General features: G+C 36.5%; 18 protein-coding genes and 2 long non-coding RNA genes across 22 annotated transcripts; 11 read left to right on the forward strand and 9 right to left on the reverse strand.

Annotated features, from left to right (window-relative positions):
• Positions 1 to 2,703: 2,703 nt before the first annotated feature.
• On the forward strand, positions 2,704 to 8,913 carry LOC141838758 (glucomannan 4-beta-mannosyltransferase 1-like). 2 transcript variants are annotated; one of them, XM_074726323.1, is made up of 10 exons: positions 2,704 to 3,082; positions 4,833 to 4,931; positions 5,286 to 5,538; positions 6,098 to 6,208; positions 6,516 to 6,652; positions 7,332 to 7,445; positions 7,674 to 7,873; positions 8,107 to 8,301; positions 8,398 to 8,580; positions 8,694 to 8,913. In XM_074726323.1, exons 1-9 carry the CDS (start codon positions 2,720 to 2,722, stop codon positions 8,561 to 8,563), a joined length of 1,638 nt encoding a protein of 545 aa, XP_074582424.1. In that variant the 5' UTR covers positions 2,704 to 2,719; the 3' UTR covers positions 8,564 to 8,580; positions 8,694 to 8,913. The 2 variants fall into 2 exon arrangements, with proteins under 2 accessions (XP_074582424.1, XP_074582423.1); XM_074726322.1 differs by having other exon boundaries at positions 8,398 to 8,913.
• A 6,449-nt stretch (positions 8,914 to 15,362) lies between these two features.
• On the forward strand, positions 15,363 to 16,298 carry LOC141841193 (cyclic dof factor 1-like). Its single transcript, XM_074729325.1, has one exon. It carries the CDS (start codon positions 15,465 to 15,467, stop codon positions 16,242 to 16,244), a length of 780 nt encoding a protein of 259 aa, XP_074585426.1. The 5' UTR covers positions 15,363 to 15,464; the 3' UTR covers positions 16,245 to 16,298.
• A 1,270-nt stretch (positions 16,299 to 17,568) lies between these two features.
• On the reverse strand, positions 17,569 to 18,342 carry LOC141837074 (transcription factor MYB105-like). Its single transcript, XM_074724543.1, has 2 exons — positions 18,174 to 18,342; positions 17,569 to 18,080 (listed from the first exon to the last, which is right to left on the reverse strand). The coding sequence occupies exons 1-2, from the start codon at positions 18,340 to 18,342 to the stop codon at positions 17,683 to 17,685; spliced, it is 567 nt and encodes a 188-aa protein (XP_074580644.1). The 3' UTR covers positions 17,569 to 17,682.
• A 1,751-nt stretch (positions 18,343 to 20,093) lies between these two features.
• On the reverse strand, positions 20,094 to 21,468 carry LOC141837937 (expansin-A10-like). Its single transcript, XM_074725304.1, has 3 exons — positions 21,251 to 21,468; positions 20,860 to 21,172; positions 20,094 to 20,760 (listed from the first exon to the last, which is right to left on the reverse strand). Exons 1-3 carry the CDS (start codon positions 21,375 to 21,377, stop codon positions 20,454 to 20,456), a joined length of 747 nt encoding a protein of 248 aa, XP_074581405.1. The 5' UTR covers positions 21,378 to 21,468; the 3' UTR covers positions 20,094 to 20,453.
• A 3,760-nt stretch (positions 21,469 to 25,228) lies between these two features.
• LOC141841573 (ribulose-phosphate 3-epimerase, chloroplastic) lies at positions 25,229 to 29,648 on the forward strand. The gene is made up of 10 exons (XM_074729748.1): positions 25,229 to 25,396; positions 25,749 to 25,863; positions 26,663 to 26,803; positions 26,964 to 27,077; positions 27,492 to 27,570; positions 27,941 to 28,050; positions 28,136 to 28,192; positions 28,820 to 28,889; positions 29,052 to 29,139; positions 29,373 to 29,648. The coding sequence occupies exons 1-9, from the start codon at positions 25,293 to 25,295 to the stop codon at positions 29,099 to 29,101; spliced, it is 840 nt and encodes a 279-aa protein (XP_074585849.1). The 5' UTR covers positions 25,229 to 25,292; the 3' UTR covers positions 29,102 to 29,139; positions 29,373 to 29,648.
• A 661-nt stretch (positions 29,649 to 30,309) lies between these two features.
• Positions 30,310 to 38,762, reverse strand: LOC141841574 (serine/threonine-protein kinase VIK-like). Its single transcript, XM_074729749.1, has 11 exons — positions 38,355 to 38,762; positions 35,428 to 35,502; positions 33,681 to 33,797; positions 32,576 to 32,670; positions 32,140 to 32,260; positions 31,985 to 32,064; positions 31,382 to 31,441; positions 31,188 to 31,309; positions 31,024 to 31,109; positions 30,825 to 30,940; positions 30,310 to 30,569 (listed from the first exon to the last, which is right to left on the reverse strand). The coding sequence occupies exons 1-11, from the start codon at positions 38,676 to 38,678 to the stop codon at positions 30,443 to 30,445; spliced, it is 1,323 nt and encodes a 440-aa protein (XP_074585850.1). The 5' UTR covers positions 38,679 to 38,762; the 3' UTR covers positions 30,310 to 30,442.
• A 2,247-nt stretch (positions 38,763 to 41,009) lies between these two features.
• LOC141841575 (uncharacterized) lies at positions 41,010 to 42,183 on the forward strand. Its single transcript, XM_074729750.1, has one exon. It carries the CDS (start codon positions 41,032 to 41,034, stop codon positions 41,875 to 41,877), a length of 846 nt encoding a protein of 281 aa, XP_074585851.1. The 5' UTR covers positions 41,010 to 41,031; the 3' UTR covers positions 41,878 to 42,183.
• Positions 42,184 to 48,491: 6,308 nt separating this feature from the next.
• On the reverse strand, positions 48,492 to 52,443 carry LOC141841578 (sucrose synthase 2). Its single transcript, XM_074729751.1, has 15 exons — positions 52,283 to 52,443; positions 52,036 to 52,165; positions 51,804 to 51,955; positions 51,517 to 51,712; positions 51,310 to 51,428; positions 50,967 to 51,183; positions 50,742 to 50,837; positions 50,476 to 50,649; positions 50,264 to 50,380; positions 50,010 to 50,176; positions 49,682 to 49,906; positions 49,278 to 49,596; positions 48,960 to 49,204; positions 48,710 to 48,848; positions 48,492 to 48,618 (listed from the first exon to the last, which is right to left on the reverse strand). The coding sequence occupies exons 1-15, from the start codon at positions 52,378 to 52,380 to the stop codon at positions 48,562 to 48,564; spliced, it is 2,451 nt and encodes an 816-aa protein (XP_074585852.1). The 5' UTR covers positions 52,381 to 52,443; the 3' UTR covers positions 48,492 to 48,561.
• A 4,645-nt stretch (positions 52,444 to 57,088) lies between these two features.
• On the reverse strand, positions 57,089 to 69,718 carry LOC141841579 (phosphoinositide phosphatase SAC2-like). 2 transcript variants are annotated; one of them, XM_074729752.1, is made up of 16 exons: positions 68,882 to 69,718; positions 67,947 to 68,151; positions 67,672 to 67,837; positions 66,735 to 66,957; positions 64,147 to 64,223; positions 63,808 to 63,995; positions 63,639 to 63,736; positions 63,367 to 63,500; positions 63,095 to 63,223; positions 61,603 to 62,083; positions 60,983 to 61,104; positions 60,736 to 60,846; positions 58,538 to 58,735; positions 58,200 to 58,355; positions 57,661 to 57,769; positions 57,089 to 57,447 (listed from the first exon to the last, which is right to left on the reverse strand). In XM_074729752.1, exons 1-16 carry the CDS (start codon positions 68,981 to 68,983, stop codon positions 57,322 to 57,324), a joined length of 2,625 nt encoding a protein of 874 aa, XP_074585853.1. In that variant the 5' UTR covers positions 68,984 to 69,718; the 3' UTR covers positions 57,089 to 57,321. The 2 variants fall into 2 exon arrangements, with proteins under 2 accessions (XP_074585853.1, XP_074585854.1); XM_074729753.1 differs by having other exon boundaries at positions 57,089 to 57,426; positions 68,882 to 69,717.
• A 3,312-nt stretch (positions 69,719 to 73,030) lies between these two features.
• Positions 73,031 to 88,796, forward strand: LOC141840055 (protein PHYTOCHROME-DEPENDENT LATE-FLOWERING). The gene is made up of 12 exons (XM_074727941.1): positions 73,031 to 73,363; positions 75,933 to 75,978; positions 76,062 to 76,126; positions 76,219 to 76,296; positions 78,765 to 78,845; positions 81,598 to 81,759; positions 81,835 to 81,933; positions 82,013 to 83,376; positions 86,359 to 86,579; positions 86,679 to 86,791; positions 86,868 to 86,906; positions 86,983 to 88,796. The coding sequence occupies exons 1-12, from the start codon at positions 73,223 to 73,225 to the stop codon at positions 88,465 to 88,467; spliced, it is 3,894 nt and encodes a 1,297-aa protein (XP_074584042.1). The 5' UTR covers positions 73,031 to 73,222; the 3' UTR covers positions 88,468 to 88,796.
• A 5,887-nt stretch (positions 88,797 to 94,683) lies between these two features.
• LOC141840752 (uncharacterized) lies at positions 94,684 to 95,542 on the forward strand. The gene is made up of 2 exons (XM_074728815.1): positions 94,684 to 95,108; positions 95,209 to 95,542. The coding sequence occupies exons 1-2, from the start codon at positions 94,780 to 94,782 to the stop codon at positions 95,366 to 95,368; spliced, it is 489 nt and encodes a 162-aa protein (XP_074584916.1). The 5' UTR covers positions 94,684 to 94,779; the 3' UTR covers positions 95,369 to 95,542.
• Positions 95,543 to 97,576: 2,034 nt separating this feature from the next.
• LOC141837314 (sm-like protein LSM1B) lies at positions 97,577 to 99,670 on the reverse strand. Its single transcript, XM_074724739.1, has 5 exons — positions 99,291 to 99,670; positions 98,136 to 98,204; positions 97,927 to 98,042; positions 97,783 to 97,845; positions 97,577 to 97,588 (listed from the first exon to the last, which is right to left on the reverse strand). The coding sequence occupies exons 1-5, from the start codon at positions 99,349 to 99,351 to the stop codon at positions 97,577 to 97,579; spliced, it is 321 nt and encodes a 106-aa protein (XP_074580840.1). The 5' UTR covers positions 99,352 to 99,670.
• A 610-nt stretch (positions 99,671 to 100,280) lies between these two features.
• On the forward strand, positions 100,281 to 104,697 carry LOC141837315 (protein LAZ1 homolog 2-like). The gene is given in 10 exon segments (XM_074724740.1): positions 100,281 to 100,406; positions 100,408 to 100,431; positions 101,444 to 101,500; positions 102,722 to 102,770; positions 102,773 to 102,829; positions 103,293 to 103,474; positions 103,540 to 103,628; positions 103,765 to 104,014; positions 104,147 to 104,371; positions 104,533 to 104,697. Coding segments are annotated over 10 exon segments (1,224 nt in total).
• A 1,679-nt stretch (positions 104,698 to 106,376) lies between these two features.
• Positions 106,377 to 106,947, forward strand: LOC141837624 (uncharacterized). Its single transcript, XR_012602550.1, has 2 exons — positions 106,377 to 106,612; positions 106,679 to 106,947. It is a non-coding gene; the product is annotated as an uncharacterized LOC141837624 (long non-coding RNA).
• A 2,041-nt stretch (positions 106,948 to 108,988) lies between these two features.
• On the forward strand, positions 108,989 to 110,422 carry LOC141839961 (uncharacterized). The gene is made up of 3 exons (XR_012602721.1): positions 108,989 to 109,045; positions 109,116 to 109,203; positions 110,120 to 110,422. It is a non-coding gene; the product is annotated as an uncharacterized LOC141839961 (long non-coding RNA).
• A 1,458-nt stretch (positions 110,423 to 111,880) lies between these two features.
• On the forward strand, positions 111,881 to 115,281 carry LOC141837316 (mechanosensitive ion channel protein 1, mitochondrial-like). The gene is made up of 5 exons (XM_074724741.1): positions 111,881 to 111,959; positions 112,902 to 112,951; positions 113,509 to 113,616; positions 114,539 to 114,760; positions 115,168 to 115,281. The coding sequence occupies exons 1-5, from the start codon at positions 111,881 to 111,883 to the stop codon at positions 115,279 to 115,281; spliced, it is 573 nt and encodes a 190-aa protein (XP_074580842.1).
• Positions 115,282 to 117,516: 2,235 nt separating this feature from the next.
• On the reverse strand, positions 117,517 to 118,311 carry LOC141842070 (brassinosteroid-responsive RING protein 1-like). The gene has a single exon (XM_074730287.1). It carries the CDS (start codon positions 118,181 to 118,183, stop codon positions 117,587 to 117,589), a length of 597 nt encoding a protein of 198 aa, XP_074586388.1. The 5' UTR covers positions 118,184 to 118,311; the 3' UTR covers positions 117,517 to 117,586.
• Positions 118,312 to 124,954: 6,643 nt separating this feature from the next.
• LOC141842004 (scarecrow-like protein 21) lies at positions 124,955 to 127,109 on the reverse strand. Its single transcript, XM_074730216.1, has one exon. It carries the CDS (start codon positions 126,855 to 126,857, stop codon positions 125,121 to 125,123), a length of 1,737 nt encoding a protein of 578 aa, XP_074586317.1. The 5' UTR covers positions 126,858 to 127,109; the 3' UTR covers positions 124,955 to 125,120.
• A 1,842-nt stretch (positions 127,110 to 128,951) lies between these two features.
• On the forward strand, positions 128,952 to 136,291 carry LOC141842007 (MADS-box transcription factor 6-like). Its single transcript, XM_074730219.1, has 9 exons — positions 128,952 to 128,960; positions 131,360 to 131,541; positions 134,014 to 134,092; positions 134,598 to 134,659; positions 135,033 to 135,132; positions 135,382 to 135,423; positions 135,841 to 135,882; positions 135,964 to 136,112; positions 136,207 to 136,291. Exons 2-9 carry the CDS (start codon positions 131,360 to 131,362, stop codon positions 136,289 to 136,291), a joined length of 741 nt encoding a protein of 246 aa, XP_074586320.1. The 5' UTR covers positions 128,952 to 128,960.
• Positions 136,292 to 136,804: 513 nt separating this feature from the next.
• Positions 136,805 to 139,467, reverse strand: LOC141842098 (uncharacterized). Its single transcript, XM_074730312.1, has 2 exons — positions 139,130 to 139,467; positions 136,805 to 137,090 (listed from the first exon to the last, which is right to left on the reverse strand). The coding sequence occupies exons 1-2, from the start codon at positions 139,289 to 139,291 to the stop codon at positions 136,941 to 136,943; spliced, it is 312 nt and encodes a 103-aa protein (XP_074586413.1). The 5' UTR covers positions 139,292 to 139,467; the 3' UTR covers positions 136,805 to 136,940.
• Between the last annotated feature and the right edge of the window lie 474 nt (positions 139,468 to 139,941).

The raw sequence follows: 139,941 nt of genomic DNA on the forward strand, positions 1-139,941 counted from the left end.
CATCTCTGTGGCTTATCTACGCCTTTCGGATTTATCCGATGATAGATAAAATTTTTTTGTAGGATCAAATTTACTATTTATGGTATGTTTGGATGGGGTGAGAGTTCATTAACGGAAGGAGAAGGGAAGGGAAGGAAGGGGAAATAAAATATTTATGTTCTGTTTATTTGAAAGGAATGAAAGGTTCGTTAACGTAATATGTGCTGCTTTGTTTGAAAAGAAAGGAAAGGTAATGAAAATTAAATATATAAACTATAAAGTTATAAAAATACTCTTATTTTTTAAAAATGACAATATAGAGGATGGATGAGAAATTATAAAATTATGTCAATATTGCATACAAAAGTTGGGATGTAGAAGGTCCTAAAATAAACAACGCATACTCTTTGAATAAGTCTCTGTCCTTAGACGATAAAAATAAGAAAATTAGGGTTATCTATTTCTCTCTTATTGAGTCTTATCCTTATAAAAATTTATGACGAGGGTCGATGCTGATACCAATATCGACGTCATGGAGTGCGAGCAGTTGGACATTGAACGGTAATAGCGCACATTATGCGAGGAGCGATAATACAAAAATGAAATATCTAAACAGATGAGTTAATTTGAGAATGAATATTTTAAAATAGAGATAAAATTTGAATAAAATATTTTTCAATTTCCTTTTCCCTTCCTTATACTCAAAATCGAAGTGTAAAAAAATTTAACGATTTATGAACATGAAAAAAATAAAAACTTACCTTTCTCTCCCTCTCCCCTTCTTAACTTACTCCATTCCAAATAAAAGTTAAAATTCTCCTTCATCTTATCTTTCCTTTTGCTTTCTCTCACTTCATCTCAAACAAAGCCTTCTTCTCTCAAACAAAACGTTAAAGTGAATGAAAGATAGAAATATCATGAGACCTAACTTTCTCTTAGGGCAACGCGATGCATGTATCATTTTCCAGTGAGGCAGTTAGGTGCAATTAATAATACCGCAAATTTTCTAACTAGTCGGCAATTCGTCTTCCTTATTTTCAAATAACAGTTCATATTATCACTAATAAAAAATGTGTGAAAATTCATCTCCAAAGGACATGAAATAAATGAATTATCATGGTGCATCAACCCCCCATGTCACTCCATGGATCACCATTCCTTGTATTTTAATTTTTTTCCTTCTCCTCCTTCATTTTATTTTATTTTTATTTCGTCGTCCAATAATTAATAAGCATGTTATAATACGTGTCGAATTTAATACTGTTGTCCCATGCACTTGCCTTTTCTTTCAAGACGACATTGAAAGAACGATACATGCCCCCTCCTTTTTCGGTGGATGTCCATACAATAATTAATATTTTAATTGCCAGATGGTCCTTGCAAATTTTGCAAGTCTTATTTTGATATAAATTTCTTATTATCTCGCTAATAAAATGCCATTTTAAAATGCCATTTTACCCCCAGAGATGTGGTGGGATTATCAATAAATTGCACCCTGAATAATATTTTTTCCCCCTCGCTTAAGAAGTGGTTGACTTTTAAGATGATGCGGAAAGCGAAAGTCAACAAAAATTAAATTGGATGTACGTCGCACAAAGTAGGTGTTTAATGAGAAAGGGATATTATCTTATCTGTAATTATCTCTTATTTTTATTTTGAAATTTTAATTATAAAAAATATATTAATATTTAATTTCCCATGTTTTGTTTTCTAACACGCGGAGAGCTGCGTGAACCGAGCTGTTTCCGAGTTGGCCAACCCGGCTGACACGTTTTCCATGATTAGACCCGTCTGTGGTCCCTACACGTGGAAGTTGTCTGCGTCCAGGGCCCGGCCATGTGGAACGGGCCACAAGATGTTATTGTTAGGCCTGGTTATTCGATCTAATTAATTTCTCCCGAAGGGGAAAAAAAAGATTTATTTGACTTCTAAGTGACTTTTTAAACAGCTTTTAAATAACAAATTTCAATTTATATTTTCAAATTGTATATATACAAAATCATTTCCTTTCCTTTCCTTTCCTTTCATACGGTGATTGTCATGTTGAGGAATTTGAGGAATGAGCTGATTGACGCTGTTTTTGTCTTTTCTTTTCTCTTTATATTGATAGATAATTAAAACTAAAGGTCGTCGAGATCACGCCTAAAATAAAAAAAAATAAATTATGGAATATGAAACGAGTTATTAATAAATTATGGAACAGAGCCGCAGGCCGAGGTGTCAAGGCCAACATCCACACAGCATAGACAGGGCCGGCCTGAGCACAGATTTTTTTTAAAAATATTTAATTTAAAATAATATTAAATTGAATTTAGATGAAAATTAATTATTTCACCACAAGATAATAACAGTCTTAACAGAAGACGAAATGCCATAATCAACTTCGTTATCTGCTCGAACTGGCAGTAAATGACTTTTGTCGAATTAGAAAATATTAACTAAAAACAGTAGTGCCGTGTGGGCCACGCACACTAGTCTTAATTCTATTGGTTGTTTGCTGTGCACGTCAGCTCTGGCATTTCTTCTTTTTCACTTCAACAATGAACCAAAATCAACTTTTATTTTTGGAAAAAGATTGTTCACAAAAGAACAAACAAGTCTTGATTGACCCTGTCGGCGCGGCGTCGTCTCTTCTGCTGGTGTAGAAGTAGAGGAAGAAGGCAAGAGCGAGAGAAGCAGAGGAAGAGGAGTAGGCGGCGGCGCCGGCGGTGGTGGTGGTCCAACTCTCGTACTCGCGCTGATGCTTGATCTAATGCGGGTCGATGCAGGCATTGCCGACTTGTGGGAGCCCTTGGTTTCCTACTTGGATCAAGCTTCCGATTTCTTCTTCTCTAAACTGAGACGGGTGGCGCCGGTATGGACGGCGGTGAGGGTGGCGGTGCTGGTGCCGCTGATGAAGGCGGCGGTGGTGCTGTGCTTGGTCATGTCGGTGATCCTTGTCGTCGAGAAGCTGTCGATGGCGCTCGTCGCCCTCTACGTGAAGGTCTTCAGACGGACGCCGGAGAAGGTGTACAAGTGGGAAGAGATTCCTCAGGATCCGGAGCTCGGCTCGCTGCCCTACCCCATGGTCTTGGTCCAGATCCCCATGTTCAATGAGCGTGAGGTAAAAGTTATTGCTCTTGGAAGATCATAAAACTCAGTGTTTACACTTCCCCTTTATTAGAGTTCATTTTTTAAACACTTATCCGTGGATCTGTCAGTTTGGAACTGAGGTTAGTTTGTTCTTCCTCAAAACGTTCATCAAAGCAACATTGTTAAAATATCGGTTCCTCAATTTTTTTTTTTCCTTTTGTGAACGTTTGAGTAGAGCCATTTTCACTGATGTCTGCAATCTTTCCACTCTTTCGAGCCATCTTTTGCATAGTGTTCAAGGCCTGGAAAATTTTTCCTAAAGACAGTCACTTTATCGATGCATAAAGCTTCTGGCTGGCTATTCCCCTGGCTTGCAACCAAATTACCCTCATTCGGGACTTGGTGCCAGTTAACTACGATACTGTGATACTAAGTTGGCCCTGAGTTATGTCTACGAGTCGCATCTGCTTTTTGACGTGGGCCAATGTGATGTTGGCTTTCGTCTAACAAGTGGAGGGTGGTTCGTTTGGTCGGATTGGATGTGTACGACTCACACGACAAGCAAATTTTGTTAGATTTTTTTGTCCAAGCTGACACCATTCATATGATGGTGCTCAACACCGATCTCTGTTTTGAAGTTCTCTTTTTCATTGTAGGACCGAAGCACTGATGCACATTTTTCTGTTGATTCAGGCCTACTATAAGGCTAAATCACATTATTATTTAACCACAACTACAGGGTCAGTTTATGGACCATTTAGAGGCTTGGATCACAATCCTAAAAATCATGAAATATGGTCGGACATTTTTACTTTGTTACAGTTTGTACTTTGTTATGGCCTCAATCGTGGTTGCCAATTTGTCTGGAAACAAAAGCAATATGGAGCCAAAAATAATATGGAGAGGACTTTTATTTAATGTAAGTCCCTTTTTAAACTGCTAGATCATTCACTAATCAACGATGAAGATTAATTTCCTTCAATTCTACTTCTATCCATTGACTTTGAAAAGATGCATTTGTAAAAAAACACCAAGGCACCTATTGTACTAATTTTTCCCAACTTGCCATTTGCCAAGAATTGCCTTACAATTATTGAATGAAGTCTACAAGGTGACCAGTGTGAGCTTTTGTATATAGGATATCGTGCTTCTGGATCCTGAAACCAAGTCCCATCTTGCTTCACGTGATGGTTTTGAATTTTGTATAAAGATGCAACGGCGGGATACAACTGTAATACTTGGCAGATCTACTTTATTTTATTTTTATTTTTTCAAAGTCTCTAGACTGCAGTCAAATAGAATTACGGTAGGTCTGCATTGTTCTCAGCTGAGGACTGCAGTCACCAAATAGAATTACGGTGGGTCTGCATTGTTCTCAGCTAAGACAAAAATAAAAATTCTATAACATGTGCAGACAGAGACATACAAATACTCTTACAATTTTTTCTCAGATAAGAATGTTTCAGTCGTTATTTTCTAGGCGAAAAAAAACTATGCACTGTGGATCAATGTAAAAGGGTGTGCTGTATGTAACTAAATTACATGCTAAACAAATACAAGTTCAACAGTACTATGTTAGACTCAAGTATTGCAACTTGGATTTATGAAGTTAGACATTACCTTTTAGTCTAAGATCAAGTCAATAATGTCATATGTGGTCAATTAAAGAAAAATTCAGCAGTTTCAGTTTTTAGAAAAAGAAATAAGAAAACAGAAACAATATCCATAGTTTTTGAACCACATTTTGCTCCTGAGCTTAACGTATTAGCTGCATCATGTAGGTCTATCAAATTTCAATTGGAGCGGTTTGCACACTTGCATGGCCAAATGACAAACTCATAATACAAGTGCTTGATGATTCGACAGACATCACAATTAGGGTAAGTTTTCCTCTTATCATTGACTTACTCCTAGGAGTTGCCTTTGAAGATTTTTTTGTATTACTTGTACAGCTTCCAAAGATATTTGCAAATAAGAATCATTCTGTCTAAAAGTTGCATGCTAAGATTATATAATTGCAAATTAAGGATCATATGCTCAGTTCCACTTGAAAACATGAGTAGCAGCATGTGGGTTCCTGCTGTTTGGTGAAGTGACCCTTTCAACCAATAATAGAATTCATTAATTGGTTTTAGTAATTGAGTGCTTCTATGGAACTATGAACATGCAATTCAATTACTCTTTCACGGCACAGCTGAAATCATACTAAGATGAACAATTCAATGTATATTCAGGAATTAGTGCAAGAAGAATGTGGAAAGTGGCATAGAAAAGGTCGGAACATACACTATATATCTAGAGACAATCGAAATGGATACAAGGCTGGGGCTCTAAAAGAAGCGATGGAATTTGACTACGTGAAGGAATGCGATTATGTGGCAATATTTGATGCAGATCATGAGCCCCCAACTGATTTCCTATTAAGATCAGTTCCTTTCCTCATGCACAATCCTGATATTGCACTCGCTCAAGCACGGTGGAAATTTGGTAAATTGTTGCATAAGCAACTTTATCTATATTTTGCATCGAATTGAACTTGGAAATATCGCCGTTACATTGTACCATGATGAATCAATTAGGCTCATTTGGATTTGCATTAATTATCCTCTAATACTTTTAACAAAATCTTCATAAAATATTTGGAATTCTCACTAAAGAACATTACAACTTTGAGCGAATAAAAACAAACATTATAAATATTGTATACAACAATCTATTTCCTAAGCATAGTATTAGTTCTGTCTTTATTATCATGACTTATAGGCATGGTCAATAGACAAAGAAAAGGGAGAAACATACTTATTTGATTTAAGTAACAATTTGATGGATTGCTTGTTTGCTCATCAACTACTATGCCGTCTCATTCTCATGACTTATAAGCATGGTCAATATTTGTATACAACAATCTCATTGCTTCACTACCACTATGGTAATATTGTAACATGCAGGATAAACTTTGATCCATTGATATACTATTTTGGTAATAGGACCCAAGATTTGTATCTGGCAAACCTGGTTATCATATGTATGATTGTTTCCTCTGCAGTGAATGCCAATGAATGCATAATGACAAGAATACAAGAAATGTCATTGAATTACCATTTCAAAGTGGAGCAACAATCTGGTTCATCAACTATGGCATTTTTTGGATTTAATGGTAAGTTATCCTTTCTGTTGCAACCATAAACTTTTACCATGAAGTCTGCACATCTACAAGGCATCACACAATGAGGCTCCATGAAGGCTTGTTATGAATGAATTTTCTCAAGGACTGTAAAGTATATGGTCAAAATGAATTCTACAAAAATGCTGGATTACTAACAATATTGCATGATATATCTTGTGATACCTAAATCACATATTCATGGATATTCATCCCCTATCCGTTTTCCTTGTATAAGAAAACAAGGATGGACTTAACCTTAAGTATAATTGATCAATTGGTTTATTGATCTCTTTCCCAGGAACTGCTGGTGTGTGGAGAATTATAGCTATTAATGAAGCTGAAGGTTGGAAAGAGCGAACTACTGTTGAAGATATGGACTTAGCAGTTAGAGCAACTCTTCGAGGCTGGAAGTTTTTATACATTGGGGACCTCAAGGTTTGTGTCTACATGATAAATGTTAACATGCGGCTGTAGTTATTGTGATGCATGCATACTGGGAGTTCAGAACTACACTGGATAAAGTTCTGGTTTCCTTTGTCAAATTTTTTCTATGAAGCATATGAATTTGATAATGACACAATTAGAACATACCAATATGATAAATCTATGAACAGTAGGTATAGGATGGAAAAAATAGATAAATAAATAAATTAAAGAAGTCACGTGATATTGCATGCATTTAGCACATCTAGAAGTCTTTTATAGATGATACAAGACAATGCATTCTACATATCGAAATAAGATTTGAAGCGTGTCTCTATGACTCTGTAATGGCGTGTTAAAAATGATATAGATGGAAGCAATTAGTTTTCTGAAATTTCCAAGCTTTGTAGCCTAGTGTTTATCTTAATAGTTTATTATCTATTGGTAAATTAGTTCTGACATATTTTTTTAAGTCTCTTAATAATTATTGCTCTCATATTCCATCAAAGGACATATTCTTTTGGCTCAAATAAGAAATCTACAAGAGTCTTCTTCGGATGTCCACAGAGGAATTTTCCCTGGACTTTATCGTGAACTTGTAGCTTTGGAGAAGCAGGGAATCATTATTCAAACTATTTGCAAGAATAATGACTTTCTTCTGATAACATCTAATTGAGCCTTGTTTTGCTAGGTTAAAAGTGAGTTACCAAGCAATTATAATGCCTATCGCTATCAGCAACATCGTTGGGCATGTGGACCTGCAAATTTGTTTAAGAAAATGGCAATAGATATTATAATGGCCAAGGTCAGTGATGCTTTGTTAATCATATGTCATGCAGTCAGTTAATGGTGTTAAATCCATGAATTGGTGATGATTGTGCCAAGATCACAGTTTGGATTTTCTTGAGATGCTACTTATGGCAAACAAGAAGAGAAAGCATCATACCATTCATGTGAACAAAGTACTTAAACATCCTAAACTAGTCAGTTAAGCACTGTTACTAACGCACTTCATTTTATTTGATTTCAACAGAAAGTGCCCTTAATGAAGAAATTATTTTTGCTCTACAACTTCTTCTTTGCGAGAAGGATCGTATCCCACAATGTGACTTTCTTCTTCTACTGCATCATCATCCCATTGTCTTCTTTTTTCCCTGAAGTTGTGATTCCAAAGTGGGGGGTGTTCTATGTCCCGACTCTTATTACCATCCTCAATTCAATTGGAACTCCTAGGTTTGTCACTCCAACATTTTTTTTGCTTACTGACTACAGATATAAAGTTAAAGATAAAACTGAGGCTAGAATTATGTCAACACAGTTGTGCCCCAAAACTATTGACTTACATAGATACAGTATATTTCCTATAGATACAGTATATTTCCTAAATACTATTATGATTAAAAAGAGAAAGAAAGTAGATATGTTATTCTTTTTCATAATCCTCTTCACTTTTTCCTCTTCATCAGGTCATTGCATTTAATTGTCATCTGGGTTTTTTTTGAAAATGTCATGTCCTTGCATCGATGCAAAGCTGTTTACATTGGTCTACTTGAAGCGGGGAGAGTAAATGAATGGGTTGTCACAGAGAAACTAGGGAACGCATTGAAGTCTAAACAAATTTCAGTAATTGAGAAGAATTTCGCAAGGAAGTTGTGGGAAAGGTAATCTTGATGACCGTTCTTCATTCATAACATTTAATTCTACATAGCTACCAGAATTTCATGATTACTAATTAACCTTTATTCCATGGCAAACAGGCTTCTTTTCGTAGAAGTGAGCATGGGATTGATGCTCTTGATATGTGCATGTTACAATTTCTCCTTCAGGAAAGATCATCACTTCATTTTCATTTTCCCTCAAACTATTTCCTTCCTCTTGATGGGTTTTGGATTTGTTGGCACTTATATCCCACAAACCAAGTAGATAAACCAAGCCAGAAGGTTTGGTTCACTCCTTTGCTGTCACGCTGTCTCTCTATATTCAAATTCTTTTGCTATTTATTTATGTAACATTCTTAAGAATAAGAAGGCCACCTCAGCATATCATCCTGTAGGTAGAGATTAACCGATTCCACCATGAAAAAGCTCACCAAATAACAAGCAGGGGGGAATGCGGGTACTTGTTCTCAGAGCAAGAAGCTACATCTCATGCAAGTTTAGGCAATTATGATCGAAAGAATGTAGAATGTAGAATGTAGCTACAGAGTTATCAATGTAATGGATTCATCCAAATGTAATGATGGCCCATTGTATTTACTTTTTCTTAATTCTATTTTTTCCTTTTTGTTTTAATCACAGGTGAGGAAAAACCTCCTCTTTAACTGTTTAAGACTGTGATAACATGTAAAAAATTAATAAATTTACAGAGAAAAAGAGTGAGAATATGAAGAAGAAACATGCTCTGAGAGCAGAATTGAGTAGCTTTCATTCATTCAAACCTATATGGTGAAGAAGGTCCAAGGTTTAATTACACTTATAAGGTCAAAAAGCCTAGAATTTGGTAGGTGTCTGCATGCATTAATGTGAGACAGACCCATCAATTGGAAGACTACTAACGCTAGTCATGCTCCAATATCCTTCACATCCATTTTTTCTCCTTCAAGGACAGCTCTTGTAGTCAAGCTCTTACAGTTTCTGTAGCAGCATTTTAACTCTTAACTGAAATGAGAATAGTTTCTACTCTGGTGGTTTTGGAGTATGGCGATCATTGGCACCTGATCCTGGATAATCATTAATCTCAAAATCCATCCTTTCACTTTTGCCTTCCTGGAACACTTCATCTCCATTCATAGTCTGCATTCCGGTAGAGAACATGAACTAAACTACATTTGGCTCAAGCTTAAGAGAACCAATGATGCGAGACAACGGTACCTGAACAGCATCATTAGGAACCACCAGCAGTTCTTTATCCAATCTGAACAATCGTCGACTCCCTGGAAGAACAGAATCACCGCGTTTAGATTAAAAAAAAAGAAGGTTTGCTGGATTTCCTACCAATGATGGTGTAGCAGATGATCACTTGTCGTTGGAATTGCATGGCAGCATGAAGTAATGAGTTGAGAGAAGGCCAATGAGATCAGTAACCACTGAAGGCAGGTGAGCCTCTCCATGTCTTTTTAATTAAGCACACTAATTGCTTTTTAGCAGAGTCATGAGGACTCCTTTTATGCAGTGCCATTGATGGACTTATCAAAGCTTTTGGGTGCTTTCATGGGGCATTCCTCTTCAATTTAGAGGCACCTTCTTTATGTTACCTACCTAACATATATAGATATCTCAATCCTTTCCAGCTACTCCCACTATAGCACTATCTATCTATCTATAATCCATATTCCGTCTCTGAAAAAGAAAGAAAGTATAGTTTAAGTTTGCTATGCATATTCAACTTGTAATCTCTGAATGCCACTTTTCTCTTCTGGTTATAATCCAAGTCATTAAAGAGAGATGGTCAACTAGACGATTGATTTAAGAATGATTCACTTTGATCCAATGCTTAATAAAAAGTTTCAGTATTTATAACATTATCTTTTGTGGGTCTTTGGTGGATCGTGTTAGGTCTGGCAGGGCTAAGATTTGTCCCAAAGATTAAAAATAAAGTTCTCGTGTGTCTCTGGAGTCAAGATAATCCACTCAACATCTCGAAGCCATCAAGATCACTCACTTATCATCGCCACAGTAATGGAGTGAACAGTCAGTATCCATCAGCTGGTCCATCTCTCTCACTGTAGACGATGATTATTCATTGTCGTTTATTAGATACACATTGATTTTTTTTACCAAAATTTGATCTAATGGAAAATCATTTCCTTTCAAAGTAAATAAAATATTATTTAATATTCCAAAAATAAATTGTTGCCCACGTTCGAATAGACGATGAGGCAGATCAGGTTGGATTGAGGGCCTAGTTGTAAATTGGAAAAGTAGTAAGACTTCTTTGTATTTTTTTCCTCTTCTTCCTCGCGACGTGAGACAGCCGGACGCCGCCGCCACCGCTCCGTACGATTGCGAGATTCGACCAGTCCCTCCGACCTTATCTCCTCCTCATGCCATTAGACTGCAACGCGAGCAAACCTCGCCGGCACTCGTCACTCTCCTTTCCCAGACGCTGCCCTCTCCTTGCCGGATCCGGCCTCGATCGGAGCCGACAGCCCTTGCTTGGTTCCTTTGCTAGCAAGCGGCCAACTGCCTCCTTCGAACCAGTCGATCACCGGCTTACGCTTCGGTTTGAGGCGATGATTGCACTTCGACAGATATGGTAAGGCAAGCGCTACTCTTCGTTTTCCTCTTCATCGTTGCGTGTCGTCCTAATCCCTTTGCTTTCTCAAATTAGGGCACCAACAGTGCAGAAGTTGCGATTGCGTGCTTTTCCTGGATCTGAAGCTAGGCCTGCCTGATTCAAGGCTTTCAGATCTGAATTCTGATGCTATTAGAGGTCTTGATCCATCGCATTATGAGACACAACCACCATTTGTGTCGAAGTTTAGGTGTTTTAATGATATGCACAGGAAATTTTCATTTTGGAAATGAGTAGCTTGTATAATGATGTTTAACTTAAACTTTAAAAATTCTCGCTAACATTTTAATATATATATATATATATGATGATGATATCTCGTTTGATCCTGCGTGCGCGGTGCGTCATGCGTGATAGAAAATTTGGGACACTTGGAAGTGTTTTAGACGTCTGATCTTGTGTGTGCGATGCGCGATAGATAGAAGATTTAAGATGTTTGAAAATGTTTCGAACGTCCGTTCGGAACAGAAATAGTATTATTTTTAATTTTTTTTTATTTTTTATTTTTGTAGGTTCACTGTTAAATCATGTAAGATTTTTCTTTCAAAATTTAGAGATTGAGTTATAGTATTAAAGATAAAAAAAATTTAACATGAAAAAAATTTAAGGGGTATTTGGTTTGATCATTTTTCGTTTTTATTTTCTTATTTTCTAGAAGTTGCTTTGTGTTTTTCAATCTTATTTTTCTAGAATAAAAAAGTCATTTTTTAAGAAAATAAAAAAATATCATTTTCTATAGAGAATAAAAATTATGATTAAAAAATAAAAAATGAAAAAAGACGGCTACAATGCCGCACACCTCCTCATCACACGATTATTTTAATAAAATAATTTATTAAATTAATAAATATAATTTGATAATTTTATTTTAATAAAATAATTCATTAAAAATAATGGTTTTAATAAAATAATTTATTAAATTAATAAATATAATTTTTTAATTTTATCTTTTAAAATTTAAAATAAATTTATATATATTTTAATAAAATAATTTATTAAAATAATTATTTTAATAAAATAATTATTTTAATAAAATAATTCATTAAATTAATAAATATAGTTCCTTAATTTTATTTTTTAAATTTAAAACAAATTTATATTTATTTTAATAAAATAATTATTCTATTAAAATAATTAGTTAAATTAATAAATATAATTTGATAATTTTATTTTAATAAAATAATTCATTAAAAACAATTATTTTAATAAAATAATTCATTAAATTAATAAATATAATTTGTTAATTTTTTTAAAAAATTTAAAATAAATTTATATATATATATTAATAAAATAATTATTTTATTCATTAAATTAATAAATATAATTCTTTAATTATATTTTTTTGAAATTTAAAAATAAATTTATATTTATTTTAATAAAATAATTTATTGAAATAATAAATATATTTTGATAATTTTATTTTAATAAAATAATTCATTAAATTAATAAATATAATTTATTAATTTTATTTTTTAAAATTTAAAAGAAATATATATATATATATTAATAAAATAATTCATTAAAATAAGTATTTTAATAAATATATTTCATTAATTTTATTTTTTTAAATTTAAAATAAATTATTCTTTAAATTTATAAATATTTAAATTAAAATTGATTAATTAATTAATTTAATTTCAATTATATTTCACATTATATTTAAAGTTATGTAATGCTGTATTAGAAAGTCAGGTTTAACCCCTTTTAATATGGTTGATCTCTTTCTTGTATGATTTTTACTTTTTCATGATAAGATGATATTTTTATTTAAAAAAACTATTTTATTTATAATTTTTTATATTATTAAACCAAACGTATTTTTTAATTTTGTTTTCTAAAAAATAGAAAATAGTATATCATACTAAACGTATTTTTTTATTTTTTAAAAACTAGATTAGAAAATAGAAAAATAGAAATAGAAAATGAAAACAGAAAATAGAAAAAATTTTCCAAATCAAACGCTCCCTTAGTTGCTCACGAGATGTGTTAGATAAGAAGTATGGGATAACAATCCTGCATATCCCATGAGCAATTATTTTTTTATTTTATAAATTTTTTATACTTAATACTACAATTTAATTCTTAATTTTTTAAAAAAACATTAACCGTAAGTAAAAAAAAAATATAATAACATTATTATTATTTCAAACATCTAAAATCTTCTGCTACGGATGAATCGTGTAGGATAAGATGCGCAAGGTATCCTAATCACGTATATATATATATAATCATTTTAATATTAGGCATTCTATTTTTAGTAAGTTTTTATTATTTTAATATTTTTTTAAAATACTTTTAAATTTTAAATATTAATAAAATAAATCCAACTGATATACCCCTGATAATGATCTCTCAGCCTAGATCAGTAAAGCATGCTTATGTGGCCATATTCTAAGTCAATGCTCCATTTACACGTTTAAAGATCAATCCAACTGATACCTCATACCTCAGGATTAATGATAAATCTCTTGAGCTAGGTCGACACATTGACACCTTTGCTCTCAATCCGAGCTCCTCGAGTCTTTTCCGTTTAAGCATTGTAAGCTCCTCGAACTCTCCTCTCCGAGCACTTAGAGCTTCCCAAGCTCCTCATCTCAAACTCAATTCTTCTAACTTCTTATGGCTCATTTGCAATTGTCTTTGCAATTATAGACATGGCCCGCGATAATCCATGCCTTCGTGATTCATGATCGGTAATATCCCAACGATTAACATTAAGAGAGGTGACAAAATTTTAAAAAGGATAAGGCATGTACTATAGTGGGGCTCTCTCTCTCTCTCTCTCTTTGTATGCTTTTCACATCTCATTACACTTCTATCGACTTAAGCTTTAAAGGAATTTTATCAGACAACTCCGACAACCCCTTATGCTTGTTTTGGTGTAGACAAGTTGGACCTCTTAGGTTTGGTCGGATAACATCCACCTCACTAGCCACCACATGCGCTGGCCTCGGCATCACCAACCTTCAACTAGGAGCATGCTCACTGACGGTACTAGCCTTCCTTAACTTACCTTGAACCCGAGCTCACGAAGTCGAACCTCCGATTAGTCGAGTCATGCTCAGCACCACCTAAATTGATCTAGTCTAGTCTAACCCAACACTATAAATTGTCCTATCAAAAAATAATAATAATAATTAGTATGCTCAAATTCTACTTTGAAGTTGACAATGCGATCCTCCTCGGTTTCCACAAGTCAATCATATATTTAACAAAATGACTAATCTAGACATTTGTGGTTTGAATCCTCCTTAAACAAAATCGAAAACAACTTGATTGGATTTGCTGATCGAACCGGTTGACCCGATTAGATTTCGAAAATGTTGTCATCAATACTTGTTGGTCGTTAAGCAATTGGTCAAACAGCAAGAGCACTAGTAATTTGGTGGCGAGAGTTTGCTCCAAAAGTAAATGGTGGGGTTGGAGGCGAAGGCAGAGAGAATCAAATAACACCCTCCCCAAGGCCACAAAGGAATTTGTGGCTCAAATTCCACACTGAGTGCTGACCTGGCCCTCTCTCCTTTCCCACTCTGTTAAACCCCGAGAGAGCTGAGAAGCAGAGGAGGGAAAGTAAACTTAGGGGGAGGAGGAGGGGTGAAACAGAGGAGGTGAAACAGGGGAGGGAGATGGCGGAGAAAAGAGGCGCCGCCAACGCCACCGCCGCGATCAAGCTCTTCGGGAAGACGATAACATTGCAGCGAGAAGGCGGCGGGGTAGGAGAGAAGGTGGTGATTCTTTTTTTCTTCATCCTCTCCTTTTGTTCTTGCGTGATATAGTAAATTGATTTGCAGGGATGGGGTTTTCAGTATGTGTTTGAATGGGTTTGGACATAAATTTTGAATTTTGGCTTTGCTTTGATGACGAAAACAGGGAAGATATGATTCCTTCTTTTGGAAAGCTGGTGTCAGCTCTTTTAGGTTTTGATCGAGAATTCAGGAATTGATGATTTCTCCTCAGAGATTAACCATTGACTTTGACTTAATTCTTTGATGGCTGGCTTTTCTGTTTGATTAGATTGTGAATATTGCTTGCATAAATCACTTTCTTTCCTGTTTTTTCTTCTTTTCTTTCATGCTCTTTTGAGGAATTTGTGACTTGAGATGAATGTTCATACCACAATTGAACAGACATGCTTTGGATTTTTGTATCAGTTTCAGAGATGAATTAGTTAGTTTATAAATATCATTATCACAGTTTTAAGATTCATCATAACAACTACAAAAAGTTCACATACAAGATTTCTTGTCAAAATCAAGAATTGCCCCTAAAATTTCTGGTAGAAAGAAATGAGAAAGCTTTTTGATTCTGCTGCCAAACTGATACAACCCTGTTTCAGCCTCAGGGAACTGCTCCAAGACCCTACGAAGGAACAGCAAACTCACGAGAGAAGAATGAGTCTGCCACCGATCCTTCAATCGGTCAGGAGGAGGATGCCTCTACTAAGAAATCGACATTCGACGAACAATCGAAAGAGAAAACTGTGACTCTGAAGAAGCCCGACAAGATACTTCCTTGCCCCCGGTGCAAAAGCATGGACACCAAGTTCTGCTACTACAACAACTACAATGTGAACCAGCCCAGGCACTTCTGCAGGGACTGCCAAAGGTACTGGACTGCAGGAGGCACCATGAGGAACGTCCCCGTAGGAGCTGGTCGACGCAAGAACAAGAACCCGTGCCACTACCGGCACATTTCGATACCCGAATCTGCTCTCCGATTCGATGATCCCTCAGCTCGTTACCCATGTCTAACCACCAATGGCACTGTGCTCGCCTTTGGCTCTGACACTCCTCTATGCAACTCAACTTCCATGATCAGCTCAAAGATGGAAGAGACATCCAGAGTCGCACTGAACGAGAAGGTCCACCAGAGTGTTCAAGAGGCAAGCACTCAAATTCCACGTTTCAACGGATCTGCCTGGCCATTTCCATGGAACACACCACTTCCTTTTTGTGCGCCAAACGTACCGATTCCGGTCTACCCCGCCGCAGCTTACTGGAGCTGCGCGGTGGCGCCCGGGACATGGAACACTCCACGGCTGTCTGAGACGGGCAAGCGTGTTCGAGATGGAGAAGACGGATGCAGGCAGATCGATCCTGCCAAAACATTCAGGATCGATGACCCTGAAGCAGCAGCAAAGAGCTCTCTATGGACGATGGTCAGCGAGAACAGCACAGTCAACGGAGGAGGGCTCCTCAAGGCCTTCCTACCCAAGGACAACATCAAGAACCATGCACCGGAGGCACCGTCCCTGCTGCATGCCAACCCTGCAGCACTTGCTCGATCTCTGCACTTCCAGGAGAGCTCTTAGACTAAACCACGCAATCTTCAACTGAAAGCAGAAGCTGAATTTTGCATCAGGAGGAATCTGGCAACAACATGCCTCACCTTAATGGTTTGACTAGTGTGCTACATGGTGCATAGCTAGTAAGAAGTGAGTCCTTTTGAACATAAATAACTTTGAGAAATCGAATGAAAAGAATGATTAAATTAATCTACCACTTCCGTTGGATTCTGTTCAAACACGTTTTGTGAGTCGAAGGGTGCTAAAAGTGTGGAAGAATTTCAGGGCCAAACGAACCAATGAGAATGCGTTGCTCAGATGTGCTTGTAATACGAGGCACAACTGAGAAGGGAGTGAGATTGGTTGAGATAAAGAAGTTGTACTGTGGCAATCATCTTCACTTTCTCAAAAGGCCACAACCAGTCAATAATTTGAGATTAAAGGGATATTTTAAATAAAAAAATTATAAAAAAGTGTGCTGTTTTAATATTTTGTTAAAATGAGACACATTTTTAATAATAATAATGATAATAAAGGGTGCTTTTTGATTTTTTTCTGCCATCAAATTATTGGACCATACTTTTAAAGAACTAGGAATTAATTAACACTGTTAGTTCCACTATCTCATCTGTAATTTTTCATGCCTCCGCTTCTTTTGACTTTTGTGTTGCACCCCTTTGTCATCCACTAATTAGAAGCTTCATATGTGATTGAAGCACTGAAGGTCTGAAAGCACGTACATACACTTTTGACAAAGCAGGAGTGTTCTTTCCCATCAAAGACAACGAAAAAAGCACCAACTATGGCTGCTTAAACAATTATTTTAAAATGAAGCCATGATATTAAGAGAACAACTATGATCATCTTTGATATCAATAGCCAACAAAAGGTGCCTTGATCAACTAGTTGTGACCTATGTTATCATACTGACAATTCCATTAATTTATCGAGTGTGCTCAATAAACAGGGTGAGCGAACCCAGACAGAATGAACAAAGACAAGCCATTGAAACTTCGGATTCAGCTTTTTTTTTTTTTTTTCCTCCTTTTGCAGAGTTCCTCAAGGGTAATGCTACAATAAATTTTTTGTCCTTTCCAACAATAATATGCATTATTTGTCTCTTCTCTCTGTTTGATTTGTCCCTTTGATACCTACTCACCCTACAGAAGGAACAAGAAGACGACGGGACTGAAAGCCTGCACAGGACAAATCCATAAGACAGATTTGTAAGCTGTGCTGCTTCTGAAATGATGCTCAAGTTGTTAGTCTCTGATAGAGACTGGAGCATGTGAAGTAGCTCACGACAAGCATGGAAAACGGCAAAGGCAGAAACAAAACGATTTCCCTTTTATTTTCCTGCAACTTTCCATATTTTATCAACGAAGATGATCAAGTTCATACTGTTTCCCCAACGCAATGAGACCCATTAACTTAAAGAGCACAAATTATGTAATTCTCTCATCTTTCAAGTGTCTCCTACTCCAAGAAAATCTATGAACGGAGGTGATGCATTAGTCTCAAAGCAGCTGCTCTCTCCATTTTCTGTGACTGATGACGACTCGGTGCATGAAACATAGCCTCTAATGGTGGCTGCTCCAATCCTTCTCTGAACACCAAATTGTCTGAGCCTCCTTTTCCTGTAACCATCGGCCTGCTGCTCTCTCCACTTCCTCGCCATGAGCACATGCCAGTGGTTCTTGACCATGTTGTCGGTCCGGCCGGGGAAGAGGCCGGCGATCATAGACCATTTGTTGCCGTACATTTGCTGAGCAGCCAGTAGCTTCTCGTCCTCTTTCTCGCTGAATGCCGATCGGTCGATGCTCGGATTGAGCTGATTGAACCATCTCAACCTGCAGCTCTTCCCTTAATTGAACACGAAATGTGATTCAATGACATGGCAGAATAAGATTCATGTAGCCTATAAAGTTTGTATTGTGTAGCTTAAACTTAACTTACCTGACCTTCCTTGCATCTCTGCAGCTATAAGATTCCAATTCTGAGGGCCATGGATTGCCACCAGTTCTCTTAGCCTGCAGTCTTCCTGAAGCCTCCAATGACCTCTACTAGCACAAAACTTGGCCTCATGGCTACACTTATCTGACCTGCTACTGGAAACAGGACTCATCTGACAACACTGCACAAGGATTTAATTGCTTGTGTAAAATGAGACTCCACACATCTTTGAAAAAGATTGTGCATGCAATCTCTCAAGGAAAAGGTCTTTGGTCATCAGATAAAGCCTTTAGTATCTATTTATGCATACAAATGCCATCCTTTTTTTTTGAAGCCATGCATGGCCCATTCAACAGTGTGCATGACATTAACTTGACAAAGCCTTCACGACCCATGTTCTTCTTCTGCTTTATGAACCTCAGGCACTCTTTTTCAGTCAGCCAACTTGAGTTGTCCTGACACTTAGTTTTCCCTTTATTGGTCCAAAACTTAACAGTGAACTAAGCAATGAATGGAGTACTTTTCAATGTGCATGGAAAGAAACATTGCAACAAGCCGAAGGAAAAACAAAATTTGCAAGCTTATATATATTGTAGCATATGGACCCATTCAGTTGCAAATTACTGTAAAATCCATGAAGAACCTGGATGAGATGTCACTGATGAACATATTTGAGCTATGCCAATAGTGATTCTCACAGCATAAAACATGATTAATTATCGAGAGTTTGGAAGCTCGTGAAGTACTATTGAACAGAATGGACGCACTGGTTTTGTGGTTTCTACACAGTATAGAACTCATGCAAAAGCTCCCTTCACTCAAGAGCTAGTGAAGGTCTTCTTCATCTAACATGTGTCATGTTTGAATGTTGAAGCAGACCCCCTTCATCTGAAAATGTGTCATATGTGAACCTTAAGGCACTAAAAGGTAGCATCTACTACAACTAAAAAGTAGCATTGTCTAATAGAAACAATAAATAATGGAACCTATCATAACAAAATAATAACACCGATAATTAAAGGATAGAACTTAGTTTAACTATAGAGTAGCACCTAATATACTTAAATGTTAGCACCTACCTGCGGGGGAAGATGATACCATTCAAGGCTTTGCCGCCGTTTCTCTTCGAAGATGATTTGCATCTTTAATACCAAACACACCGAGCCCATGCCTAGCCACACAACAGCAAGCTCTTCCTTGATTTTCATTGGCAATCCTCTTTAAAAAAAAACATATTGATGTATTCTGTCGTTATGGTTTTGAGAGCTGCTGACAAGTCTTCTCCTTTTTGTCGATTCATTGTGTTATTCATAGTGAAGCCTTTCAAAACCAGCCTGCTCTGTGTTGATTCTGTCCTTTAACAGCAACCAATTGAAGATCCTGACTTTTTTGGAGCTGGTGAGGACCATATGTCTGAGTAACTTGAGCTGATTGTACCAGTGATTAACCGAACAAGTTATCCAGATTATCGTATTGATTCCACATTCATTCTGCTGTAATTATATCACTCCTGTCTTGGTTTTGATACTTCAGCAATCCACAATATTTCAATCCACAATAGCTGCCTACTATGTAAATGGTGGATTGCCATGGATTGAACTGGTTCATCCAAACTGGTTGCACCTCAGTTATGAGTAAGATACAAGAGTGGCTTTTCTTTGAAATCACAAAAGGCTTTGTTCGAACATCTAACTAGAATCTTCTCGTCAACGACCCTGTTCCTCTATAATCATATAGAAAATGATATATCTCATAATTCAAAACTATAACAGATCAAAAATGCTCAACGACTTGCCGTCCCAAGCATTCAGTTGAACTATTAAATAAGAAAGACTGGACCATTATCACGTCCTATTTGTTTTAATTGTCTTCAACCACCATATCAACAACCAATTTGCTCTGTTGAAAACTATGCAATCCCAAACCATTCAAGTCCATTAACACTTACATAAGCATGGTTAACATCGGCCAACGAGGGAACTCTTTCTTCAGAGTGCCCTCACATAGAGTCAAACGACAAAAACAAAAGCAAAGTAAACCTCATACATATAGGCAGTTGTGGACAGTTTCATCACCACTGCCATATGCTCATACAGAGAAGCAGTTCCCTTACCTTCTTCTCTCCAAGAGTAGTAACTAATCTTGACTCTGACACAAGGTCTAGTCAGTTCAATACAATTACTGTTTAAGGGACAAAGTAAAATAAGCCCTTCTCAACTTAATGTTGATCCATCACTCGTATATATATATACTATAAATACTGCTCTGTAGAATCTTAAAACTTCAGCGGAACTGTCCGCCACTGAAGGTTTGGCCGAAGGACCAGGATGGAGGAGCCACATTGTAAGAGAGCACAGATCTGCCATCACTTGTGGTGACCTTGAAGGAGAGGGCTTGGCCATTAAGGAAGGTGTTGCTCTGCCAATTCTGGCCCCAGTTCCTCGACATTGGTTGCCACCCCGTCCTCGACCCTTTGATCATGACAGCATGAACATCCCCGGCTCCTCCCACGTTGGTGATCAAAACCAAGTTGAAGTAGGAGTGGCCGTTGATGGCGAACCTAATGCCACCCCTCTTCCTGCAGGGTACCCTGCGAAAACACAATAAGCAAATAATTACTGAATCTATCGTGAACTTTTTAAAAGTAAATTTACAAAGCCTCTAAGAAGTTGAGGACCTCGTCACCCACCTGCGATACGCAACGGGCACAATCCCAGCTCTGTACTGAGCAATGCGGAGGAAGACTGGCTGAGAGAGATCGAAGTGTTGGCGAGGGGGGTTGCACCACCCCCCTGCATCGTTTGGCAGAGCGCTGTTCGGAGGGCAGAAGTTGGTGGCAGTGACAACGATGGATCCCCGCAAGCAGTTCCTGCGATCATTGACGCACGCCAACTCGTAGCAAGCCCCGCAGCTAAGGCCGTTGTTGAAGAGGGCTGTGCTGAGGGCTGCGGTGTTGGTGCCGTAGCCTTGGCTGTACAAGTTGCCATACCCACAAGCTCCTCCTGCAACGCAAAGTCTGAATTATGATTGATTTCTTTGGAAATAGGCAGAACTAACTACTTGTAAGAAGGAAAGCATACCCATAGTCCCTGAAGCATCACTTCCTCCATAGAATGTGGCATGAGCTGTCATCCATCCTCCTCCGTAGCTATGCACAGCTGGGAGCAGTGAGACTAGGAAAACGAAAACAATTCCAAGAGAACTCATTCTCGGAACAATGTGCTTGAAGGAGGAGCAATGGGTTGAGAGGAAATGGAGGCAGTCGGAGCGGCTCAAATAGGTGTTTGAACTGGTGGGGTTCCTTTGTTTTAACCCTACTTAATGGTGCTTTTGGCTGCAACTTAGGACACCATGGAGGCCTATCAGCAGACACGGCAAATCATGAGGGAGCAAACTATTTTGCCAACAAGTTAAAGCATAGACAGAGTGACTGAGCTGAGTAAAATACACAAAATCTAACCCAAAAGTCAAGAAACTCTTGATATTTAAGAACAAAATATCCGTGTTAGAGAGTTCAATTCAACTAAAATTGTCTAGACACTCAAATGGAGAATTGAAATACCGGCTTGAGTCTCGTTTGTCCTTAATTTCACATATCCTATTCTTTTAACAGAAGACACCAAAAGGGCATGGCCAAAAGAGAGGAGCATATGAGGGGCTCATTGTAAGGGTAGCGACAATGGTGGCACCCGGCACCATCATGGGCGAAGAGGTCGACGTCAAGGTGGACCAAGAGGATCATATGGCCATGGCTTATGGCTAGGATGAAGAACATGGGTAAGTTTTTACGTTGACATTGTACTGTACGTTAGCAGTTCGGTCTTTCTCTTTTGCCAATGTCTGAGTGCAATTTACAAATCATATGCACAAACTACAACAGAAGGGGAGTAAGAAATCTTAGGCAAGTAAAGTGAAGGTCAGTAGTCTGAATCAAAAAAAGTAAAGAAAAAGCTCGACCAAATGTCTGGTGAAGCTTTAATCATTCTTTTAACCGCCGGCCGATAACAAACACAGTTAGCTTTTTGAACTTTTCTGGCACTTTTATCACAAAGTTTCTCATGGATGATGATCTGAGCATATTCTACATTATAATTCGATTTGCACGCTTGATTTCTGGGTCCCTTCCTTTTCAGCGAGCTACTCCCACTGAGGCAAAAAGCTCAACTAAGCAACTACAATCTATCATCAGATGCTTAACACGAACCAAATCATTGCCAGTAATCAGCTAGCATTAACAAGCTCCACTCTCTACTATGGCATCAGGGTTACATCTACTCATGTCAAATCCCTGTAAAGAATCTTACATGTTCTAACGACAAATGCACAAGACCAGTCCTTGTCAATCTTCTGGAATGCATGATGATGACAGAACAAAAAATTATACAGTTTATGTATATATATATATACAGAGAAAAATAAGATCCGAAGGTTGCATTGTCGGTGCAAGAGAGAAATATCAAGCAGATCTCGCTACGTGTTTGTGCACAATTATTCAACTCTGGATTGCAACTAGATTGCACTTTGAAAACTGTCAGACTGGTGGTTCCTTTAATGGACGTAATCTAAGCTTAATTGCCCTTCTTTGAAGAAGTTTTAATGGTAACTGTGTGCAATAAGTGCAATCTGTATATCTATGTCAGTAGTACACATTGTGAAGTAACTTGCATTTAATTGTCCTCCTAGCTATATTTTTGTCAATTAGGCATTTAAGCATTGAAATGAATACAAATATTAGCTGGTCATGTACTTGTGGATATCAATTGTATTCGAACAATAAATTTGCTACGAGTGAGATGATATTTGTATGGTTAAAATCATTAGCATTTAAGGTTTATCAGCTAATGTTGTGCTTCTTCTGCATATAAATTAAAAGAAAAAAAATCTTTTTTAACACAACATTTTTTTTCTTCATCTTGATTTCAACAACTAAATTCAATACATGAAAAGATCACCTTTAACAATTCAAAAATTAAAGAATGTAGAGAATCTTCCAAGATTTTGGAATTTGATTAGAATAATAAGAATAAGTTAGAGCAATCTGATGTATTCTAACTTGCTCATGAGTTGGCTTTTGCCCTAATGTTAGAGAGGATGAGAAAACGCGCATTGAAATAGAACAAAAGTTGTTCTCTTTATGTGTAGCTAGTGGATGTCTAAAGTGATAATGCTATCTACTTTAATTTATCACTTGAAGGAATTTCAATTCAATCATATATTACGAGCCTATGACCAAAGCATTAAGTAAATTATAAACATAAATAAAATTTAAAATTAAAATGATGAAAACATAAAAGACATTTTTCAATTTTGCTCAATAAAAAGATAATATGTTAAAAATTTCATTATAGCACATGTAGTGATTAAATTAATTATTATTGATAACTTATTGATGGTTATAATCCGAGTGCATATTAGTTTAATATATAAAGATATAATCCTACGAAAAGTTACAAATTTATCATAGTCTGGAAAGAAATCTAAAGCATCACTCTAAGGAGATTGATGATGGAGATCAATGGAGGAAACCAACAGTCTCAATTCCCCTGCCTACTAACCTTTGTCGTCTTTCCAAAGTCAAGAATTCAAAAAGCGAGTATCATGATTCAGTGCAGTTTCTAGCGATGTACATAGAAAACCAACCTCTATAGGTTGAGAATTGGGTTGGGGTAGTGTTCATGTCTGAGACTGAGACTCCATCAATGTGGCAAGCCCAGCGATGCAAGGAACATTAATTATATCGAAGAACGCCATCAATGTTCAACAACACTGAGCTGTTTAGCACTCAAAGAGCCTCGAAAGTCAAGCCAGTCATGTGATCCTCGTCACCTCCTTTGATCTTCAAGCAAGAAATTCGTTAATCAAACAAGTAGTCAAATCTTAATCATCAAGCAGCTGACGATGCCCCATGCACGCCCTGTTACTTTCCATCCAGCCTAGAAGAAATTAATTAGGAAACGTTCGGAAAGGGTATGAACAATTTGACGGCTCAGTGTCGCAAGTCAATCCAAGGACAAGCGCGTTTGTTATCCATCGGAATGTGTGGTTCAGCGTTAGATTCGTCCGTCCACATGCTGCTACAGCTTCAAAAATCTGCGAAATCCAGTCGATCGCTTCTTGACAGATTTCTGCAGAGGGAACAAAACAGTACTGTACGAATTAATGCTTGTTAGAGGAGTAAAATTAAGCTCTGGTCCGAGTCATGAATGCGAAAGGATGGCATCGACAGGAAGTTCGATACAGCTCATGCAGTGCCACTCAGGATTCAGCAGTGCCTGAGAACTTCTAAAGAAGCATGCCGCTCGGTCGATGAGCGAAGCAAAGCGAGAACCTTCATGTCTTCTGCCCTACTGCACTTGAAGGGCACACCAGTTCTGTAGCTTGGCCCAGGTCTATTAAAGGGTGGGTTCAATGGTAAACGGTTATTGGGTTAGAGGGTTTAGATCCATTAAAGAATTTAAACTTATTAGGTCGTGCAGTTTGGGCTTTGCATTGGGCCTTTAGTCGGGGTCAGATGGTTTGGTTTATCAAAGTAGTTTAAGCCCATTCCAGATATTGATAATTCAATTTTTTTAAAAAAAATAATTCTCAAGAAATTAAATTGGAAATCCTAAAACAGTGTGTAAGAAGTTGATTCTAAAATTTTCAAGAATAGTTGCAAATTAATTTGCAGATCTCAGGTGATTAAATCATTTATTTTCAAAATTAATCAATAAAATTTAAACGAATTATTAAAAAAGAAAAATAGTTCCTCAACAGCCCAATTCTCGTAGATAGGCATTTGGGCCTCGGCCTTTTCAGGAAATTAATCGACACGCTCAACCGGCCGGTCCATCCAGCTTTGTAATTTCCCATTAAAAAAAAAAATTCTCGACCATTTGTTTAATTTTTTTTATCGATCCGATAATTTTCCATGTGGACTTTGGAGTCGATAACGTTACGCGTTTGAGGCTGAGAATTACGAGTGCATCTTCTTCTCCTCCTCAAAAATAAAATAAAATAAAATAAAGTAAAAAACACACACACACAAAAAAAAAAAACTTGGCGTGTTTGTTTATTTATTCCCTTCCCGTTTCAGTTTGAACGGGCGTTGAATCGCAGAACCACCGGCGCAAGGTAGGAAAAATGATCGCCGCCGCCTCTTCGGCCTCGGTGGCCATCGCCGTCCCTCACGGAGGACGCCTCCGCAAGCTCGTCCTCGCGCCGCCGCTCAGCAGCCTATCCGTCAGGTCCCACCTACCATCTCTTCTTCTCCACCCCCCTTTTTTTTCTTGGTTTCTTCCGCCCAAAGATTGCTTCTAGTTCTCCCTGATGGCGTTTGCAGTTCCATTCCGAAAGAAATGATCCGGGATTCGTTGCTTTACTATCTTTGGTTACTTGCATTCTGTGGGTTTAACAAATCTAGTTGGAACGATCGTTGCATCTTTTCCATCTTAATTTATCCCTCTTTGTTCCTTTTTGTAGCTCTCATAAGATCGAACCTTCTTTTGTGAAATCCGCTAATAGATGTTAATCTGATGCATCTGGGTGGGTGGCTGCTTCGGTTCCCTTCTTCTTATGTCGTATCTGTCAAATTTTCAGGAGGAAGTCCCAAACTGCTATCAGAGCATCTGCGCGAGTTGATAAATATTCAAAGACTGACATAATAGTTTCTCCGTCTATTCTATCTGCTAACTTTTCTAAGCTGGGCGAGCAGGTTAGCTCCTATTCCTGATCTCTGAGAAAGATTAATTTTGCCTAGTTGATTGCTACATTTGTTATTTTGTTGCTTTCATAAGTATGCAATCCGCTCGTAATATTATGCTTCTTAATTTTCCTAATAGTAGCTCTCTATTACAACTGATGAAGACTTTTCTGTTCTCGTATTTCTTTTACTCGATCAAATAGATAATGAAGCTGTGATATTGTATGCTAAGACCTATGATTCAATTAGCTCAGCTTCGTAGATTTTCTTTTCTAGAATACATTAGTAGATTTGAGGACAAATGATAGGAGTAAGACTATCTTTGGGTACTTGATCATCAGATGCTCAATTGACCATTTTTTGCTTCTAAAAATTGATCAAAAAGCATAAGGAAAACTTAGTTTATCTTTTTCAATCCACATTAGAATTAGCTTTTTTCTTGCAAAGTTTGAAACAAAAACAAATGTAACCAATATTTATCTCCCCTTTAACTTAATCTATTTTCCCTGTCCAATTGATATCTTGTGAGCATGTTACCAAACTACTATAGAAAATGCAGTAACATTTTTCCTGGTGGACTTCAGAACATGCTAATTAACTGATAAGTTTTTTCATGCATATCTATTTACTTGGAACTATGGGGGTGGTCCGATAGATGGGCTTTCTTACATAAAGTGCTGCTCTTTGGTTACATTCTTTTTTTTTCTTTGGAAAATTATTTTCTGAATTAGTTAGATTTAGACAATAATAATATTGTGTTCTCAAAGATTCTTGCTTGATAAGGGAGTTGTAATTAGTTTCAAACATACAGGTTAAGGCTGTTGAAGTGGCAGGATGCGATTGGATTCATGTAGATGTGATGGATGGGCGTTTTGTGCCAAATATTACCATAGGACCTCTGGTTGTTGATGCACTGCGCCCAGTGACAGATCTTCCGTTGGATGTGCACTTGGTATTTGCCTCCTCTGCTGCAATTTTTGATAAGCTTCAGATTCAAAGTTATAATCGTCACCTATTTGTAAATTTTATATTTGAAAATTGGTCACCATTGTATTCTGTTTCCGTTTTAGTTATTTAAAAACCTTTTCATTACTGTGATTTCCAAATTTTAGATGATTGTGGAACCTGAACAACGAGTTCCAGATTTTATCAAGGCTGGTGCAGACATTGTGAGTGTTCATTGTGAACAAGCATCTACAATTCACTTGCACCGGACAGTCAATCAGGTAATCAGTAGATTGGTCTATCTCCTAATTACATTGGAATGTCATGAAACATCAATACTTTGATAGTCCATTTATTGGATACTTGTAATCTAATTGATTTTTCCTCTAAAAGTAGCTGTTATTTCTATCAACTGTTTAGGCTTGCCTAAATAATGTTTCAAATTTCAACTCATCTTTGGAACTCAAGACAAGAGCAATTGTCAATGTGGCCTACCTCATACAGCACTTTGAGTGTTTCTTTTTTCAAAAAAAATTCAACCTCTAAAAGGTGATCCTAATCATGGATCATCAAATTTTATTCTTTCCTTATATCCCATCTTGCTGTTATTATTATCTCACAGCTCAGTCTGGTGTCATGAATACTATTGATGAAATTTTTTGAAAGACACTTATGTATATAAGACTTGATTTCAGGTAAAAAGTCTAGGAGCAAAAGCTGGAGTTGTGCTGAACCCTGCAACCCCATTAACTGCTATAGACTATGTCCTAGATGGTGAGACTTTTTCTTACTATATATTTTCATGATTCTTCAAGATAACTTTGTAAAATATTACTGAATTGATCCTACTGGTTACTTAGTTTGTTGGATAATTGAGTGCTAACTTTGAGTCTAGTGTTGTTTTATTTGCTTAGGTTAGTTCAAGAACAATATTCAGTTTCGAACTATGATCGCTGTGAATACATGAGCAGAATATTTGATTACTAACTATTTTGATAGCTTGTCTGCGAAGTTCATGTGATTTTTTACTCCTAATTTTTTTTTCTGCAGTTAGAAGGTTTCAGGTTTCATCTATAGCCATTATTCTTAAGATATCTTGATTATGTTGACAGTAAATGAGCATTTCACCTTTTTGCTTGGACAGTGGTTGATCTGGTCTTGATTATGTCTGTAAATCCTGGCTTTGGTGGGCAGAGTTTTATTGAAAGTCAGGTGAAGAAAATTTCTGAGTTAAGGAGGTTATGTGCTGAAAAGGTGAAGATCAACAAATTTATTTCTTCATAATCAACTTTTATGGCCAAAGAATTGTGCGTTTCATAGTTGTAACCTTGGTAAACAGGGGGTGAACCCGTGGATTGAAATAGATGGTGGAGTTGGTCCTAACAATGCATACAAGGTATTTTTCAAGTTTCAAGTCTTTGTTTTCTTCCTAAATCTTACCATACCAGGATACTTTTTTAGTAGTGGCTGTGATAGAAAATTCATGTTATTAATTTTTTTTATATATATAATTCTGATTTTGGGATTTTTGTGAGGTTTCTAGAAGCATTTTGAATGGTATGATATTATTTTGAATGGTTTTTACTATCTTGTTAGTCGACTCTACCTAGTGGGATAAGACTTGATTATTGTTGTTGGTTTTTACTATCTTGTTAGTCAACTCTACCTAGTGGGATAAGACTTGATTATTGTTGTTGGTTTTTACTATCTTGTCCTAGATTTAAGGCATACAATATTAGATAATTCACACATAGCCTAACAATACTGAAGCTTATGTCCACATCAAAGAGTGAACCTGAGGAAATCACTAGTGAAGAAAATTTATTACAATTTTCTTTTATCCTGATGAACCAAGAACTATGAAAAACATAATTACTACTTTCTTTCATCCTGGTGAACCTAAATCTATGAAAATTGTGAGCCACCTTTTCTCTCTGTGTTGAGAGAGATTACAATGCCTAATCCAGCCTGTTTCAGTTTCACAGATCTAGTAAATCATATTTCGATTGTTCAATGAATGCAGGTGATTGAAGCTGGTGCTAATGCAATAGTTGCAGGATCAGCAGTTTTTGGTGCTAAAGATTATGCAGAAGGCATGGACGTCACTTTATTTTCAGAACCTGATATTTGTTGTGTTCTTTAAAAGATATTATAACACTAACTATATGTTTTAAAGGACAGGGAAAAAACTTATTTACAAAAGCACAGTTGCATTGGATTTGTTTTTTTTTATAATGATGTTTTTGATCTTGCAGCAATAAGAGGCATAAAGACTAGCAAAAGGCCCACGCCAGTTGCGGTTTAGCGTTCATTGGTGCTATTCTTGAAGCTCACCGCACTGAGGTAACACAGTGATAGTCAAGAAGTTTTATCTCACTGAACCATATAAATTGGCATTTCCATATAACTTTTCATATTTGTGCAAAAGTTAAGTTTATTTATGATTTCAAACATTTCAAACTTTACTTTCTAATCTCCATTCAATTACCTGGTATTAAAGAACCTGTTCTTCGATACAAGTTGATCATTTCCTTTCTAGTTATTGTTGGTACAGATAACTTGTTCTGCTTTGGCAGCTAAAGGAAAATAAAAGACATGGAGCGCTAGGCAACCAGGCTTCAATTCGGTTATATGCCTCAATTATTCGCTGATGTTCAATGTTTATGGTTCGTGAAATGTAGCATTTACAGGGATCTATCTAGAAGGTTGTTGCAATATTGTTTCCTGACAAATTGTATTAGAGTTGGCTTGATGCTTAAACAGAGCATGTCACACTTACTTTATTACTTATTTGTTGTAAATTTTGATTATAATAAAGAAGTGGAGAAAGATACTGAGTATCAAAAAGATAATTTTAATTCGCTCTCAACATGCTCATGTTTGTTTGGGCCATTATATTGCGACCTTAGTTATCAAACTCAGACCAAACAATGATTCTGATGATAGATGGTTTTTCTTTCATGAGATACAACACTCTTTATCAACAATATTTTTGCAGCTCTAACTCAATTCCCACTAAGTAGTAATCCAATATCGGATGGCTTAGATATTATGAAATTAGAGATGATATTTGACTTGTTGGAATTGAATTAGTTTGTTTATGTTCTATGAGGTGAACATGTCTGATAAAATGGTTTGCAATTCAAGTTCTCCAAATAGAACTTATCTGGATCAGTGTACTTTTTTCTGTGTTATACAAAATATTTTACTTGGCTTGGTTCTGTCTTTCATACATTTAATGAAGCAAAAGAGCAGTAAGCAAATAAAAACATTTATTAACTGATTTTCCTAGCTTTTAAGCCGAATCAAATATACAAGATAGGTTGCAACGATAATAGGTTGTCAGCAAATACGCTAAATTGAATTTGGAATGGACTTAAAAATTTGAAACGCAACAGTGTTTTTGTTATTTAATTACTTAAAATTTGAAAGTGAAGAGTTTGAATGCTACAAACACAGTATATGATAACCATGGTTCAAAAAGCAAAATTGATTATTAGAAAAATTTGAACTCAAGAACCTTATAAAAGAGATTATACACAATTGTAGTTGTTTAATTATCTCATTATTTGCCTCATTACCTAGACAGGATTTTCATTGATTTTTTTAACCACCAAAATGATGAGTAAAGATATAAAGAATTAATCTACTGGGTGAAGATGTTCCAGGAGTGATCTGGGGCAAGGTTGTCCTTGATCCTTTCGAGCCTCTTGAGAATATCAAGAAACGAGGGCCTCTTATTAATTTCAGCAGCCCAACAATGCTCTGTCAATCTGCAAAAGTCAGACAACAAATAAAGGATATCATTTCCTGCTTTAAGAAACACTTGCTTAGCATGGTAAACTAATTGAGCCTGAACAAACTGGTGACCGGCATATAAATGGTTCTAATTTCTGCTGATGAATAAATTAAATATTAATATATAATCCAAATTTAAACCATGCAAGTGTTCAGCAAAAATAGATAGCAGAAAAATAAAAGCGACTGGAATTGCACAGTTGAATTTGCACTACAATTTTATTTCTTACTCTCTCAGTTCTGGAGTATATCCTTTAGCACGAATCTTTGGACGGTTGCCTTCTGCGACAATCTTGGCAGCTTCATATGGTTCATGGCTTAAAAATGGTGCCTCACCTTCAAGCATCTAAGCAGACAACATAAAGAATGTTGAAAGATTGACTAATCGCTGCTCATTGAAAACTGAATGGTTAGTTAAAGAACACTTACCTCGTACAATATCATAGCAAAAGAGAAAACATCAACTTTCTTATCATATTTGCGATGTTTGAATACTTCAGGAGCCATATACCGGTCTGGATCTCAAAATAGAGAACTGAAAATCAGACACTGTTAAAAACATTATTCTGGATTTCAGAAATTTATCAACTCACAGCTTCCAGTTTCTCCTGTCATTTTGTATACATCGTGTGCATTTTGGGTACTGAGGAGCTTGCTGAGTCCAAAATCTCCAACTTTCAAATGATCCGCATTTGCATTGACCAAAAGAACATTTCTGAAAGTGGCTTACTTGATTAAGTACTACAGATCTATACTAAGAATGTATACAAATGCAAATTGAATTCACCTTGGTTTTAGATCTCTATGTATTATCACATTTGGTTCGTTATGAAGATATGCCATGCCCCTGTTTCACAATAACCACAGTCATCGTCAACAACTACCACACGCAATGTAGAGAGATGATGTATACAGAACATGGTATATGTCATTGAATTGCCAGGAAGTGTCTCATAACGGCATCATTAGGGCTATTACCACCCATAAACTGGGACATTCACATATCACTTTTCATATCTAGTTTCTTGACCAATCTTGTACGATAACTATAATTGGGAATGTTAATTGTTAATACAAAATTCTTTTTACTCATAAGTAGGTTTATGGTTGCTTATCTTTTTGCTATACATCATGTTAACATCTAATTAGGTTATTCAAATGGAGCATCTATGACTCAATAAGCAAGATGCGAAGGTTTAGAACCGACCCAATTGATACCAAAAGCAAAGCAAATTGCCAAAAAAAGGTACTATCACATCTTTTTGTTCAGAAAGATTGTCTACCTTCCTGACAGTTACCATCCAAATAGTAACTTCTCCTTACAATTAACAATTAAAACTGGAACCATACATGTAAAGATGTAAATGGTTATAATGAAATACATAGATACCTGGCAATATCCAGTGCAAAGTTGACAGCTACTTGTGGACTAAGTGAATTCTTTTCCTTGAGATACTGATGAAGATCACCCTGATAGAAGATGTTTGTAAACATTATCGAGTTAATTTCCCTTTTTAAAAACAGAAAAATATATAATTCTTATACCCCTCTTAAATACTCAGTGACTAGCATTAAGGGCTTTTTGTCGGTTACAGCTCCAAGGAATTGGACGACGTTCGGATGCCTCAGTTTTACCAGTACATTAACCTCGTGGCGGAAGTCTTGGCTGAATAGTAACATGATAGCTCATTAGGTGTCATCGTTCGTTGTTTACAATGGATCATTCAATGTTCTCTAGTAAACAATTATTCAGATTGTTGTAAGATGAGGTGACGTACTAATTGTTACATAGAATATGAAGGCAGTAATGAGAGTTCTGCAGAAAGCATCAATAGGAACATATGAACTGAGTAAATTTATTTCTTATCTATGCCAAAATTGGATTTTGCACTAAAAGGCTCTTTTACTAAAATTTTAAAATAATAGTTGTAAAATTTCCAAAAGATAAAAGAAGAGGAAAGTTGACAAAGTAGGGTCTTACATAACCAATCTGTCATCTGATAAAGATGGAAGAATTCGTTTGATAGCAACCGGTGTTCCACGCCAATAAGCTTTTATAATTTCACCAAATGAACCCTACAGTTGCAAACTACATCACTAAAGAGGAAAGTAGTCAAGAAATAGGAGAACAAATGCTCAGTCAACTAGAGACTGCGAGACTAATTGATATTGAAGATAACAGTTGGTGTGCCAGAACAACAACTAACATAATTGTGAGAGAAGACAAAGGTAACATAAATCCATATTGAGATGTTTGGCAAATGGAATCAACAAAAAAAATGAATCCCTTCTTTTAGCTATTATAACTAAGCAAGTACATGCATGTAGTACAAGCAACAATGATAAATTGACAGTACACCAGCAAGAACTTTTTTTCATGATATTTAAATAAAATAAAATTAGTCTACAACTTTCTCAGAATATAAAAATGCTCATAGGTTTCCATTTTAAATACATGTTTTTCCTACCATACAAAAATAAACCTCTATGCAAACATCATTTTCTTGGTCGTCAGCAATCTCCAACATCCCATGTTCAATTTTTCTTGAATCTTACAAATCACAGTCTTCCTTGGAGGCATCCAAGAATTACATCTAGCATTTTACATATCAAGGATGAAAGGCCAACCTTTGCATCTCCAATAGCCCAAGATCAAATCAGATCTTAGAATCATCCTTTACCACCGTTACTACAGATTTTATTTGAGAAAAAGGCAGAAACAGCATGGTAAATGATCTGCAAAGTTTCATAATGATTTTTCCAAATCCAGTTATTTAATTGTACAAGAAAACCAGAAGCACTGGACATTGGTAGATATCAGAAGTAGTCTACAAGAGTAAAAATGAACATTCAACCTTATACAGACTAAAGTTTTCAGAAACCAAAAAAATAGTTCAATTCAATTCTCAAACTTCCTATGTTCATGTAGAGATGTCATACTTGAAGATTTTTCATGACTGAAATTTTCAAATCTACAAGTTTATTTGAAATAATGTTAAACTTAATTATTAAAAATGATGCTTTGTATTCACTATTCATCATGTGATTGATGCACACATGAAGTCTGCTAAAATCTAGTAGCAGACCTTTCCAATGATTGTTGCAACAGAAAAATCCAGCTCAGATGGGTCAATTTCCCAGTCACACTTGCTAGGAAGAGGGGGTGGCACTGGCTTTGGTTCAAAATGGCTTCCATTTTGTCCCTGCAAGGTGAACAGAGATTATTAAAGTTAGAGGTAGCCAACAAAAGAACAAGCGATCCAGGTGATTCTAAAGTAGGCACTACAACAATGACCTCATAAAAGTTTGACATGTCATAACTCAATATGCATTATACAAAATAGGATAGAACAAACATTTATAAGTTTAATATACTAAACGTGGTATGGAAAATCTTAAATCTCATGTAGTAGTAAATAGTAATACACATTGCCTTTGCAATCAGCATTTGGCAGCAGTAGCTGCCATGCTAATTAAAGAATAAAGGTTGAAATAGAGATAGCATGAACAGAAGAGTAAACAAAGAGAAGGGAATATACCAGTTATGTTCTTCCCAGGTGTTGTTCTTCATATTTATGACCAAGAGAAGGCGGAGTAGAAAAGAACAGGAATAGGGAACTAAGATATACGAATAAGTACTAGTAGTGACAAAGGCTCTATTTGAATCATTCATTTAACCAGCTGCACTAAGGTAGGGTAGGCTCCTAGTGCCTGAAGGAATCGACGACTCTGAACTCAAACTGTATTTGCCAGTTTGGCAGATGAATCAATATAAGCAATCTCAACACTTCTAACTGGGCATATCCACATTGTTCCTATCTGTACATATGAATATGGAATTTTGACCAGGAAGCATGATCTGCTACGTCATACTGAAGCTTAACAATGAAACCAAGCCATGTATTCACAAACCCTTCCTAGATCCCACCAGTTCTTCCTCAGAATAAAGAAAAGAGAAAACAAATGTTTATTAAATTTAAAATTTCTTAAAGAGGTCAAATTCCTAAAACTCCTATAATAAAGCAAGTAGAATGATAAATTTGATGAATCAGGTAGCAAGGAATATGAGGTTTACAAATCTTCTCTAAAAGAACTCTTTATTCCTGTAAGTGACCACTTAAACAAAACTATTTAGAGACAATTGCATATGTAAAAAATGAAGCATGTCAATAGTGATAATTTTTTTTAAAAAAAATCTCATTAGCAGATTAATAAATACAAGTTAAATAAAAAAACTTCTAGGTGTAACTTTTTTTGCCAAGAAGAAATCTTAATGATTCTTCACTATTAAAGCCTTAATAGACATGGTTAACTGATATCATGTGGAAAGAGAATCAGCAAATCTTTTTTGTGTCCACATACAACAGAAAAATGACATAGGAGATAGATGGCAGAAAACAGAAGGAATTTAGGAAACTGACTGATGCCATATTACCACAAAAATAACGACATCTTAATTATCTTTGAAGGGAGAATAAGTGATAGGAGTATTGAAGCACATGCAGTATGGCAAACTATTGCAAAGTTCAATCATTTGAAATTTATAGCTTCGCTGGAGATTTTACAAGGACAAATTTCTCAAACATAAGAACTTGAGTTTGAAAAGTAAAGGCAAACATTGTTTTTTCAAGCATCAAGTTCAGGTTATTGTTAAAATTCCATGCACACAATCCTGAAGATAAGCATAACTGCAAAATAATTATAAGTGCCAGGGGAGACGAAACTTTGCATTCCACAAACTCATGTAATGGATGAAAATGTTACTCAGATAAATTGTTAGTGTTTATACCTAGTAGTACAAGAATGCAAATGTTAGTCAGCACAGAAACTTACAAAAGACAAGCCACCATTTGAACTTAGCAGCTGAACCATGCTATGCTTCTTAGCGCCTTCTGCATCAGCTAGTGGCTGTCAAGAACCATAACAGTGAGGACAAGTCCACCATAGTTGAGCTCTTTCATGTATGATAAAAGTAATTTATTCTACTTTTTAATCATAGCAACAACATCGTCAGATATCTCAAATAAAACACAATATTTGCTCTTTAAAACTAGTAATATCACTGCTCAGTCAATTGTTGCAGAAAACTGATTAAGACTGCGCTTTTGAACATTCAATCGGTAAATATACGATACTAATATGGGTTAGAGTTGTTTAATATATTGTTAAGTAAATTAAATTGTATCAATCTTGGGTGAAAACAAAAGGGGTGCCCCAAACTTACAAAATCATTAAAGGGGCACCAGTTTTTGAGTTTTCATTGAGACAGCACCCCCATTCCCAAATTACCACTTGTCCTCTTGCTATCCCTGCTGGCATAAACACCTGCATCCCCCATCAGTTGGGCCCATCCTCTGTCTCAGCTTCACCCTCGTCACCTCCCTCATTGTCTCCATTGGTGTATACGCCCACATTCACCACTTGGCAACCCCCCTCTACCGCATTGGCTTCACCATCACCCCCTCCTTCATCATTCTCCATAGCAGCCATGATCTCACATGCACAACAGTCCCGACCTTAGTGCACAACAACCTCTACCACTGACACAAACTTTGAGAACATGTGGTTGGTGTCAACACATGATGGCATGTCAATGCTCCTGAGCATCTACTGCGACAAGACAAGTATCAGCAAGCTGGTCCAGTTGGGTTGTGCATTCTGTGTGGAGCATCAACAGCACGGAGAGAAGTGGGCTTCATCCTGAAGCTAGTGGGGACAAGCGACAACAAAGGTAATTTAAGAACAAGGGCATCTTTTTGAAAAATCAAAAAGGGAGCCCTTTGATATTCTATAAATTTGGGGTGCCCCTTTGATTTTTGTTCATCGATCTTTTAATAAGTTTTCAGTTTTGTTTCGTATTATGAAAGATTTTAGTAATAGTTGTTTAGAATGTTAGTAATATTTTTACTTGATTGAGTTGTAACTAGGGAAGAGGTTTGAGGTGTAAAAGTTGGACTATATAATGTCAGTTTTGCCTGGCATGTGTATAATTTAAGTCAGGAACCTTGACCAAACATCGATCGTGTCTCCCTAGCCTAGCCACTGCTATCCATCTGACTAACATCTCCACAAAGAGTGCCCAGAACAACATGTGGGTACTGGTTATGTCTGTGAAACGTACCAACTCTTAGCTAAGATAATTATTTTCATATACCAATAAAAGTGGGAAAAACTACATTGGGCTCCATATGAAGCGAACAACCCATTTTTGAAAGGTGAATACACATAAGTGAGTTTACTCCTGCCAGTCTAGGATTTCTGTCATAAATCATAATCCTGTGCGCAGACAGATCATGTAGGACAAGTGAATGCACAAAAGTGTGTTTACTCCAGCTAATCTGCATTTTATGTTCTAATCCTATGAGTTTATTATCTTTAAAACTAGAGTTTCTTGCTTTACCTCCTGAAAGTCGCTCTAATATCATATACTACGATGCCACTACAAAACAATCAGTAGTTCTAAATTGACGATTTTAACTACAAATTTTGTAAGCTGAACTGAGTGGACTGAACAGATGATATCTTATAATTGTCTAATACTATTCTATTTTCTGTTTATATATTTTTTGTTTTGACAAAAAATTTCACAGTTGATTCAGATCTGATTTTCAAACCAATCTGATCAATTATCATGTTTTCCACAACCCAAATTCATTGAAGTCACTAAATCTAGGATAGGCAAGAAAAATAGCATGAGTCTGATATAGAGATATTCAAGGTCACATTTGATGACTGTTGTGATTATGAATTCTAACATTTTGAGTTTTCTAGTTAATAGATTTCTAATAGCCAAAGGCCTTCAGCATTAAAGTTGAACTGAATTTGCTAGTTTGACTTGTAATCGACCCAAACCCGTTTCTAAAATTTTAAAGGTCAAACCCAGCCAAGAACAAGTTAAATGGCCAAATAGAATCTATCAATCTCAGGTCAGCATAATTGTTTCACCATGATTATTGTCATTTTTTTGGCTTTTCATCAATCTTATTCAAAGTGGTGAATTGATTTAAAAGTTGGTAAGGAAGGTTAACGATAAATTTCATACATATTTCAGATTTTATAAGCTTCTCGCAACAACTAGTAATATATCAGTTGTACCCACTTTCAACTCCTGCTTTGTTAAAATTCCCTTGACTTAACATGAGAGTCAGCATTGGTGAGGGTCCAATTTATCTAACCTATATTTTATCCTTGCAAGATATAGAATAAGTACAGGCCAGAATATTATGTAAAAAAGTATGAAGCCCTATGTTTCTCCTTGAGTCAATTCTAGAACAAAAAATATATGCTATCATAATCATTACAGTCCTCAATTCAGTGGATACAAACATAAAAACAAGGAAGCAAAATTTCCAAGAAACTAAAAGGTAGGTCTGCGTCTAATGATGTTGCCTAGATAAACAAAAATAACCATAATCACAAGCCAATCTCAAAGTCTCTCCCGAGGACCCCAAACAAAAAAAAAAACTCTCTCCCGAGTTATGAATGGTACTTTTTATAATAAACCATGTAAGGTTACCATGCTTGTTTCCGCAATCTCCTCAGCATTATATCACATTCAATTTTCTAATTATTTACTTTATTTTCAGTTTTGTGTCCATTTGATGTGGTAGAGGAATTAATAGTTCAACCCCCTAATTAACTACATGTCTACATCCACAATACTCGAACGCCGTCCCTCAAAAAGGATCACACAAAATACTCTCGGAGTACGAAATCCAACGAGAAGACGAGATACGGGAAGTAGGCATATTCCGCCTCACCGTGTTCTTCCACCGATCTTGGGAATTGACGTCGGCGCCAAACTCGATGAGGCACTTGGCTATGTCGACCCAACCGTGGAGCGCCGCGACGTGGAGAGGGGTCCGTTTGTCGTAGTCGTGGGCATTGACGAGGTCAGGGTCCTCCTCGAGGAGCTTACGCACGGCGGCGGCGTCGTTTTGGTGGGTGTGCCAGAGGATGAGCGACGTCCGGCTGACCCGCGCCTTCTCCTTCTCCTTCTGCTTGCCCGCAGCGGACGAGGAAGCCGCTGACGAGTCGTGTGCCTCGCCGGCGCGCCTGTTACCGTCGGTGTGGCCTCCGTTCATGGGCTCGGGAAGAAGAGGGCCCTCCGTCGCCGTCCAGATCTGCCTTGACTCGGTTACTGTCGCTAATTTAGACAAAAAAAACCAAACTTGGCCTACTCCGATTTGGCCGGTGAGTGGACACCGCACCGAGTTATTCTCATGTATACCGGACCGCAAATTAAGAAATGAATTAATTGCTAAACAAAATTAAGGATCGCAAATCGACAATTAATGGCCACGTCACCTTTCTTTTTTATTTTTCCAATTTTATTATTCTGGAGACACAGTGGCAAATGGGTTGGCAACACGGGACCCACTCACTGGGGCCCGCCCGGCACCGTCGAGCATGGCAGGAGCTTAGGTTGTTATTTCAGGCAGGACGCCGCGCATTTCAATTTTCCTTCTTCTTCTGCTACTCTGTTTCTTGCCTCTTGTGTTCTTGTTGAAAGCGTGCACTCGATCACTCAAATGATGTCTTCTCCTAATTTACTACTTTTCTTGCTCTTTGCAACAGTGAAGGAGCGTCTTTGCTTGCTCTTTTTCCTATAAATGCTGCTTTTCTAAAGATCAACGTAAATTAGAACTTATTCCTGTCCTTTGACCATCCGATATGGGAACAAAGTTAGAAGTGAGAACAGGCAACAGATTAGCTTTTGACGAAAGGAAAAAAATTTGATAAACGTGTGAGAAAACTCGTATGAAAAATCGATCGGCTTGAATCCATTTAACGTGAGCAGAAAACTCAAAGCTTCTTCATCGTTTCTCACTGTCATTCTCACCACTTGACAATTTAATTTCAAGTATCAAGGATGTCTGGGACAGAGCAACCCATGACCGGCGGCGGGAGTGAGTGCTGTCTTTGGCGACTACCAACGGGTTCATTGTCGCGGCGACGATACTTCTCTTAATCTTATTCATCTTCTCTTTCATCCTCTGCCTCCGCGCCAAGCGCCGCTGGGGCGGCCACCCGGTCGCCGCCGCCGCCGCCGCCGCCGCCGCCGCCGCCGCCGAAGATCCCCTTCCGCAGCCGTCCGGCCTCGACGCTGACTCCCTGAAGGCGCTACCTTGGACGGTGCTCCACCCCGACGACTTCGCTGGCGGCGCGGAGCACTGTGCCGTCTGCCTCAGCGAGTTCTCGCCGGGGCAGGAGGCGCGGGTGTTGCCCAACTGCCGCCACTCCTTCCACGTAGAGTGCATTGACGGGTGGCTCGTCGCCCACACCACCTGTCCACTCTGCCGGACTCAGGCGGCGCCCAAAGCTTCCGTCTTGCCACCTGAATCGCTGCTGCCGAACCCCTCCATTCCGAGTGCACCGCAGGCAGCCGGTCCGAGCTCTTCCTTCCCGTCGTCGGACATAGCGGCGGAGGCGCTGACGTCGCTCCGAAGGCTGATTCTGAGGCCCGGAAGCCGATCCCTCGACGGTCCCATTGACTGCGATGTGGAGCAAGGATGCGTTCTTCCCAAATCGACGCCGCCAAGGTAACGGAACGATGCAAAGTCAATATTTAATAGCTTTAGGTCTCGAAAAGTATACTCTGTTTGTCTGCAAGTGCAGTAGAAGTACACTATATATTATTTATAATTTCATACGTGGAATACAACCAAAAAAAAAACATCTAACTTTATTTTGGTGTTTCCTTGATGATTAAAATAATATATCCAGTGGTTTACTTGTCCTACTTGATCACAGCTATTTAATTATTAGATATTTGACAAATCCCACATTTACTTTAAATTATTTTAGTCCATCAAAATCGCTTAATCGAATTATTTAACTAATCTTTTTATAAAATGAAAAGGTAAGAGAAATATATTCTTTTAACAATGTTGATTTTATTTTTGTTCTTTCTTTTTTATTTAGAGTAAATAGTTAAATTGAGGGTATATTTTAAAATGTTCATAAAATTAAGCAAGTGGGCACTTTTAAAAAATTTTAAAAGCGTATGAACTCGTTAAAAACAATGGTGGACCTTCGAAAAAAGTGAACAGCAGTTTCCACTGGAAGACTACATATCTACTCGTCGTGGCCGTGGGACGTCGCCATCAGTCATAAGAATACAAATTTACGTTCAAATCTTATTCAACTTATAACATATAAAGTGGACATATACATGAAAAATATATATGAACTATTTATTTATTTATTTATTTATTTCTACTCTCTTCGATAATTTTCGCTCGATCGGTAGGCTGAACTGTCACCTGGGCTCGGCTGTTTTTTAGTTAAAAGAATAATTATACTTAAATTTAATTGATAGCAAAATTCCCGCAGCAGCCGCCTTCAAGCAGTTGCAGTCCTTTCCTCTATATATCAAAGCGCATATTCGTTTCTTCTCCGCAGCTATAATTCTAATTGCATGATCCGTCCACATTGATGGTCGATCTCGCCATGAATCCCATGTCCACGGCAGAAGTCCCGCAGCAACAGATGGCCGGCGTCGCTCGGCTCTCCCTCTCGACTACCAGCGGCTTCTTGGTCGCCGGCGTCATCGTCGTCTTTCTTGTCTTTCTCTTCCTCCTCTTCTGCTACCTCCGCTCCAACCGGTACTGGGGCGCCATCCCCGTCTCCGGAGCCGCCCAAGCCCACTTTGCCCCAACCGCCGGCCGGCCCTGCGGCGGTCATGGCCTTGATGCGGCCGCCTCCCTCCCTCCTCCCCTCGTGCTCCGCCCGGGGGGCTTCAAGGAGGGCCTTGAGTGCCCCGTCTGCCTCTCTGAGCTCGCTGTCGGTGAGGCGGTGCGCCTGCTGCCCATGTGTGGCCACGCCTTCCATCTCCACTGCATCGACACCTGGTTCTGCACCCACTCCACCTGCCCCCTCTGCCGCACGCCGGCGGCGCTCGAAGCGTCAGAAGTTGACAAGTCCGGATCTCAATTGCTTAACTCGGCCGAATCAATTACGAATACCGCCGCAAGTTCCCACCTTTGTGCAAGAATCAGCGATTTGAACTCGCAAGAAGGAATTTTTAGGGCTTCTTCGAGCGTATTGCCCGTCGACTTGGCACCGGAGGAGTCATTGCCGGTGAGTAGGCTAACAGACGAGTCAAGTGGCTTCTCGTTCGCTGGAGCAGGACCGGCGTCGCCAAAGGCAACATTGAGGCCGTTGCGGTGGCTTCTCGTTCGCGGGAGCAGGACCGTCGGCGCTTCAGGGAGTCCAAGTGGGCGCGACGTCGAGCAAGGACGCGGCCTTGCCCCAACACCTCCGACGAGCTCAAGAATCTAGACTAGAATTGGCTTTCTTTCAATCCATTAATTCCAATTTCCTATTTTGCGCTGCATTATTTACCTGTACAGTAAGAACTCCGATTTGAGTCTCGATTGAACTCTATAGCTTTGCTACTGTTCATGTTTCTTTCCTTTCGCAGTCATCTCTTAATCCCTACATCAAGTATCAGATTTCCCATCCATTGTGAACACTGCATCCATCACTGAGTCCTTACTTTTCCATCACACTTGCCTCACCAAGATTGGTCTCGCCTCGATTTAATGTACTACACTGTCATAGCTGATGTAACATGACCCTAATTTCTTGGAGCATATCCTTTAGCATTCGGAGTGTTATTACTTGATCGGCTTGGCATCCTTGTTTCAAGTCTCTTAATTATCCTACCAAAGCTTTCTTGCGACTGACCCCATTTCAGCAAAAATTTCACAAATATCTAGCACGAACAGCTTTTCAGCAGCACTCTCTTTGCAGCATCTTCCACCACGGGCCACTCTGTTTGCCTGCTTGTGCTTGCCAAGCTCATCCACAACCCATTCAAACACTCTTTCTTTCTTTCCTTCTTTCCTTCTTTTTCAAATTCTGATAACTGGCGAAGCAGGTGGGCGGTAAGTGGTGACGACATGAGCTGGAGAACACACAGTGCGAGACGATAAGTGTGGGGATGGAGTTGGACACTGATTTATTTGTCCTGCAGTGAAATTGATAGTAGCTGAGGAGGACAAGTGGACGACGGTACTTGCTTCGGCCGTGCAAATTCTGTACGGCCAGTTCGTGCTGTCCAGCAGAAGAAGGTAGAACAGCATCTATCTTTAGGATATCAACGCCTCACAAAATATTTTAGCTTGAGCTGGTCCCGAACAAAAGGCTTCTGACAATTTCATTGCCGTAAAGGTGTCAAATTTGACCAAACGAAATTCTTAATCATTATAAAATAAAAGAAGAAGGAAAAAAATAACTTTATATTATCCAGTAGAGATGTGAAGAAATTAAGAACGGATAAGTCAGCTGCACAGTTGATGGCTAGCTTGCAGAGACGTTGGTTTGTATGAATTCTGAAGCATTATCAGATTTAGTTCATAAACTTGAATACGCTATCAGTTAATTCTGTAAGATATCACTTAATGACTATTTACGTGTCGACAATCGTCACAGTTGTCGTCCTTGAATTGACTGATGATTTAATTATGATTATTTCTGTAAGATAGCACCTTGCGGTTGTTGGCGCCTTTAATAAGTGATTTTTGGCATTTTTAGGGGTATCGAGTTCAAATTTTTCACAAACTGATTTATGGCACTTTTGACTAATTGTCTGATGACCTCTGCGATAGGTGACACATGCATTTTAAATTTATATAAATTAATTAATGACATCTCAGTTAACTATTTTGTATTTGATGGTTTAGGGACACTTAAAAGAAATTAATTAGTAGCAAATGCCACAAATATAATTGATGCTCTCGTTAATTAACAGATGCAATTCATAGGATTACTTGTGGCATTGGCGTCTAGCTAATTTTCTCCTCATTAATCCGTTGCTTGCCTTATGAGTTGCTTAACAACTTAATTATTGACATAATTTTTATTTTAGGAGAGTCAGATTGCTCTCCTACGGATCCTCCTATTTTGAGTTTCATTCAATTAATTCTGACAAAAACTATCACAGAATCAATATTTTGAGTTTTGGACTGGAAATTTGAGAGAGAGAAAGCTTCAGATCGAGTGACTGTTTGGAAAACTAAAAAGAATACTTGAAGTTTTCCATCAATTTAATATTCTATCATTTTACACATTTTAAGCTGTGGTTTATATTTTTTGTACTTAAAATTTAGAATTCACGATGCAGATTTGGTTCAGGATTAAAAAATTCATTGAAATACTTCATGATGCTCATCCTATCTTATCTTATCTTCATCCTACAACCTTATAACAAAGATTTAGTTATTAGGTAATCTCTCTGCATCTCAAAAAGTGATTGTCCAAATCAGGTGTATTTGTGTATTTAAAAAAAATAAAACTATTTGTTTCTAATGGAAAATCTGTTTGCATGTTAATGTTTTATGTTCCAGTTTTTTAAACCCTGTTTTTGGCTGAACCAGTGGCGCCTGCAGTTTCGCCTTCTCTAGGAAAAGCTGGCATCTTGAGTACCCATCAAATAAATTAAAAAAAAAAGTATATTATTCTTTCATGTTTAAAATGATATTGAAATTTATTATAAAATATTTTTAATAAATTAAAAAACAAAAAATATATATAAATAATACTTTATATTAAACAACGGGAGCCTCAATATAGGTTGTCATATTAAATATATATTTTCTTTTATAAAAGGTGAAATCCGTCATCTTAACGGCCCCATATGATCAGCCCCACGATTATATGTGAGGAGGTAAATCGAGGTTTAATCACGACGCATAAGGATATTGCTTAGCTTCGTCAGAATTTAAATTCTTGCCCTCTTCTGTAAGTCTATTGTGTCATAACTAATTCAGTTATGTCCTGAAGACCGCATTAAGTATATCTTTGGAACGGGTGGTGGAAGACTTCCCACTGGTTGCTTTCCTGCGACTGACGCAGCATCCACTCCATCTGCGGCTCTTTTTGTTAGGCGATACTTCCTTTTCAGCAGAGTTGATGTGTCTGCACCATCCTCGACGGCGATTTACAGGTAAGTTGATTTGAAAGCTTTCAATTTTCACCTGATAAATTATTTTTTAAATCATCCTATTTGCAAATAAAACAAGAGGGAAGGCAATGACATCTTGAATGAGAGAGTTAGCTAAAAAATTACACTGACACCCTATCACTATTTCATTTAATTAAAAAAATATGTTTATTTAATTATAATAGGTGCATGAAAAAAATAGTTATAACTAGTGGTTTTTAGTTGTAATAACTGTCTTTATTTTTTTTAAATAAGTAGAATACATATGTATTTTATTTTAATAAAAACTAATTTAAATGTAGATGCTTTCATTTAATTATATTACGCATTTTTCATTTAATTTTAAAGCAGTCCCATAGGGTACCATGGAGGACTGTCCTGGCAACGTCTGTCTGCCCTTGCTGCCAGACGCCGTGTAAGGAATCCGTCACACAGTCCCAAGAGGTACAGACACAGTGTAAGGAACACCTGACCTACTCCGATACATCACCGTTGGATTTACTTGGCGCCAACTTTACAAAATGATCCTCCTTATTTGACAATATTTAAATAGTACGTTTTACCTTCTTTAACATTGCCTCTGGATCTTTTCAGAAAATATAAGTCGCCTCGTACACATATTTATATTCTTAAATATGAAAACCGAACACTAGAATTACTTATTGAAATTAAAAATTATTTCTCAAATCTGTGTCAAAATAGGAGGAAAGCCATTTAATTTAAATTTTTTTCAAGGTCTAGTTTAAGGCGTCAGGCTAGTTTAACCCACTTAATTTATTTTTTAAAGAAATAACATTCAAATTATATTATTAAAAAAATCTAACATTAATGCCTAATAATTCATATTCCATATTAAATATATTGGGTCATGCTTGGTTCGTGTCAAGTCCGACATAGCCCCATCTCTGGTCCGAGTGAGCTCGGGACCATCGTGGCTCCCACGCTGGACCCACAAATTTGCTTCCTATCGAACCTGGCCCGACGTATCCCACTCAATTGTGGGCTGAAAATAACTAGCATCATGTCATGTCTGCGCAGCACTGTTGGGTGCATTTGACACCTCTAAAGATGACCACGACAGAATTGTCTTTGACATTCTAATGATGGTTAATTTTTTTAAATTTTTATTAGGATATATAAAGTTTTGTAAATTTATTTTATTAATATTTTATTTATAAAAAATTTATCGAGTAGATAACAATATTTTATCGATATTACTCAGGTACCCAACAATAGTGATAGATTATTATTTTTTATTCGATATATCAGTATTCGAATAGGATAAAATCTAACTTGTGCCCACTTTTAATATGTTAGAGTGATAAAGTACCCGAATAAATAAGAAAATAAAATTTTAAATTTTAATAAAAATAAATATTTTTAAAAATTAATTATATATATATATATAATATTTGATAGATGAATAAAAAATCATTTATTTTTAAAATTAATAAGACGAAAATAACTTTTGTCGTGGATAGTGCATGTATAGTGATAGATTATTATTTTTTATTCGATATATCAGTATTCGAATAGGATAAAATCTAACTTGTGCCCACTTTTAATATGTTAGAGTGATAAAGTACCCGAATAAATAAGAAAATAAAATTTTAAATTAAAAAAAATAAATATTTTTAAAAATTAATTTTATATATATATAATATTTGATAGATGAATAAAAAATCATTTATTTTTAAAATTAATAAGACGAAAATAACTTTTGTCGTGGATAGTGCATGTAGTTGTTCCCCTCGTGAAATAAAAAAAAATCATTTATTCAGTCTCTTCGATAAGGCACGACGCAGTTGTCTTAATTCTGTCCACTTGCTTTCATTAAATAGTCTTCGATATTTTAATCACGGTGCAGTTAATTTAATTTTTATTTTACCGTTGTAAAAGAGATACTTTCTGCTCTCGAAACAGTGAGTTCGAGTATATTCAAAAAGATTATGTTTAAATGATCAAGTTGTTTTAAGGATATTATTGCATTGATTATTATGAGATAAATTTATTAAAATGAATAAAGAACCGAATTTTAAAAAAGTCAAGGTACTATCCTCCTGTAATAATTAACTATTAATTTTTAATTTACCACTTTTTGATTATGAAACTGCATAAATGAGATTGTTAGAGTGTCAAATTTTATTTTTTTTTATTGAAATTTAAATGAAAGCCAATTAAATAGAAAATAATTAGAGTTTTATTTCATAGAGTCATAGACTTATGGCAGATAAATTCTATGGCAAAGAATAAAAAAGTGTTATCACACCTATAAGGATTTTTCTTAGAGATAATCAAGAGAACATATGCAATAAAGAAAGAAAGGGAAGAAAAATATAAAAAGTATATTAAAAGATTTAATTGAAAATGTAAAACAAATTATAATATATATATTTTTAAGTTTTGATGGACTTGTCATATGTCCTACCTAGGAATGAAAACAAGATAGAATCCAACAAATAACAAAAAAAAGAGGTGAACAAGAAAAAGAAGACAGATTTTCAGGCTAGCTTGGAAAATCAACAAGAAGATGGTGTCCTTTGAAAAAGTATTATCCCTCCAAATGGGTAAGCCAAAGAATCATAATAACAATGCAATTGTTCATCCTGTTTAAGATATTGATGTTATGCTAATATATTTTCTTAAAGTCAAAGTCTTCTTGAGTGTTTTTTTGACAAATTATTAGAACACTGACGAAGAACAAGCAACAACTTTTTTCTATTGAAAATTTTAATTTGTGATAAATAAATTCAAATTAATTTTAGAATAATTTACAAACAATTTTATAAGAATTCTAGATTTTATATATATACCTTGCACACCTTTCGTGCACAACTGAGTGCATTTTTGAGTGTCCGGATCACTTTCGAAATACCTGTGTACTCAAGCATGCAAGGGTGTCACACATAGTGGGCGCACAACATAACAAAATCCTATATATATGAGAAGTGATACTCTACACACTGCCTGTGCGCGACATTCATGCGCAACTGAGTGTATCTTCAGGTGTCCGCGCACTTAATTAGACGCACACAGGTATCACATAGCATGGGTGCGCAGCATAACAAAATCCTATATATATGGAAGGTGATACCTTGCACATCTCCTGTGCGCGACATCCTAGTTCGACTAAGTGGACTTCCGAGTACCCAGATCGGGCATCTCGCACACTCAAGCGCGCACAAGAGAACATGTAGAGGTTTTAACGGCTCCATAATAACCTTTATAGATAATTAAGCGCCTTATAGTTATTATGCGTGTATAAGTCTAAAGCTTTTGAAAGATTTAAACAGATTAGATGAAGTAAAGAAATAAACAGGAACAAGTACCAAATTAGATTAGATCAAGGTGCTGAATATTTTATCTATTGAGTTTTTGAATCACTTAAAAGAAAATGAGACTCTACAACAGAATTAGAAGTGATTTGGATTATTAAAAATCGAAATGGATTTGCTTTATAAAAAGAAGATATCAATGAACTTATATGAAATAGTTTCACAAGATTCAATTCAATTATCTTTCGATAATGAAATATCATTGATAAATAAGAATCCGTATTATCAAAGGATTTCCTATAATTATTTCACCTACTTTGGTATCCTTTTGAAGCAAAATAATAATCTTGTTCATCCATTGATCAAGGATTTGTGCCGGTGCAACTGGGTTTGAACCTTAACCGTAGCCATAAATTTTGGTCATGATTGAACTCGTAGCCATGGATTGAGATTTGAGAACAGAGAAAGATAAGTTAAGTGTTGGATTGGGTTGTGCTTGTTTGATAATTGTGGAATATTGATGTCAATTATGGGGATTAAATGGAAGGTTTTTTGTGACAAAGGAAGCTACTTTATTGCAGCACAACAGTGTCTAAGACAACATTTTGATAACTTCAAAGACAAGAACTCCCCCACCAAAAAAAAAAAAAAAGAGACCTTGCACAGATTAAGGGGATCAAATAAAGCCTCTTTCTTCTAAGTTTGAATTCCAAACAAACCAACCCAGATAGATGCAAGCTGGAACTACTTGCAGCCATTAACAGCAGCTTCTCCATCAACTGCAAGAGGAACAGACTCAGCCTGAAAATATAAATACAATGCAAACATTATTAGTAGAATAATTCAGAAACCTTATGCAGCAAATAGATCAACTCAAGTGTTTGGACTTTACCAAATTGCGATATTTGAGAGCGTAAAACATCTCCAGATAACGACGAGTTTCGCGCCTATCGAGATTGGAGACGTACTTCCAGAAACCATAGACTCCAGACAGGGTCATCAGTCTCTCTGAGTAGAGCTTCCATGTATACCTGGTTTGTTTCAGTTGAATCAGGCATTAGATGATCAGTGTTACATAATCCCCATTTGAAATTTTCTGCAAATTAATTAGACTTGCGAATGAGAATGAGGGATCTTATTACTTCTCTTCGATTCTTCGTAACCCTCCTTGCGAGATTTTTTCCCAGTGAGACGGGTCTTCCTTGCACTTCTCAAAGAATTTTACAATGATCTCAGAAGCCTTGTCGCCCTGGTAAGGATCAATGTGGAAGCCTGATACTCCATCTACGATAATCTCTCCAGGTCCTCCATGAACAGTCGCAAACGTTGGCAGACCACAAGTCATGGCTTCGACAACCGTGAGTCCGAAGGCTTCGTAGAAGGCAGGCTAAGAAGCAAGGAAGAGAAAGGTTCGTCAAGTATGTAAATTCAACTTCAAGGGGAATTAGAGTAGCAAGTACTTGAACAAAAGCTCCTTTTGTGTCAGCGATGTATCGGTAGAGCTCGCCATTGCGGACGCGGTTCATCTGCGCGGAGATCCAGCGAATGTGTCCATGGAGGTTGTACTGTTCGATCAAACTGTACATCTTCTTGAACTCCGCCTGTTCCTCCTTGTCCTTCGATTCTTTTCCGTGGTCTCCGCACACGACCACAAGGTTCACCAGCTCCTTCAAGCGTTCATTTCGGCCATAGAACTCGACCAAGCCTGTCAGGTTCTTTACTCGGTCCAGCCTCGCCATGGAGAAAATAATGGGTTTCTTGGTGTCCTTAAGCATGCCCCTGTGAGCTTTGAGTCAGTAACTAGATCGATCGAGAAGAACTACATCTACTTTTCATTTGACCACAAAATTAGGTGCTTGCTTACTTGTGCTCAGTGTTGTCTTCCGGATTGAAGAGCAGTTCCTCAATCTCAGGGTGGAGAGAAGTGAGTCTCTTGCTCGTCTCAGAGCACGGGAAGTAGATGGACATATCAGCTCCAGGGGAGACAATGTTAAACTTTGGATCAAAGACGTCGATTCCGTGAACGACTCGGTAGAGCCCGGGCATAGTAAAGGCAGTGTGAGTTTCATACTGTCCAACGGTATCCTTGCTGAAATCATTTACAATATGGAGAGCTTTCTCACTTGCCGAGCTATACCTTATCATTCTAAGACGAAAAAGGATTTAAGATTTCGCAGAAGCTAGAATGATACCTTCCTGCAATCTCCTGGAAGGTGCTAGTGATGATAAAGTCAGCATGATTCATGGCGATCAAATCAGCTGTGAACTGGCAAGAGAAGTGATACTGGTTCTCAAACTTCTTCCAGTAAATGTCTGAGTTAGGATACTTGGTTTTCTCCAGTGCATGGGCAATGGTGCACTGCATGCATAAACAAGACAACTAAACATCTACAATGGCGTAAATTCGACGCACTAATTGTAAAGCAAACAGTTGGGGAATTCAGACCTGAGTTACTCCTAATTTGTGAGCCAGCAAAGTGGAGACTAGATTGCCATCGCTGTAGTTCCCAATGATCAGGTCAGGGATTGCTTGCAGCTCTCCTGCCAACTCATTTGCGACGTCCTGCCGTCGAAATTTAAAAGAACTCGATAAATCTTGGCATGAAAGCTTAAAAGGGTAGCTCTACTCGTACCATTTACAGTTCCATTAAGGTTTACCTCAGTGTAGGTCTCCAGGTAAGGCCACACTTCAAAACGGGAGATCCATTTGCGAACAATTCCATTCTCACTTCTAAACGGGACTCGAAGAATGTGAGTGTGCTCGGTTCCAAGAACCTTCTCAAGTCTCTGTCCGCAAGTAGTGCCTACTGCATCAGGAAGCAATCTGGTCACCTGCATCGTCCAAAGAGTGTGAATTATATAAGGGACTAAGACGGAATCAATGACATAGAAAACGAGACAGTTTATGCGCATCCAAGGCTTACAATGAGAATTCTGGGTGTGATATCTAGTCCTTGGCGCTTGATCCTGAGCAGCATTTCATTCTCCAAGGCACGGACTTGATCCAGAATGTAAACAACCTGCAACGAATGAAGACAGTTATATTTGTTAGAAACAAATCTCATATAATTGATCGAATAAACGATCCATGGGCAAGTTAATCCTCACTCACTTGCAGAAAAGTGAGTGAGGATTAACTTATATCATACCTGACCACCAGTGTCGGGATACCCCAAGACATTAGCTTGCGCGAAGTAGCCATGCGGAGAAAGGATTACAACGTTGAACACCATTGGAATGATTCCAAGGAAATTCTCCAAGGTGCAGGGATCCGGTGCCTCCATGAGATCAAGCAGTAAATGGATGTTTTGATCCACGCGCTGAGCCGTGTCTCCCCAGCCCTTTTCTAGGCCAAGCTCTTGGAATCTAAAGCCGACCAAATAAAAGTCTGATCAAACGCAAACTTCTGAAAGATGAACAGCTATAAGAACTTTCAACTTTATGTGTCAGTTTTGTAAAATATTCTTTTAAAATTCTTCAAGAGGTACGTACCGGTGATTGAATTGGGAGTATGGAGTGTCTGACGGGATACTCAGAAGATACTGCTCTGCCTTCCTTAATGAAGCTTGAAGGGAACCGAGACTTTGAATTCTGTCGTTCAGCATCATCGACTGCAATCATGAAAATATTAAACTAAGGATGATTATATGGTAAATCCTTCATAGTTAGTAAAGAAAATAGAGATCAAGAATCAAGTACCGTGCCCTTGTAATTGTGCTGCCGGAGGAAATTCAGCAAGGGATATAGGCTTTCTTTGTCCTGGAACAACTTTGAGGAAAGGTGTCGATTAAGGAACTGCACGCCGTTGCCAATCGACTTAGATAGCGAGGGACGAGGGAACGAAGCATTGAAGGGCTCAAAATCCAACTCCAAGTTGAAGTTATCATTCAGTCCGCTGAAAGGAAGATTTAAGTTTGTTAACAAGACTAACGAGCGCGTTAATTAGCAGAAAACAACGAGAACTCATCTCGATGTTCATCACCCACCTTTCTTCAACAAGTTGCTCCTTGAAATGCAGGTACTCAGGCACAGTCAATTCCTCCACGGCGAGCTCACTTATGGTCACCCGAACGTACTCCCAGACTCCTGGCCGCGGCCGTATAGCTAAAGCAACCCATGGAGGAATGACTATGGCTTCCTAAACAGAAGCCAATCGACGTTAATTAAACTGAGAAAAGGGGTCAAAAGGAATCCATGCCATCGTTGCTTATAATACACCTGTGCAGCCTTGATAACATCTTCGAATGCTCCGTCCTTCAGCTTTGCTTTATCGGCTTCCGAGAATGCAGCTTCGTATTCAGCCTGCAGCTGGTGAGGTTGGAGCATTCCCTTTCCCTGACTAATAAACCTGACAGAGTAAAAGGAAACAGACATGACTCAAAAGCCATGGATTACTGACAACCAATCTTTCATTATATATAATTCTTTGTGTTTGCGAAAGACAGGGCAATGAAATGGATCAAACCTTGAGAAGAGCGCGATGAGTTCATTAGGATGGGACGAAAGGGAGTCGCCGATGCGCTCCCGAACACTCTGGGCACGAGCCAAGGCGCGTTCAGACATTGTCTCCGGTGATCCCTTCAAACTTCAGAAAAGCAAACTGCAATGCAACCAAACACAGTGAACAAGGCAGTTGACAGAGATAACTGATCTGGATTCAATACAGAATTCAGTGCCCATTATGGAGATCTGTTATGGTCCAGCAAAAATCGCACAAAGCTCAATTGATATGAACAACATCGCATACGATTTGCTGATGACAATATTTCACATTTCAGTCTATGAATGAAAGTCTCTGTGGACCTTTGTATCTGAAAATAGTTAATATCTGAAAATTATCAAAACAAAATAAAAGGAAAGAAAGAAAGTAATGTGTCAGTGAATAAAACAAAGCGTTACTGAGACAGTTTCTAACAGAAAAAAGGTCAAAACTTTTGAGGGAATCCATCGCCATAACTGAAACGTGTATAGAACCAGCAAAAAGAAGGGGGATTAACACTGAACTTCCTTTTTTCCGTTTTCCTTTGCCTTCTATCAGCGATTTTCTTGGGAGAGTTCAGCATTGAACAACAAAATAGTAATCAGAATAATAATAAAGTATACAGAACTCTCACGGTGAGCAAATTTTTGGTACGATCATGCAAATGCTAGTAAATGAGCATTTATCCTTTGACTCTGTTCCAGCATGACCACTACCGTGCAGGTTTTTCAATGTATCTTTCCGAGAACATAAATAAGAGGAGCAAGAAGAGAGTTCTACGCCGAGCGAGAAAGCCAAACGAGCTCTGGAGCTCAGAAATAAAATCAAAATAAAGAACTTAAAAAGCACAAAAGGAAAACGCACCGGAGATCAAGAGAATGAAATGAACGTGAGTTGTGATGAATTGATGATGAACATGAGCTCCCTCTCCCCTCATTTTATACAGGAAAAAAGGTCCCATTTTTGGGAATTAAATTAAGGAAATTTTTGTGCCCTGTTGTCGCCAATCTCCATCCATCTGTTTCTTACATCTAGAAAAATGCTTGCATTTCCAACTATTACAAGACTTTTCTGTTCTGCCACACCAGCAAGCAACTATTTTAACATTTTCTTGAATATTAATCATGAGCAAAACAAAACGATTTTTTTTTTGGAAAGAAATCGAGATATGCAGAATTTGTCACCACTTTTTGTGTCATTTGAATTTTCCTATTTACTAGTGTTTATTTATGTTCACTGGTAGAATAAAAAATTATGAAATCCAATTGTTTTTATGTTCGATGGGTTGGAACAATGATCTACTAAATTCATATTAACTACTATAAATAGATTATGTCTCACTAAAGGTATATATATAAATAAGGGTGCCCTTTATTTTATTATTCTTAAAAAAATAGGTTTTAGTTTTAAAAAAATATCTAACTAGTGTCTTATCTTATTTTTTTATTCTAAAAATACTTTGGTTCCAAATATATATTATTGTAGTAGCTTTGGTCCAAATTACTAAAATTTAAAATAAAATTGTTCATATTTAATTAAAATTGTTACACATTGGTTATCAAAAATATCATTTTTCAACTTGGTTTAAATTACTCCAAATTAATTAATCAAATTCACTTTTATACTAATTTTGATCAAAACGGCTAACATGTAACCAATTTGTTCAAAATTAATATAAAGTAGATTAGTTTTGATCAAATTATTATATATATATTATAATAGTTTTAAATAAAGCTATTATATGTTAACAATTTTTGAACAAAACTACGTACTACGACAATATTAGAGTAAGAGTATTTTTTAAATAAAAATTTTGAATAAAGCCACTATTGAAATAAGTGTATTTTTGAAATAACAATATAATAGGGTTATTTTTTTCAAATTAAGTACTTTTTTTTAAATTTTTTGCGCTATATATATACTTTTAAAAATCATTAAGAAAACTAGAAACATAATTTATAGAGAGAGATTTTAAAAATCAAATAATTATTGGAATTAATCTAGCTGAAATTTTTGATGTATATTTGAAAATTGCAACTTCTCACCACCACTTTTTCTTCTGTCCAAAGAGCTTTAGAGTTAAGGTGCTCGATTTAGAGAAAATTTTAATGAAGATGGAGAGATCTTCCATCAAGTTCAAGCTGTGAATATTAATTTGTTCAATCTTTAATGTAATTATAAATTTTTTACTTAAATTTATATTGAATTATATTAAATTCTTTTTACTTGTTTGTGTTGTTACATGGAAGTTAAAGATTTTACTACGTAGAGTAATAATAAAATTACTTTTAGTTAATAAATTTGAATTTAAAAGCGTATAATTAATTAGGCACTCTCGTAATTTTTAAACTGTATTGAATTTAATTATTAAAATCATATACACAAGTCAATGTCTAATTAAATTCCATGGCCCGGTCTAACGCTAATCAATTAGATCAACCTAAATAATTGGACAATTGATATCACCAATAATGGATATCAATCATCGTGGCACAATTATTACTATATTGTCAATTTTAATTAATGAAGGAAAAGAGATGTTTTGCTTGCGTGAAAGAATAATGCTTCACGCATGATATATGATTAATATCATTTGAATATTATAATTGAGCTCATTATGATTACTATATTAAAATTTAGTATAATAAAATCCGGTTCAATTGAAAAGAAAATTTCATCTTCCACTCGATCGATCCCTTGAATGGTATTGTGAAGATTGTGTCGCTTTAAAGATGATAGAAAGTAGATCAATTGTACTTCAATGAAGCACTTGTATCGCGTAAATGAGTGAGAGATCTCAACATCTCATCTCATGGATGAATCGAAATTAGAGATGGGCTAAGCACTAAAATAAAATAAATAAAGAAATAAAAAGAATACATCAATTTTCTTTAATGTCTAATTATAAATTATAAAATACTTATGTAAGTTGATAGACTAAAATAAATCTTAAATCTTAAATCCTAAAATCCTGAACCAAAGACAGTCCTATCTTAGATTTGTTTCCTTTTCATCTATTTTTTCCTTTCATTGTCCATGAAAAGATAGCTCCCATCTCAAGCAAGGATACAAAAGATTGATTGGATTTAAATCATTAATGGACCAACCAAACCTCTCCTAAATTATAAAATATTTTATCCTCTATTGTTCATATAATTTTGTTTTATTATTTTAATTTATCATCATCACCTCCATTGGAAACCTTTTATCTTAATCACAATCATAAGTTACTTACAGCTTATGAAATATGAAATAATTTTTTATTCAAAATAACATATTAAAAAAATGAGAGTCGTCGATACTTTTTAGATTTAACTTAATTATTTACTAAACTTATGCCGTCAACGCTTTAAAGTTTAAAATTTTCACTTAAATATCCACGAGCTTATCCAATGGAACATTAATTGTGCAACTTTGTATTTGTTTATAATTATAACAAATTCAATCATATTGTCAAATAGTTAATTGTTTTTAAATATTAAAAATTCAAAACACGCCTCATTTCCACCCGTGCTGGTGTGCTCATTGGGTTGCCACGTCAGTTACAAGCCAAAAACAATTAATGAGGGGAAGGAGGACAAATTAACACTAGACATCTTGAAAATTAATTAAAAAGGAGAAAGATGACAAACGCATATAAAATAATAACATTTGTAATTTATGTAAACAATTAATTCTTTACTGAGATGGATGTGACACGTGTAGAGCTGCAAAAAGGATCAATCTATGATGAAACAAATCGATCCATCATAAATCTATCATATGACGAAGTGAATTGGTTCATCAACTCTGTGAGTTAGAAAAACTCCAACTCAATTCAACTCCTAGATAGGTTGAAGTTTAGGCGAGTCAAACCCACAAGCCTAAAAAAATGAAAAAAATATAAAAATTTTAAATTTGGATTACAGTTTAAATCGATAAAATTAAAAAATTTAAATTTAAATTATGATTTAAAAGGGTCAAGTTCATTAATCTATTAAATTTTTTATTTTAATTTTAAATTTTAAAGAAAAAAATAATTTTTTTAATTTGCGGATCAATCCAAGTTTATCACAGGTCAATTCATGCGAGTCACAAGTCTAAACAGATTGATCCATTTGAATTTAATTTAAAATAAATTAATAAAATTTTAATTTAATTATCTAAATTATTTGATAAGATAGATTAACTCAACAGATCCACTCTAACTTTTGATGGCTCGAGACACGTGTGCTTACGAGTCTAGTTGTAGCAAGTATTTTAAATTTTTTACCTTCAATTTAAAATCATATTAAATATCAACTAAAAATTACTTTACAAATATAATTATGTTAAGAGTATTATAACAAAAATCATCATGTTTTAAAGTTATATTAATTTTTAAATAAATATAAAAAGTGATAGTGGTAAAAAAATATAATAACTAATATCCTATGTTTTATTTTTATGTTATTATAAAAATATTAATTGCTCAATTCGATTATGATGATTTCTGCATTATTTCATCGAACTTTTGGATAGATAATTTAATAAACTAAAATTTCTAATTTGAATCAATTTAATTTATTAGATTTGGATTGCGACTGCCCACCCTTGCTATCCATTCACATAAACGTGAATTATCATTGTAATGTATATAGATAAGAACGAAATTAATGATCAAATCTAAGCAAACCTAAGCATGTTGAAGGCAGCATGACAAGAAATAAAAATTCTCTTCGAACACCATTAAAATCGATAAAAAAAAATAATCCAATAAATTAGGCCACTCAATTCCAAATGTACAATCTCTAATTTGTCGATGCAAATTGGAAAGCAGATATTGGCTCATTTATTTCATTCTTCTTCGTGACATTATTTACAAAGGAGAATCCTTAGCCTCCAAAGAATTGCATCCGTGAACCCTTGATCCATACTAATTATTTTTTTTCTGGTAAAAAAAGAAAAGCAAAAGCTTTAACTTATTGTAACTTGATATGTTTGATCGACATCCCTGAGAGTGAAATGATGAGAATGATTTGTTTGATGATGCAAGCTGTTGCACATCAATAGTACAGTGTCCCTCCATGAGCAACCCAGTGAGCAAAACTATCAGAGAATTCACTGGCATTGGATCTTTCAGATGCTTGCCTTCCTTCAGCTTCACCAACCTGTTTCCATAATAATTCCACCTGGAATTTTACTTGATCTAACAACTATAAGATCGAATACTGAACTTTCATTGTAGAAGAAGAATCTAAGCACTTGTTAACTGTCAGCATAAGTTTCCTAGTAAGTGTGATCAGTAATTCTCATCAAGTATCCTTATTTTGTAGTACCATTGAGAATCTAGGCACCAATTCTCTTTAAACTGTAAAGTAAATTTCATGGAGAGGGAAACAAACCTCAATCTCAGCATCCTCTATGTTTAAACTGCTAATTTCCTCATCGATTGTTCCTTCGAGAACATTTTCAGTGGAAACATTTGCCATCGGTGAGTTGGTGATAGAGGATCTGCAACATAAGTAAAAAGTTGATAGACCGCAAAATGAGCATTGAAAGAGATGCCATGTAGGATGATGGCCACACTGACAAGCTTAGTTTGCTTACATGTGTTAAATTATATGCTTTAATTTCAGTCAATGCCATGTTTGAAGGACTTACAATGATGAAACTGAAATTCTTTCTCAAACAAGGATGCTACTAGGATTGGTTGGCAAACACCCAACACAAGCATTATATTTTATAAAATGAAACGAGTCAACAGCAAACATTAATTTTGTATGAGTTGCAGCAAATTTAGTCGCTTAGGAAGCCAGCACCTCAGATAATATTTTTATTTTCTTTTTTTCTCTTTGAAATAAAATAAGGCATAAAAATTAGGCATGATTCAAATCTCACGGGATCGGGGAGATCTTATTTTTCATCAAGGATAGAAGATTACCTGTCAAAGCCTTCATCATCACATGAATTGCCTGATGATGAAAGCCAATCGAAGCCAAGGAAGTTTGAATAGTTCAAGTCATTGAATCTAGGTTTGCTGAGGCATATGTGCCCATTATCTGAAACTATTTGCCTCCTGGGAATTGTTGACATGTACCTAATATAGAGAAGTAGTTTTAGTAGAATTTCAACTGCTACACACTTCTGTTTTAGTAGTCTGAAAAAGTAACCAACAAAAGAAAAGAGAAAAATAACTGTAGTTCAAATAATTACCTCCTTGTCAGAAACCATAAACGGAGTTTAAAATGAGTCCAAAATAGAAAGTCTAGAGAAGCTCACCTGCAATATTGAATGTGGTTATCACAAGTTGAAATTTCAGGAGTGGAATCACAGAGACCCTTGACTACAGAATCTTGTTGTATTCTCGGAGGGAATGCAGAGGTAACAGGTTCAATTGATTCAGGATCACAGTTAGAGATGGGGATTTGGCTATCACATATGATATTGCCATCTGATAGGGATCTCTTGATAAATGACCTGAAAATAAAAGAAACTGAATGTTAACTTGGGAAAGTGATCCTTAAAGTTTGTAAGATATTTTTCATAGATGTGCAAAGAGAAAAATAGCCAGAATATGTTTTTATTGGAAATAAGTATGATTTAAAATTCTTAAAAGTATAAACGTCTGATATCAATATCCAGTATATGCTATCTAGCTCGATGATGTGTGGATACTATTTGCTTCTCTGCCATCCTGGTGACCAACTTGAGCTCCAACTCAACAGAAGACGACAAGCACATCTTTCTAATCATACATATAAAAATTCTTGAGTGGTCTTAATTATACTTATGCTGTTGTAATTGTGTAACTAACTTTAATTAGAAGTTGTACACGAAGGCAGAATTTAGCTCATGGGGATATACCTAGTCGATAGCTGTTCGAAGAAAATGCTATAGACTAATACTGTCAAACCAGGTTAATGCAAATGCTTCCATCACCATTTTCCCCTTTCAAGAAAATGAGTTCCTATTTCTCAATGAATCAAAGAAGAACTTGTCTTCTCCCCTCATTAACAAAAGTTTGTTATCTCATTCTCACCAATGAAATTGATCTTGTGCTGTGACCCATTCCATTTGTGACTCATAGCACCATTAAGATTCTTATGGTGGTTTGTGGAAACTCCACAAATAGTTATCCTACTCGAAGACCATGCAAATTTCGTATTAATCTCGCCCCTCCATTTTTTTAAATTCTCCCTCCCAGCAAAAATCCACTAGCCAATATCCACTGTCCCTCTCTAGTACCAATAATCAAAACAAACTTTCTTCATCTCAACATATAGATGGGTTTCTTCCCTCCCATAAAGAAAAGATATGCCTTTTATCCCTCCCTTGCTGCCTGAACATTGCTTGTCTCTCATTCTCAAAGCTTACTCTATCACAGCAAAGACCTATTCTCCATCTATGTGCAAATCCACTATGAGACCTTCCCAAAAGAGATTCATAATATAAAAGACATGTCCCTACCACCCCCTCTCTCAAGATGTTCACAAACTTATCTCCCCTAAGTTTATCTCCGTCACATCTAACATCTGTTCTCCTGCCATTAGAAACTCGTCCTTGCCTCTCTAATTTGTGTCTTTTCTTTACACCATCCCGCAACTATCATTTTGTCTATGCTCTTCCCCGCTCCAATCTGCTTTCCTTTACAATTAGATTCTTGAAGATGCCATCATCTAAAGTCTACTTCTACTTCACTATTTTCCCTCAACACATCTAGTGCATGAAGGTTGGATCAAGCTAAAAATTACAAGGCCTAAGAAAAAACATATTTATTTTTTGGGGAAATTTTTTTTTTTTTTTTGAGGACCAGCACATATACCAAATGAAGAGTGACATTAAATGCTTCTCTGCCACATTATAAACTAGCTTGGAACCCTGTTTGCAGTGGGCTAATTTTTCATAATCTCATTCATTTTAATTCTATTTGTTTTTAAAATTAAAATTAGCTTTTAAAGACCACCAATGCCTATACCAGGTCTCATGAAAAAGATTGAGGGTTACATTAGGCCTAGATGACCTGGGTTAGAAATGTCTAAACTCATAAAAAAGATAATTATAATTAGCTTTATTTGAAATAATTGTATAGGGAGTCAATTTACCAACGGCCAAAGTCCTAGGAATGAATTTAAACCAACTCTATAAGAATTCTGAAAAGATTAATTACCTTTCCATGTGTTTTATATTTTACAGCGATAATATCAGGCAAGTTTAATCTAAAACAATTCTTATTCTTTCCCTTTTATTCCTTTGCAAGAAGATTTGGAAGTCTCCTCACAATGTATCCTAAAAGATAAATTGTTCTACTTCTATCCTGTACGAAAGGATACTAGTTATCCTCACCAGTGGATATGAAGATCTGATCCTGTGTCTTTAACAGTAGCCACAGCTTAGTTGTCATTTTCTTTGGATAAACAGGTGTGGAAAGTCTAGTACTATCCATACACAATTCAAGAAAATCAACAAAATATGAATACCTTGTATTCTCATGACAATGTGTATTAAGCCTTCCGATATTGTAATGTTGATCAGAACCCAGCTCCCAAAGTGCTGGTTTACCCTGGTGGGGTTGGAAATGACCCAAGAACCTACAAATTTCATACAGTTATCAGAATGAATCGAGACTGTTGCCAAGGAAGTCGTACTACAGGCAATATGTATACTGAATATAAGCCACTGCAAGGAGCTTAAAGGTAATTTGTTGAAGAGAAACTAAGGACCTACAAGTTAATAGCATTTTGCTTCTCTGCATCCATATAGGCATTGTTATAGTATCGCTGTATCGTCCTCAACAACTCCTGAGACTGGGTTGCGGCCTTCCATTGACCTCTTCTTTCAGAAAATATCTGAACAGCATACAAAAAATAATATTTAAGAATTCAGTGGTGCCGCGAGCATATGAAATAATTTTATGTTACACATAGGCTTTGGAAAATGAATCTGGACTTTGTTTTCCTCATTCACGCATATAATTTTATAATTTTCCCAAAAGCAGTGTTGACATTGTTAAACTAGGAAACTCAAGATACATCAAATTTAAAATAGCTAGGCTGAAGACAAAATAAACCTTTACCTACAGAAAAATGTGTTGGGGAAATACTTAATACCAGACTTCTCAAGGAATGAATCTGATTAGGCAAGTATTAACTAAAGATGTTGAAATTAGGCAGAGAAGGCTTATGCATTTTTCTAAGGAAATCAGCATATTACATGTAAAACCTGTAAAGAGGGGAATTAAATTTCAAAAATATCTAAGAAACATTGAAAAGAAATTATATAATAATCTCTTTAAAAATATATATATCCCTCAAAGTATATATCATTTATCTGATGCATTTCAATACCTTGTTGTGAGCACCAGAACCACCATACTGCAGGGAAAGTGTGTCCCCCATTCTTTCATAGAGATCCATCATATCGTCAGCTAAAGGGGAGTCCAAATTTACTTCTGGAACATCTATAAATCCCAAGGCATGAAGCTGATGGCCGAGTGCAGCCAAACCATAGGCATACTGTGCAACATTTGTTCTATCCAAGCAATCAATACAATTTGTTCTAAGGACTCCACTTTGCAGCCTTAGTGGTTTAGCCAAGTTGACTCTACACTCAACTTCATCTGCATAATAGTCATTGTGAGAAGTAGCAGGCTTATGTGTTTCATTGGCTGAATTATCATCATCACATTTAGTTCTGTCCTCAAAGTATTCACTTTGAGAAATATCTGAGCTCTGCCCTTCATCTTTCCAGGATTTGTCATAAGAACCAATGGAAATAATTGGTACCCTGCATTGGTTATTGCATGCCAATTTTCTAAAATCATGTCTCCTGTAGCATATCCCATAATATGATAGTTAGCAGCAGTTTCAACCTCATAATTTCTTATATGCTTTGAGATAATTAAAAAGGCTAGTGAGCTTAGTCCATTCTCAATCTAACATTTACTACTGCCATTTTGACTAAAGAATCTTAACAGCTTGACAATGTGTATTATAAATATGAAGAAAGATATCACTACTGCGTTACTCAGAAGAGGAGAAAACCAAAAGGAAAAGTTTATAAGGTAGTCATTAAATAGATTGAAACTATTGAAAAGGGAAATAATCAACAATGAGTCAGCTTTGTTGCTGGAATACTATATCCAAATCAATATATCTATCAAAAACAATATGATACAGCTGGCATGCTTTGCCTGGGCTGTCAAAGAATTAAAAAAAAAAATTGCATATCAGACCTGGGGTACAAAGCAACTTGAGAAAGCCAACCTGTATATTGCTTAAAGGTTAAACGACTGCTAACTTCGACTCGTTAAAATTACTTCTTCACTAATCTAATTTAAAAGTTACTTCATCCTTCTTGATCAGTGTTACAAGCATACGCTATTTGCAAATGATTGCTCCTGACATGGATCAAATATTAGATATTAAAGCCAATAAATCAGAAAAAATTCATATTTTTTATGAGTATCACTAGCATTCTGCATTCCCAAGTGATTCCCCCTATTAAGCAATAATGTTACCCGAATATATATTAACAGTTAATGTTACTTTAATCTAAATTAAATAATAACACAAGGACTTCAAACCAAACTCCAAATTCACATGACGTCGAACTTCACCATTGTCATTCCAGACTATCAACATTTAATTTCCGATTCTTTTCAATATAACTTGTTTAGATTGGGGCTATCTATTTTCAATGATTCAAATTTCTGTGCTAACTGCAAGCAAATAATAAAACTGAATGCTGAAATACTGTGATGCTAATCGTGAAAGTAAAAGAGAAACCTAAAATAGCAATAATACAAACAGAAAGCAAGCTAGATAAAGATATCCTTACCCAATATCTACCAGCAGATCAACATCTTGAATTTTCACAAATGGTGCTAATTGGCAATGGAAAATTCCAGTTAGATTCAAGGCATATGCCGCCACTTTTCCTAACATTTCCAGCACATTTTCACCTTTCCTAAATATATTTCAGTAGCCAATGATCAATTGAAGGGTGAACAAGTCATGTAAACAAAGATGAAGATCACAAATAATAATTCATTTCTTGCTTGAATAGTAAAAAATTACCATAAAGAGACATTTGTTATACCAGCTACATACCTTCTAGATTGTTTTTGGATATCCCAATGCAAGAACTTCAAGCACTTTTCACCAGGTAAATCTTTATTTATAAAATCAATTGCGTTACTGAACTCTGCACGAAGCAAAGATTCTCGTGGCTTCTTCTCACGTGACTGATTGTGCAGAACAAACAAGTAGTGATATTACATGAGTACAAAAAATCTCTGACAATGATGGTGAACATATGTACAGAAAATTGAAAATAAAAAAAAAACTTTCCTATTCACTAGTGAACAGCAGAAATTCCCTACCTTAATCAAATTTAAAATAATAACAGGATTTCCATATCGCTTCACAAGATTTTCAAAGTGAAGTCTGGTAGCTTCAAAGTTATTGTCCTTCTTGTGCACTAAAAAGATGTGTTTGCATATGAGTTACATGTATAGTTTGACAAAGCTAATGCAAGAGTCTGGAACTTACAGACAATATCAGGCCTAACATTTAGCTTTGAAGCTTCCTGGGACCAGAAGAGGGGAATTGAACCTCGATTCTGAACCACTGAAGTTATTTCTGAAGACATCTGTTCGACAGTATCTTCACATACAATCTGTTCTGTCTCAACATCGTTGGCTACTCTACCCTTCTCGTTAACACCACGTTTTAGGTACCTAATCCAAGTCAAACTTAGTTACATTAAAGCATTGGCCAAAGAGACTATGGTCAGATCACATAACTCTTATGTGAACAATTTTAGTATTTTGACAACATGCATCTGAAAAAGAAACAAGTCTTTGAAGCAAATACATCTTAATTAATCACCTGGTGCCTGCAAAATGACGCGAGCGTCTGGCAATGAGTGTAAACTTAAAACTTTTGCCACAGACTGAGAGCCTAACCTGAAATCATACAGAAGGCAGAGTAAGTTCTTATGCAGTTAGAAATAATTGCTGATTGGCTGACAGAAAGATACTTGATAGGGACAAAGGAACATTTTCCGTTGGCCAAACATAAAGGAAGCTGCAACTAAGAGACAATGAAATTTTGAAACTTTTTTGGCTAGCATCACAGTGAACAACAATATGTTATACAATCTGGAGAATCAAGGAAATATTTTTAAATGATTACTGATATAAAAAGGTCACCAGCATATAAGAGATGCAAATTTACTATGGAGGAATATAACCTAAACATCTAACATCAAGAAACTACGCCAAATCATATTGTAGTTCGCTCACAAATTTACAATTTGTTTTAATTCTTTGCAAGAATTTTTTAAATTAATTTTGATTTTTTTTAATTCATGAGAATGATAAAGTTGTTGTCGTGTGACTTGGAGGTCACAGGTTCGAGTTTCGGAAATAACAATTTGCAAAGTAGGATAAGGCTGCGTATAATAGATCCTTCCCAGGACCCCACATTGGTGAGAGCCTCGTGCACTAGATTGCCCTTTTTTTTAGAGTTTTTAATATGTAAAGTTATTCAAAATTTATTTTAAAATTTTAATTTTAGGATTATTGTTTTCAGGATTCAAAATTATTTGGTATTTTTTGAGTGAATCAAGTTGAGTTGATTTTAAATTCCTAAAAAAATTGAGTTAATTTCTCAATTCACTCAAGACGGTCAAAAACTAATTTAAAATAATTTTTCAGAAATGATTGAAATTCAAAATCAAACATCAGAAATAATTTTGAATTTTTAAAATTAATTTATGTAAAAGCATTTAAAATTATTTAACATTTTCATTGTTAATTCCTACAAAAATATGCATGAATTAAAATTGAACCCAAATTAAAGTCAATCCTACTTCAATCCATAATTATGTTTAGATCCAAACTGCATCCAATAAGATTACAACATTGCTTTTAAAATAATAATAATAATAAACATCAAATTTCTTCAAGTCAAATTCGAATTAACTTTCCTCTTCGTATCAAATTTAAACAATTTCAAATCAAATAATTAAATTTCTCAAATCCAAACTCTTTTTTATCATGCTTAGTTCAAGATATAACAAATTTTCAAATAGGCTCTTAGCCTTTCCGAGTCTTTAAACCATGTTTAGTACCTCTACTTTAACTCGTAAATTATCCTTTTGATTTCAAATTTTGATCAAGGCATGGTGTGACAATATGAATATTAATGTTGACAAGATGAAATGTGAAAAGTACTCTAAATATGTCTTAACAACTTATCATGGAGTGATAGAACCATAGAGGCTGAATAGGTTCTCCTAGGGGCCATCAGTAAATCCACCAACCAACACATATTTAAGCACTAGTCCTATCCCCTCACATCTGTTCTTACCATCAAAGCATTCTCTTGAACATATTGCAAGTTCTTGTGCAATATTTAACAAGTGTGAAAATAATCCAACGTGGTATGAGAATACTAACCTAACAGCTAAAGTACACCAACAAACAACACTTTATCAACAGGGAAGAGCAGTAGGTTCCCTACTATGGTATTTCTTCCACCTGCTTAAGAGATAATGCAGATCGAAGAAGAAGTGATTTAAAGATCTGAAAGCAACGATGGAACCAAGAGAAAAGGAGAAAAGCCAAAAAAACAACCTTTGCTCACAACACAATCACCCACCTTTGCTCGTTGCAAGGTCTACATAAGCACCCCCACTACCAACCTATGCTTGTGACCCAACAGCCTATCAACAATCATACCTCACAAACATAAATGTCACTAGCAGCAACCTCTATTTGTGACGTGACTACATATTCACAACTGCACCTCACCCGGGGTGCTATATGCTCTATTAACTTGTTTACGTTTTGTTTCATCTAAGTTTAAGTGTTAAATCTTTCATGTTTATGAGAGTTTCTCTAGTTTATATAATAAGGCAAAGATGATAACTTTGCTCCAACTTGAGGGAGAGTGTCAGGGATCTAATTATAAATAGCATGTATTTATAAGGTTTAAAGCATAATATTACATTAATGAGTAAGTGCATAGTTAGAATGGACTATGAAGAGTAAGCAAGTCTAATGTTCCCTATTAACTTCTAGAATTGTAAAATGTCTACTTCTATGCCTTATCTCATCACCATAATTCAGGTCAAGTCATTAAAGTCTTTCTTAAGGACAATCAATCTCTTGTTAGCTGTGTAGTTGTAGAATTGTCCATCTTGAATTAGGGACCTCCTATAGCATCAACAATCAGATGTTAAACAATTCAAGAGCACACAAAAGGCCATTTTTAGTGCTGCTACTAGAGGTGATTTTCATATGTGCTCACATAGAAGAGACCTGAAGATGTTCAGCCTGCACAAACTTGATGTTCTCATAATATTTAATAGCCATTAAGTAGCTAGATGATATCATAGACTACTTGGAATAGAAAATCCCTCCAAAATCATGCTGGTAAAACATTTCAAGCATAAATTGGATAAAATGTACCTGCTTAAAAAATCCATGAATCAGTGCGACTGTCCATGTAGTGTTTTTGAGAAGATTACGTACACCACGTGTCAAGAACTCATTCCAAACAAACATAGTTTCATATAGAACTTGTCCTGTGATGCCATCATATAGGTTCTTCTGAAGACTACGCATGATGTTGTATGAGTAACTGAAGAAGAAGTCCTTTGTGAGATCCACACTACAGAGTAGCTTCTTGTATCTATGTAATGGATAAGAAAGACAAGTTGTGAATGGTTCTGCAAACAAGACAAACATCATGAAAGCATGAAAAAAGGTAATGATTATTTCCACAGGAACAAAAACCACAAGAAACATGTATGTAACAGAAGCTACAATAAACCTGTACGTATTTCCTCCAATACCAGGAATAATGGAAATAATATGACAATCCAAATACTGATTCCAAGATCTAAAGTTGCCTGGTAAAATTGATCTGGCATTTAGGCCTCCAGAAAACTGTTATGATTCCAATGGTATAACTGAAAGTTACATCTCAAAATGTTTATACAAGAAGATAGTACATTTACACAGCAAAAGTACTGAGTATTACCAAATTTTTTACACAAGAATATAGTAGTTTTACACAGCAAATGTACTGAGTATTAGAAAAAATCAATTGGATGATGGTATGCAGAACAAGACAATTGCAAATATACCAACAGTTAATGAAGTAATGTGATTGATACTTTACATAATTCTCCACATTGCCTTATGATAGTGATTGAAGCAAAAAACTTACAGGCACTTGATAACATTTGTTGTAATGTAAAATAGCAGAACTTAAACTGACAGTTCAAGCTTACAAGAGTTTGGGGTACAATAACAAGCAGTTTTTTTGAAGATTAATCATGGTCTCCATTAAAATAAAGTGTACAGCACAGCACATGTTTTACATGAAGAATGGACAAAAGACCTGTTTTCATCCTTAGAATGGGCCACAGCTGATCGCACAATAGAATTTGGAATGGTAATCATTTCGCTTTTGGAGACACCATATACAGCATGACCACAAATGTTACCAATCTTCCTCCTCCTGGTAATAAGCAACATGTAGTAAGGCCCAAGGAACTTGACAAACCCTGAGAATGGACATGTGTTCCAGGAAAGCTTAATGCTTAAGTGTTTGGAAGTGTTTGAAAAAATGCTGAAAAATTAGCCAAGTACAGAATGAACAGAGACTCTACATACCAGCGAGACCATAACATTTTGTCACAAATTTTAATCCGCCTGTTACTGTGTTACCCTCATGTACTCGCTTCAGCAAATCATTACATTCAATGGTGGAGTAGGTTGTTGGGTCCTCATGAATGTTCAGCTCGGAGGGTTCCAGCCTATCAATTATTAATACCCTCCATTGTGTTTTGTTATTATTGCTTCCTACTAGATAGAATTTCTGCAACCAAATAAACAGGTATTTAGGTAAAGCAAAGAAAGTGACTTGAGTACTGCATATTTTATTACTGATGCAGTCCAATAATGAGTACTTCAAGAGTTCCAAGTAAAAATCTATAATTTTAGATCCATCAAGATGTGTGACCAGCATGGAAAAACTAGACACAAACCATTAAAGATTGTTGAACGAGTAACAATCACAGAGAAACATCTGGAAGGAACATAAATATTTGGGTTTTCTGCACATCCATATGAATATTTGGAAGGGGGAGAAAAGGATCACATTTTACTGATCAATGTATTAACAAACTTACTGAACAGAAACAATAGAAGGCCACAGGTTATTAGGGTTAGCAGATAGCAAAGGTTAACAACACGGAAACTAGTGTGCAGGATTTTCTCAAGGAGCTTCAAGATCAAGAATTTTTCTATCTTTCAAGAAAGGGAAGCTAATGAAGCTTATGAAGGAACTCTCCAGATTTCACAAATATATAATAGGAGAAGAATTAACAACAATGACAAAATCCCACCAGAAATGATCCCCGTCAACAGACGGAGGCAGAGAGAATTTCTACAAGTGGAATAAAGAGTACTAGAAGATTACTTCAAGTTCCGTTTCAAAAGGAGAGATCATTTATAAAAGTTGACGAAAGACAACCAAGATCGAACCAACCATTAGGTAGTATAAACAAATAATCAAGATTCATCTGTTAGTAGGAGTCACAACTCACCATATGAGTCTCATAAAGCCTAAACTTCTGGAGGTAGCCACTACTGGCGGATGCAGCGGTCACTGGACTCACTGCCGCCACCGTTTCGCTGTCTGCCGCCATCGGATCCACCAATCCCGAGCTCCTCCGGCCGCAGCTCGCTCGCTCACATAAGCCTTACCACTCTGTCGCCTCCATTCACAGGAGAAGCGCAAGCAAGCAGGAACGCTCTAGAAAATAAACCGAAAGATAGGAAAGAAAAGCAACACACAGGAAGACGGGGTTTGTTGCTGTAAATAGTTTGGAATCGTCCACAAAAGAGATTTTTTTTAGCAGCACGCACAGAACCGAATCAAAAACCAGCAAGAAAAAGGAAAGAGTTCAGCTCTCATAAAGCTTCAATCTTCGCAAGAAAAATCGCAAAGGATAGATCAGAAGTTGAATTTTCTTTCCCCTGCTCCCTTAGAAGCAGGTCTCTACGCCGGATCTGGAAATGGAATTTCTCGCAATAATTTGCAGACGTAACTCGGAAGCAGTCGTCGATGCAACAGGAATGGAGGCGAACGAAAGCCACTGAAAGGGTGAGCGACGGCTTCCACAAGAAAAATGGGGCGCAAAAAATTGAGGCTTTTCTGACGCTGTTATCTCCTTACGGCCATGGAATACTCCACGACGGATGAGAGAGTACAATAATTAGGTCGGAGTCACCTGCGCTCATATGGCTGCTCTGATCGAGATCTCATCGTCTAAAGATCACAAAAAGAATTCACCATCAGTTACTGCAATCAAACTGAAGAGATTCGTGGGGGACGAAAAAAGTGGTGGGAACTCTAGGAAGATTACTGCTTCCCGATTATGGATCGCGGCGGATGCTGTCGGAGACGGCGACCGATAAAGAAGAAGAAACGTGTTGAGTTGATAAAAGACAAATTTTTAATCGACATGTGTACAGATAAAATTTCAGGCGCATTGCCGCATCGGTTTGCGGCTCGGGCAAGTGCCGTTGACCGCTTTTTTTCTTATCCTTTTTTGTTCAATTTAATACGTAAAAGGTAAAAACTAAAGGACGACAAAAACTTATTTGAATTTCTACGATATAAAATTATATTTTCATGTCAAGGAAAAAACTTAATATATTTTACAAACTGTAGAAACAGAGAACTTGATATCATTTGTTACTCGAGTGAATCGTTACTTAAATAGTCTAAAATCTGTTATCGAATTAAATAATTTATTATTTTTAAAAAAAATAATAGTAAATAGCTCCCAAGTGATCGTCGACTAGTACAAGTCAACTCCCACCGGACTCGATGTGATAGTCAGTATGACAGCTTTCATAATACGAAGCAAAGATATTTTTAGAAAAATAAACATAAAAAATTGCACTATTTAACGTGAAAATCTCATATACCCAATTTATGAATGGGAAAGAATGTACGGGGGTATGATCAGTTGGTTAGGGTCCTAACTTTTAAATAAAAATATATCATTTTAATTTTAAAAATAGATCATTTTAATTATGTAAATAAAAAATATTTTTTAAAAAATTGTCTGCGTTTGTTTACTAAATTGTGATGTCATCATCTCCTCGGTGAAATAATAAATTTTCATTTCTCCCAATGGAATGCACCCACGTGACGCGCGTGATTAAACAAAAACGAAATTGAGTTGCTTTGAAGCTTCTACTGTCTTCGTCGTGTCATTAATAAGAAGACAAATTGGCATTTCTCAATTTCAGTATTTAATTTATTCACAGCTGTTTTAGATTGGTCTTAATTATTTGTGATCTATCCAATGCTCATGGATTTGACCTGTCTCACTTCATGATTACATTCAGATTTGTCCTTTTCTTTACATTTTATTTACAATAGTAAATTGATTTGTCCTTTTCTTTACATTTTATTTACACTATTAAATTGATCCATAACTTGTTAAGTGATTTGGATAAAAATTAGAAGGGCGTCATGGATATCTTTTTTAAAAAACTCAAAAGAGTATTTTTATTAATAATTTTATTTGAAAATATTCATTATTTAGCGATATTATAATAGTTACTAAATAGTTATTATAATATATAGGATAATTGTTACAATGAAGACAAATGACATTCCTCACTTTCAAAATTTAATTTATTCATAAATGTTTTAGATTAGTCTTAATTCTTTGTGATCCAATACTAATGGATTTGACATGTCTCACTTACATGTTTACATTGAGATAGGTCCTTTTCTTGACACTCACATTGTTAAATTGATAGCATAAGTTGTTAAGTGAGGCTAAATTGTGCATTTTATTTTTATTGCCTTTCAGCATATTGATTTGAATAAAAATTAAAAGAACTCCACAAATTAAAACAAACATCAAATGTATATATCTCTTTAAAAAAAGGTCAACAGGACACTATAATATATCATATTAGTATTTTATCTTAAAAATACTCCTTATTTTAGTGACGTTATAACAACTACGGAATAACTTTTATAATGTGTAGAATCTATTCGACAATTGCTATAATGTATTTAGCTAGGATAAATTTATAATTTAATTTGATTAAAATGAAATAGGTGATTTTTTACATTGTAACAATTATTGAATAACTACTCTATATTATAGCAGCTATTGAATAATTGCTATAACGAAGATAAATGACACTCAATTTTAGATAATCTACTCTAGATGTTATAATGTACTTGGTGAATTTAGATTTGATTTAAAATAGATGATTTTTCGTATATTCGATAGCTGCTATACGTTGTAGTAACTACTAAGTAACTATTACATATTGCAGCTAAATCATAAATCTTAAAATTTTGAACCCTCGATCTTAAACTCTGTGCACTATTATATCAAAATCATTTTTAATTGATCAAAATTACTTTAAATGCATTATCATAGTTACCGAATAACTTCTATATATTATAGAAGTTTTCAAGTAGCTTTTATACGTTGTAGCAAGTACTACAATATCACTAAGATATACAAAATTTGACCCATTTCTAAAATTTCTATCAGATATACAAAGATGAATACAAGTTATTTTTAAATTAAAATAATACTTATGAAATCAAGGTAAGTATTCCTAATTACATAAGTAGGCTTGTATTATTTATACTCTTGTTAAATTAAAACCGAGTCAACACGGAAAAAGAAAAAAAAATAATTTACAGCATTAAACTCTTCGGACGTATTAGATTATCTAAGAGTACCTACTCCATTAATTATTGAAAAAAAAAAATCTAAATTCAGAACAATCAATTAGTAAGTAAACGCCAAACCAATCTCGAGATCACAATAAATTTCATCTCTTACGAATTGACTTAACCAAATACTTCTTAATTACTTGCTAGTTGATTGAAGTCATTGGATAAGCAATAACAAATTGGACTTGAAGAACAAAAGCAAATTAAATATCAAATTTTCATTTACTTGTTTGAATTCCTAAACATGTTTTTAAAAAAATTAAAGTGTTAGACTATTTATGTACTGATGTAATAATATTTATGTAATATTGGGCATAAAAATTGTTTAATCACTCCTTAAACCCTTTTTTATCCTCTTTGTGTTTTTTGAAAGTAAAAAAAAAATGTTAGAAAAAAATCGTCGCTTATAATAAACAGTTTGAATCATGAAACACAAATGCAACTCCTTCAGTTGTATATTGCAACTATTTCAGTTTTAATCATCGGTAGGGCAATATACATTATACTTGTAGTTAAAAGGGAAACAAGTCGTATTATACTAAATGTTTGTTAATAATATTTATTTTTTATTATATTTGGGCCGATGCAAAGGAGACATAGGAGCACTTAAAAGATAAGTACTCTCCATTAAAACTTACTATGGAGGAAAGTTAGATACTATCTTCTTCTGTAAAAGGTGGAATTCATCAAGGAAAGATCATTTATGATGAAGTAAATCGAAAAATTACAGTTGATCACGATGCAGTAAATTAGATACTAACTTCACACTATCTATAAGAGAATATTCAGAGTCTTTGAGTAGCAATATCGAAAATTTTAATGAGGTTGAAATATCTTTATATTATATACGGTATCCATGTTTAAATTGAAAATAGAATCGGCACGTATTTAATCGTAAATACAAACTAAAAACCAAAAAAGGCGCACCCTAACTCGACCCAAACGCGAACGCCACCCGTAGCAATTTACTTTCTCGGCTCTCGTTCGGCGATTTCCTCCCCTAACCGAAAGGATCTCCTTCACTGTCCGACGGCAAGTGGAGTCGAGGATCTCCTTGACTTCCGAAGGCCTTACAAGTACATCGAGGTCTAGGCTCGCCGCTTGCCGCCGGATTTCACCGATCATGCGTCGATAGAAAGGGAGGCGGTGGCGAATCGTGGAGATGGGGATCTCCTTCAAGCTTTCAAAGATCGGGAAGCGGTATCATCCGAAACCGAGCTTTGCGCCGGAGGAGGCAGACCAAACGAGCGAGGGCTCTGAGGAGAGCTCGCACGTCCTTGATGGAGCTGGATTGGGCCGTGAGGTCAGGCTTTCTTTTCTATCGTAATTCTATTCTCTTGATTGTATAACTGGTGGTGGTGGTGGGTGGGGGGGGGGGGGGGGGGGGGGGGGGGGGGGGGGGGGGTTAGCTAGTTGTGTTTGGATTGCTCGAAGATATCAATTTGCGTGGGAGAGTATTACTGTCTGAAGTTTGGTTCTTGTTGGGCTTGAATCGTAAATTTTGCTTCGTTTGTGCTCAGCGATCTTCTTAGTAATATCGACTACTAGTGCATTTTCTTGGTTTAACTCCAACAAGATCCAGGATGCTGAGTTTTAGTTCCACTACGACATACGACTTTCTTTTCCAGCTTGCTCTTATGCTGGAATATGATTTTACTCTCTCGTGGATAACTGTTCCTTCTAATTCTTCTTTCCCTGTCATCTGGAGCGATGAAGTTTTCCATTGCATTTCTCTTCTTTGTGTGTTGGATAAATCCAAATTAGGGGTGACAACGGGGCAGGATTTTTTTGGCGCCCAAGACTGACTACCTGACCCGCTTAATTTGGGTTTAGATACCTCGTTAATCAGGTATGAGATTGGTTTGAGACTGTATATCAAGTACTCTACTTATATACAAATATATATATATTTTATTTGCAAAATTTATTCTGTATATTTAATTTAAATTTGATGGATATCATGTTTTTGTTGTACTGCTTCACCTCAATAAAAAAACTATAATACAAACAAATATACTTGTCTGTTTTGAGTGGAACAAATATTGCTTCGCCTCAACATTAAAAATCTTGATACTAAACCACTGTCATGTGAAGGTTCTAGAAAGCTTTGGAATTGGTTGTTAAGATTCTGAGTTTGAAACCTGTCTTTGCCGAAATGGAGGCTCACCTTTCTGTAAAAGAATTGACGTTGAAGTAGGAACAATGCTGTAACTATTTGACAAAAATGCTGTAACTATTTGACATGTTGCTGATGAAAGCCAAGGCATGATCATGGTGTTGTATTTTTTTTTAATATAAGGCTTTTCTATTTTCTCATCTTGTTATTTTGTAGAATTAAATTTTCTCTCTCTATCTTAGCTTTTTTGCAATGAGTTGCTTTCATAAAAAAAAATTGGCGTTGAAGGAGAAACATGTCAGGCAATATTAAGTATTTTAAAGTTGGCAAAGATTCTGCAACTGTTTGACATTTTTTCAAATGACTTCGAAGAAACAATCATAATGTTGTACTTTTTTTATCTCAAGCCTTGTATATTCTCATCTTGTATATTGAAGTACTTAAATTTCCTTTCTTTATCTTAGCTTTCTGGCACTGGCTGCAAGTTGATAGGGAGTTGTTATTTTTGTTTTGAGATGCAGTATTTGGCTCTCACCATTGCCAGATTTAGGTTTACACTAAACTAACTAACTGTCACTGGTTCATACTGAAGGCATTAAATCCCCGAGGATATGAAGCCCTTTGCTAACTTTCTGTTTTGCCTGAAAATAAAATCTTTACCAAAGAAGTGGCGGGATAGTTAAATTGGATGAACGGAAAATTTCTGCAGAAGTTTTTGATTTCTTGAATTTATTGTCAATGAGGGATTATTAATAGGATAAAAACTGAGCAATTAAAATATCATCATATGTTCCTTGATATAAAAAAGAATTGATGTATTGTCGTATGAGCAATTATATTTTCTGGGTTAAAGTGTTTAACAATCCAGAAACAACTCATACAAAAAATAGGTTAGTAGAGATGAGAACACAAAATTTGTGGTGGGTTATGTAGAGAGAGAAATGATACAAAAATACTGCTACTTAGGAAAAATCTAATGAATAATAATAAGTTGAGAAAATAGATTAAGATGGATATGCCCTAAGCTGTTCAATAAATTTTACAATTAGTCAGGTTGAATCAATTAGGATTGAAGGTTAGAGGAACAGAGAAACTAACGAATTCTCCACCTAACTATATTAAAAGTGACAAATGATCTATAACTTAGTAAAAACACATGATGTAAAATTCAACAACTAGATAAGATGTATCGATGACCTCAAATGACTGACACTCACGCTTTGTTATTTTTCATAGTACTATCATTCTTATAGTTTTTGAAATCATAATAACTTGCCACAACTTTTATTAATATATATATTTTTATGTTTTATTTGTTACTAAATTTTCTATTGCTGAAACTGCAATGGCCTACTTATTTGTGGTAGATTATCCTACATTTCACATGGAGTAAATTTTTTATGATATATTAAGTTTGTCTAATAACTAATAAGGTTTAGTGGGGGAGTTAGGCTGTATATACTATTTGAGCTACATTTTGCTCTTGAGAAGCAAGTACCAATTTTCTACGACAGCCTGTTTTGTGCCTATGTTGGAACATTTCAGATCCTATACCCTTGCTTTAAGTCACTATGTTCATCCCTCACATGTAGCTTCCATTTTTTTAAAAATGTTTTGCCAAGCTTGTAAAGGTTTGTAAGCATATCAGGATACAATTCTGTTACTAAAAACTGTCTGTTGATGTTACCTTACTGCTTTTGGGGGACTGCCATAATTTATCCTTAATATTCTAATTTTCTGAAATGTGACTATGCAGATTGGAATAGCTGAGGCTGCAAATGGCATCACTAATTTATCACCAGGTATATATTAAATGTAGTTTCAGTTCAGAAATAAAAATTATTCAATTAATTTTTTTTCCTTCTATTTTTTAATTCTTTGGCAGAACATGAGGTGTCCTTTATCTTGAACCTTTATCAGGATGGATACTCCATTGGAAAGCCTACTGAGGTTTGCTAATATGAGAAATAAATCTAAAGAAACACCATGCTAATCTCTCTGTTTTAGTGTGATATTATCCTGATATAATTTGATATTGTCAGATTGAGAATTGTCAGACTCTGCTTCAGGATGCTAAGTCATTACATCCATATGATAGAGCATCTGAGACGCTATTTTCTGTATGTATGAACGTTTGAAAATAGTTTTTTCATTCCTTTCTGCTTTGTTTGCATATGGACATTATTTTGATCTAGCAGAGATTAGTGCAATATTTGCTATTCAATTGCTTTATGAACATGAAGCCCAAATTTTATCAAGATTGACCAAATGACATTTCGTTGATGTGAGTTTTTTTGGTTTACAAACTACAGCATAAATGTAATCATACAAGGACAAAAGCTACTCTACTGTTGGCTTGGGCTAAAACACAAGCCCACCTACTTGTCTGTTTTGTCTACCATGCAACTTAATATTCTGGATAGATAACTCATTTTCATTTCTTTATTTCTGCAAATTTCAGATTTTGGGATTTCAGAATTTGGACATTCTAGTAATCAGCAAGGTTCATTTATGGACACGCATTTGTGAGATTTAAATGGCTCCTCTCAAATGAATGTCTAGGAAATGCTTTAGATCAGATTTTGTTCCTGATTTTTTTTACAATTTTCATTTTCTATTGTCAGTTTCTTTCTTGAAAATAAATGTCTTGAAAGGTGAAAACTATTCGAAAGAAATTTTAAAAAGAAAATGAAGATTGTGGAAAATTTGACTGAAAAATGCCCACAAATCAAAAATATTTTTAATTAGTATGGACTACCTTCCTAAACATGCCATTTCATTTGTTGCGGGTTTAGTCAAAAAAAGTAAAATTAAACAGATTAATCAATTGTATTGAGAGGTTTGCACAAATACACTAACACATCTTCATACATTCAAATCATATTGAACACACGAGGATACATTTCATGTATGGAATAACATCATAGCACAATATAAATAATGAATAACAGATGTAATTAATTAGATTAGTCATGTTATCAGTGATTTATTATTAGGCTAACAATATAATATTACTATTCTTGTTATTTAATTAAAACAGCAGTCTATATTGTCCAACTAAATATATATCTTTAAGATTATTAACAGATAATAAATCATATTTTATTAATATATAATTAATAATTAAAATATATTATAAATACTATAATTAATAAATACAAAGTAGTCGAATGAATTAGATATTAATATGCTAATATTAGCAATTAAATAGCAGACACTCCTAGCAAGCTAATGAATTTATAATGTGACAACTAAGCTGTATATATATATATATATATATATATATATATATATATAAAAGTGTTCCATGAGAGGAAAAAATAAATTCAATAAAATTATCCCATAATTCGGTAGCTCTGATGATCAGTTAACATATTTGCGAATAAAGTTCTAGGGAGGAGTACTGTGACCACATTGTAGACACCGAGGACCTAATTATAAATATTATATTATGCAAGTTCTAAAGTGTTTTTTTACATTGATCAACAATGTAACATAGGTAGAGAGGAGTACCAGGGAATTGAACTCTATCTTTTTCCCTGTAGTCATATCAGAAATGTAACTGCACACAAGCTTAGAAACCCTAAATTTGGTATCTAGGTATTTGCCCCATAGGTGTATGTCAAACATGCAATAGAAGTATCTCTATAAGCTAAGGGTGTCACGAATTGAGATGTACTTTGAGACATTGCAGCTGCAGTAAATATTGAGATATGACATTTAATAGCATATGTAGCACTCAAGCCAGTATTGAACCAAGGGAAGGAAACTGTGCAAACTGTAGGTTGAGAAAGCATCCACAGAGTGGAACATCTTGTCAGCAAGAAGGAAATACAGAGAGGTGATATGAAGTAACAACTTGTGTGAGGGTAGTAGCAACTTACATGAGGGAAGGGGGTTATGTGTGTGATTCTACAAAGAGAAGCTGCATGAGAGGAACTTACATAAGGGAAGCAATAGCTTGATGTCGGAGGTGTCATGATTGTGTGATGACGTAGAATCTCATGACGATGGAGAAATCAGTGACGAATTCAATCGTGTGTGAGGAGAAAACAATGATGATCACGACAACTTTGATACCATGTTACAGGAAATTTCCTAGGTCAATTAATCTTAGGTAGCTCCATCTACCTCTATCAATTATATTATGCAACTTCACAAATAGTCTTTCTATGTTTAAAACATTATAAACAAGTCATTGACAATTTGGATGATGGATGCTGCCTGTTATATTCCAAAATTTTGAGAGATGCTCACATCTTGATGTTTATTTCCATACAATTTGTTAACTTTCCTTTTAGTAGGCGTTGAAGGATTTAGTATCATCATTAACAAATTGCATGACCCTGTTTCCAATATGTCATCTAATTATAATAGCTAATTTTGTAGCTCTTGCACTGTCAACACTCTACCTGACTTAATACAATTCTAAATAAGGGTTAACAACTGGTGATTCTGGATCATGATTCTGGAAATTTCTTTAGAAAAATTTATATACAAACAACGAAGGTTCTATTTTTTTTCTTTCTGGTTGTCACATACTTTTTTTTTTTTCTATTTTAAAGTTAATTTTGCATGATGTTTGTAGGCAATTGAGTCAGGGTGGTTGCCAGGTGACATACTTGATGAGATACCTTGCAAGTACTATCGTGGGAGTATTATCTGTGAGGTAAGCAGTATTTGACTTTATAGCATTCTTAAGCTTAGATGCTTGTAATTTGTATTTGTTTTTTGAATAAATTGGTAAATTTACTCTGCTGCACTGTAGTTGTAATGTTAGTTGCTTAAATCTTTAGAGTGACAATTAACAGCTGGAACCATTATCCTTCTTTTCAATTGGGATGACAAAGTAAGCGTCCAGTTAATTGTTTGTGTGCATGTTCCCTAGTTTCTGTTTTTGTTGTTTTTCCTATTAGCCTATGTAATTTGGCAATTAGTCATAATTATGCCTGTTGGTCGTTCCACAAGAATTGATATTTCTCCATCTGTAAATGATGCCTATATTGGTGATTTCTTGGTCTATGCATCTCTTTTGGATCTTTTATCTACAAAATAACAACCACTTTATTATAGCTTAAAACCAATGCCTTATGTTCATGTTGTAAAAATTTGCTTGATAGTAAAAAGTTGTAGTAAAGTAGTTTATAGCATTGAGGTGTTCAACAAAGCTATAATGGCAGTGTTATGTGAGCATAATTGTTTAAAGTTGAAATAGTAAAACAACGTTTGAGTTATAATAACATTGGTTAAAACTTAAAACAGTGTCGATGTAAATAATAAACAATCGAGATATTCGTTTTAAATTGAATTTATACTAATAATAGCTCTTCATTGATTTAAACATGAACTACAAAAAATACACTCAAGACAATTATCTCAATATAATAGGATACAAGGACAACAATTTCTTGTTGATATGATCTAATTATTGCGTAAATTGAAACTAACAACAATTAAAGCTAGTTGGATAGGTTTAAACAAATAGTTTAAAGCAAGGGAGTTATGGTCAAAGAGGAGTGACTGATAAAGTGGTATGGTATCTTGAAGATGTTGCTTGTACTAGATTTTTGTAGAATACTAGGGTGCATACTATACATAATATTTAACTGCTGAAGGGTATAATTTTGTCTTTCACAGAAAATACATAGTTTTCAAAGCAGAAAATGCTTGCTTATAGCTTTGTTTTCCAATTCGTCCATTGTAATTTTGGGGAAAAAATTCACAAAAAAGGAGAACATGATTTTTTGAACCTTTGTGGCAAAGACAACCTACATATTCATTGAAATATATTTTCACCACTCTACCAAATGCAACCTTTAAAGTTTGCCTATAAATTCAATATTCATTAAATCGAGGGCTTAAATTGAGATTATTTATAATTGAAGAACTAAACAGGAACAGCATTCAAACTTCAACGTTCATGGCTAACTCAATTTTATCCTTGAGATTTTTTGCTATGTTTAATGATTAGGTGGGATGTGCAAGTTGATTTATTTATTTTTATCCATTTGGTGTTTCACCTTTCTGCTGTATCTGTTAGAGGATTGATCAGTAAGCTCATCCATGAAGGATTGATCGTTAAGCTCATCCATGAAGGATTGATCAAAAGAGCCATGTCTGCAGCTTCCTCATGAAATCAAATGCTAAACCTCTGATTTAAATGGACATAAAATATATAAGAAGAAGATTAAAGTTGCTAAAACATGTTTAGAAAGAAATTAGTAGTAGTCATACTTAAGAAAAAAGAATAGAATACTTATCTTGAAATATATGTGTAGGATATCTGAGGAAAAACATGATTTTTTTTTTCAACAATCACCTAGGGATATCAGCCTAACAGGATATACATATAGTTATTGATATATATGGGAAATAACAGAGAAAGTGACGTAGAAAACTTTATATGAGGGCATGGAAGAGAGACTGTAAAAAGTTCCACCCACTACAACCTATCTTTCCAGACTATTTTTGCTGGAAACATAAGTAATATCTCTTAACCACCAAGTGTGTGTCACAATATTTCCTGAAGTTTAATGTGCCAGTATAAGTTCTTGATAAGCCCTTTCAGACTGCGTATCTCAAAAGATTCCTATTTGCCCTGTAATTTTTCCTGCTTCATCTTAGCAACACCATTGCAACTAAAACCTAAGAATTTGTCACTAAAAGTTTTGGTGACAATAAGTTTGGTATTGCATTCATCAGTCTAATTCCATGGTTAAAAATAGTTTAATTTGTTTAGTCACTAAATGTGACATTAATGAACTTTTTGTTATAAATATACAATCTGTTTTATAGTATCATCACTAAATGATATAAGAGTGTCAACAGTTGTGACAAAAAGTATTTCATCACAAATCTAATCATTATCCTTGATTTTGTAACCGAAAATACTTTTAGTGAAAACTGTTTAATATTAATTGCCGCTAAAATTTCATTTTTTTTGTAGTCCAAAATTTCACTGGGATATTATGAATTATGTATATTGTTATTGTACTATCAGTTGGACACATTGACTCCAAAAATAGAGCTGACTTTACTTGCATGTGTTATTGTATAAGCACAATTGATTTGTCAGTTTGTCTTTTGTCAATGCTGAGTAATAACTAATGATCGACCAGATACCATCTCATGCTAAGGCTGGTAAATTTGGTGTCATTTCTCCTCTGTGTTTTCATTGACTAAAAATGATGGCATTATTTTATGGTGTCAAATATTTTAGAAGGAAATTCTTTACTCTTTACCTTCTTATCAATTAACATAAAGTCCAGTTCACTGGGGTGAGCATAATATCATCATTTTGTCTCATTGTTTAATTTTAATAAACTCTTTTGCTTCAGCAAAATATAAAAAGGTTAAAGATGCCATCATTAAACTTAGCATTATCTTCTTGATTAGTTGCTTGACAAAGTCCTCGATGGCAGGTACGAGACTATAGAAAATGCTTTTCTGAACAAGGAAGTAGTGTTTCTGCTGCAAATGTGACTCCAACTGTACAGAAAGTGCGCTTGAGAATGTCACTGGAAAATGTTATTAAGGACATTTCTTTAATAGCTGATGATTCTTGGACCTACAGTGACCTAATGGTGAATATCTTTTGACATTATCTCCTAACAGAAATCCTGCCATTGAGTTGTCAATTAATGTCTTTTGTTATACAGGAAGTAGAGGCACGAATAGTGAAAGCATTGAACTCACATCTTTATTTAGATCCTACTCCAAAGTTGGAGAGACTCTGGAAAGATCCTATTGTGACTAAGGTACTTTTGAACATGATATCGTGTAAGCAATGAGAAACAGACTAGTCATGCACTTTTTTTTTTTCTCTTTTTTGCACAGCTCAATCTTGGTATTGGAAGGAAGAAGAGAATGCTACAAAATGCTGAAGTGACTGTTTCATCCAATAACCAACATCCTGAAAAGAAAATCTTCATTGATAGGATATCTGACAATTCTAATTGTGGGGCTGGAGAAACGGGATCTCAAATAGGAAATGCATCACTTCAACAAGCTTATGAAACTATGCAAATGCAACATATATCAGGTGGGGTTCCATCAATGAGATCTAACAATTTTGGACAGGAGAGCACGAAACTTACTTTGCCCTCTCAGGCCAAGCTTCAAACAGTTATCAACTCGCCTACTAGTTCACAGGATCGTGGACCTGGACTTGCAGCCAGTATTTCTGTGATGAATGCAAATATGTCTTCGTCACAGAACTTGATAGGTTCATATCCTGACACAGTCAATAACTCCCCTCGTTCCAAGAAAAGAGAGAACCCAGATGCTCAATTGACTTCTTTTATTGGCATGAAGAGACCAAAGCAAACTTCAGTAGGGGTGGATGGCATTCAGCAACAGCAGCAACAAACAGGGTCTCAATTGGTAGGATTAACTGGAACAGATTTGCAATGGAAGAACCAAATGCTACATTGCCATTTAGATGCAAAGGGGGGTCAGTATGCTTCTACGTTAGGCAATCAGAGGTATGCTTCAGCTGCTGTAAATAATATACCTAACCAAGATCCAGGAGCTTCTTTCTACTTTAATCACCAAGGTATTAGATATGTTCCCAAGGAAGAACAGTTAGATGGACAAGAGCAAGAGAGATCTAAAGAAGCTGTTCAGGCACTCTCTGTTAACAGTGCTGTTGATCAGCAGCAATCGCGAGCACAGTTGCCACAGCAATCATATATGAGAAACCATCCTTCTACTATCCAGTGGCAAAATGTCCGATCAGTATCTGAAAAGGATATGGGAAAGGATGATTCATCTCAGAGAAGAAAATCTGTGCCCAGTCCAAGAGTCTCGTCTGGGCCCATGGTCCAGTCACCAGTATCATCAAGATCAGGAGAAATTTCCAGCGGATCTGCAGGTGGACAATTCAGTGGCATTGCAACAGCTTCTGCTCTGGGCGTTCAAAAAGATAAGTTAATAGCAAATTCTAATGCCACAATTGGTGCTCCTTCTGTGACTTCTAGTCCTAGTGATTCTCTTCACCGACAACATCAAACCTCAGGGACTGCTAAACGCAAACCAAATTCTATGACCAAGACACAAACTGTGAGTGCTGTTGGATCTCCTGTTAGTGTTAGCAATATGAATCCTCCCCTAACTGTTAACAGTCCTTCAATTGGGACTGCTCCTCTTGGCGATCAAGTCATTGTTGACAGATTTATGAAAATTGATGCAATAACCCAAAGGTATGCATATAATTTTTTTTATAAGGGTTAATCATACACACATATATCCGTACAAAGTTGTTGATTTCTGTATTTTAATATTTACCCTTTGAAAATTTATTTTGATTTTCATTGTTGCCAAGTGTAAAACCTTGCAAATATGTTATTATTAGTTAGTCTTTTAGCATAAAACATTGATTGTTAGTCACAAATAATACATGTAAAAAAATCAAGAAAATAGAAATATCATAGGTGTTTGACAATATGATCTATTTTCTTTGATATTAATATTCACATAAAAATTCTATATTTGATAAAAGATTGTCAAAAGATAATGGAAATAAACTTTACTTCATCAAAATATCATAGGTGCTTGTCTACGAGATTCTTTCTCAATAAACCCCAAGTTATTAATAGCCTCACTAATCATATTACTAGATGGAGTATTTCATCTCTCAACTGCAACCTATGATGATGAAGGTTCTCAAGCTATGTGTAAGCTTTTTCCTCTCCTCCTCTTCTGTTTTCCTTCTAAAAGATCAAGGTCTATGATACACTTGTCGGTATCCAAAACCTTACCACATAGCCATGCTCCTGATACAAATACTGATATTTTATATTAAGATTGTCAATTTGAGGTTTCTATTGAGAATCCTGAATTTTCAAATTGTGAATTATATGATTTAGATGGAAATTATAACTTCTACCTTAATTGAAATATTTTTTACATCCTAAAAATAATATCATATGTTATTTAATAGGACATATTATTAATGGAGTGAGCTGATTCTCTTAGTAAAATTAAACAAATTCATATTGTACATCGATGACAACTAAACAATTTATATTTCATTAAAAATAAGGTAAAGATCATCCAATGCAAGGAAACTATTATCAATATAGTCGAAGAGAAGAAGGTGACAATCATGCTATGTGAAGAGAGGAATAAAAGATGACTTTGGTGTGACCGGTCTTCTTAATAATCATCCATTCTATCCTTGTGGTCATCTTTCTGTCTTGATTGGCAGGATTTGTTCTTGTTGGTCACTTTTAGGTTTTGCCTCCACTTTAGTTGTCAACTCTGATTCCCATGATAAGAAATTTCTCTTTCTATGTCATCATGCATTCTGAGTTTTCACTCTAATTTGACTTCTCTACATCACAAAGGTTTCATCCTTTGATTTTTAAGGTCTTGGTTTGATTTTTCAGTTTTTTTTTGGGTTTAATTAAGCTTAGGCATAATATTAGATATGCTTTCGACTTATATATAATGGTTTATTTGACACTTCCTCTCAAGTTGGACCATAGATACTATCCTTGTTCAACATATAATATATGTTAGTACTGATGGAATCAAAATATCTCCACAATACATGATATTGTCCACTTTGGGCCTAAACCCTCATGGCTTTGTTCTTGGGTTCTCCCCAAAAGGTCTTATGCCAATGAAGATATCTTCCATCCTTTTAAACCCATGATCTTTTCCATGTGTTTTAGATGTGGGACTATGTTTGCACCCTTGCAACCCAACAATATAAACTATAGAAATCCTACAAAAATAATTGATAAAACTGAGATACATAATGGTGATAAAAACAAAACACAATATTAGTGCAACAACATGAACATATTGGTTTTGGATTGATCGTTGAAGGGTTGTTTCCTAGACTATGGTTGTTGAGTGATCTTCACCCTTCAAAGGACTTGATATTATCATCTTCCTTGGTTTCCCTCAAATTGAAGATATTTCAATTTTATGAGTTTGTGAGGATGAGATGACTTGGTAGAGGCTTGCAGGGTGAAATAGGGTGATTATGTCTCAGCATATGCTCATGAACTAAGAGTTAATTTTGGGTGAGACACTAAGTAGGTTAATATTGCTTTGAGAGATGAGCATGTTAGAGACAGAAACTAATTAAAGTTTGAGAAAAAGAGGATACTAGAAAAGAGATGAACTACTAACCTTTTCTTAGTTTCAACTAGCAAAGAAATTTGCTGCAGAAATGAGTGAGATTAGGGTTCTAAGATTAAGTGACTTGGAGATGAGAGAAATGTCGGTAGTAGACATAATTTCTAGTCATTTTACTCTAAAAGAGGGAGTAGATGTTGGAAAACAAACAAAGGAGTGAAAAGAAAACAAACAAAGGATGATTGATGATGCTTAAAGAAAAGTGTAAAGGAAAGAGTAATCTTGAATATCATTTTTTTTTCTTTTTCTTTTGTCGCTTTTGGTTCCATCCACCACTATCATCTTCTTTTCTTTGAACCCATTCTCTCATTTTTCTCTAAATCTTCTTTTTTGGTTCAGATGGGTTCACTTGGATTTAATTCAGTTTGTTGTGTATGTAGATAAATTTTGAGGACACAAGCTTCGACGGAGATGTGGGAGGATGCCTCATCTTCATTGAACCTTGCGGTCTCCCATTAAGGGAGGATAATATTACTAGTGTTTTTAGCCCTTAAAGATAACTAATTCTGACACTCATAAGACTTGATATGCCTTATTCTATATAATATTTTTATCTAACAATATTGAATCGTATTGAATTAGATTCTCTTAAGTCCCTATTCACACATATGATATGCATTATTTCAAAACTGAATCATATTATCATAACATCTTATTTCAAAACTGTAGTGGAAGAACTTCATTTTCACCTGAATTTGGTAAACTTCTACTGTCTCACACATAATTCTAGTATGTCAAAATTATGAATTGAATAGTTGCCACTTGGAAGTTGTGAGGGTAATTTACCTAGGATAAACAGAGTATGTCAATGTTTATTTCTCTGTTTTCTTCATGTTTACAAAATATGTTGGTATCCTGGAGAAAATTTAGTAGATGCTACATGCATGTTTCCTTACCTTAATGCTTTTGTTGTTTATTTAACATCCATTTTTTAGATCTAAGCAACTTCAATTTGGTACCTGTATTTACTTGGATTGAAATGGCAATTCAAATCAGCAGCTAGCCGTAGCTAACGTTTTCATTTTTGGTATCAGACACCAACTTAATCCCAAGAAGAATAAAGTTGATGATTATCCTAGAAAAGAACCAACACGACATTCCACCCAGGAACTTGCAATTTGTCTGTCTGATTCATTCAATGTCGAGGATTTCACAGATCAAAGGAAACCGTTGGCGAAATCTGTAATTGGTGGGACAATTAATACCCCTAAGGACAGAACAATCAGCTTTGTACGCAATGAGCGGGTGTATCAAGGTTTTCCTTGCGTGAACATTCTTTCCTTTAACAGCAAAAAAACTCCAAAATATTCTGTGCTGATACTATTTAAATTTTTGTCTTGATTTTTTCTTTTAGTTTCCATGAGATTGATCATGACTGAGAAGCCCTTTGATGGCACTGTATCAATGCAGTACGAGTACATGGATGATTCTAAGGTTCAAGATTATCAGCTAACATTACCCACAACTGTGAGTCCTGTGTCATTCATGTTTTGCTCGAGTTGTTCCTTTGAAATCTAACATCACAATTTTGATCAATGATCAGAACCATGCAGATCTGCTTGCAGCGCAGTTTGTTCAACTGGTAAGTATGAGGAGAAAATTTTAGATCTTGAAATATTTCTTTAGTGACATGTTCATCTATATTTCATGTTCTCCAGATGGAACATGATGGATATCAGAAGGCTGAAGATCAAATACGATCTATACCCATCCGCATGGTTGCTTCTCCAGGTAGCCTACCTTCAGGTACACCAATGATGACAGTTACCTCTACGTCTGGAATTACATCTGAAATGAAACCGTCAGATATAGCTAGTGGTCAACCATCACAAGTAGCTTTCTCTGCTGTTGCTAATGCAATTGGGCCCATGAATTCTTCCCAACTTCCTTCCAACAATGCAAGGATGATGACAGCTGCTAACAACAGTCAGACTCTAGCAGTATCGCAGGGTTATCTTTCAGGGGCTCTCATGTCTGCTAGGATGCAGCAGGTAGATCAATCTATACTGAAATCGCATCAGCTGCAGCAACAACAACAACCGCAGCAGATGCAGCAAAATACACCACCATTGCTACAGCAACAGCAGCTTCCACCTGCACAACTTCAGAGGTCATCAACACTGCTCTCAACCAATCCTCTACAGCAGATGATTGCTCAGAATTCAAATCTGCAGATGGGAGCTAACCAGATGGTAAATAACAAGCAATTGCAGCTTCAGATATTGCAACAGCAACAGCAGCAGCAGCAGCAGCAGCAACAACTTCCTAGGAAAGTGATGATGGGGCTTAACCCAGCCATGAGCATGGGAAACATGGGCAACAATGTGATGGGCCTTGGTAACTTGAACAATGTAGTAGGGATGGGTGGCATGCGTGCTATCTCTTCTCCCATTGGCTCTATGTCGGGCTTGGGCAACCTAAGCTCTCACCAAATGAATCTGGTGTCAGCTTCCAATTTCAGTGCAGGACTTCCTCAAAATTCTTTGACCCATGCACAGGCTGCTATGATGGCATCCAAGTTAAGGATGGCACAGCAAAGTCGAGCAGGTCTATATGGTCAATCTGGTATTACTGGCATGCCAGGGAGTTCGAACCAGATGCTTCCGTCCTCGCCAGGTCTGTCTATGTTGGGTGCATTGAATCGAGCAAACATGAATCCCTTGCAAAGGAATGCAATGTCAACTATGGGCCCTCCTAAAGTACCAGGAGCAAACTTATACCTAAATCCTCAGCAGCAGCAGCAGCAGCAACAACAGCAGCAGCAGCTTCAACAGCAGCAGCAGTTGCAGCCCCAACAGCAGCAGCAGCAGCAGCAGCATCAGCAGGAACAAATGCAGCAACAAATAAGTTCACCATTGCAGCAGGCCCAGGTTGGCTCCCCACCAATGGTGGGCTCTCCGTCAGCAATGTTGATGCAGCATCAGCAGATCAGCCCTCAACAAATGGGCCAACAAAATGCAATGAGTCCTCAGCAGCTGAGTTCAGGTGCATTGCAGCAAATGAACAATAGTGTTAATCCTGGGCCTGGTCCTGCAAGTCCACAACTGAGCTCACAGACACATGGATCTGTTGGAAGCATCACAAGTTCTCCTATGGAGCAACTGCAAGGTGCTACCAAGGCTGGGTCAGCCAGCAATGTCTAAGTTGGTGGCAATGTCTAAGTTGGTGGCAATGAAAGAGTTCCTTCAACATAGTAAACACCAAACTGATCGATATAACTTTGATTCCAAACATGATGTTTCTCAGGAGACATTTGTTAAATTGCATTCCAACCATGACGATCAGAGCGCTTCAATATATTTGGATGTGTGTAGGTAGCGCTAATGTGTATCATTTGAAACTTGAGTGTTTATTTGATGTGTGGTAATTGTTGGTTTTGCCCACTATCTGAAAAAATAGTTTTGCAATATCTGTATATACACGGAATGACTTTGCGTTCTTGCAGGCTCTTAAATGATTTTGACATATATAATCCTGATGATTTGCAACGTTCATTTGTTCCCAGAACATGATTGAAGGTCTCAACCTGTGGTGATCAGTAATGCATTGCATGCGTGAATAGTTGAGTACAAACATTTCTTTCCCTTCATGGAACATAGCTCAGATGGCTGAAATTTAGAGCTTCTTCTGGACTCTGAACACAAGAAGCGGAGTGATGATTTGGTTGCGTTTGCTATTATAATGAAATAGCAGACAGTATTCATTAGAGTTGCTACCTTGTCCAATTGATACTTTTGCACTCTTCTCCATTTTCAGCTCTCTAGTGTGAACTAAACTCTGCAAACTTGAGCTCTCTTTCTGTTCAAATATGGGTTGTCTTTTTCATCAGGGGTTTGAATTATATTATTCTCTCAATTTACAGTACCAATCTCTCCATTAAAATGATAGCCTGACATCCATGTGGCTAGTTGTCACCTAGGATAACCCCTATGTTGGATGTGAAGTGGATATGATCTGATTCTTTGTTAGCAAAAACACAGGTCAATCTTAAAACCTAAGATTGTCAAAACATTCAGATCCACGACTAGGTTATTGATCTGGCCACCCACCCCAAGATCCTTTTGCTGGCTGAGCTTAGAATCTTAGATGATGTCTAGGATTTCGTCTGTTTCCTCTGCCGATACATCCATGTCACCATCAATTGGTTCACGCCCCTCCTTCCTAGATTGAACGATAGTCAACCTCCAACTTCCCAAAAGAATAATCCAAGCTAATTGCTCATCGCTCACTGTTTATGCACATACCACTATGTCACCCCTTTTGGCACCGCCGTCAACTTCCCCATCTGCCACTTCTCCATTGAAGTTGTTTCGTTGGGGGTTAGTGGTCTGTTGGGTTGCAAGGGTGCAAACATAGTGCCACATCTAAAGTACATGGAAAAGATCATGAGGTTAAAAGGATGGAAAGTATCTCCATTGGTATGAGGCCTTTTGGGAAAAGCTCAAGAACAAAGTCATGAAGGCTTAGGCCCAAAGTGGACAATATCATGCCATTGTAGAGATATTTTGATTCCATCAGTACTAACAAGTGGTATCAGAGCGAGACCGTTCTTCACCGGACTAACCGCCGGATGAGCCATGATCCAGATCTAACCATGTGATTTGAACCTTAAACAAAGGAAGTGGGTGCTCCCGTGTCTGAATCAAGAGGACCAGACACCAGGTGAGAAGTCCTAGTAGGTCGGGTGGACCGAGAGGCAAAAAGTCCTAATTGCGACTAGGTGGAAAGTCCTAGTAGGTCGAGTGGACTGAGAGGTAAAAAGTCCTAACTGCGGCTAGGTGGGAAGTCCTAGTAGGTCGGGTGGACCGAGGGACAAAAAGTCCTGGTGAATCGAGGATTCAGACATCAAAACGACGTTGGAGGGGCCTGTGGTCCTTTGTTTGAGGGGGGATTATTGGGGTGCAAACATAGTCTCACATCTAAAGTACATGGAAAAGATCATGGGGTTAAAAGGATGGAAAGTATCTCCATTGGTAGAGGTCTTTTGGGGAGAGTTCGAGAACAAAGCCATGAATATTTAGGTCCAAGGTAGATAATATCATATCATTGTGGAGATATTTTGATTCCATCGGTACTAACAACATCTTCTTTAGTGTCAACCTCGAATTCCTTAGTGTGTTTATGCATCACTCCATCCACGTCGAACAATTCTTGATGAACAATTGCCCATGGTGAGATTTGTGGGGAAATGCAAATCTCGGTCATCTTCAACACATTGTTCTCACCTTCCTCTCCCTTTCTCCTCTCCCGCCTCTTTGGCCCCCACGATCTCCTCCCTAAGAGTGCACCATTCCTCCTCGAGACACGCAAAAAACAACCTTGGTGCCCTTAATCCCAATGGGAACATGGGAGTGGAGGAAGGGCAATTTGGGGCAAAGGATGAGGGGAGGCAGTGACTAGGGCTCATGTTATAATTTGTGTGTGCTTGACGGTTTCTAGTGGTTGATGAATGACGATGGCGTTTATAGTAGCCGACTGTGGCAATTAGACATGTGGACATTGGACCCTATCCAGTAGGCATCCACGTGGAAGCCAAGTCATTGTTTTAATAGAGATAGGACGAGTGACGATGGATGCTAGATTATGTGAAAACAAAAGATCTATGTTAGATTTGAGGAAAAAAAATGTTAAAGGTGCTTTGGAACTATATATTAACCCACACTTAGTTTTATGTCCCAGATAATTGAAGACTATCTATTTGATATCCTGTTAAAAATCTCTCAGTAGGGACCTTTGTAGTATACACCTCTTGTGTAAAGGAAGGATCAAAGTAGGTATTCAATAGTATTGCCCTTTATAGAGTGGATGTGACACTAATCTCTAGTGCCTCAAAAAATATGTTATCAATCAATACTACTATAGCTGAATGTGGAATTTCTTTTGTTAAATTCAGGATGCGAGTTTGCTAGTGGGTCCAGAAAAGGAGAGATTAGATGTGAAGGTAGCACTATCTAATTCCTTCGGCTTCGGCGGCCACAACTCATCCATCCTGTTCGCACCCTACTAGTAATCAAACCTTGACTTAAAACACATGTTGGCAAAAGTCGGTTAGTATCGTCTGATTACTAATGAGCGTCTCTGTACCGTAGGTCCATTTTCAGTTTTGATATTGTTTTGAATTAATATATCCTGGGTGATTATTCATCTTTCCCCTGTAGATTATGCCCCAGTAAAATGCAAGGCCGTTTATTTAGTTTGTGTATGCAAAAATGCTGAAATTGCATTGTTTTATTCTGTAGCACGCCCGGCAGGAGCACTGCTGACTATGGATTAGCGGTAAATGTTGTGATGCTCTGAATAGGTGGTGAATTAGTGCCCCCTATGTTGATCAAAAGAAAATGTATTTGATTTATGGCTCAAGCTTTTTACAATGACAAAGTTAAGCATTTTATAACAAAATGGTAAGTGAATACAAACAAAAGAGGATTCTGAGAAAAGTCAATGTTTTAATAACTTGAACCAGCCTGGGCAAATGAAAATGGTAGATATAATTCTCATATATATTCTTAATAACAAGTATTTAAAAAATATTTTTTAAAAAAAATGATTATAAATAGTTAAAAACTAAATAATCTTAAAAGTTTTTAAAGAAAATATAGTTAAGCGATATCAAACATATTTTCTATATAATCTTTTTTTTTTTTAAATGTCAGTTTCCTAACGGACCTTTAGTATTCAATGTTTATGGCCCATGTGTTCTTGCCAAGCTAAAATACTGGTTCATGGCCATGACTTTGATAGTCACTAGAAAGATAAAATGGAAGGATGAGGAGGTGAAAAGGGAGAGAAGTAAGTCCATTTTTTAAAGCTATCTTTGTATTATATTAAATGTAAGATTATTTTTTTATTTGGAGCAAAAAACGACAACATTAAGCCTCACCGATGGATACATTAAGAGGGTAAATACCTTGTTAGTCAATGGTACTTATAGATGTGGTCAAATTCTCCTACAACTTATTGTTAGTATTTAAGTTCGCTTAACATGAGACTGAGTCTTATCCATCATTTTATTTTATTAAAATATTAATAATAATTACTAAAAGTATTATTTTAAAAATGTATTAAATGAAATATATATTTATAATATCTTTAAACAAAAGGCTTAGCGAGTCTAAATACAATGCTAGACTCAATTCAACTCATCTCAAGCTTAAGTACGCGTTGAATTGTACTCCAAATAATTTGAATCATGCTCAATTTAGTCGTCCAACTTAGACAATGTACAACACTATTGTTTATCAGCCAAAATAAAACCTAAGTAATCTCAAACTCAACCCGTTGAGACTCTATCATGATCCATGCTAACAAAACACTCCTACTAGATTAGATGCACATCATGTCCCTAATTGATTAGCTTTAATTTAAAGGTTTGATTTGATAGATTGAGACTTGTCGTTTATTCCAATTATGTAAATATCCCAATATCCACCACATGATTTGTTTTTTAGAAAAGTTATTTTCATTATTATTAAAAAGATATTTTATTATATATATATATATATTTAATTTTTTATTAAAAATATCTTTATTTCAACCATATATATCAACTTATAACTGTATAGCAATTATTATATTTATTACAACATAAAGAAATATTACTCCGATCTAATTAAAATTATTATATATAAAGTAATATATACAAATATTTTTAAAAAAATTATCAAAATTTTAATTAAAATTATTTTAACTTAATTAAAATTAATTAATAAAATAATTTAACTAAAATATAACCATAACTATAGCTACCTGTTCTAGCTAATTGCTACAATAGCATTGAAACAAAATTATTTTAAATAATAATAATAATTAGGAGTCACTTTGATATTTGGAATGTAATTTTGAGAGAATACAAATAAAAAACTCTTTTGATTTAATAAATGCCAGCCACAAATTTATATTTTCTCTTTGTCATTTTCACCTGTTAAACTTTTCTTGATGGCTTTCGTTTTCGTCCAAAACTTCTTTATTGCTCTGGTTGTCGGTTTTATCCGTGAAGAATCATATTATTTTCATACACAGTGTAAAGATGCATTTATCTTTATTTTTAAAAAAAAAAATCATTAAAAAAGTACGTTACAATCAAATGACACTGAATCTTCTTTATCTTCATAATTGACATTTTATCAAAACGCAGTCCTATGGCTATTTTTTATTAATTAAAAAACTCTCGAGGTTTATTTTTTAATCATATCCTTATCGTTGTTTTATGTTTAATTTCAAAGCATTATTGTCATCCATGAATTATTGCTTTTAGAAAAAAAAAATGAGTCTTTAAATTCTTGCTCTCTTTAAGATTTTTTAGGTCTTAAAATAGATTATTTATGAACTGAGTGGGCCCAACCCCGGTCCGGAGGCAGCGGTCGACGTCGCAGGGCCCACAGATAGGCGCGTCTCCATCGCAGAACGCCAGCCCACCCTGTCACGTGGCTTGCGCAAGGCGAGAGGCAGAAGATCGGCACGTGTTACGCCAGTGGGTCCAACCTAACACGTCACTACGACAATTTTTGTCCTGGCCTCGTATTATTAGCTTGGGGAGCCCCCTCGCCCCCGTCAATGACCAAAATGCCCTCCATTTCTTGCTCCTTAAACAAGCTTCGATGATTGAAAATAAAGGTGCCTACGAGGTCTACGGCACTTACGGTGCACTACTTATATTTTCTAATTAATTAAATATTAATAGATTGATTTTTAATTATAATATACGGTAAATTAATTTTTTTAATAAAAAAATAATTTTAAAATATTGATCGTAGAGTGAAGTATCATTTGTATTTTAAAATTTTTTTATAGAACTAAATTAATCACTTCTAAAATTTAGAAGAGTTAAATATCTATATTATTAAAAAAATTAAAAATAAAAATACTTTTAAAATTAAGAGATCAATCATTTTCAAATTAATTAGATCTTAAAAATTAAATAATTAAATTATAAAAAAAATAAATAAAGGATCTCGATGGGGGGCAATTTGGTCACGCTACGTTCATAAAAGCCCCACACATTCGACCGCCGTGAGATCGACGCGTGTCGGTCACTATACAGCGGTCCCACCGTTCCACCAATTACCTTCCGGCACCGAAGCATCTCGCCATTACCCGGTCGCCATCGAGATGACTCCTCAGCACGGACCTCGTCGCTTTCCCATCCCTAGTTTCATTCTTGATCGTCGATCGGGTGCTTTGACGGCCTGGATTTTCCAACACTATCGCCCACCTTATTTTTCTAAGACCCTGGTTTTGCGCACCCAATCATAGACTTGCAATAATGCAGGTTGCTGCCGTTTTGATTCCCGTGGACAGTAAAAAAATGGGTAAACAAATGATGGGATGGGAAAAAGACAACGCCAGTAGACTTGAAGACTTTAAAGAAGCAGAGAGAGGCGAAGCCCCAATTCCTCCCCTTCCTCCTCCTCTTCTTCCCCAATCTGCTCTCTCCTTTCGTCCTCCAATCGATCGCGATGGTGCATCAGCCCGAGCCGATCGGCCGGAGGTGGCGGGACCGCGACCGTGGCCGCGTCGGCCTGGGAATCGCCGTCGCCCTCAACGACGACGCAGGCCCCAGCCCCAGGAAGCTCCACGCTACGGCGCCGATTGCTATCTATTCCCCGAGAGTGAGCGGCGTCTCTTCTCATTCTACGGGCCGCGCGGGGTTCAGTGTGGGGTTATGCAGCGGATCGAGGGCTCAAGGCGTCGACTTGCCGGCGGGAGGCGCTTGCGCTGCTGATTTCCTCAGCAACTGCTACCTCTGCAGGAAGAAACTTCACGGGAAGGATATCTTCATGTACAGGTTGATAAAATTAATTCAAAAAGCTGTGTTTTTCCCCAAAAATCATATCATCGCCCATCATTTCGTACTAATTGAGACGCAAAATCTGATCTTGGAGCAGAGAGAAGGCATTCTGCAGCATGGAGTGTCGTTACGAGAAGATGGCGAGCGACGAGCACCAGGAGCAACACGGCGCAAAAGCCCGCAAACGATCGCCGGAGATCGCCAGCTCCCCCTGCTCCGGCGGCCAACTCTTCTTCACTGGCATCGTCGTCACATAAATTATATGCGCACACACTGCGCCTCCACAAAAGAATCATACACAGGCGGCGAGATCGGCATCAATTGATACGTCGAGAGCTGTAGAGAAAGTTTTCAATTTTTTCACTTTTCAGTTTTGAACTAGATTAACATTTTGGAATTCCAAAAGGAACCGAGAACGAGACCTCACCGAACTGGATCGATCAAAAATGTATCATCTCCACCACCTAATAAGTTTTTATTTTTATTTTCCAAGCAGTGACTTAAATTTTATCTACAGAAAAGTTGATAGATTTTTTCCCTTTTTTCTTTGGTTGAAGGCCAAGCAGGACAAGAGGATGAGCATCCACGAGACTGACAGTCTTGGCACAGACTTGTTTGGTCCCTTCCATCTTCCATTCTTTCACCGCCACTTGTGTGCGTATGCAATTGGACCACTTGCATCACTTTTAAAGACAAGATCTGTTAAATGCATAAATGAAACATGAATAGTATTTAATTATGGTGGGTGGGCTCTTTGAAGAAATTCAGTGAATCAGAACGCCCAAGCTCATCATAGTTGTTGATGCACTATTCCAGCTTTTATTAAATCCATGGGGTCATTCAGGCACTTACGAAATAGGATGCAAGCTCGCAGTTATTTAAATCAATTTCCTTTTCGAATTTTGAGATGATAAGTTATCTTTGATATCATCCAAATAAGAATATTCATCCTGTAGTCAAACTTTTGGACAAAAGCATTAGGAGGGAGGTCCAAAACCTTGTTCAAACTTGAATTGATTTTTTTTTATGAGCTTTCAAAGATAATTGCAAGAATTATTTCAACCACTTCACTGCTACAATTTCAGAAACAAGCCTGAGTATATCTCACAGAGTAACTTTTTTTCAAAATAAAGTTCAATGTGGAATATGAAACTTTAGTGTCATTGATCAAACAATGGAGGAGAACAAAGGTACTACAGACCTATTTTCAATTTTATCAGCAGAAATAAAGAAATGAAGGATGAGAAAAAGGTTGTCTCCAAATCAGACAAACTAACCACAACAGCTGAGAATATATGGGTAAACTAACCACAACAAATGATGATGAATATCAGCCATGGGTTTAGTGGCTACAATTTACATCAAAAGAAAACAACGATTGCAAAACTAATAACCTCACGACAAGTGTTAAGGACAAGTTAATTCGACATGCGATCACACATGACTTAAATATAACCAGAAAGGATTTTTAACAGTATTGAAGTAAATGCAACAGCACAGACATTGTCATAAAAATTAATCTCATGGGACGATCTAACAGTTGCCAAGCTTTGGGAAGAAATAGTTGAGAAGAGATCAATTATACCCATTTTCAAGGATGGAATTTTACCATACAAGTTTGGTTTTCTATTATCAAATAGTTGCATCTTTTATACTCAGATGGTAAATAAGCTATTTCGTAACTCCAATACTAGAATAGGATAATACAAGAGCTACAGCTCTGACAAAACTTGTGATCCATGATAAATTTTAGCCTAAGAAAGTCGCATTTTTTTTTTTAAGTTTTAACTTCTAAAGACAATGATTTCTGTAATCCCTGAAGCACAAGTTTATTTGAGTACAGTAAAATTATCCTGATCGCTACAACGATGATGTTGGCATTAACCATCTAGAGTAATTTTAAACAACATATATAAACAAAAGATACAGGAAACAAAAAGATACTATAAATTCACGATCATAGAAACTCCTAAGACCAACAAGAGTACTCTAGACCTCATGTAATCTAAAGCTTCCAACATCACGCACCCATCAACACAAGATCTACTTTGAGGAAAGAACAGATATTTTCATGATAAGCATAACTGTCAAAAAGGTAACAGAGAGTTACAGTAGTTCAAAAAAGTAGCCAGTCATTTATAACTGTTAGTATGAATTCTTACTTCTCGAAGTTATTGCCCAACCATAAGGGAACTTCATTCGAATCAAGGGCCAAAAGAGAAATATTCAAATAAAAAAACAAGAATTTCTTCATCAAAATACATACTTGCATAAATAGAAATATATAGTATATTTTTGAAATCTGAACTTGCAATGACCTTTTTTGAGATTCATTTCCTAACTAATGTAGGTTACTTAGCATCATTGCCATGAGAAAAGCATCTGAATATGGATACTACCATAATTAGCTGTGGAGGAAACAGCCACATTAGAATACTGAAATTGAAGTATTTAACCCAACTATGCTATTGCGATAACTGAAAGACAAAGTAAGCAGAAGAAAACGACAATGCAATGCATGAAACCCTCCATAAAAATAGAGTAATAACAAATGCAGAAGCACCTAGAAACAACACATATTACAATATAAAGATAATGAAACTTGAATCCATACATGGCGGATTCATGCATCAAGAGTTTTGAATGAAATGAGGTATAAGTTTGTTCTTACCCTTCTAATTTCTGGTACTGAAACACAAACCATATGAGTTGGAAGCTCCTCCTTCTCTGAGTCCTTATCAAAAAGCAAACAAAATGGGATCAACATTCAATGGCCGAACATGTTAAAATAATTAGGTATCAAATAAATCACTACCAGCTCTCCTATTAAAACGACATTCTCCCCGCGAATAACATAGAGTCCAAGCAGAATATCACAATATAAGTCTCCAACAATTACTCGTTCACAAGCACCTTCAAGAACTACATTCGCTGCAAACATGAAGATAGTCATTAATCAGCATATTACTGCAGCTTGTGAGTGCTAATTTAGCACTTACTTATCAACAAAGGATAGATGGATACCAAATTGGTCAAAAGAACGAAGAATACCCAGAAGCTTTCTCCCATCTCTTAACAATACAAGGAGTTTTTCTGTGAAAAAAATAAACATTCAGAAATTTATATTTAGTTTAGTGTCCCAATTGTTTGAACTAAGATTAAAAGAACACAAAAAACATTATCTTCCATCAAGCAACAGTCAAAGTCACATACTAGGCACTACATAGCAATCATTTTTTTCATGTCATCTGAAATAAGAAAGCTTTGCTTAAGTCAGCTCCTATGACATTCAATAACAATAAGCACACAACAAATTTGGCATCCAAGTAGGAACTCAATCAGCCAAGCAAGCCACAGATTTGTATCAAGGTGCTTGAAGTGATCTTAATACTATATGGTTGCAGATGTAAACCGGAGCCCCTAAAACGTATTATTGTAACATCTTCAACAAATGTTTTAACTGTCAATCTAGTGGAGAAACTGCATTACTTCATATTATTACCAAAACAAGAGTTCATTTGGACTAGTATCTTGCTCAATAAAGAATTCTTTCAATTGTACCAAATGAATGATTGCATCTCCCTTTTGGGGTTTTCTTCTTTTCTTTTTTGGCAAAGCAGTAACATTCAAGTTCAAAAATACTCAACAATTATACAACAGTGCCATTTTCCAATTATTCAGCCAACAATTTCTAAGCCAACTTCTCATCCTAAAGTGCACTACTTGAGCAGCTAATCCACTGAATGATCAAGTTCACTCTTCAAGTTGAAATTCAAAAGAGTTTGTTCATCAAAAAGATTATTTGCAAATTCTTTAAGGAGAACAAAATTACCACATGGATCCTCAGAATGGGAAGTTACACAAAAAAAAAAAAAAACATCGAACATAGCCTCATTGATACAACTTTCATAACATGCCTCGACATACAATCATGCAGAGCGGAGTTTACATATCAGTGTATTCATTAGATCATCCGGAACAAAGTTTTGCTTCGTAAAATGATTCCAACCAAAATCAATCAAAGCTAAATATGCCAAATGTCATCTTTTTTCTTTTAGAAAAATAGCTATGGAAGCCTTAGCACGCACACTTTTGTGAATAATAACACACTATTTCACAATGGAGAAACCCTAAAAAACAGTGTCTAGGCACCAATGAAGCAATAAAAGACGAACTTACTGTCAAGATAGCTTGCGAGAGAGGTAGAGAGGAAGATATCTTCTGGCCCCGCCCACGACATTGCGCCCCAACCCTTCCGGCTCGCTCAAAAGCTTCCGCAAATAGCATCGGCAGCCCGTATCCTCAACTGCCTCACTCACCACTACCCTTCGAAAACCAACGGCGGCAATCGAAACTTCAGCCAAATCGCGATTCCCAACGACCAAGAAATCAGAACCCTAGCCGGGGCTAGGAAGGCTTCTTGATCTCTCGGATGAAGAGATCGATCGAATTGAGACAGAAAAGTGGCACTGCACGCAACAACGGCGGATTAGGCCGCTCCTTGATTGAACTCTCCTAATCGGCAGATCTGGCACCGCGATCCGAGTAAAAGACGGAGATTTGACGTCCCATTGAGTGCGGAAGCCGAGCTACAGAGTCGACAAACTCCCACCGGTACATGCAAACTAAGCAAGATCGCGGAATCAGGCATGATTGGATGCGAATCACGGGACAGCATCCGCCGAGTAGGAGATCTTTGAAAGGTGATCAGAACCGTCGATTTGAGGACGGTTAGTCGCGACTGATGGGATACGCTAAGCACCACGTTCCTGCGGCACATCTTATACTCTTCCATTCATATCTTGACACGTAGCCCACTATTTTTGCACGTGGTAAAAGTGGGGGAGCCCCAGTTATTATTTAAGAACAATTGTTCTCGTAAGTCGCATTTTTTCGCTTTCTCAGGTATTTAATCTGCAGATGAACACGCCTGTTGCCTAGAAGGTGAGTAGTTGTTCGTCCCCATTTCATTAAGTTGATATTTAACAAAATTTCTTGCCGAAATTTTATGTTGATCAGATCGATGTTTTTCTCAAAACCAAACAAGTATTATTCCATTACGCTAACGAATAAAAAAGTGTCGATTTTTTTGCAGGATACTGTCTTTTCAAGAGTCGGCATTCGGTGATAGATATTGAAGCCTCAGCTAGGGTGACTTGTTAGTGGCGTATGGCATTTGATCGCATCTCCAACTTCGAAGGAGTGTATGCAAATCTGCACACTCCGGCAGTCGTTATTGGCGGAGCTTGCGTTCTTATTGCACTGGTGCTGTCAACGATACTCATCCTGCAACACCCTGCAATCGTATTCAAAACCTGCAGTAAGTTATGTGTATGTTTTTATGTCATTTTGCAGGTTCATGTACGCCCTTGTTTTTGATGATGATAATGAGATCCATTGTGCGCCATTTTCTATATATATTCTTTGAAGAATGTATATTGCATCATGTAAGTTTAGTTGGCAGGTTGTACATTTCATAATCATACTTGTGCACTGAGGATTAGGATGGAGCATGAAAACATCAAATTAAAGGATACCAATCTTTTAGCAATAAGCAAGGCACTACAAAGAAGCAGACATGGATATGAGTAATTACAAATGGATAGCTTATGGATGGATTTTGGAATATATGCAAAAGTTACTCCTCAAAAGATATCAATTTTTTAGTGATAAACAATCAATCCAAGCTAGAATGGAGCAGAGATGATAATAATTTTGCAAACAAGAAATTGACTGCAAATGTATAGTTAATCGAAATATTGCCTGTCACAACATGCTTAGATAGAGTTGAACCATTAATTTGTCAGACCTAACTATTGGCCTAAAAATATTAAGCCCATGTTAACTGTATCTCGCCCATGTAAGCTTATAAATTCTCATCATTATCACACAATATGTACCACATGAGAGTAAGGTGTCACGTTGCTGGCCCTAGAAATAGTTACACTTTTTCTTTGTTTCAGGTTTCAAAATTTCATTTTCTTGAAAATACTATTCTTTTTCCCCCTCTTCTTAGTAACACTTGACATAGCTGGTAGCCTAATAAATTTCAGTGCAGTCCTACACATAAAATTGTTCCCATTAGTAGTAATGAAGCAGTCAGGCTTGTAGTTATATGTTTGTGCATAAAATGTAATTTTTTTTTGACAGGCTAAAATTTTCAAGAAAAATTTGATTAATAGTTGGTTGTGGAGTATATTAAAATTGGCAAGTGCCTTAAAGAATGAATGTTTTCCTTCAAGACATATGAGATCAATGTTTCATTACGTATGTTCAAGAACTTTTTTGAGGCAATTGAATGCTCTTTATGTTTTTGCATTTGATATTTCTAGGAACAGAAATGGATCATTGGTATCTTGTTCATGGTTCCTGTGTATGCCACTGAATCTGTAAGTGTTTCTCTTCGCATATCTCTGGTATGTTCAAGTGCATTGCCTGATCATCTGTGGCTATATGTTTGTTCTGCCTGTTATCTGATCTTCAATCAGACATTTTATCATCCACCTGCTCTATAGATTCCTCTGTTCATCAACATGTATTCTATTGAATCACTGAGTATACAGAGAAAGAATGGTGGCAACTTGCAGTCAAGACTAAGGAGTAGCATGTAATGAAGAATATACAAATTCTTCTTTTAAGCATCTTGTTCAACACAGAAGAATAAAACACTTAAAATAAATAGGTGACTTGACCATTGCAACAAGTCATAGTTTTTATACTTGTAAACTTCATGCACAGTTGGCTTGTCCTCGACATCACTATTATTTGGTTTGTCTTGCAGTCTCTCTCTCTTATTTACAGGACACCAAATTGATGTTCCAAATGGAAAATATAGATGATTACCAATGTAACACCTCAATTTAGTTGCACATGGTTAGTTGTGGGCTAATTTTGCCTGATGATTAAGTTTAAATGAGTTAGTTACTATTGATTTAGATTTAAAACATATTTTTGCCTGAAGATTAAACAATTTGTTTGTCTTGTGATGCTAATTTAATCTCACTAAAAGAGGATTGCCGTTAAGTTAAGACATTTAGGAAATTGCATTTATCCAATAAGCCTGGTCCTAAGTTGTGTTATTTGGACTCATCTTTTCTTGTTCTCATACTTGTGTGACTTGTCTTTCCTCTCTTTCATTCACGTCCAAGTAACATAGGTCCTAAGCTTACAAAGTTCATCCAATTAGCGGGGCTTATCTGGCAAGGCCACTATTGAGCCTTACATTGTAAGGTTGATTCTTGTCAAAGATTTATACATCTAGCTTTGACACAGGATATTTAGTCACCAATGGTGGAAATTATGACCATCCAATTTAGTCACTTGTTTGATGTTGCAAGCTAATTAAAGGATGGTATAAGGCTAAATTTGATTAACATGGGGTTCAGTTTTTTTTTTTTCCTCTAGTGGTTTAGGTCAATCAAATTAATAAAGCCACGTTACTCATTTGAGCATAGTATACCATTACTAGTACATGTCAATTTTGTTGCTTATTGAGCTGCAAGGTGATGTGTTTACAAGCAGCTCGTCCATTTTACAGACATCAAAGAGCTTTATGTCATCTCTGTTGCTTCACTTTCTTACATGACATAGAAACACTGTCTGTTTTCCAGATAATATCACTTTGGAATTCTAGGTTTTCAATAGTTTGTGACATCTTGAGGAATGCTATGAAGCCTTTGCCTTGTATTCTTTCTGGCACTACTTGGTTGCATGTCTTGGTAAGGTTTCTTCTACTTTGTTAATTTCTGGTTCTTAATTAGTTTATTCAGCCAAAAAAGCTATAAACCACCAAAATTACCCTCGATTTTAAAATGCAGAGTAACTACAAGAACATGGAAAGATATGATCTTCTGTTGTTCTAATACTTTAGTCATTCGAAATGTTCTGTATTCTTGCATTTTTGGTTCACAATTTTCTACTGTGATAGAATATTGGCCATCATGGTCAGAACATCTTCAAATATTCATGGCGAGGCGAGAAGACAAATCCTCATTGGATCATCACTGGAATATTACCAAATCTGAAATTGGATTTGGCTCTGCGAACTGGACCAAATTGAACAGACCAGATTGATTAGGCATTAGATAAGACTAGAAATTCCATGTCATATTTATATCTGCTCAATATCATGCATATATAGGTGTATATTAAATAAGTGATGATTGTATTTTTTCACCCTAGGTGATGGAAAAAGGGTGGTTGAACTACTCGACAATGCAGCCAGAAATGAGATTTGCAAGAAACTACTTCAGGAAGAAGACAGAGAAGCTCAGCACCAGCATTCACTTGGTGATTTTGTGTTTCACCCTACTGTGTATGGCAAATATTTATACTCAATAACAAAGTTTGGTGTTGTTCAATATGTAAGTTGATGCAATTGCATGCTCTGCCTATTTACGATGGCATCTCAATGTGCAAGTACTTGCAGATGATACTGAAGATGCTGTGCGCCTTCTTGGCATTGCTTCTGGAGATTTTAGGAGTATATGGAGATGGAGAATTCAAGTGGTACTATGGGTATGGCTCATGTTGGAAGACCTGTCTTTCTGTTCCTTGCCTAATCACCGCCTATACATGGCAACGTATCAAATTTTTTACTTGTTCTCACAACAGGAAGATGCATCATTTCACCTGCTACTTGATATGCTTGCAGGTACTCACACATTGCAATTGTGATCAATTTTAGTCAAATGTGGGCTCTTTACTGCCTCATCAAGTTCTACAATGTCACACATCATCGATTGCAAGCTATTAAGCCATTATCAAAGTTCATAAGCTTTAAAGCCATTGTGTTTGCGACTTGGTGGCAAGGGGTCGGAATAGCTTTGATATGTGACTTTGACATTCTGCCAAAGCAAGGCAAAGTTCAAAATGGTATCCAGGACTTTCTTATCTGTATCGAAGTGAGTTCTGAAGTTGCAAATTGTTTTTTTTCCCTCCATTTTCTTGATGAGATGAAGATCCTCAATACGCACTGTGTTTCGCTGTTCTCTGCTCATCAACTTCAAACAAAAGTTCAAATTTCCTTTTTGCAGATGACCATCGCAGCAGTTGCCCATGTATATGTTTTCTCTGCAGAAACTTACAAATACCTGCCAGTTACTGAACATTGCAGATTCGCATCTGTAGATTCTAAGACTGAAATTACGTCAGATAAGAATGGATCATCTGCAGTTGAGCAGAAGGAAGCACAGGCTGTATCTCCTCGAACACGAATCGCCGAGAGTGTTCAGGACGTTGTTCTAGGAGGTGGGGAGCATGTGAGTTCTCCAATCCTATAGCAGTGAATTGCTGTCTACCTAAAGTTGACAATGGATGTCTTTTATATGATTTGGCATTGTTTCCTCTTGAAGAGAATCCGTTCGCTGCTATAGCTTTCGACTGTTTTGCAGCTAGAAATGAGATGTTAGCTTCCGTGCAGGTGGTGAAGGATGTAGCATCAATCATATCGCAAGCAATGGAACCAGTAGAGAAGTGTGTCACCAAGATACAAGAGTCCTTGAACCACATTTCGTTGCGATCTCCCACACGAAAGGAACCTGAAATTGAAGCAAATGTGCATGTTACAACTTGTCTGGAGCAGTAGAGGTGGGATGCTAGTTTAATTAAATTAATTATATTTTAATTATTTTTTATGGTTATTCGACGTATAGGAGCACATGGAAGTTCAACTCCCATGAAGTCATCTGAATCCAACAATTCCTCGTTATCATAGTAGTGCCTGCTCAAGTTCTTGAAGCTTCAATCTGATTTCATCATCGCCATAGTCTATATCATCCTCTATACTCAAGTTCTATAAAGTCTGATGAGAAATGTTTAAGCTCGATAAGGAAGACACAGCGATCCTCAAAGTAAGGATTATAAGAATTGCCTGATATATTAGCCATTGCTTTATACCGATCTGAAGGAATTCGAAGACAGTGGCCTGGCACGGTGGATCCTGATACGTGAAGTGGATTAGCATGAACCATTTCTGGTGGTGAATCAGTGAGGTATTGCTAGGGTAAAAGTCACAAGGTTACAAGGCGGCTCGATAATGATAAATCTGCCTTGTACAAAAGTTCAGTTAGTTATTAACCGATTGCTCACCTCTATTCACACATCCTTTGAATTGAATAGCAGTTTTGAACTGGTTTTTGTCAGACCACTCTAGGCATACCTAAGAAAAGTTTTCTTCCTGATAGTGATAATAGACACCAGTTGGGTTTCATATTTTTCTAGCTAGAACTAAAATGAGAAGAATCTTGGGGAAGATTAGATCTGTGTAAAATCCAACAGAAAAGGGTATAAAGAAAATGTCTATGATTAAAGAAAACAGAAGTATGAGCAATTCTGAATACTGAAGATATCTTGTTATGGAACTAACAACACTAAAGATTGTGTTAAGTTCAAGCTAATCTTTATTAATTAGAGATACCATATCAGAAAATAATGAAGAATTAATACTCGCATAAAAACTTTGAAATTTGTGAATCTAGTGTATTTTCAAAAGAATTCAACTTGGTAACAATGCAGCTAAAAAGCCAATTTTGACATGTCTATACAATCAGAATAATGTGATTATATGCGCAAAATAATTAGTTCTCTTACAAAGATATTGGTTAGTCCCAACATTTTTCCACGCTTAAAAAACAACACGAGAGGAATAAAAAAGTGCCTAGCCATATGCTAGAACCTTCCTTTCTGTTCCTTGCCCCCACTTCCATCATCATTACCGCTTCAGTTCCTTCGTTAGAGGCCCCTTGGTCCGGTACAGCATCAGTAACGAGTGTCAAAGGCCGGTGCACAATTACCTCGTCCACAGCCCGAATTCCTTGGCCTCATCAGGTTGCCCAGTGTGGTGGCCGTAGATCTCGTTGAGGCGCCCACGGACTTTGAGAATCTCCTTGCCATGGATGGCAATTTCAGTGGCCTGGCCGGAGGCCCGACTAGAGGTGCAAACGAATCGTGCCGGTTCGCGAGTTTTTCGAGCCAGTTCGAATAATATTTGATTCGTATTTGAAATTATCGAACTCGAGCCAAACTCGAACATGTTCGAATAATTTTTCGAGCCGAATTCGAATATATAGTATTTTGTTCGACTATTTGCGAGCCGTTCGCGAGCTTTTATTTAATTTTATTATATATTTATTATTTGTTATATAAACCTTAAAGCCGAACTCTAAACGTACACACCAGGTTATATTATTTGTTATATATTTATTATTTATTATAATAGGTTATATTATACAAACCCTAAAGTCTAAACGCACAAACCAGGTCCCCACGTAGTTTTGTGACGGTGGACGAGCGGAGGCGGAACCAAACCCCTACGTAGTTTACGGCGGAACTCGGTAGGGTTTTCTCTTCGACCCGAGTGTGAGAGGAACGCGAGCGCCTCCAGCCCTCCCTCTCTCTACGCCGTCCGCTTGCTTGACCTTAGCGCCGGAGGACTACTTTTTCTGCGACGGTGTCTCCGACGTCGAGAGCTCTCCTGCTCCCGAGTCCCGGCCTTCGACCCTGTAAAAAAAATGACACCTTTGTTTGCTTTCCGCCTCAAAAAAAAAAATGACACCTTTTTTGGCTAGGAAATCTCACTCTTCGTCCTTGGAATCGGCGGCGGCAGGCTTCTCCGATTCGGTTGGAGTCCGAGCTTGGGGGATCTCGAATCCGTGGGGAGCAAAATAAGGTGCGGGATGATGTTTCGGCTTGTTTAATCATTTTTTCTTTTCGTTTTTGGTTGTTTTAGTTTTCCGAGTGGAGCATGGTTCGGAGCGAGTGGTGGTTTGATCTTTGAACTGAAACCTGTTGAAACTCTTCATCTTCTGTTTTTATTTTTCGATTTGTTCTTGGAGTTTCCTTTGTTGTTTTTTTGGGGGTGTTTTTGGGGTGGTGTTTTAGAGTTGATGATGCTTGAAATATCTCTTTTTTTTTTTTGTGTGCAGCAGAGTATTTAGATCTTGCATAGTGTGAGTTATTTGAAGTGCGGTAGAGTGTTTACATCTTGCCCTGCGGCAGAGTGTAAATATAATCTGAATCGAATTCGAATAATTTAAAGTATTTCAAATTAAAGTTTGATTCTGTTCGAATTAAGGTTCGAATAATTCGAATCGAATTCGAGCTCGAATCGTATTTCGAATCGAATTCGAATCAAAATTATTGATATTTTCGAGCTTCGAATCGAATTCGAATATCAAATATATATTTCGAATTCGAATTCGAATATCAATATTTTTATATTATTCGATTCGATTCGTTTGCACCCCTAACTCATATATATCATATATATCATGTTAATTTTTGTTAAATAAAATAATAGTGTTAATAATTAATTCATAAAATGATCGGACCTTACTCCGATGTGCCTCCTACACTTAAGGGATTCAAAAACACTTTTACCTTTTGGATATGACCATGCGTCTGTGCTGTCTGGAAATGGCATTTAGACTGCCGTCCCCGTTTCCGAAACGTTGGGAAACGTTTCCACGGATGGAAACTTACCAGAAACGGCCGTAGCGACATCGGCGCCAGGTAGCGCGACCGCAGAGCAGGCGCTGGCAGCGCTAGAGCTCCTCTGCACGGTCTCGGACGGCGCCGTGGAGGTGCGGAGCCACCCCGCGACAGCGCCGGCGCTAGCCGGAGCCCCGAGGCCCTTCTCCAGGGTTGACACGACCAGCGGCATCACGGACACCCTAGCCCTTCGCCCAGCCGCCAAAAAGAGGGTCCGTGCGTCCCTCCTGATCGTCAGAAAGGCCGATTGAGCAAGGAAGAGGGAGGTTTCCATCCCGAGGGAGGCGGATCTCGAACCCTCTCGCACACAGGCGGTCAGCAGAAGCGGCGCACGGCGGGCGACTTCGACTCCGCCTCCTCCAACTCCCCGATCGAACCCAAGAAAATGGGACAACTTTGCCCTCTTGAAATAGCAAAAGACTACTCCACTTTCTCCGAGTCGCAGCAGCCGACGCTGCCCGCCGCCGACAATGCCAACGAAGAAGGCCCAGGTCGCCGGAGACTCCCTTCCGTCTTGGCACCGGCGGCCAACCCTCGCGTGCGACGCTGGAGAAGAAGAACAGGGATGAGGTGGACGACGCGATTGGGAGATGGGAGAAAAGGAGAATCGCGATTTGGGAAATGCCTTAATGGGTTTGATAGCTTCTTAACAGATCAAATGGTTAAGATCCAATAACATTATCCAATAAGCTATAAATCCAATACCCTTTAACCATTAATCCTTAAGTAATTTGGGCTGCTCTTGGGCTCAATTTAATTGGTCTTTAATTGGGCTTCGACGTTTCCAAAATCTGAAACTTCAACTATTGCTGTTTTCCTATTTTCGTTTCCGCGTTTCTTGTTTCTCGTCTCCAAGTTTCCAGACAGCATAACCATGCTAAACACCTTTGTCTAATAGCTGTCGAATGTTGGGAGAAACATAACAAAACAAGAGAGCATATTAGTTAATTCAACGAGATTCATCTCTACAAAATAAGTAAATGCAATTTAATTCACAAATTTATATTAATTCTAACACATCAAAAGACGCAATCAGTCATATCACATGGACTGGACATGCCATCTTGTAGCTGACTACCAATATTCGAATAGATATAAAATATCATAAGTAGAGAGGGTTATTTGTAAATAACTAATCCTAGTTGTTGGAGTTTAGGGAAGGATTAAGGAAGCTATTGGAGGATTATTGAAGCCTAATTAAATTTAACCTGAGCCCAATTAACTAGGCCCGATTAAGGCCCAAAATAACAATTAGGATTAATGGTTAAAAATTTATAGGCTATTGGATCCAATACCCGTTAACCCAAATCCGCAACCAAACCTAAAGTCAAATCCCTATTTCTTCTCCCCACAGCCGCTGCTTCCTCTCATTCGTTCAATTTCCCCTGACCCCGTCGGGTGGTGGCGAATTGAAGCAACGGAGACGCAAGTTGAGGAATCATTCGGTAAGCTCTAGTTAATGGTTGATTGGAGTTTTTGGTTGGTTTGATTGTTGTTTTTCGATTTGGATTGAAGGTTGCGGTTGGAATCGGGAGTTGGGGGTGTTCGGCCGAGAAGCTTTGGATCGGCAACAATCGGGTAGAGGAGCTGAGGAAGTACGCTGGTAAGGGCTGAATCTATTAGGATTTTTTTATTTTGTTGGATTTCGTTGGGTTTCGGTCATAGAGAAGGGGAAACGGACAGAGCTCGTAGAGTCGTAGATTTTTGAAAACTTCTCATGTTGATTTTGTTCTCAGTGCAAATAGTTAGTTCTAACAAAGGATTTCTCGGGCAGCTTTCTGATCTTGGGTAGATTTGTTGCAACTAATTTTAATTTTCTTTGCGATCTGGGAACGGTGATCTTGAATTTAGTTACCTCTCCGATCAGTAAACATTGAATCTTGTTACATTTTTCTGAATGGCAAAGCACTATCTGCAGTAATTCTTTTCTTCCTGACCTACCCTATCAGCAAATATGCTTGGAGTGGACGAGCGATGTCAGAGAAGGAATGCCATCTTATCAGCATGTGGACACTTCAAATGACAATCTGGAATGAGCATATATTTACATGACTTTGTTATTATTATTTTTTTTTGAAAAAAGATTTGAGTGGTCACCATCCAGATATTTTTTATTTAGTAGAAGAACTAAGTTACTTGATACAGTTCGTTACATACAAGATTCATATTGATGCTATGTACCAGATATTACATACAAGAGCTATATTGATGCTATTTACCAGGATATTGAATCTACTGATCCTCAAGTACCGTCCTAAATTTATTTTCTGAAAAAAATTTAGTGGCAAGTTGAATTGTTGAATTTTTTTTATTTTCATCAAAGATTAGAAGAAAGTAAACAAAATTTGACTCAACATTTTTCTTTCGATTTTGATGACCAAAATGACCACTCTTTCTAAAGAATTACTGATTCAAATGAATTTTTTGAAGAAATGCAGCTGTTTGATTTTTCACAATAGATTCTTCACATTAGGTTTAAAACATATCTTTCTGTAATTTATCTTCTGTTATGCTTGCAGAATCACTGTCTGAAGTAGTCAATAATTGCAAGGCCATTAAGGAATTGGGGCAAATTGTCTCTTTTTTCTTTTTTTATAGAACTTGGAATTCTAGAACTAATAGTAGAACGTATTCGTCACATTCTGAAAGCAATGAAGATGTAAATAGTAGAAATACAGAGTCTCCAGCTATTAATTGGAGTGAAATGGTTGATCGTGCTCACCAGTCATTTATAGATATTGCTTTTCATTATCAAACATATCTGGTGAAGTTCATTATTTCAGTCACTGGGACTGTGTCTGCCACAATGATTAGTTGGATAGTCGTGCCAAAAATTTTGGAAAAATTATATAAGTATACTCCACATATGGTAAGGTTGCTTGCTGCGACCTAAAGGTCATGCCCAAAGGCAAGGTAAGGCTGCGTACAATGGATCCTTTCCACAAGGCGGGGCTTCCGTGTGTCCCCTTGTATTTTTTTCTAAGAGCTCAACTATCCACCAAGTTTCTTATGAGAAAAGCCTTTGGGGTGCTTTAGAAGACCCAACAAAATATTTTATTACCTTTGTGGCTTTTAGTTCAGATGTGAGTTTTGTTTTCCTCATGTCAATACTGGTTTTTAAACCTGTTCATTTAATTTGTATCAACATTGTCAATTTTGAATTAATTTTTAGTATTTATTACCCATTGTGTTTTTTTATTTATACCTTAACTTATATCTACATTATCAGCTCAAGGTTAACTTTCAATATTTCATTTGGCTGCTATGCATTAAACGTAATCATCTATGTAGTGAGATCGAACAACAAAATACCATCCCCAGGAGGGTAAGATTTCTTTTATAGATAAAGTAGGCAGCTCAACGAGTATAAGCTTAGGCAGGCTGAAAACTACTTTTTAAACAAATGAATGTTTGACTCGGAAGAAGGAATCATTTTTTCACAATGTACAGATAAATTTGCATACCATCTTTGCATTGTGAAAAAATGATTCCTTCTTTCCGAGTCAAAACATTCACTTGTTAAAAAGTAGTTTTCCCTACAACCTAAGCCTATACTCGTAGCTGCCTACTTTATCTATAAAAAGAAATCTTACCCTCCTGGGGAACTTGAAGTGCAACAACATTTTGTATTTCGATCTTACTACATAGATGATTACGTTTAATGCATAGCAGCCAAATGAAATATTGAAAGTTAACCTTGAGCTGATAATGTAGATATAAGTTAAGGTATAAATAAAAAACACAATGGGTAATAAATACTAAAAATTAATTCAAAATTGACAATGTTGATACAAATTAAATGAACAGGTTTAAAAACCAGTATTGACATGAGGAAAACAAAACTCACATCTGACTAAAAGCCACAAAGGTAATAAAATATTTTGTTGGGTCTTCTAAAGCACCCCAGAGGCTTTTCTCATAAGAAACTTGGTGGATAGTTGAGTTCTTAGAAAAAAATACAAGGGGACACTGTGGAGTATACTTATATAATTTTTCCAAAATTTTTGGCACGACTATCCAACTAATCATTGTGGCAGACACAGTCCCAGTGACTGGAATAATGAACTTCACCAGATATGTTTGATAATGAAAAGCAATATCTATAAATGACTGGTGAGCATGATTAACCATTTCACTCCAATTAATAGCTAGAGGCTCTGTATTTCTACTATTTACATCTTCATTGCTTTCAGAATGTGACGAATACGTTCTACTATTAGTTCTAGGATTCCAAGTTCTATAAAAAGAAGAAAAAAGAGACAATCTGTCCCAATTCCTTAATGGCCTTGCAATTATTGCTTTCATCTGATGCACTTGGTGTGCTAGGGCAATCTATTGTAACTATTGGTGCCATAGGAGGTATGCTTTGATTATTTGTTGGATGAAATCTTAATATTTATTCTAAGCTATTTTTAGTATTCATATTGTCTTTGTTCCTTAATTGATCATTGTATTGTACCTTTATTTTCTTTGTTATGTTATAGTTGGTTATCAACTTCGTAATGATGTACTTGTAATTATGATGATGTAGTGGCATAACTATAGTCGGTCATGCATCTTTGTGTTGTTGAAGTTTTTGGGTCTTCTATTGTCGTTTAGACTTGTTAGGTTTGATTTATTCTAAATCATTCTTGATAAATAAAGGCAACTAATTTTCAAATTAATTGAATGACAATTGATTTTTTTTAGAAGGATCATACCCCAATTGCATAATTTTTTTCTTTAGACAAGCGACTCAAACTTAGGTATTAAATCCTCATTCCATCTTACTTGCAGGTTATAGTGTCAAATTTGGCATCCCTAGAGAGCACCCCAAATATCTTTATGTGATTTTTTATTTCGGTGTTGTCACTTGGTAGTTAGTTTAGACAATCTTTCAAAGTAAACTCTTAGGATCATATTTGCAGACTCTACAATGCTTAACCTTCTTGTTAATGCAATATAATCATACACACATAATAGTTGCTGTTGTGTGACATGGAGGTCCCGGGTTCGTCTTGGAAGCAATCTCTTGCAAAGCAAGCTAATAGATCCTTCTCCGGGATCCCGTATTGACGGAAGCTTTATGCATCGGGCTGCCATTTATACACTTAACAATTGTTATCTTACACACTCGCACTTTTTAATCGTTTCATCAATAATGTCATAAAAATTATACGCTCTAGAATCATCCAAGTTGAGTTTTTGTTGTTTGTTTATATTGTTAACTGAATTGTTGAAACTGAAATTTATATCAAGTGTTGTTAGATACAATACTTAAGGCTCTTTGATTAAGATATTGTCAATCTATCTTCATTGCAGGTGTGGCTACTGCTTTTGCTGCTAGAGACATCATTGGCAATTTGCTTGTGGTCTTTCTTTGCAATTTTTAAAGCCTTTTGGAATTGGAGACAATATAAAGGCATTTAATCTTATACTTTGTTGAAAATATCTTTGATATTTACAATAGTAAATAATTTTGTGTTATTCTATTTATTTTTCTGCTTTCAACTGTCACATTTGGTAATTTGAATCATAGCTGTTTTAACCAAAAGTTGTCTTTAGGTTTTTCATTGTCAGCTTATATATATATATATATATATATACTGCTCACCCAACTATGGACAATCCACGAACACTATTATTAAAATTATATTTTTGTTAAAACTTTCTTTACGTGAGAATTGAAAATCAGATTTGGAAAAAAATCCGAAATCTAAATCCTAAATCCAAAATCCGAAAAAAATTAAAAATACTAATTCAATTTGCCACATCAGCAGTGCCCATGGGTTGTCTATAGATGAGTGAGCAAGGCAAATAATTGATAAAAAATATGCAAGTTTTTATCTTCTTTCTACATTTATGTTTTTTGATTTTCCATTTGCTTTATATGTTAAAATGCTAGTGATTAATGCTTTTGAACATGCAGGCTGGGTCAGTAGAAGGCCAAGTGGTAGAAATGGGACTCACTACCACATCCTTGATCAATCCTGAGAAGTTCCCTGTCATAGTTCCAAACTCACTCTTCTCTAGTCAGGTGAGTAATTCATGGTTGTTGTGCTAGAACATTAAGCCCTAGGAAATTATTGTTTCCAATTGATTTTGATTTTTAATTTTTGTTGATTCATAAGTTCTCATGTTCTAAGCTCTTATTTCTTCTTGCACATAGCATTATGCATTAAAAGGTTTTCTATAAATAAGATTATTAACAGACAGAATAATATGTTTATAAATTTGCAAAAATATTATTTTGTGAGAGCAAAGGTTATAAGATTTACAGTCTTTTATTTAGTGTCTACGTAATATAGTTGGGACAAGATCATTAAATATAGTCCCTACATATTTTTTTCACCAATCAAAGTAATGTGTCAACTCCAACGGAAAGGAAAAAAATATGGCAATTCTATCCATGTTGAACTAAGGAAATCTAGTAAACTTTCTATGATTTCCAAGCAACACATACCAATTATCCCAGTTGGTCCTTCATTGTATACTTGTGTGCGGCCACAGAGTGCTTTTTAAAATATTGCTTCCCTTTGAGTGAGCATTTTATATAATTTTCAGTTAGTTTCTGATTTAATCAGATCTTTGTTAATCTAACATATGCATCACATGGGAGTCTAAACAAGTCAAGATTTGCATTTGGGCCTTGTTTAACTCTTGAAATCAAAGCTTAGTTGTAGTTTACCAAGTTAGAATAGATAACAATTTTTTTGGTTTCTTTTCATATTTTGCAACATACCTGAAAGTTGAAATGAGAAAAAAAAGAAGCAACCTTAGTGATCAGTTTTGGTTATTGCATCTATGTCATCACTGGGGTTAGTGATCAGTTTTTTTATATTCCAAAGCTTGGCAATGAGTTGTACCTAGTTAAAAAATTTTCATTTGATAGCTAGACAAACACATTGCTGATTTTGATAAGTTGTGATCATTTATTCTTTTTTGGTTCGTGAAAATAGGTGATTGTGAATAAATCACGTGCTCAGTGGTTTGCTAGCCTTACCAAAATACCTTTACGAATTGAGGATATAGAGAAGATACCCCTTATATCTGAGGAGATAAAGTGTATGCTAAAGGGATATCCAAAAGTTTTTATTGGAAAGGATGCTCCCTATTGCTACCTCTCTCGGATAGAGCATTCATTTGCAGAGCTTACACTGGGATGCAATCTCAAAAGCATGGTATATCTTTCAAATTCCAGTATTTTTTCTACTATAAAATAGATGATTAAATCATAGGTTAAATTATATTAACCTCCTGGGGTTCTCCTCTGTTCATTGATGTGAAGCATGTGAGTTTCAAAATTTTTGAATCTTTTTTTTTGTTTATTTATTTTGTTAACTTAATTGCCATATCTTTATCTTGAAACTGAAGGTTTGTTCATGAAATATTCAATATTTGAGAGGAGTATAGAGATTTCCATAAATATGGATACAACATGAAATTTTCTCTAATTGTGGTCTATAATCTATTTTCAGCTGCAATTTCGATTTATAAGTAGCACTATCAATTATGCTAGTCTAAAATTGTTAGTATGAAATTATATATTTTTTTAGAATCAAAATTGACATAAATTTGTCCATTTTAGAGAAAAGATGAGTTATTTGCTGCAGAACAAGATATCCTTCTGCAAGCTGCACGGATTATCCGACAACACGGTGCTGAACTTGGAAGCAACCTAAATGATCAAAAAAACTTTTGACAGTATTAGTAGGCTTTGCATCAGGTATCTTGTTGTTCATTCTGAACTTTATTGTGCAAATTGTTGGTAGAAATTTTTTTGTTATACATGCTGGTTACTTTAGTTTGTTCTATGTGGTTCATTTTAGTCAGGCGATGTGGGTGAGCATGTAAGGAAGAACAGTGCTTGATATATATTTTGCAATACATGCTAGTGAAGTTATGTGCCATGATCATGCAAGAACTAAATAACTGAAGATTTTATGCAGTCTCTTGCTAATGTCGATCTTTTCTACTATATTTCTTCTAATAATATACGTGGTCTTATAAAGCGTCGCCTATACTGATTTTGAAGGGGACCAAAAAGCTATTACACATGGTATATGGAATCTACAGCGTACTTAAAGAATATTATTTGTTCATTTAAATCAATTCAAATTTGTTGAATCCATGTAATGGTACTATTGGAGTTATATAATAGTCACTCTAGCTTTGAATGGAGAATTATCTTACATCCAATATGGTGTAGGAACACCTCGTAGTCAAAGATAAAAATCAAGTTAAACTCAACCGAATTTACTTTCTCAGACCACATATGCATTTATGCAGTGAATCAATCTGACATTGCGTAGACATATGATTGTTGAATCCTGAAGGATGCAAGTTATTTCTGGGCCTGTCAGGATCAACATCATATTTCCCTATCGCATGCCTCATCATTGCACTTTACTATGTGCATTTAGTCTGCATTGTACAGTGCACAGCACTCAGTATGCAGTACTTGCCAACTGTAGATAAAAGACAAACAACCAAAGAATCCTAGACATACATAACCAAGGAATCCTGTTTCTAAAGTTCTAATAGAGTATAGAGATTCTATATATAATCAATAAAGAATGAGATTCATATATCATATATATATATATATATATATTTGGAAGGAAAAAAAAAAGTGATTCTGATTTCTGAGCGGTGCATCACCACTTAGGTTTCATATTAGTTTTAGAAATTATTACTGCATTTGAATCAGCAGATATCAAGTGAAGCTTAGCTTTACATTTCAGACACTAGGGGCAAAAGGACAACCAGTGATGGTATCTATATATTACACACTTAAATGTAGTAATCGTAAATGGTTTGTTTCTGGAATTAGTCAATATATTCTTTGTTAAGAGTCATTTGTTACGGCATTTTCTTTTACAGTTGATTACATGTGCTGTGTGCGAGTTATCAATGTTGATTTTCTTATTAAGTTAGAATGCATGACCATTCAGTGACGATGAGTAAAACGAGTATTGTCCGCTCGCCAGTAGACATCCAGTTTTCTGATTAGGTTTCGTTGTGCAGGTCAACTTTTGTCTACTGGAGTTTTTCTTGGTCTCAGAAAAGTTGGAAGCAAACAAAAAAAAAGAGAAAGGAATGACCTAAGAAGTTTTGTGAGCTGGTATCTTTTGTTGTGCTGTACATTGCTAACTGAACGTTTCACTTATTCTTTAAGCGAGCAAACGATACTCCTTTTTGATAGAAACATGTCGAACATGGGCCACTCGATTGACCTCTTAATGTAAACAGTCTCACAGTGGGCAGTATGTTCCTTGGTAGTGACGGAACGATTTTGGCCATTTCGTTGATGATATTTTTTGTTTAACCAAATTAAGTTCCAGACAATTTTGTTTTTAGAAAAATATCTTTTTGATTTTCAATGCCTTCAAAATTTAATCTAAATGCAAGCTGATTTTTTTTTTTTAAAAAAGAGATGTGATCTGAACAAAAGTTTATCGGAATAAATTTGAGGCTTCGAAATATCTATGTTTTATTGGAAACTGAAAAAGGATACATTGCAACCTGTTTTAGAAATTGGTTTGTACTTCGATTTTGGAGGGAATCTGAAAATCACTAAGCTGGGAAAAATTACATTGGAACATGATTTATTTATTGTTTTTTTAAAAAAACAAGGTTTAATTAAAAATCAATAAAAAAAAGCTATGATTTAATAAAATGTCTGTAAAAATTCTTCCAGGTATGTTAAAACGGCAAGGAATATGCCACCGATTCTATTGAATAAGGAAACTTAACGGCTGACTTTATGGCTCGTTGGCCTAACCACTTTATAATTGTCTAACAATTAAACTTGTCCATTTCCTTAATTGGGTTGTCGTTCTCATTCTCGAAAGTTTTTTTCTGGCAAGAGAATATATACATTTCAGGTACTGTGAAACCTTGCGTGATAGTTCGAGCCCTAAACTACAGAAAAAGAAACAATAACCTTGACCATTTCCCCCTTTGTTTTTTGAGAAAAAAAAATGTGATCTGTTTCTTCGATTCGATTACAGTTCTGGAAACCAGGGGAGAATCGTCGGACTCGGCGCCGCCGCCGGAGCAATCCCAAGAGGAGCGAAGTCTTCGTAGTATGACTCCCACGGTACGTCCTCGGCCCACATTTGCTCCTCCGGCTCGACCTTCGTCGCACCCGGAAGCAGCGGAGCGCGGCAGAGCGGGCACGTCCGCCGCTCGTGCTCCAGCCACTGGTCGAGGCACCCGCGGTGGAACAGGTGACGGCAGTTGCTCAGCCGCCGGACCTCCTCCTCCGCCTCGAACTCGCACAGACACACCACGCAGCCGCTTCCGCTCCCTCCTCCTCCTCCTCCTCCTCCCGGCTCGAACTCCCCCAGCTCGCCGAACCGCACAGCCGGGAGAGCCTCCTGTATCCTTGCAGCCGACGCCGAGGCCGGTTGGAATTGGCCGAGCAGGGCGGAGGCGTTGGTTTCAGGGAAGGGGACGTCGTCGGTGTCTAGGAGGTCTCCGAGGCCGACGGCGTCGAAGGCGCGGAGGAGGAGCCTCCGCAGGTAGCCGAGGAGCAGGACCACGTTGAGGAGAGCTCTTGGCAGCATCAGCAGGTCGGTGTAGGCCACCGGGAATCCCATGCCCAGGCACTTCTCCGGCGACTCAAGATTTGATTTTTATGCTCCCTCTTCTCTTCTCTTCGAATAATTTGGGGAAATCAGGATGTGACGAGAGATCGCAAGAGCGTAATTTCGACGCATTTCTCCTCTTCTCTCTCTCTCTCTCTCTCTCTCTCTCTTCTCTCCTCTTCTCCTCTCCTCTTTTATGCATCTCTGTTCATGTCAATTTATACAGAAGAGGATAACCAGGGCAGGGCAATTTCATCAATTTAAGGGACCTCATTTAATAGTTTTAAGACTTTGGCTTCTCCCTTTGTCAATGTCGTTGAGGTTAAATAATAAAAAATAATATTGGTACTAAAAAAGAAAATTTAAAATAAATTTCTTTTTATAGTGGAGAGAAGAATTATATGAGAGGGGAGACAGGCCATACAGCTTGTCTTTACTCGAATTAGTGTGGATGTCCTTTCCTTTCCTTTATAGTTGTTTGTAAAGGTAATTGATGATAGTTATTACTACTATTTTGCCCTCTCATAAGAAAATTTTCACTTCAGCTTTATGAGTTTTTTTTTTATTTTCAAAATGGCCCTAAAAATTTTTACTATATTATATATATATATGCTATTACAAAAATCTCAAACTAAAAGGAATTATTACAATTTGTATTTGATAAAAGTCTCAAGAAATTATGATTTTGATTTTAAAATGGCAATAATTATTTAAGTTTATAATTTTAAACTATCTTTTTACTATTTATGTGTTATTAATTGACATAATTTATGAAATATTATGTCATATTTAAATATGCACTAATGTCATATTTAAATCATAGAATTTATTATACGTTCATAATGGATCTGTTGTATCATCATGATATTTTGTGGGCACTAGTCTTTTTTATTTATTGGATTTTTAACTTTTTTAAATTTAAGAGAAATCAAAGAAACGATTAGTTTGTGTTGGAATTCATTTATATGATCCTATTTTCATTATAAAAAAACAAAGGAAGTGTTTTAAAAAATATATAAAAATTCAGTTTGTCATATTCAAATTCCTACAACAGTATCTAAAAACTCAGAGAGATTATCTATAAAAGAAAGACGTGGAAGAAAACATCCATGTTTTTTTGGGGGAGGACAATTGAATTGTGCAGATTCAATGCATTGCATGGAGTTTTCTTCAAAGCCGCCACACATCGCTATCAAGTTCGTGACCACTTTTTAGTGTTTAGAAACAAATTATCAACTACCTTGGAAAATATTAATTTTTAACTTGAAATTAATTATGAAAATTGATAAATGAACATTTTAAGCTTAATTAATTCTTAAAGTTTTGTGGACGCCAAGCAATCGGATTAACTTAAATTATATTTTTATTATATAAATTCAAATTTTTTACTTACAGTTAGTGGAAATTACATAATTGTTTTTTCTAATTGTAATTAAACTTTTTTATTACCTTAATTAGTTTTAAAAATTTTATAAATTATTTCTTATGAATTCAAGTTTAAATTTAATTATAATTTTATATTTTTAAAGACGAGATGATTTTTTTACTGTTTAATACTTCATAAAATTCTTTTCATATAAAATTAAACAAAAATTATAATTTTATGGAAGTCATTGTTTTTGTTTTATAAAATTATTATTTTTCGTACTAATAGATTGTGTTACTTAAACTTTATAAGGATCTTTTTTTTTCCAAAAAAAGAAATAGAATAGTTTTAATAATAAATAATAATAAAAGAAAAACCTTATCTCATTGGCAATACGAAAAGGTAGGGCCCTCTCGTACTTCCGTTGGTTTATTTAATGTGGTGATAAAGGTCACAACTGTAGGTAGTTTTGAGGCATTGCATCTGATCATTTCTACGGCCAAACATGCATTGAATATGAAGCATGAGGAGCACGAGGTTGGTACCAACCTGATCACATCCGTTGAATCTTAGAAAGCATGCACATGTCACGGACTCGCACTTGCGCGTGAATTGAATCTGATCAATCATCAATACTAAAGCTGTACTGCTGTAGAATCAAAGAAAAAAAAAATGAATGAGCTGAGAGATTGAACTGAACCATGTTTGGATAAGTTTTCTTATCATTGGACACGTGAGTGACTGGCTCCATTACTTGCCTTGGCACTGTTATGCCGTGCGCCTCGCACCGTGACTCGACTCGTGCTAGCTAGCTGCACCATTACTTGTGCAGTTGGCTTAGCTAATCACACCACACCCATACCTACACTCATATAAAAGATATTTTTCATCGCACTACTTTAATATGGAACTAATTAAAGACGTGAACAATAAGACATCCCAAAAAATCAAAATTTTTAATTGAAATCCTCCTTAAATCCAACAGCACGAACAGTCCAAATTAAAGTAGGCGTGCAATCAACTTACCGATGGACATGTGGCTCCAGCCCCGTGTCCAGTGCTACCATGAGAGGACGTGGTAGGACCCCATATCAAAGCAGGTTACTTTGTTTTGACTTGCTTTTCCAAGACTTCAAGATCTTGTTTCTTGTATGAGGACCATTTTGGAGGGGAGGGCCACCTATTGTGTTGTCCACCAGCTATTTTCATAGATTCAGAGAATAATTCAAATATGATATGATGAGGCCAACACAAATGATTGACCTGTAGTTGTATTCCTGTTACAAAATACATGATCAGTTAGCTAAAGGTCATGTACAAGGTATATATGGACCTTGGTAGTGTATTTTATCTTTCTTAATCTTCACCACCAACGGTTGTCTTTTTTCATTTATATAAACAGCTCCTAGCAATTTTGTGTTCAGAGAAAAAAGTTGTGAATATTCTCTTAAATCTGCACCAGTTTGTTGAAGATGAGAGGGATCTGATCATTCTTCTAATCTCATGTTTCCTTAGCTTGGGTATAGTCAAAGCCGGCAATTCGGCATAACTAATTCATACCTTGCGAGTGTTATTTATCAATTAAAGTGTTATAGAGCTGTCTCATTTTCTTGTTTTGCCCACCATTATCTCAAGATATGATCCTGAAGCATGATACCACATTAAATATTCAAATTCTTTTAAAATGGATTAAGCACCACAAGCGTGTACAACAATAATCATTTTACTCAAGGAATCTCTTGTTATAGTCAACTCAAAAAAGATTGCAAATTAGCTTACTATAGGTTTATATTACAATAAAAAAATATATATGATCCGATTACTCGGAATGTTGAATTTTTACTCCAGAAAATTAACGAGGAAAGACATGGTGATATTATGATTTGTTCATGGAATCTAATAAATGAGCAACCAATATTTGGTTGAGAATTAGAGTACATCCGGAGCCTTGATTGTTAAATAATATCAATTAATTGCCAATACTGATCAGTTTGAAAACTATAAGAAAGGCTTTGTCAACACTAGGCTAAAATCAAAGTCCCAAAAAGCATATAAAAGCAGGATGGGTTCGAGCTACCATAATAACAGATAAACAGGAAGATACAATTAGATACTGTTAAGTAACTATTTAACATTCATTATATTCTAAACATAAATCATATATAAATTAGTAAAAATTGGAAGGAAGACATGAGCTTTGTATCATTAGTGCCCAATTATTGGAATATCCACTCTCTTGACGTGTGATTCATTCATTTGTGGTGGTATAATTGAGATCTAAGTTATTCAGCCTTCTGTACGAGCATCGCATCCACAGGAATATGGATCTAGAAATCTATCACCAGTATTTACTCCTATTCTTACAAGAAAAGTTCAAAATAAATACTCACCAGAGCAGCTTTGGCATGCCCAGTGAAGGATGAATAATTGCAAGCTTAAACAATTGTCAAGCATGTTCAGTTTCTCTTGATGACCTCTCCTAAATTTGGCATATTTGTAACAAGTATAAAATTTTGCAGGAGACTACTCAAGATACTTCTCTTTTCTTCAGCAAAAGGTGGAATCCGCCACCCCAGCGGCCCCACACGGTCAGTCCCATGACCATTTGGGAAGAGGTAAATTGAGAAGTTGTAGTTGACCACGACGAAGGAGGGCATTGTCTCGGTTTCGCCAAGATTCGACCTTTGCCACTTCAGCAACTCTACTCCGTCGTAACCAACTCAACTATGCTCCGGGGAAAGATATTTCTCAATCTCACACAGGATACTTCCATTGATTATGACCTACTTGCAGTTCAGTTTCAATATGCAGTAAGAAGGAAAAAAGAAGACACAGAAGACCATGAAAGATACTTCTAAATCAACTTTATATATCCACAATCCAAATAGCACCGCAATGAATGCTAGAAAGTATAGTATAAATAATAGATTGTACATTATACCTTCCTCTTCGGAGCCATTCAAAGCCATTTCCCAAGATTTGTCAGGCACGGTTAAGATTTATCAACCTTATCTGAAAGTGAGCTACCATGAACCAAATTTCGCAAGAGAAACATATTGTGAGGCATTAACTTAAACAGTTCTCTTTTGTTGATGGTTGTACCATGTTTTTCTGGCTCCCTTCAGTGAATCACTGAGTAAGCTAGCTTAGTTTTTTCAAAAAAAAAAAAAAAAACTTAAACGTTCCTGAGGAAAATCGAAAAGGTGCCAACAGAATATTGCAACATCCCCTGCATCAAACTGAATTATGAGACCAATAGCAGCAAGAAAGATAAGGTTAAACCAAATAAATTTTGATATTTTAAAGGATAAAAGAAATCCACTGTTGGTTTGATATAAATGAAAGGAAAATAGTAAGAAGATAATTTTAACTAACAGATGCTTAACGTTTTTGGTGAGGCACTAGTTCCTAGGGACAAAATCTGATAGAGCTTAACCCTTTTCTTAGAAGGTGCAGAAAAATGTTTTAAGTGAATAATGAAACAAAGTGACTCCAACATTTCCAAACAAAAAACAGAAGCAGACGATCTATGCATGGGACAATTTGTTTATGAGTGTATAAACACAGAATCAAAAAAATGGCAGCCCTTGTGTCCTACTAAATAATATCCAAATTCAAATGAGTTATTCACATTCAGTAACTTCCAATCCAGATATTAAAAAAAAATCAAATACTGACACTGTCATGAGCTGAATTATAGTAGCCATTGTCTCATTGAGCCCATGTACCTTTTAGACACTATCACTTTGCATTTTTCTAATCGAAGAAAGCAAAGAAAGGTACTCTTTTCACGTGTAGATCTCTCCTGTTCTAACCCTGCGATCAAGTTCATATGATGCATAACATATCCTATAGATGATGCAGTAAAAAAATTGATGGATCAAATGGCAAACGTAACAACCCAACAAAAAGGGGAAACGATCTATATTTCCCGATTCATTCGATCGACACGTAGTAATCGAGATACTCCTCGATAAACAAAGGGACACTACCACAACGCACCCACCACTATCAATAGAATAACATGATTCTCAGAGATAGGATCTATCTTTCCAGTATTGCTTCTCGTCTGCTGCAAGCACATTGGACTATCTCTCTCTAATATACCTCCCTCACCATATCCAATGTTGTCCGAAATTCTAATTTTTCTTTTGAATTTCTTTCTAAAAACAAATAAAAGATACTAACATTTGTCAAGTAGAATCTTACTGTCCGGGACCGCCACTGCTTCTCGCAAAGCTCCTCCGCCCTTCTCATGGGCCCCGTGGTATCGGGAAAAATGCGACGAGCTCGCTCAGTCTCATTCCACCAGTCTTCGAACTCGATAAATATAACGTCTGGGACCAGATCTTTGGCATCTCGATGGACCCCGATTATGTATCTATGCCCTTGGCACGATACCTGATTGAGGCAGCTTGACCTAGGTTTCGTGCACTGTGACGAATCAACAGGGGGCGGGCGCCATGGCGCCAGATGTGTAGAGGAAGAGGCAATAAATGATGTGGAGAGCCAATGAATTGGCATGACAACGGCCTGGTCGAAGAGGAGCAGGCGTCGGTGGTGCTGCGGTGATGGTAGAGACGAGAGGCCGGCCAATCGCCATCGGAGAGACGCGGGAAGAAAGACTCGACGAGTCTTGCTGAGGAATATTTGTGGGGGAAACGGTTCGGCTCGGTTTTTTTCTGCAAAATCCGGTCCAATCCGAGAGAAATTCGAGAGAGCAACAGCCGTTGTTGAAGTTGGGCGCATGATGTGACCGTTGGTGGAATAACTATTAACTGATGATGTGACATCACATCCACGTAGATGGCACGTAGACACGTTAAGGTGTCGATACATTTCGAAGCAGATTTTATAATATGTTTTAATTTATATTAACTATTTTAGATTTTTTTTTTTTACATTATTGGTCCGTCAAAAAAGTTGCAGTATTACTTACTGAACAGCCGCGATCTAAAAGATTATGCGACTTTGATAACTAAAGGCCCAGTCGGCGACGGCGTCGGCGGTACCCACGTCCGCACAGAGAACATTCTTCTGCGTGCCAAACTGTGAATTAATCAAATCCTTGACCTTGCCTTTGATTTTGGTTGGATACAAATTAATCAAAGTCCCGACTTGGTAATAAAATTAGTGCAGAAAACATTGATAAACAATATTTAAAACTAATAAAATTCCTAATATTCTATCTTCCACGGTAGGTGAGTAGGTGAGGGATTCTCCACCATTCCAAGTCTTTCCTTTTATTGTTAGTTAAGAGTCTAAGAGCAAAGATGGTGTCATTTTTTTTATAATCGGATTAATGACTAATTTTTATTTACTAAAACACAAAATAGATGGTGGCCAGAACAAGTGAACGGAGCAATAGAAAAAGCACCCACATCACTTTTCCCAAAGCAATGCAACACGTATAAATATGACGTCATAAATAGCTTACTCTAATTAATATCCAATACAAAGGGGAGTTACTAATAGATTGGAGGAATAATTATGGTTCATATTAAACAACGGGGTCCGGTTCGGCACACATCCGACCGACCCTATTAATCACGTAATTAATTCGGTTTAATTGACTCTACCGGCTTAGTGCCACGTGGATGCCACCGTGAGAATCTGCCCCTTCCATGCGAACTGGATTCGGTTCGCCTCCTCCGCGATGGAGAAATTGAGATTGGTCCGCATTGATTCGAGCCGATTTTTGACGGATTCGACCAGAGTCGGCCCGAGTTGGACCGGCTTGAAGCCTGCCATACCCATCCGGGCACGCCATTTGCCGAAGACCTCGCAGCGCTCGACCCGGTCGGCGCCCTCCCTCGCCACCGAGTTCACCACGCGCCGCGCCAGCCCGCCCTCGATGCGGCCCCGTTCGCCGCTGTCGCGGGCGGCGGTGGCGTCCAGTGATTCGAGTAGAGCGCCGTAGTGCGAGCACGCGGCGGCGAAGCGGCCCGCGAAGGCTGCGGTGTTGGTGTTGATCTCCTGCTCCACGAGCACGACGACGCGCGGACCGAGGGCGCGCAGGCGGCGGAGGAGCTCGTCGCGAGGGTTCGTCGGGGAGACGCTCTCGTCGGGGATCCGTGCGAGGGAGAAGGCAAGGTTGACCGCGAGAGCTTCCCCCGCCTCGCACCCGAGCGCGGCGGCGTCGAGCTCCGCCGTTCGGTGGTGGACGACGTCGAAGCGGACGGAGAGGCCATGCTGCTCCCCTAGCTTCTCGATGCGGTCGCTGACGGTTCTTAGAGTTCCGCCGATGTGGTTGTTGGTGAAAGGGGAGGCGGGATCGGCGACGGCGGTTATGCGGAGAGATGGAGGACGGCCTGCAGGCCGGAGGCGATGGCGATCGACGAGGGCGTGGATGAGCGCAACGTACTGACCTCCATGACCAACCTCGAAATCGAGGATGTGGATCTTGGGAAAGTCCTTGGTGGCTTCCAGAATCGCCAAATTGGCAGCCATGAGGCCTAGCTTGAAGCAAGGGGAGACCTCGTAGAGCATCTGCGAAGCCGCCAAGTGGTCCGTGCCACAAACTTCAGCGACCGTGGGAAAAGAGCCAGCTGCAGGCGCCAGCTTCAAGCGGACAAACAGCACGGCAACCATCATCGCCGTCAGCCGCTGCTCCGGGTCACCTCTGTAGTTCGCAGCGCTCTTCAGCACAGAGAGATTCGCGTTGGCCATGTCGGAGTTACCGTCGGCGACGGCGTTCGCAGTGTCAAGGAGCATCTGCCGCAAAGAAGCCCCAGAAGGGATCGCAGCGACCAGCGATGCGGGAGGCGAGCTGGAGGCAGAGGATGATACGGTGGAGGAGGAAGAGTTAGTTGGAGATGGAGAGAGCTGGTTTGCCCCTGATACGGCCGGCGCAGGTGCCGGCGCGGTGATAAGCTGCTGCATCGCCTCGCTCCACTCGGCGGTCGTCACGGCGGAGCCAGAAGCACTCACCGCGTCCTCCTCCTCGTCGTCCAACAGAAGCCGCCGCTCCAGCTCCTGAAGCCCGTCCCGCAGCGCGGTTGAGGGGCCGATCTCCGCAGCCGGTGCAGAGAACGGCGCCTCCTGGCGACGTAACGAACCCGACGCCGTCAAATTCAAGGAAGACAGAGAGGAAGACGCGCCTAAAAAGAGATCTTGAGGCGGAGGTGTCGAAAGATGCGGAGGAACTGAGGATGCAAGAAGCGTCCTTTGTTTCACCGAGCGAAGGAACATCTGCTGCTGCATCTGCTGCTGCAGCTGTAGCCTCTCCATCTCCGAGAGCGGCCGCTTCAGCAAGCCACCACCGCCTGCCTCCGGCACGCCAAAGCCGAGCTCACGCCCGGGAAAACCTGTACTCGCCATGTTTCCCTGCTCCAGAGAGGAGGAAGAAGAAGAGGACGAAGGCGAAGGGGAAAAGGCTAAAGAAATCTAAAAAGAGCGACTCATATCAAGATGACAGCCTTCTTTTCCAACCCTGAAACAGAGTAATCTCCGTCCCTCCCACATTTTATTATATCAAAAATATAAAATCGAAGAGAAGTACGCTGTTTTCTTGCCCGATTTATACACCAATTAGTAATTAATTAATGAGAGTGAGAAGAGAGGAGAGAGAGAGAGGAGAGAAGATAGAAGCAGGATGAGGCGACGTTGGCGAGGTGTTGTCCACACGCGGAGCAGATGCCCGTTTCCTCTTCTCGGCGCCTAGCCTAATTGGAGGCTGCTTTCCTCAGTTCCTCTACGTCTTCCATCCGTATGCCGCACGCCATCGAGCACTTTGTGTGCTCTGTTCCTCGCGTAGTCTACGACCTCGCCCGCGACCCGGTGAGTTAATCACCGGCCACTCGTGACGCCGCCGACCGAGTTCCCCGAGTCGCGGGCGGCGATACTAACCACCGGCCACTCGTCGTGGCAGGGATCGCCGAATGTAATTGGCCTCGCTCGCGCCACGTGTGAGACGGGAAAGTGGAAACCCAGCGGGTTCGGCGCCGACCGTTGACGAATCCGCGGGCCCGTCGGCGGGGGTTTTTCCTGTATGTCGCACACAGGCTACAGCGATTTGAGCGCGTAGGATTCTGGGAAATCCCCCAGCATCGTGCAAGCTGTACGTCCGGTGCTACCAGAGGCAACTGAATCCATGTGTCATGATTTGATGGGGACAGCGAGCGGTCGATAACAGGTAGGAGAACATGTATAATGGTGCGTCGCATAGTGGAACTCACTCTCTTGTGGATCACGAAGAATCTTGGAATAGCTTTTATTATGCTCGAAAAACAAACATAAATATCAAGAGATTATAATTTATAAAATTGGATACAGCAACTAAAAAGAGAAAAATAAACATAAAATTTAAGACCAGTCCAATCGATTAGGTCATTCCAACTCTTTACCGACTTCAACAAATTCTAATTAATTTATGAACATTTTTTATTATTTTAATCAAATTAATCCATCAATTTTTTTTACCAAGTTCGTCAAATCTGCAAATCTCGTAAGATTTTTAAAATATTTTCTAGTTCGCTTGCAAAATAAAAAAAATACATGTGTGTATTCTATTATTTTTTATTTTTGAAAAATTATCAAGGTCATGGAAGTTTTATAATTGAAGAATTTTGGACAAAATAGCATGGAGGGAGCTTGAGTTTACTAGCCAAATTAAGCTTTCTATTATTTAAAATTGACTGTTAAAGACAAGCAGAGCTAAATCTAAAACTAATCAAGCTATTAAATTATTGGTCAAGTTTGGATTTTTTTTTTTTTTTTAGTTTGAGTTTGATTCAAAGTTGATTTGGATAAATTTCATGATGCTTATAATTTTGAATTTGAAATTTTTATATTTTAAAACTTGAACATAAATATTTATAAATTTAATTATTTATTTTGAGAGTTTCTTTAATAAATTGTTCAAGACTATTTATTTTAATTTGATTTTGTGTATATTGAACAAACATAAACATACTCTTATAGAACTAAACATCAGCCTTGCTTACAAACATTTGATTTATTTATAACTTAAAACAAAGTGATCGATCTTGGATACTAGTGTGGTAAAAATCTATTACCTTGTTAGATATTGCTCATAAATATTTTTGTATAAATTAATATGCGTTAGAAGGCTCCAAACCTTAGATGCTTAATTAAATCAATATGAGTGCTATGGAAGAAATAAAACAATAACGATGTAACAAAAGAAAATTAGAGTTAGGGTTTAATACTAGATTCCCCTTCATACCATTAATTGTCCATTTATAAAGAATCATATTATGAAATCTTAACGGGTTGTTGGATCTCGGGGTTACAAATTGCGAGTCAGGCGGCACTGAAAGGACATATTATCTAAGGCATCATTAGTCTCTTCATCACATCGAACAAATAAATTCTGATTCAAGAGGTTTGGAATGTTGTCTTGTGTACAGAGCTCAAGGTGCTCGACTTGCTAAGCTATAAGAGCAACTCGAGAGGTCAGAGGTTGGGTCGAGAAGTCGAGCCACTGAATTGGATTGGAATGCTAAGCACTTGAAAAATTAGCTGGAATGTCACGTAGTGGGAGTGACTCGAGAGGCCAAATTGCGTGATCACTTGGGTCAAATTGCTAAGCAGCGAGACATCGAGTTGCGTTGGAGACTCGGAAATGTAAGCTAAATCGAGAATTGGACGGAAACCATGTCGACCGGATGTGTTAGCGTGGACCAAAGTCAAGTAGGTTGGACGTGTGGAGCTGGAAGGAGGGGACTAGTATCCGAAGGTATCATACTATGTTTTTTTAAAATCATATTTAAGGTATTTTTCAACAAAGGTAAACCACTATTATTGTTTATCATATTATTATTATATATATATATATATATATATGTGGTTGCTCCAACAATATCAATAGGATAATGAATGGGACTGCTCAAGAATATCGTAGATCTATTTATGCGATTCAAACACATAAAAAGTTTCAATTAGGTGAACTTTCTCCCTCCATGCTCAACACGAGCGATAAAAAAATAATAACAAAGGACACAAACAAGAGGTCCCTTGAAATTGACTCAACGAAGCAACGCTACTTCAAATTTAAGCTAACCACGCAATATTTCATTTCAAACCCACAAGTTATCCTCTTTTAAAAAATATCTGTTAGAATCATAAAATCACAATTCTATCCCTCATTATGAATGCTACTACCTTATTTGATTAAGAGATTAGGAGTGTTTTTAAAAAGAAGAAAGCTTGAGAGGCTAAAAGGAAAATTTAATTTCCTCGCTCACTCTAAATTTGACGTTTAGCTCCTTGTCTGTTAGGATAATTATGTTTTTCGTTATCATCTGAATATGTACTCTAACTTGTAATTTGTAGATTCCCGAGGGGTATTCGGTTTCAATAAATAACATATTTGTTTATATTGGGCCGAGTAATGTAAATGAGAATATGGGCTGTAAATGGGCTAACCCAATACTCACAGTTGAACCAAAAATATCTTTAATTTTCTATTTAGATTCCCAACTTAACTAAAACCATAAATGTGTGCATGATTAAAGTTGAAATTATAGTGTCAAATCGGAAATATTCTTAATTATTTTAAAAACTGAATCAAAAATTAATTTTAGAAAAAAAAATATTGCCATGGAAAATTTAGAACCCTAGTTTTTGAGATAGCACAAGTGCAGTGTGTGCAGTGCTATGGCCAACTACCTAATCCATGCCTAGGCTACACGATCCACATCAACTGGTCCCCTGCAAAAACCCTAGTCTGATGCCTACCTTCCTCAATCTCGATCGCCGCATCGCAAAATCTCCCCAAAAAATTGTTTCGCCAGCTTCCGCTGCGACTACTCCATAACGACGAATTCGTCGCAGTGCCGCAATATTCTCCAAAGTTTCAATTTTTCCAGCCGGAATTATTCTTGCAAGCATTACGTCAAACATCTGGTGATCGACCTGCTTTAGGATGCGGAGAGATCTCGTCTCCTAGAGTGCCCCAGTTAGGGCAGCAGCTATAAATCTGGTACGACAAGGAAATGGAAGACTAGAGAGAGAGAGAGAGAGTAAATGGAGGAGCTTGAACTTGGCGCTAGGAAAATGAACAAGGAAGGGTTTCCAAAGAGAAGACGAGAGAGAAAGTTGCCGCAGTTTGCTACAAATATGCTACTTTGCCTCTATGGAAATCTAGCCGCTTGCCAGGGAATTAATGGCCCCATGGAGTCGGCCCTTGCCCAATCTGCCTTCTTCCTTCTCAGATACGACAATAATTTTAATTTCTTTTTGCTAAAATCGATGCAGGCGAAGGGAAAGGCGCTCCCCACAAGGATTGCTCAAAAGGAATCCTCCTTCGAGGTTAGAGACATTTCACGTTCGTAAGGTGTTTTGCGATGATATCTGAAAGAGATAAAATGATAAACTTTGGGGATTTGAAGTGTTGAAGAGGATGCGTGATGGATAAATGTTGATAATGCTGTGAACTGCTTGTGGTAACTGCTCAATGTTCAAGGTGGCGCCACCATTAAAGGTGGGAGTAACTTTTGGTGATTGATGGGTGTCACAAGATGTTGATTTGTGTACTGCGTCATGACACCTCCCCTGACCTCAACCTAGTAATCTCAGAAGCGATGCCTCGACTTCATTCGCTTTCTCACTCTCTTTCTTTCGATTAGTTGATTAAAGATGCAGGATTAAGAGTATACAAGAGTGTACTGGTGTGATTAATCAAGGTGAGTTTGGAAAAGAGGAAGAAATCATGGATTGAAACGCGGAACAGTAGCTGTACTACTAGTTACTAGTTCTTGTGGCCTCTCTGTCACCCTCCTCCAATATTCTCTACCACTCTTCATTATTACATTCTTCTCTCTGCCTCTCTCTCTTTAGCACTCTCGGAGGAAATTAAGATGGGGAGGGGAAGAGTGGAGCTCAAGAGGATCGAGAACAAGATCAACCGGCAAGTCACCTTCTCCAAGCGCCGCAACGGCCTGCTCAAGAAGGCATACGAGCTCTCCGTCCTCTGCGACGCCGAGGTCGCACTCATCGTCTTCTCCAGCCGCGGCAAGCTCTACGAGTTCGGCAGCGTTGGGTATGACACCACAACTCTCTGCTCCGTTTCCTTATATTCCTTTTATTTCTCGTCAAGATCGTTTTTTTTAATCTACTCTCTCTCATTTTAAAGACCTCGAGTCATGGCTTGAGGTCTTCGTTTGTCTAATTCTTTCCTCTTTCATGCTAAGAACTGGGAGGATGGGGAGAAAGCGCAGCCTACTTTTTGCTGCTTGAGTATAGTAGTGTTTAATTCTCGGTCTCCTTCTGGATCTCTCTTAAAAACTTAATTTTTCTAGTCATTTATGGCAACAAGATCACGGATCTTCAATATATAACACATAATTATGCATCTTTCATGATGAGAGAGATGAATTTGCAAAGGAGAAGAAAGAGAAAGAAGAACTCATGGTTTCTATTTTGGTGTATCAGCTCCTGGTTCGTTCATTTAAGTTGTTATGAGCTTTGTTTCTACGGATTGATTTGTCTTTTCGGTTGGGACGACGAATGCATGTCTTCTGATCTGGATCTTAGGGTTCTCTCTCTTTTTATCTTTTGGATCTTGTTTTTCTTTCTTGTTTCTGCTATCTCTCTCTCTCTCTATATATATATATATATTTATGTCTTGTTTCTGCTATTTTTATTTAGATCATTTGCTATATCATAAGATACCTCAGCTGGTAAAAATCATGAGATGCCTTATGAGATCTAGTTTGTAAAATAAAATTATCAATCTATGTGATGCATCTTAAGAATTTGAAATGTTTGTATATATGCCGATGAGAAATTAAGTGTAAAATAATTACTGTAGGATTAATTAACTTTAATTTTTGTGAAGATTATCAGTTTAGTTTGTAGTGATATTTATCAAGGCGATTGGCTATATTTCCTTGGAGACAACCTTTTACAAATTAATAAAAGTAAAAAATCAATTATCAGGAATTAATCTCCTCCTATCTTTACTTAATATAATGTGTTTTTTCTCTTCTCAACAGTCAACTTTGTGATTAAGAAAGCATAATGCATGGAAATATTCTAATGCATAGATTAAGAAATACATTAGTTTCAATTATAACCTTGAGTCATTTGGAATCCTTCTATACTCTTTAGTTGGCAGTGGAGACCTTAATTTCAGTATTTCACATCAAGTGGTGCATATTAGCTTCTTAATTCTTGATTACTCTGTTAATTAGTTTTTAACGTATTAGTAATTTTGATTTGGTGCTTCTACATTAATATGGTAGAATTGAGAAAAATATTATCTCAAAAATATGCTTATGTATAAATGATACAACAAGAGATATGTCAAACTGATTGGAAGATTTGTATAGAGTTGAATAAAAAATATATATGTAGTTAATCCCAAACAGTTGAAACTAATACGGCTTGAAAATTTTATGTAATATCTACTATTAATGTAATTTTTGCTTGGCTATATTAATAAAGTCCATTAGTTTAAACATAATTTGATTATACAAATGAAGAAATATTAAAATTCAGATGCTTGTAATAATATCTTATAATTCTTCTTCATTAGTTCTTTATTAAACATGCATATTTAGATCTAATTCAAGACAAATCTAGACATATTGAACACTAGTATTTTGCCTAATTTAGGCTAATTTGTCTGATTTATCTTTAAATTATTCAGCTAATATTTGTTGAATAATTAGTATACCGTATCATTCATTTAATTGAATCTTAGATATTGCGTAACTTATATATATAGTGGATCTACTTGCCGCATCAAATTATGAAAGGCAATGTTTCCTTATTATTATTGTCTGAATTTTGGATTGTTTTTATCTCTCACATTTGTATAATCTTTCACGAATAACTCTTTTAGATTTTTTGTTTTCCTTGGAAGACAAACGTCATCATAACTATCCACATTTTAAAAAGACTTCATTAATTCATATAATAAACTATAGGAAATACTCATTATCACAATTTTTCCTAAATTATTCTGAAAAAAATATTAAATATTTATTCTTTTGTCTTCAAGAGAATAAGACATTAGTAATTGCCTCTCTCTCCCCAGCTCTTAGTTTTTGTTTCCACCATCGGCTAACAATTCACTAAAACTTTTTCTCTTTGACAAAAGGATTTTATTTACTTTTCTCATATATGCGACATAAAGCCAGCTCTATAAAAATATTTGGTTGCATTATAAAATTGTTATTCAATGAATATAATCTTGTTAATCTGAAAGACAAAAGATTTTCATTCCAGTTAGTGTTGTGATCCAATAAATTAGTATATGCCTAATAATTGTTAATATATTGTCTTGAATTTTAAAATAGTATCCTATAATGAAAATAATTTTGAATAGAAACAAATCACCATATAGTCATTGTTTAAATTAATGCTCTAATGCAGTCATGACAATTATATAGTTTTTTATTTCAACTTATTATCTTATTACAACTGCAATTTGTGATATTATTTTAAACATTCATTGCTTTCCTTAACATTTTTTCATTAATCACAGCTTGATTTAATTTCTTTGTAGAACAAGTAAAACATTAGAGCGGTACCAACATTGTTGCTACACATCTCAAAACCCTAATGTCGCTAACCATGAAGCACAGGTAAAGTTATCATTGTGACAAATGCTTTTTCAATTTGTCAAGTGTTCTTAGTGGTTGAATCTAAATCTATATTGACGATATGTTCTACATACCAAATATGCTTATGATAGATGTTGGTCTATGTTGAAGATAATCTCATTCAATCTATATGGATATTAGCAAAGTTAATTAGGTTGTCATAAATGTCGATCGAGTTTTAATCAATTTTGAACTCATCATTGAACTATGCTTAGATTAAACAAATTAGTCAAGGAAATACAATTTAGTTATTGAATAATATCAGGTAACATACACTTAATTCTTGCTTTGGATCATTTCTTTTGATAATAATTATCACAATTCATTAAAACCATAAAATAATTTGCATATATACTAACAAATTCAAACACTACTCTCTATGCATGCCTTGCAAGATAATCAAGCATTAGTTCATGTATTTGTATAGACTATGTAGAAAAATAAAGTGTCTTATTGTTGTTTTTGAATTAATCTTTGTCAATTGTAGAATTGGTACCAAGAAATGTCAAAGTTGAAGGCAAAGTTTGAATCCCTACAACGCTCACAGAGGTTTTATGTTCTTGTACACTTACCTTTATTCATATTTCTCAAGTTCATTAATTTACATAATTAATAAATGAAAATTAATAATTGTTGAAAGTTATATGAGAAAATTATAGAAACTTATTGTTGGTTAAGCTTTTGCTAGCAATGAACATACTAACTGCAAGGGTACTAGTTTTTTCAAAAATAATATGATTTATATCAATACTATTATTAACTTGTATTAACTACTATATATTATATTGTATGCTACTAATTTCTATTTAAAATTAATTAAATATCATTAATATGTAATGTGAATGTATAAATTTCATTATACATTTCGGAAATGTGTGTGCAAAAATTCATTTTAACAATATAATTGTCATATTATGTGAAGGCATTTGCTAGGTGAAGATCTTGGTCCATTGAGTGTGAAAGAACTGCAACAATTAGAAAGACAACTTGAATCTGCACTCTCACAGGCTAGGCAAAGAAAGGTGCTGTCCATAACAGTTTGAACAAAAGAACTTTTCCAGCCTAATGCATGAACTACTTAATCAAACCACCTTGGGAATATTTCTTTTAGCTGTTTTTGTTGGTGTCATTCTTTTAGCTCTACCTTGTTATGATGATTCCATATTTAATCATATTTGTCGTATTAAAATGTCAAGCTAAGCTACTGATCGAAAGGTCGTACTTTTATGTTTTTATCTTATATCCGTGCTTATTTTTTGTCACGAGTGCAGACTCAGCTGATGTTGGACCAGATGGAAGAACTTCGTAAGAAAGTAAGCAACTTTAAGATAAAAAAACTTTAATTTCAAGTGATCAAAACTGATAGTTTAATTATATCCAAGAACTTGCATCTATGTAAGTGATTTCCCCGGCCCCTTTTACATGTGATTTCTCCCTTTAGTGCTAGAATTGCACTGCAAGCTAGCTTTTCAAGCCACAATGCTCTCCTCATCTCCTTCAACTGCCTAAGCATCATGTTGCTAGCTAATTAACTACCGAAAGAATTCTAGAAAATAGATAAACAAAAGAAACAAATCGCCGGAAAGCAAGTTTGTTAACTCATCTAAATGGTAAAACCTCATCAACGTAACAGTCCTCCTTAATTGATGATATCATCTACATTAACAACGTCCTGTCGCATCAACTTGCTTCCAAGTTTTATGGTTGCATGAACGTACGTACTAATGCAGGAGCGTCGTCTTGGAGAAATCAACAAGCAGTTGAAAGAGCAGGTTGGCTTATAATCAACAACAACATATATAATTAGTTTGAATAAATTCCTGAAACATTTTAAATAATCTTGTGAATTTCAGCTTGAGGCAGAAGGTGCCACCTACAGGGCTTTTCAGGGACCTTCCTGGGCTACTACTTCTGATGGAGCAACAGTAGCAGGCAATTCCTTCTCACTTCACCCACTGCAATCTCATCCCAATATGGACTGCGAGCCTACACTGCATATAGGGTATTGCTAATTTTCAGAAACTCGATCTTAATGCATCAAAATCTGATCTATCTTTTTTTTTTTTTTTTCTTCTGGGTAAAAATAATAATAACAGATATCACCAGTTTGTTCCTGCTGAAGCTGCCATCGTGAGGAATCCAGTTGAGGAGGAGAGGTTCATGCTGGGCTGGGTTCCTTAATGGCTCTATATATCTATTTAATTAAGAAGTCTGCATGCGATAATTAATCACTAAGCACTTATAATGTATCCAAGTATGCACTGCGCATTATATATGCATGCAAAACTATATACTCCTATCTCAAAATGCTGCTACCTTAAATTAATTATGTGTGATAGCTAAAACATATTTATCTCGGTGATATTTTAAGTTGTGGGTTTGACTGTGTGTATTTGTTTGCAATTATTTTTTCATAATTGCAACAGTTTAATTGGATGCCAGGATTGTGGTTCATGTGTAGCAAGACATAATTGCAGTATATATATGATATCGTCTGCTTTTATACTCTTGTTTAATCTATTTATTTATATCTGCCTGTGTACACAGTTGATTCTAAAAACTTTCAGAATAATTAGTTAATTAAATCATTATATCAATTAAGAAGAAGAGTTTTTTTCTAGCCTATGACCTGCATCACGATGGATAACATAGGCAGCAGCGGCAGAAGAGCCTGAGGCTGAAATGGCGGCAAGGAATATAATGAAGAAGAATATCACGTCATACAATCAATTAATGAACTTGCATGACCCATTAAATAATAAATTACCACATTGAAGGTTTCAGAATTTGTGTTCAACTTCTTGCTAAGATTCAGGAGATAAATTGAAAGCTAACGGTTTGCGTTGAAGAGAGCTCGACTGATGATTCCGGTTGCCTCGATGTAGCGTTCCATACAACGAGTGATGCAACTGCTCTCGCTTCCACTCAAGCTTGATCCAGGCTTCGTGATGCACTTTGTGAAACATTTGCTCCGCACAGTCTGCAGCACAAATCAGAGGAGAAAAATTACAAACGAGATTAACGAGTAAAATAAATTAGAAATTGGCGTGCACATTTGATACTCTTTTTTGTTATGGTTCTATTTAGTTAATTCGTACCATTCTCATAAATTCCTTGTGATCATCTGTTTCCTTATTCTGCTCTCTCACCCAAATCACGATTACAGTTTTAATGAGTTTAACATGGGTAAAATTACTAACCCTGGAAACCAATATATGGTTAACATGTGTCTGGTCTAAGAGATGTAAGCAGTGTATAACTCAAGATAATAGAGCTCGATCGATCAATGAGTTAGGCATGAGTTCGAGCAAAGGTAAAGAGCTGCGACAAGAGATAGTGACACTTTGGTGGAAGCACAGTGCAAGACACCATTGAAGGGGCTGGTATCCCAGGGAACTATAAAAGGAAGAGGTTTCCAACCATTCAAGAGAATCTTGGACTACATACAGGCAACAAAGTTTCATCCAGCTCAGACATCCTCTAGCTCATTTCAATAATTCATTCCACTGACACTTTTCCCACTTTGGCCCACTAAGCATTCAGAACTTTGCAATCCAAAGCTCTGTTGGTGCACCCTAACAAGCTCCACCACAACCTACCCCATACCTAAACCCATCAACCACACAAGCACCTGACCGGTCCCAACTCCATTGAACCACTTGCAGTTTGAACGAGTCGAATCCATACAAGTTGTACTTCGAATGAGGTGTCCCAACTCCGTCTGAACAAGTTGAAGCCATACTAGTTCTGCTTCAAATGAGGTGAACACATCACATTTCCACCTCGTTGAGCTCTAATGAACTGAACCTGCAACTCAACCCAACTCAATCACAATTCAACCGAATTCCACTCAGCCTAGACTCCTTTATCCACATTGCCATCCGAGATCAAAATTAGCTAGTGAACTTCTATGCTCTGTTATGGGTTTGACATAACAAAGGTATAAAAGCAATGTGTGGCCGATTAAATGAAAAAAGCACATGCAACAAAATATCACACTGGATCCTACAGCAAAGTTATTTTTGTTCATAAGTAATTGACAATGATTCCTTTAATTATCTCATTTTTTAATATCAGTGATTAAGTATCACAATGCTTTGCTGATTCTCTAGACTCAGACTAAAATAAAGCTAACTAGATATTACATCCTCATCTAGCTTATCTATAAAGAAACTCAATTGGGTCAGAATATTAAATCAACTTAGTATGCTCCAACAATCAAAAGGCTTTTAAGCAATATGATATTGTGCATACATATAAGCGCACAGACAATGCATGGAAGCATTGGATATGCATGATGTGGCTGTAAGAATCTTATCCTGAAATAATGAGAATGAATCAACATAGCAATACTTTAAATTATGGTGGTCAAAACAACATCAAGCACGCAATCAATTGCCGAAACTTGTTATAGTATTTTCTCTAACAGATTACAGTAAAGCTGCCGGACTGTCAAGAACTATCCTTGACCTCAGTCAGGAACCAGATCAGAGAAAATCAAGTTATGTGGAGCTTAATCGAGCTCACACTAGGTCAAACGAGATCCACCCGAAGTCAAAAGAAGGGGATGAAGTGAATTTTAACTTGCCAGTTGTTAGGAGGCTCAAGCAAGTTGGTTGAGTTTAGTCATAGTACAATGAAAAATGGAAATAGGAAAACTGCTGTGACAAACTATTAGCTTTAGAATATTGTAAGTCTATTGTCTATTAACTGGTCGAGCATTGTTTAACAGCAAAACAATGTCAACAATTCTACGCGCATAGATATCAAAACCTACTTACGATGCCATGGATACATCCAGATATCCAATCTCAAATAGTTGGCACAAATGTGAGATGGTAGAACAAAACCACCTGACTATGAATCAAAGCCAATTTAAACGAAGTAAAAAAGCAGACACACAGGATAAGGCATCAGAGTTTCATGAAACGTCAAATTGTTGGAGAGGAAACAAGGAACTAGAAGGATTCGAGAATAACATATTCAGAAGTGAATTCATCACGGAATACAAGGGAATACCTCGAAGAATTCTTCGGCGTAGGCCTGGGCGAGCTGCGTCTTGAGCTGGTCCATGAGGACATCGGCTGACGGGACTGATTGGCCCGATGAGATGCCCGACGAAGATGGCGAAGAGAAGGGATCCATTATCAAAAGCTTCTGTTCTTGTTTCACGGCGAACATAAACCCTAGTTTCAAAAGAGCATATACCAGAATATTTATATAGACCGCTACAATGGTAGCTCCGCCACACAGTCAGTAGCGGCCCGATAAATAACGGTAGGTAGCCCAGCCCAGGTATGATTTCATTGGGCCCTGTTTATTTGGAGGGAAAAGATGAATTATTGAAAATCACTAAATTAATAGGGCAATACACTTTCACATAAAAAAAATGATCAATTCACTCAAACTCATCTTCCGATTCAAAACGCATGCTCTTATCATTCTTGTATTTATGTCTAGTCTAATTCTTGTATTTAATCATGATCGCGATGGCCACATTTTTTCTCTTTTTTTTTTGTTTATCAATGTTTGAGATACTTATCCTTTGAGATTGCTTCAAACGGGGTATTTATTTATTTATTTATTAAAAAAAACAATTTGCACATTCATGTAGGGGATATTAATCAAAGGGCAATTTTTGATCCGTAAATTATATTCTTACAACAACGGCAATAATAATTATTTATTTTAATCTAGATAGTAATTTTAATATTTAAATTACCCATTCGTAATAATATTTATCTTAATATTAAAATTATATTTGTTTTATTTGACCATTTTGTTGATAGCTGTTATCACTGTTGATAGCAGTATGCATTTAATTAAACAGA

This window comes from Curcuma longa, chromosome 11 (genome assembly GCF_044706935.1).
Source record: "Curcuma longa cultivar G26 ecotype Majalengka, Jawa Barat chromosome 11, ITB_CL_G26_1.1, whole genome shotgun sequence".
Classification (NCBI taxonomy): domain Eukaryota; kingdom Viridiplantae; phylum Streptophyta; class Magnoliopsida; order Zingiberales; family Zingiberaceae; genus Curcuma; species Curcuma longa.

Excerpts from the sequence above, each read along its gene's own strand:
- LOC141837316 (XM_074724741.1), top strand. The coding sequence starts at position 111,881 with ATGGCCTTGCAATTATTGCTTTCATCTGATGCACTTGGTGTGCTAGGG. Across the intron at positions 113,617-114,538 it reads ACTCACTCTTCTCTAGTCAG|GTGATTGTGAATAAATCACG; the intron begins GTGAGTAATTCA and ends TCGTGAAAATAG. Across the intron at positions 114,761-115,167 it reads GATGCAATCTCAAAAGCATG|AGAAAAGATGAGTTATTTGC; the intron begins GTATATCTTTCA and ends TGTCCATTTTAG.
- LOC141841578 (XM_074729751.1), bottom strand. The coding sequence starts at position 52,380 with ATGTCTGAACGCGCCTTGGCTCGTGCCCAGAGTGTTCGGGAGCGCATC. Across the intron at positions 51,429-51,516 it reads AGCACAATTACAAGGGCACG|TCGATGATGCTGAACGACAG; the intron begins GTACTTGATTCT and ends TCATGATTGCAG. Across the intron at positions 50,177-50,263 it reads ACAAATTAGGAGTAACTCAG|TGCACCATTGCCCATGCACT; the intron begins GTCTGAATTCCC and ends TTATGCATGCAG.
- LOC141842098 (XM_074730312.1), bottom strand. The coding sequence starts at position 139,291 with ATGTTCGCCGTGAAACAAGAACAGAAGCTTTTGATAATGGATCCCTTC. Across the intron at positions 137,091-139,129 it reads ACGCCGAAGAATTCTTCGAG|ACTGTGCGGAGCAAATGTTT; the intron begins GTATTCCCTTGT and ends TTTGTGCTGCAG.
- LOC141841579 (XM_074729752.1), bottom strand. The coding sequence starts at position 68,983 with ATGGCGGCAGACAGCGAAACGGTGGCGGCAGTGAGTCCAGTGACCGCT. Across the intron at positions 68,152-68,881 it reads GGCTTTATGAGACTCATATG|AAATTCTATCTAGTAGGAAG; the intron begins GTGAGTTGTGAC and ends ATTTGGTTGCAG. Across the intron at positions 60,847-60,982 it reads AAGCAAAATGCTATTAACTT|GTTCTTGGGTCATTTCCAAC; the intron begins GTAGGTCCTTAG and ends TGAAATTTGTAG.
- LOC141837074 (XM_074724543.1), bottom strand. The coding sequence starts at position 18,342 with ATGAGTCCTGTTTCCAGTAGCAGGTCAGATAAGTGTAGCCATGAGGCC. Across the intron at positions 18,081-18,173 it reads AGAGATGCAAGGAAGGTCAG|GGAAGAGCTGCAGGTTGAGA; the intron begins GTAAGTTAAGTT and ends TGTTCAATTAAG.
- LOC141837314 (XM_074724739.1), bottom strand. The coding sequence starts at position 99,351 with ATGTCGTGGGCGGGGCCAGAAGATATCTTCCTCTCTACCTCTCTCGCA. Across the intron at positions 98,043-98,135 it reads TCGTTCTTTTGACCAATTTG|CGAATGTAGTTCTTGAAGGT; the intron begins GTATCCATCTAT and ends TCATGTTTGCAG. Across the intron at positions 97,846-97,926 it reads TCGTTTTAATAGGAGAGCTG|GACTCAGAGAAGGAGGAGCT; the intron begins GTAGTGATTTAT and ends CTTTTTGATAAG.
- LOC141841573 (XM_074729748.1), top strand. The coding sequence starts at position 25,293 with ATGATCGCCGCCGCCTCTTCGGCCTCGGTGGCCATCGCCGTCCCTCAC. Across the intron at positions 27,571-27,940 it reads TATAGACTATGTCCTAGATG|TGGTTGATCTGGTCTTGATT; the intron begins GTGAGACTTTTT and ends TTGCTTGGACAG. Across the intron at positions 28,890-29,051 it reads TGCTAAAGATTATGCAGAAG|CAATAAGAGGCATAAAGACT; the intron begins GCATGGACGTCA and ends TTGATCTTGCAG.
- LOC141841575 (XM_074729750.1), top strand. The coding sequence starts at position 41,032 with ATGGTCGATCTCGCCATGAATCCCATGTCCACGGCAGAAGTCCCGCAG.
- LOC141842007 (XM_074730219.1), top strand. The coding sequence starts at position 131,360 with ATGGGGAGGGGAAGAGTGGAGCTCAAGAGGATCGAGAACAAGATCAAC. Across the intron at positions 131,542-134,013 it reads TACGAGTTCGGCAGCGTTGG|AACAAGTAAAACATTAGAGC; the intron begins GTATGACACCAC and ends ATTTCTTTGTAG. Across the intron at positions 135,424-135,840 it reads TGGAAGAACTTCGTAAGAAA|GAGCGTCGTCTTGGAGAAAT; the intron begins GTAAGCAACTTT and ends GTACTAATGCAG.
- LOC141841193 (XM_074729325.1), top strand. The coding sequence starts at position 15,465 with ATGGACACCAAGTTCTGCTACTACAACAACTACAATGTGAACCAGCCC.
- LOC141840055 (XM_074727941.1), top strand. The coding sequence starts at position 73,223 with ATGGGGATCTCCTTCAAGCTTTCAAAGATCGGGAAGCGGTATCATCCG. Across the intron at positions 73,364-75,932 it reads GAGCTGGATTGGGCCGTGAG|ATTGGAATAGCTGAGGCTGC; the intron begins GTCAGGCTTTCT and ends GTGACTATGCAG. Across the intron at positions 75,979-76,061 it reads CATCACTAATTTATCACCAG|AACATGAGGTGTCCTTTATC; the intron begins GTATATATTAAA and ends ATTCTTTGGCAG.
- LOC141841574 (XM_074729749.1), bottom strand. The coding sequence starts at position 38,678 with ATGAACGGAGGCCACACCGACGGTAACAGGCGCGCCGGCGAGGCACAC. Across the intron at positions 31,310-31,381 it reads CATAGAGATCTAAAACCAAG|AAATGTTCTTTTGGTCAATG; the intron begins GTGAATTCAATT and ends AGCCACTTTCAG. Across the intron at positions 30,941-31,023 it reads TTGCTATGATATTGTACGAG|ATGCTTGAAGGTGAGGCACC; the intron begins GTAAGTGTTCTT and ends TTGTCTGCTTAG.
- LOC141842004 (XM_074730216.1), bottom strand. The coding sequence starts at position 126,857 with ATGGCGAGTACAGGTTTTCCCGGGCGTGAGCTCGGCTTTGGCGTGCCG.
- LOC141837937 (XM_074725304.1), bottom strand. The coding sequence starts at position 21,377 with ATGAGTTCTCTTGGAATTGTTTTCGTTTTCCTAGTCTCACTGCTCCCA. Across the intron at positions 21,173-21,250 it reads TGATGCTTCAGGGACTATGG|GAGGAGCTTGTGGGTATGGC; the intron begins GTATGCTTTCCT and ends TTTGCGTTGCAG. Across the intron at positions 20,761-20,859 it reads GTGCCCGTTGCGTATCGCAG|GGTACCCTGCAGGAAGAGGG; the intron begins GTGGGTGACGAG and ends GTGTTTTCGCAG.
- LOC141840752 (XM_074728815.1), top strand. The coding sequence starts at position 94,780 with ATGGTGCATCAGCCCGAGCCGATCGGCCGGAGGTGGCGGGACCGCGAC. Across the intron at positions 95,109-95,208 it reads AAGGATATCTTCATGTACAG|AGAGAAGGCATTCTGCAGCA; the intron begins GTTGATAAAATT and ends ATCTTGGAGCAG.
- LOC141842070 (XM_074730287.1), bottom strand. The coding sequence starts at position 118,183 with ATGGGATTCCCGGTGGCCTACACCGACCTGCTGATGCTGCCAAGAGCT.
- LOC141838758 (XM_074726322.1), top strand. The coding sequence starts at position 2,720 with ATGCTTGATCTAATGCGGGTCGATGCAGGCATTGCCGACTTGTGGGAG. Across the intron at positions 4,932-5,285 it reads CGACAGACATCACAATTAGG|GAATTAGTGCAAGAAGAATG; the intron begins GTAAGTTTTCCT and ends ATGTATATTCAG. Across the intron at positions 7,874-8,106 it reads AATTCAATTGGAACTCCTAG|GTCATTGCATTTAATTGTCA; the intron begins GTTTGTCACTCC and ends CCTCTTCATCAG.